The following is a 144,179-nucleotide window of genomic DNA, read 5'->3' as shown; positions in this document are numbered from 1 at the left end:
TCTTCGCTGTCCTGCTGAAGCAGGCCTTTGGAACTGCAACAGAAGGCATCTATCTCCGGACCAGATCAGACGGAAAGCTCTTCAACCTCTCCAGACTGAGAGCAAAATCCAAAGTCCAGCTGAAATGTCTGCGTGACTTCCTCTTTGCCGACGACGCAGCTGTCACTACCCACTCTGCCAAAGATCTCCAGCAGCTCAAGGATCGTTTTAGCAAGGCCTGCCAAGATTTTGGACTGACAATCAGCCTGAAGAAAACACAGGTCATGGTTCAGGATGTGGACTCACCTCCCTGCATTACAATCTCTGAGCATGAACTGGAGGTTGTCCATGACTTTGTGTACCTTGGCTCAACGATCTCCGACACTCATTCTCTCGATACCGAGCTAAACAAGCGCATCGGTAAAGCAGCTACCACGTTTTCCAGACTCACAAAGAGAGTCTGGTCCAACAAGAAGCTGACGGAACATACCAAGATCCAGGTCTACAGAGCTTGCGTCCTGAGTACACTTCTGTACTGCAGCGAGTCATGGACTCTCCGCTCACAACAGGAGAGGAAACTGAGTGCTTTCCACATGCGCTGCCTCCGACGCATCCTCGGCATCACCTGGCAGGACAAAGTTCCAAACAACACAGTCCTGGAACGTGCTGGAATCCCTAGCATGTATTCACTGCTGAAACAGAGACGCCTGCGTTGGCTTGGTCATGTCGTGAGAATGGATGATGGCCGGATCCCAAAGGATCTCCTCTATGGAGAACTCGTGCAAGGAAAGCGCCCTACAGGTAGACCACAGCTGCGATACAAGGACATCTGCAAGAGGGATCTGAAGGCCTTAGGGATGGACCTCAACAAGTGGGAAACCCTGGCCTCTGAGCGGCCCGCTTGGAGGCAGGCTGTGCAGCATGGCCTTTCCCAGTTTGAAGAGACACTTTGCCAACAGTCTGAGGCTAAGAGGCAAAGAAGGAAGGCCCATAGCCAGGGAGACAGACCAGGGACAGACTGCACTTGCTCCCGGTGTGGAAGGGATTGTCACTCCCGGATTGGCCTTTTCAGCCACACTAGACGCTGTGCCAGAACCACCTTTCAGAGCGCGATACCATAGTCTTTCGAGACTGAAGGTTGCCAATACAATACATGTACATGCTTTGGACAACAAATAATGAAATTGTTTGTGTAGGTTCAAAATCATATAACAATGAATCACAGACTTTTGAAATAATTTAGCATAACACATTCAGTAATAACATTTCATATTGAATCATATTGCATGATAATATCTACCAGCAAACTATCATCAGTCGCTGAAAAAATAAAGCAATAAAATTACTTGCAAATAATTCTTTTAGGGCCCAAATGCACAGCAATGCATTCGTTAGGGAAAGGAAATTTCACTTCCTCTGAGGAAACAGGAGCCTTCTACACTTGTTTTTCAACTTCCCCATGGCTCCTTTCACCTCTTGGTTCCTCAGAGTGTAGATCAGAGGATTGAGGGCAGGGGTGACCACCATGTAGAATACGGAGGCCATTTTGTCCACCTGGGAGTTGGAGGAGGGCTTCATGTACATGAAGAAAATGGGTCCATAGAAGAGACCAACTACCATCAGATGAGAGTTGCAGGTGGACAGAGCCTTACTACCACCTTTCCCAAAACGACTACAGATGGCGGCCAGGATGGTGGCATATGAAACAAGCAAGAGCAGAGAGGAGGGTACAGTTACTAGCCCATCACTTACTATCAAGACTATCTCATCAACATAGGTTTCGTAACAGGCCAGCTTAATTACCTGTGGGATATCACAATAGAAATTATCCAAGACATTTGCTCCACAATATGGTAATGGGGCCATGACCACTACTTGGACAATGCCGTGAATGAGTCCTCCTATCCAGCAAAATACGAGGAGACAGAAGCAACATTGTTGGTTCATGATGGTTGTGTATCTTAGTGGGTGGCAGATGGCCACATAGCGATCATAGGTCATGACAGTGAGGAGGAAAGCTTCTGAACCTTCAAAGAAGTGTTGGCTACATATCTGGGCCATGCAACCTCCAAAAGAAATGGTTCCCTCACTGTTCAACAGGTCAGTCACTAGTTTTGGGGATGCTATAGAGCCCAATGACATATCAAGGAGGGACAGATTTGCAAGGAACAAATACATGGGGCACTGAAAGAGCCTGGACTCAGTCCACACCGTCACTATGATAAGCGTGTTTCCCAGAAGGATGGTGATGTAGCAGGTCATGACCAGAGTTAGAAGGATGAACTGAGCAGAGCGAGAGCAGGAAAAGTCCAGGAAGACAAACATTGTAACTGTGGACTCATTCATCTTGATGGCTGCTTCTACTCTAGTGGAACACTGTTAATGCTTGCAGGTCCAGCTCACATCACAAAACCTAGTAGCTTCCCCTTCTGGAGCTAGGAATAGAATTCACAAGTTCTTACTCTTACTTTCAAGAACAAGATTCTTATTCCCTTGTTCGAATCCCTGCTTTGCAATGAAAGTTGGTGAAGCTTGGCCAGTAACTGTTTTACGAATGCCCCACTGATTGCTTGCAGCTGTGAAGCAGAAGCCTTGCTATTTGAAATCATTTCACCATACACTGAAGGTGTTGGACTTGGGACTTTGTGTAGACAAAACCTGTGTTCTGCTTTGAGCAATGTTCCTTCCTCCTAGGAGCAGGAGAAGTCCAGGAAGACATACTTTATAATGGTGAAGCGATTCATCTTGTTGGCTGTTTCAAGAGAGAAAAAACAAATAGGATATTTTCAGACGTTTGTGGTCGGAGTTCAGCTGTTTCTGTTTACAAGCTTCTGAGGTTCTAGACTACATTCCATGCAAGTTGGATCTTGACAAAACATCAGGGAGATCAAACTTGCATGGAATGTGGTCTAGAACCTCAGAAACTTGTAATTACAAAGAAATAGGATACCTTTAACACTCTAGGCCAGGGTGACACACTGAAGGCCAGAGAGCCGAATGAGGCCCACGAGAGCCCTTTATGCAGCCCTCAGGCTCTCCCAGCACCACCATCAGCTACTCTCAGCTGCTAAGCTGTGCTGAGGAGTCACTGCTGAAAGGGCAGCCGTGTGATAATTGAGCTCTCACATGTCTTGAAAATATGACCAAGAATTGCATATTTTTTCTTCCGTCAGTTGTGGTTGATGACCTGCTTCATGACATCACTTCCTGCTTCATGACATCGGGCCTTCAGCAAGCCTCATGAATGCTATTCAACCCACTGTATAATATGTGTTTGACACCTCTGCAATAAGCCAGTGATTTCCAATCTTTTCTCATCTCATGGCACGCTGCCAAGGCACTAAAGTTGTCAAGGCACATCACACCACCGATGGGGGGTTCACATCCCCGAATGGCTCTACTAATAAAATAACCCTCCTTGAAACTCTCATGGCACACCTGCAGACCATTTGCAGCACATCAGTGTTCCTCGGCATACTGGTTGAAAATCACAGCTCTAGACCCTGGTCACCTCACCTCCCACACCATATTATCTTCTTGGAACTTTCAATAGAATCCACAAGTTCTTGCTCTTGCAGCCCAGTCCTCTGCTAGGCTTGCCTGCACGGTGCATGGCTGCTGAGCCAGAGTCTGTCTCATTCTGCAGGCTAGCTGGAAAGTAGGCTAGCTGAGAGACCTAAGTAATGAGAAGTCTTATTAGCTTGTTCCCCACTGCCTGGTCTCCTTTGGGTCTCCTCAAGGTTACACCAGCCACCTTGCTGGTGTAGCTTTCTTTAGCCTTTCAGGTGCTGTTGGATCTGTGTTGGGGACACAGGATCCAGCAGATACCACTGCCCCTGAGATCTGTCCCTGTCCCTTCACGATCCTCCCCAGTCCTGTCTCCAAGCTGCTCCTGAACTTCTTTCTTCACTGCCCAGGGTCCACCAGAGGCTGACTTGTGTAGCATTGTCAGGGCATGAGGCCTTCTGGGCCTTGCCCTGACGTTATCACACTGTAAACCAGCAGAGATGTTGCTGTGATCGAAACCCATATGGTACCCTGGCTGCCTGTGTGTTAGGTCACCTTATGGTGCATATAGGACTCAAAGGATTCTATTGAGTCTAAGGATAGGATTGGACCCTTAAGTGTCTAGACCCAACATCAGGCTCCTGTCTCGCATTACTACATACAATTACTTCTGCCCAAAATTCAGGGCAGGGTGATCACTTCAAATAAAGTGTTGGTGAGGTAGGATGGGGTATCAATGTAATTATGTCACACGTACCAATGGCCTGATTAGAATATTTGGAAGCTTCATGTGTTGCACAAAGGTTTCCAGCTGATCTTGTTGCTGGAGTTCTGAAGTCAGATCCTGCATAGGACTGGGCACTAAAGGGCTTTGGTTACTTTTTATCCAAATATAGTTCAGTAAATATCTTTGCCAAGTTTAATTTGGAAATGCTGAACTAGGATTGGTCAATGCTGAAGAAAAAATCAAACCGTAATAACATCCAAATTGAAAGTTTTAATTTTTACCATTACTGTATTAACACACTGAATTCCTTGTATAAAGGAAGTAATATTCATAAAGTCTCTCCAGTATATTTCTAAATTGTATGCCTATTCCCTACCCCAAGGAGACTTCCAGTCACCTCCTCAACTGCGTAGCTGATGGTAGAAGCACAGATTAGGGTTCGGCTGCCTGGTAAATAGAAATAAAATTAATTACTTTCAGTCTGTTTGCAATTCCAAACTTCTCCAGGAGATTGTAATAATATACAATGGAGTTGTCTTGTTGCCAAGTGATATCTGATAATAGGAAGAATAATGGAAAAGATTTTACTTTCCTTTACTTTTTCAGTGTTACCAAGTTGAATTGATATTGTGCTGAGATATTGAGTACTAGAATCCTTAGGGGTTGCGCTGCCTCAGTTAATAATATTGTAAATATGCACTAAATAGTGAAAAAGAAAATAAATTCATTCCTTGATAGCTCAAAAAAAATAAAAAACAATTTCAAAAAAACACAATTTCCATACATAATTATCCAGTTACGGTGTTTAGATTTTCATCTGTTACTTTTATTATTTTACCCGTTTCAATCATTATGTTGGTTGACATTCAGTTTTTTAAAATGAAAATCCCTTAGAGTGTTGCACAAATTTTCATTTTTGTGTAGTGTTGGATTGGTGATGGGGACATAGGATCCAGGGGGTACCACTGCCCCTGAGATCTGTCTCTGTTCCATTTCTTTCTATTTGAGGGTCTATACTCTGTGAGCCTTTTCAACCTAATTTCACTTGTCCTGTGCTTTGTGAAGGAGTGTGGAAGGAAGACGGTCTTTGTATCTGTTCAGTAAGTTTCTGTTCTATATAGGAAGCAGTGGCCTAGCTAGAGGGGTTGCAAAGCACGAAGTTTTGCAGGGAGCCTCACCGTGGCGTAGAAGTGGTCCCTCCCCCTCCGCTTCTGAGCTGTTCCAGGCTGTGAGAGCAGCGATATTGGAAGAAAAATATAACAATAATTTTTAGAAAATTACATTATGGTGCTTTTTTAGTGTTCCCAAGTTGAATTTATATTGGGCTGAGCAATTTCTGTACCAGAATCCTTGGGAGTTACACTGTCTGAATTAATGATATTATAAATACGCACTGAAATCAATAGTGAAAAAGAAAATAAACTCCTTCCTCTACAGCTCAAAATGTGCTTAATGAAAACAAAACACAACTTCCATACTTTATCCACTCGGTTACAGGGTTTGATTTTTCATCGATCATTTTTATCAGTTTAACTTACTCAGTTTAAACATTTCAATCATTTTGTTGGTTTAGGATCTATTTTTAAAAAAATGAAACTTATGTGAAGTTTTGCAAACAGAAAAGTATCTTCTAAATGCAATAAATGATCCTTACACCAAAAACAGCACCCTTAGGGCACAAGCCTAACCAGGTCTACTCAGAAGTAAGTCCTATTGTGTTCAATGGGACTTACTCTCAGGAAAGTGAGGTTAGGATTGCAGCCTTGGTGAGTCACGGACAAACACATATACACAGTTAGACTTTAAAACAACCTGTAGCTGCAAAAAATGGCTTAAGCAAGAAAACAGAAGCAACAGATTCAAGAGTTTACAAAGTCATAAAAATAACTGCAATACTCACTCTTGTCACGATCTAAGTAGGTTTGGGTCAGGTCCTATCCATCTCAGTGATCAAAAATTCATTGAAAAGCAATCCTGCATCCTCCAAATATTGTGGTCTCTCCAGAAGGCTCAGAAATGATGGAGAACGGGAACTCAAGAAATCCAGGTGAGCAAGGTGAGAGATGGAGGTGGAAGTTACTGTGCTCGAGGATGCTACTCTTAAGAAAAGGAGAAATCAGAGAACTACATAAGAACATAAGAACATAAGAACAGCCCCACTGGATCAGGCCACAGGCCCATCTAGTCCAGCTTCCTGTATCTCACAGTGGCCCACCAAATGCCCCAGGGAGCACACCAGATAACAAGAGACCTCATCCTGGTGCCCTCCCCTGCATCTGGCATTCTGACATAACCCATTTCTAAAATCAGGAGGTTGCGCATACACATCATGGCTTGTACCCCATATTGGATTTTTCCTCCAGAAACTTGTCCAATCCCTTTTTAAAGGCGTCTAGGCTAGACGCCAGCACCACATCCTGTGGCAAGGAGTTCCACAGACCGACCACACGCTGAGTAAAGAAATATTTTCTTCTGTCTGTCCTAACCCGCCCAACACTCAATTTTAGTCGATGTCCCCTGGTTCTGGTATTATGTGAGAGTGTAAAGAGCATCTCCCTATCCACTCTGTCCATTCCCTGCATAATTTTGTATGTCTCAATCATGTCCCCCCTCAGGTGTCTCTTTTCTAGGCTGAAGAGGCCCAAACTCCGTAGCCTTTCCTCATAAGGAAGCTGCCCCAGCCCCGTAATCATCTTATTCGCTCTCTTTTGCACCTTTTCCATTTCCACTATGTCTTTTTTGAGATGCGGCGACCAGAACTGGACACAATACTCCAGGTGTGGCCTTACCATCGATTTGTACAACGGCATTATAATACTAGCTGTTTTTTTCTCAATACCCTTCCTAATGATCCCAAGCATAGAATTGGCCTTCTTCACTGCCGCCGCACATTGGGTCGACACTTTCATCGACCTGTCCACCACCACCCCATGATCTCTCTCCTGATCTGTCACAGACAGCTCAGAACCCATCAGCCTATATCTAAAGTTTTGATTTTTTGCCCCAATGTGCATGACTTTACACTTACTGACATTGAAGCGCATCTGCCATTTTGCTGCCTATTCTGCCAGTCTGGAGAGATCCTTCTGGAGCTCCTCAGAATCACTTCTGGTCTTCACCACTCGGAAAAGTTTGGTGTCGTCTGCAAACTTAGCCACTTCACTGCTCAACCCTGTCTCCAGGTCATTTATGAAGAGGTTGAAAAGCACCAGTCCCAGGACAGATCCTTGGGGCACACCGCTTAGTCAAGAGATCTGCAACTTCATTCTTCAATTCTTCATTCTTCAATTCCTTAATAACTCTTGGGTGGATGCCATCAGGGCCTGGTGACTTATTGATCTTTAATTTATCAATGAGGTCTGAAACATCATCTCTTTTAACCTCTATCTGACTTAACTCCTCGGTTAGGAGGGGCCGTTCGGGCAGCAGTATCTGCCCAAGATCTTCTGCCGTGAAGACAGATGCAAAGAACTCATTTAATTTCTCTGCCATCTCTAAGTCTCCTTTTATCTCCCCTTTCCCTCCCTCACCATCCAGAGGGCCAACCGCTTCTCTGGCGGGTTTCCTGCTTCTAACATATTTGAAGAAGCTTTTATTATTCCCCTTAATGTTGCCGGCCATGCATTCCTCATAGTCTCGCTTGGCCTCCTGTATCACCTTCTTACATTTCTTTTGCCACAGTTTATGTTCCTTTTTATTCTCCTCATTAGGGCAAGACTTCCATTTACAGAAGGAAGCTTCCTTGCCCTTCACAGCCTCTCTAACTTGGCTGGTTAGCCATGCGGGCACCCTCCTGGATTTAGTGAAACCCTTCTTTCTTTGTGGTATACACCTCTGCTGGGCCTCTATTACTGTTGTTTTAAGCAGCCTCCATGCACTCTGGAGAGATTGGACTCTTTTTACCCTCCCTTTCAACCTCCTTCTAACCAGCCTCCTCATTTGAGGGAAGTCCGCCCGTCGGAAGTCAAGGGTTTTTGTGAGAGATTTGCCTGGTATTCTTCCCCCAACGTGCACGTCAAAACGGATCGCAGCATGATCACTGTTCCCCAATGGCTCAGGAACGTTTACATCTCTAACCAGGTCCTGCGTACCACATAATATTAAATCCAGAGTCACCTGTCCTCTGGTGGGCTCCGTGACTAGCTGATCTAAGCCACAGTCATTTAGCACGTCAAGAAATCCGGTTTCCTTATCGTGACCAGAACAGAAATTGACCCAGTCAATATGAGGATAATTGAAGTCCCCCATGATTACAACCCTGTCCCTCCTTGTCACCTCCCTGATCTGTTTCCTCATTTCAAGGTCCCCATCCGATTTCTGGTCTGGAGGACAATAGCACACCCCCAGTATTACATCGCTGCACAAGCCTGGTAATTTAACCCACAGAGATTCTACGGTGGAGTCGGACCCACCTTCAATCTCTACTTTGCTGGATTCTATCCCTTCCTTAACATAAAGGGCCACCCCACCTCCAACACGCCCCTGCCTGTCCCTCCTGTAGAGTTTATAGCCCGGGATTGCGGTATCCCACTGATTCTCCGCATTCCACCAGGTTTCCGTTATGCCCACTATGTCAATATTTTCCCTTGTCACCAGACATTCCAGTTCTCCCACCTTTGCTCGTAGACTTCGGGCATTCGCATAAAAGCATTTGTACACAGAATGCCCCAGGATGGGCTGCTTATTCGCTCCTTTGTCTCCGCATCCTCTCATTGTGCCAAACCGTCTATCACATCCCATCACACTACCTTTCCCAATTTCTTCTCCTACTCTGCCTTTGTCTTGTTGTTCTCTAACCTCCCCATCCTCATCCCATAGGGATGAGGAGTCCTGAACCGGATGCCCCTCGGCTCCTGTCGGCCTTCCCCCAGGGATCAGTTTAAAAGCTGCTCTGCCACCTTTTTAATGTTATGCGCCAGCAGTCTGGTTCCATTCTGGTTCAAGTGGAGCCCGTCCCTCTTGTACAGGCCCTGCTTGTCCCAAAACGTTCCCCAGTGCCTAACGAATCTAAACCCCTCCTTCCTACACCACCGTCTCATCCACGCATTGAGACCCCTGATCTCCGCCTGCCTAGCTGGCCCTGCACGTGGTACAGGTAGCACTTCAGAGAACGCTACCTTTGAGGTCCTGGCTTTCAGCTTCCTGCCTGAAAGCCTAAATTTGGCCTCCAGGACCTCCCAGCTACACTTGCCCACGTCGTTGGTGCCGACATGCACCACAGCCGCTACCTCTCCCCCAGCACTGTCTACTAGCCTGTCTAGACGAGAAGTGAGGTCCGCAACCTTCGTACCAGGCAGGCAAGTCACCATGCGGTCCTCACATCCATCGCAAACCCCCCTCTCTATGTTTCTAATAATCGAATCCCCCACTACAAGAAGCCCCCGACACCCCTCCCACCGAGGAGTATCCCGAGTGCACTCGGATATGGGCCCATCCCCTGGAGAAGGGGAACTAGAATAAGACTAAGGACGCAATCCTAACCAACCAACGCAATCCTAGTACTGACCTAGCCACAATGCAGCCCCAAGGTAAGGTAACACACCTGCCCCTACCTTGAGGAGGCCCCCTTGACAGCCTTCCACTGCAAGATGCACAATGGCACAGCTATGTCAGTGCTGGAAGGTTGGTTAGGATTGAGCCCTTAGTTTCTCCATACAAGGATGGAAAGGGAGAATTAGAGTGAGAAGACTCTCACCCCAGTATCTTTCACAACTCTGGAAAATGGGAGGAGGACGCCCTTTAAGGTTCCCTGGATATTATCCTCCTGCAATCTGAGGACCTTGGATTTCTCACCCTGTGTATTCATAGTCTTTTCTAAAGGCCTTTTGCTCTTTTTCTGAAGTTGATGAAGATGTCAGCATGCTGGATGGTGCTGGCTGCTGTTCAGTCCCCAATGGGATAATTAGAAATGAAAGAGATTTTGAAGTTCTTGTAAACAGTAGAACATTAGAGGGCCTGTTTGCTTTTATTCAAGTGCTTTTTCTCCTTGCAAGAAGAACCAACATCAGCAGAACTTCATGCAGTTCTTTTATGCAGCCCAGTTCTATGTCGACCTCTACCATTGGTATGAGTACACACACTGTCACAAATGTCACAAATTATGCAGGGGATGGACAGAGTGGATAGGGAGATGCTCTTTACACTCTCACATAATACCAGAACCAGGGGACATCCACTAAAATTGAGTGTTGGGCGGGTTAGGACAGACAAAAGAAAATATTTCTTTACTCAGCGTGTGGTCGGTCTGTGGAACTCCTTGCCACAGGATGTGGTGCTGGCGTCTAGCCTAGACGCCTTTAAAAGGGGATTGGATGAGTTTCTGGAGGAAAAATCCATTATGGGGTACAAGCCATGATGTGTATGCGCAACCTCCTGATTTTAGGAATGGGTTAAGTCAGAATGCCAGATGTAGGGGAGAGCACCAGGATGAGGTCTCTTGTTATCTGGTGTGCTCCCTGGGGCATTTGGTGGGCCGCTGTGAGATACAGGAAGCTGGACTAGATGGGCCTATGGCCTGATCCAGTGGGGCTGTTCTTATGTTCTTATGTGCTATATAACCTGTTGCGCCAGCACACAGGCCCGTCCTACCAGCAGAAAGACTTTACCCTGGTCTCCCACTACCATTTGGAGACCAGCGCCTGCTGGAAAAGGACAGTGGGAGGGCGGGAGGGCATGGGAAGGGCAAAACCGGGTTGGGGATGTGTTGTTTCTGGGCTGGGGGAGGGCAGGGAAAAGAACTGCTCAGGCCTTTGGAGGAGGGTGGGGATGGCAGAGGAGGCCTCCACCATATCCTATCCCCCTTCCAAATCTGAAGGCCTAACACAGGGCATCCCAGATTTATGCAAGGTATGGAATTGGTGTGGATCCAAGCAGCCCCACTGAGGCTACTGGGGCTTTACCCAGGGTAAGGAATGAAGGTACCCCCGTACTTTGGGGAAACCTTCAGTAGCCACAGTTCTCCTGCTGGATACAGCAGAGGCTGCACCAGTTCCATTGCATGACATCACAGGAATTTAGTTTGAACTGGCCTATTAATCTGTATCCCAACTGTCCTGCACACCACTGCAGCAGTCCCCATACATACATGGGGAAAATCGTGCTGATGAGTTAGTTTGAATCTTTTTTTTTACATCACAAAAAGTAAAGCAGATGTAGGGCGCTATCCTAACCCCTTATGTCAGTGCTTCCCATCACTGGCATGGCAGTGCCAATGGGACACGTGCTGCATCCTGCAGTTGGGTGTCACTCATGGAGTTCTCCTCAAAGTAAGGGAATGTTTGTTCCCTTACCTCAGAGCTGCATTGCCCTTATGTCAATGCTGGAAAGCACTGACATAAGGGATTAGGATTGCACCAGTTGTATCTTTATATGACCCTCTATATATAATCCTCACTCAATCCATGATCCTTTCATTTCATCCATTGTGAAAGTTGATCCCATGCTTCTAAGCCTGGGATTGGGGATTGTTTGGCCAGACCAGGAATGTGAAATTCCTCCCATGTGGACCTCTAATTTTGCAGGTAGTGCAGGTTCAAAGGCAGGAGCATGACCATTCGTGTGCACCTTGAGGTCAGCGAAGGCAGGGCTGAACCACCCTTCAGTGGCCTAACAGTATGAGGGGTTGGATGGGTTGTCCCTAACCTGGATTGCAGAAGCTGCCTGCAAGGCTCAGTGACATGGAGTGGCCCTACAAGGTTCTGCAGCCTCAGCCCCTGTGTGAGGTTTTCAAGGATGACCTGGCACAGCCTGAACAGGGGTGTGGCTTGGAATCAGGTGGTGAGACTCAGCCCTGGGGCCAGGTGTATTCAGGCACCTCTCATAAGATCCAGCCTCCGCACTAGAGTTCATTAGCTGCATTAAGAGCTGCAGGTCTCATGATTTCTACGCATCCTTATATGTATTTGCTAATTGATAAAGTGGCCCATTCTCCCGTACCTGTTGTCTCGAGTGCTCATTGGGAGGTGCACAAAGTCTGTGGTCCAATCTTGGCATGGACCAAAATGTCAGGACCCTTGACAGCACTTCCTTCCTTACCTCTTGCAGGCCTTTTGATTGCCCCTGCCCCAAACATAGTATGCAGCGCAGGCATCCAATGTGTGGCTCCATACTTCACTTTGGTGGGGTGGGTGGGAATCTGATTGGGTTGTTATGTAAATATTGGTTCTCCTTTGAGTACTGATCCTCTCCCCCCCAGTCCGTTTCTACTTCTTTATTTAGAAAAAGATCTGAAAAAGCAAAGATACCACTCTGCATACAAAAGGCAGACAAGTTAGAGCAGGGACTTCAAACTCCTCAAACTCTTTTCATACGAAGGGCTGGTTAGCATTCATGGTACCTACTGAGGGCTGGAGGTGACATCACTAAGCATAAAGTGACATCATGAAGCAGAAGAAATCCAGAAACAAGCACTTGGTTCTCACAAAGAAACTCATTACACAGAGAGACAGAAGAGAAAGTACAAATCTTGGTCATGTTTTCAAGGTATGAGAGAATCCAATTATAAAGCTGGGAGAACCCAGTTTATAGAATAAATTGCTTCTGGGGGCCGCATTCAGCCTGCGGGCCTTATGTTTGACACCCCTGAGTTAGAGCAATAACGTTTATGGGTGTGGGAATGGGTGTGAGAGATGGACAATAAGAATGGCTGACTGAAGAATTGTGGGGTTGGAGAAAATTGTTACATATACCCAGGGCTTTTTTTATAATGGAACACACCTGAACGGCATTCCGGCAACTTTTTTTTCCCTCCTCCCTGCCCCACTTTTTTCCGTGCCTGCACCACCCCGCCCCTCCTCCCCTCCTCCCTGCCCCCACCTTTTTTCCCTGCATGCACCACCCTGCCCCGCACTGCTGGCTAGAGAGGGATTTGAACCTCCAACCTTGTGCTCCACAGCCCAGCACTCTCTCCATTGGGCTATAGGAAAGCCTATTGTTAGAGTGTTCAGAACTAATATATAAGATCTTGAGCCCAGCTAGTGGCCATCAGTGCCTCAAGTATTAGTTCCAAACACCTTGAGCCTAAAAGCTCTTATGGCTAGGGGTTCAAATCCCTACGAGGATTTTTTTTTTTTTTTTTTAGGTGGGAAGGTGCTCCATGGCTGCAAAATATAAAGGTTGGTTGCTAGTTGCCAAAAGGGGGGCCAGTTGAGGCTGCAAAACTCCTCAAAGTTCAGTCCCAGGCAGGCTTTTTTTGACCTTTTTTTTTTTAAAGTCCCAGGTAGGACTTAACCCACAGTTAAGCTCCTGGAGTGAGCTGCCTGCTGGAGGCTGTGGGTTAAGTCCTACCTGGGACTTAAAAAAAAAAAAAGTCAAAAAGAGCCTGCCTGGGACTGAACTTTGAGGAGTATATTAGTTCTGAACACTTTAACAATAGGCTTTCCTATAGCCCAATGGAGAGAGTTTCCTATAGCCCAATGGAGCACCTCCCCACCTAAAAAAAATGGGGTGTTTCACTCCAGCTGTGGCAGGAGTGCTTTTGCTATCAGAGAGCTCACACGGGATGGGTGTGTGCGTGTGCGTGTGTGTGTGTGTGTGTAAAAAATGGTTTAAAAATAAATAAATAAATAAATAAATAAATAAATAAATAAATAAATAAAAGAAGTTGAGAGTTCCTGCATTTTTTTTTTTTTACAAAAAAGCACTGCATATACCTTGGACAACCAGAGTAAGCAATTGAGAAGTGCTGGACCATATAAAATTAGATACATCAGTAGAAGCCAAAATTGCAAGACTACACTTTGGCCATGTCGTGTGCAAATCCACTAGAGAAGTCAATGATGTTAGGAATGGTCAGTGGAACAAGAAGGAGGGGCAGGCAAAGAACATGCTGGTTCGACACTGTCAGGCCTTTGACATCCCAGGCCCTGAATTGTTGTAAGCCAGGATGTGGCAGGAGGGGCCTTGATGTCCAGGCCCAGTGAACAAATGTAAACATTGGGACTGCAGCACTGTTATTGTAATCAGTTGCACCTGTATTAGGTGGGAGTCATGTGACTCTGGGATGTGTGTGCAGAGTCACATAGGCTGTGGTGGAGTGGTGCAATGCACCACTGGACAGCCAATCAGAGTGGGTCACAAGATTGTCTTGTGACTATGAGGTCACCCTACTCTGATTGGCTGGCCCCGGTACATATGGGGGTGAGAACAGACACCAAATGTGGGTTTGCTGTGGTGGAGTTCAGTGTGTCATGCTGCTGGTTTGTGTTCTGCCTTGGACTGCCTTATCATGACTGTGCCGTGCTGTGTCCCTGACTTCTGGTCCGTTTGACTGACAACTCTTCCGCCTGCTCCTTTTACCAATACATGCTTCTGCAACAAACAAGCCTGGGTCTGTGTCGTTGGCTCTGTTTGGGATTGTCCGCTTCCTGTGCTACCTCCCTACGCTCCCGTGCCACTCTACTACCGGGAAGGCAAGGGTCATCCTCCCCTGCCATCCTGACAGACACTATCAACACAGATGCAAAGATTAACATCCTACAATCGAAAGAAGTTGTGCTTGACATAAGAACATAAGAATAGCCCCACTAGATCAGGCTATAGGCCCATCTAGTCCAGCTTCCTGTATCTCACAGCGGCCCACCAAATGCCCCAGAGAGCACACCAGATAACCTCATCCTGGTGCTCTCCCTTGCACTAGCATTCTGACATAGCCCATTTTTAAAATCAGGAGGTTGCACATACACATCATGTCTTGTAGCCCGTAATGGATTTTTCCTCCAGAAACTTGTCCAATCCCCTTTTAAAGGCAACCAGACCAGATGCCATCACCACATCCTGTGGCAAGGAGTTCCACAGACCAACCACACGCTGAGTAAAGAAATATTTTCTTTTGTCTGTTCTAACTCTCTCAACACTCAATTTTAGTGGATGTCCCCTGGTTCTGGTGTTATGTGAGAGTGTAAAGGTGAAAGTGAGAGTGACAACGGGGCATGGAGAGTTCTTGCCAATGAAGTCACCAAGAGTTGGGCACAACTGAATGGATAAAACAACAACAATATTTAGAATGGATCCATTACTGCTTTCATCATCGATCATTGCATTTTGCCCAGGATGAACTCAAGGAAGAACAGAGTACCACTAAAATAGTGTCCCTCCCAAGTCCTGGGAAGAGCTTCCACAATCAAGTGAAATGAAACTTCAGACACTTACTCCCTATGAGGCAGTAGGAGGAGTTGACATTTGTCGTTCAACTTTCTCATGGCTCCCTTCATCTCTTGGTTGCTCAGAGTGTAGTTGAGGGGGTTGAGGGCAGGGGTGACTACCATGTAGAACACAGAAGCCATTTTGTCCACCTGAGAGTCGGAGAAAGGCTTAAGATACACAAAAGCAACAGGCCCGTAAAGGAGGCCAACTACCATCAGGTGGGAGCTGCAGGTAGACAGAGCCTTCCTACCACCCTTCCCAAAGTGGCCACAGAAGGAGGCCAGGATGATGACATATGAAACCAGCAAGGTCAGGCAGTTAGGTAGAGTTATCAGGCCACCACTGACCAGCATGAATTTCTCAACCACATAGATTTCTGCACAGGCCAGCTTGATTACCTGTGGGATGTCACAGAAGAAATTGTCCAGCTCATTCAGTCCACAGAATGGTAGCTTGGCTATGACCACCATCTGGACAGTGGAATGAATGAAGGCTCCTGTCCAGCAAAATATCAGTAGACTGAAGCAGCGTTGCCGGTCCATGATGGCTGTATATCTCAGTGGCTGGCAAATGGCCACGTAACGGTCGTAGGCCATGAGAGTGAGGACAAACATCTCTGCACCCCCAAAGAGGTGAAGACCAAACAGCTGGGCCATACAACCACCATAGGAGATGACAGAACCACTGTTCAAGAGGTTGGTCACTAACTTTGGGGCAGCCACTGAACCCAGAGACATGTCAATAATGGACAGATTGGCAAGGAAGAAATACATTGGGGCTTGATGGAGCTTGGCTCAGACCACACACTCACCATAATTAGGAAGTTTCCCAGAAGGGCGGTAGTGTGGCAGGCCAAGACCAGGACCAAAAGAGAGAGCTGTGCAGTGTGGGATCAGGAGAAGCCCATCCATTTATGTTGATGTTTGGTTCTGGTGCAGGTATAAAAATATCGAGTAAGTGAACAATATTCCAACCTGTACACAAATAGCCCAATTTTAATCATTTTATTCCAGTAATGTGTAAGCTGACTTTCAATATGCTGTGCCTCCCCCCCCTCCAGAATTATGAATAAAATCAAGAAGTTTTCGTTCTTCTTTCTTTAGTTCTCAACTTCTAGACTCTTCTCCTTGTTACAACATACAAACAATGGTTTCAAGCCAATATTCATTGTTGTGTGTGCATGTCAAAATGGAACGATAATAAACTTGTGTTAAAATAATTGAATTATTAGATCAATTAGTTTTATTTGCATCTCGTTGCTTATCAGGACCAATTTCATTATTTCTATTTCTCTCTTTCTTTACATTTTTATCTTTTTATCCCCACGTTTCCAATATGGGCAACCTAATCCTATCCAGTACTGGCACAGCGGATTTGCCAGGCCACACTGTAACCGGCGTGGATTTGGGCAGGCAGGAGGTCTCAGGGTAATAACACTTGTTCCCTTACCCTCGCCAGCTCAATGGGGCTAGTTGGATCCGTTGAGCTGGTGCAGAACTAAGTAGCCCTGTGTAATGCTGGGAAACCGAGGATAGGGGTTAGAATGTAGCAGAGACCATCCTCACCCCCGCCCGGGCCTGATCTTCCCCACCATTTCACTCTCCCCCACTCTAAAACACCCCTTCCCTGTCTCTCCCCCACATCCCAGCCACCTAGGCAAGCTGTTCAGGGGCATCCAGTGCCCATGGGATGGCTCAGGACTTACCCTTGACAGCACTTATTCGCTGGCTGCAAAAAAAGTGCTAAGCAACACCCAGCGCTGTGACAGCGCTACAGCCCCAGTGCCAGTGGAGCCCGGCAGCAGGATCATGCTCGAAGGGAGAACAAGGTGGTCAAAAATTGAATGAAAGCAACACAATAAAAACAAATGCTAACAACTCAAAACTGTGAGCAAGAATACAGTGAACAGAGTGGTAAATAACAGGCTGGTAATTATTCCAAAATAATCAGATACTAATTCACTTCCCCAGAAGAGATGCCCACCTTTGGAAATCTAAAGAAACAATACTTCGGTCCCTTTCCCAACTTTTGAACTTTCAGGTTGCTCATTCGGATATAAAGTTCTTTTATTTCTTACCCACCCAGTCAACGTATAAAAGACTTTTCCTTAACTTCTGCTCAGCAAGTGTGCCCCAGCAGATATTTCACGCAGCACAAAGGCTCAGAAGATTTGATATCCTTCCTCAGTGTGTTTTTAAAGAGCTAGGCATCAGATCATTAATCAGGAAAAAAGCTAAGCGTGCAGAAGTCAACATCACTGGGGAGACAGATATGCCAACAACACGCAATTCAGATCTTCATGGTATAGCACCTGCAAGACAAGCTACTGTGAAGGATAGATATCAAGTACATGGGCGTGATGAACTGGAGGATCTGAAGATAAGATTGGATAGCCTCTTAGAACAAAGTAGACAACCCATCCATGGACATGAAGGAAAAGATCTGGTATCTGAGATGACAAGTGAGGCGAGTGAGCCGATGGAGTCTGATATCTCAATAGGACTGAGTCCACCATCTAAAAAGCTGTCAAATTCTATTATAAAAGCTGCTAATATGGTCCAAGACTCTATGGCAAAGGAAATGTTCTTTGGAAAACCGCAAGGGAACTTTAGTCTCCCTTTAACAACCAAAGTGGGAGAAATGACTAATCGTCCAGGACTGCTGCTGGTTCCAGACCCTCACTTCAACAACGTAACAGCTCTTCTTGCCCCAGATTTGCTTCATTCACCATACAACTCACAGCCTCTAAATGAGGGGGTAGATTAAGAACATGCCAAAGAACATTCTTTAAGGACTCTTCTGCCCAGCTCTGAAGAGCTTTCAATCTCTGATAATGCCCCTCAAGGTTTGTCCTCTGACCCCTCACAAATAATGAAGCCATTTGCAAAATCTGATTCTTTCAACTGTAATATAAGCTCCCAGCTTACGGATCAGTTGCCTCAACTGGATGTGGATGAGGTCAAGCTGACTAGGGAGGCCCTGGAGGCATTCAGAGTCTTACCTCATCAGGAACAACGACAGACTATACAGAAAGTGGAAATGCTCTGGAAGGAGCTGTCAGATATGATGCAGACCACACATCCCCCTATTTCATGTGAGAGCACATCTTCTCCACGGGACTCTCCAATGGTTTCTTGAGACATAGATCCTTCTCTGAGGGTGACCTATCAGACTGAGATGTATCAGGAGTCCCCAGTCAGGGGAAGCATGCCTTACTCCCCCTCTCTTGGGGGCTCTCCCTCTACAGTGCCACCTCCTGTTGGCTCAGCCTGGGCTTTTGAGTGTGAGAAACAGCCTTTTAACCATCTGCTTCCTCCACCAAAAGAGGCCATCGCTAGCGAACACTGCTGTTTAGATGATAAAATGGAGGGTGTGGTGATGGAGATGCCCATTACACCTATTCAAATTAAACAGCAACCTGCCTCTACTGCTTTAGAGGAACCCATGGCACAACCCTCTTAGCTTTCAACAGTGGATATCCTACCAAGCCAACAACCATTGATCCATCCTGTTCCTGATGGAACTCTAGCCATAGCAGCAACAGGCAATGCTCTAGAAGAGACAAATCTGCTGGATCGATTGGAAACCAAGCTAAGTTTGCCGGAGATCATTATGCTTGAGCCAGAGCCACAACCACCTGCCTCAAGCATGCAGAGGGGCTCAGAAATTCAAATTCCCTTAATTCCATCAGACTGACTGCTTCCACATCGACTCCCTGAAGCCCTCCAAGGTCAACTGAAAATCCTGTCTTGGAATATTGCTGGCTGGTCAGCAAAGTCATGGGAGAAAGTGCTAGATGAAATCCTAAGGGATAGAGATGTTATATTGCTACAGGAAACATGGGCTACCTTACCCATTGAGTTTGAAGGGTTCTCCGTAACATCTCTCCCAGCGCGGAAGAGCGCAGCGAAAGGTCATCCTGCTGGCGGTCTCGCCATATTAGTGAAACCAGTTTTTAAGCATGAGTTGTTGTTTATGGCCGATAGCTATTGTAAAATCCAGGCAATTAAGCTGAGGTTGCCACACCAAAGCCTTATGGTTATAAATGTGTACATGCCACCTGTCAACGACAAAGCGGCAACCGAAAAGCAATGGGTATATTTTAGTGGCATATTTAATGAATTGATTGGCAAATTTCTTTCTCTCATACCAATAATTTCTGCGGATTTTAATTCCAGGGTGGGACACAATAACGACATCTTCCATCACATCTTACATCTGCCTATTGATATGACCTTACCAGAGCTCTGTCTCTTTGGAAGGCAGTCGGAAGACAGAACAATTAATGAGGCTGGGCTTCTTTTGGCTAAATTCTGTATTACCAACGGCCTCACTTGGTTAAATGGCCTAGATTATCTGGGGGACAAAGGAGAGTATACCCATATCTCAACCAGAGGTATGAGTGTTATTGACTACATTCTGGTTCCCTTTTATTTTCTCCCACAGATAGTGAATTTTAGAGTTGGATACCCACAGTCTAGTGACCATTTACCCTTAATATGTGATTTGGCCTACTCCTCAGATTGCCACCACAATTCCCACTCTCAGGTGGAGGACGGTCACCCTGACATAATTAAAAGAATTAAATGGGATGCAGCCACTAAAGAGTCCTTTCGTGCACTACTACAAACTGAGGACATGTTCCAGTTGTCTACTTTAGATCCAGATAACCAACTAGGGATTGTGACCTTATTCGAGGTTTTAATATCAACTCTCCAGAACAAACTGGGCTGGATACCTCCACCTCAAAAAACAGAGGGCGGGAGAAAGAATTTTGCCAAGCTTGAGCAGATTTGCTTGACACTGAAGTTTGCTGTATGCAATGCTTACAATAAATTTCGAGAAACTAATAGTAGATTAAATTTACTACAATATTTTAAGCTGTCTGCCCAACTCAAAGAAGCTATCAAAACCTCGTTACACCACAATGCAACAGCGAGATGGTCACGTTTAATTAAATCTGTGAGATCTAAAAACGTCAAGATTTTTTGGCAAATTATATCAGGCTGTTTCTATAAAAACTCATTTGGTTTCACAGCAATTCCAGCTAAAATGTGGGAAGCACATTTTAAATCCATCTTCTGTGATGAAACTAAACCTATCTCCATTGTTAATATGCCACTCCCACTAGATCTACCTGATTGGTCTGCAGTCTCAGTGGATGAAGCTCTCTCACTCATTAATCAGTTAAAGCTGGGTAAAGCAGCAGGACCAGACTCAATTCCTCCTGATATTTATAAAGAAGCACCAGCGTGGTGGGCCCCAATAATCACAGAACTTTTCACTAGAATTGATAAGTTTGGGGTACTTCCGGACATTTGGACTAGATCTATCTTGGTTCCCATCTTCAAAAAAGGGGATAAAAAACTTCCCCCCAGCTACAGGCCAATCAGCCTCTTAGACCTGGCAGGGAAAATGTACGCCTCCCATTTACTTAAGAAACTTTCTGTCTGGATTTCGGACCATAACATCATAGGCCCAGAGCAAGCAGGTTTTAGGCCAAATAAGTCTGCAATTGATCAGTGTGTGGCACTATCCCACCTAATCTCCAAACAAAGGACTCAAAATAAATCCCGACTATATGTGGCTTTTTTAGATTTAAAGTCGGCCTTTGATTCCATAGATAGAGATAGACTCTGGGATAAACTTGAGAAGATGGGAGTGGACAAAAGGCTATTAATATTAATTCGTGCCCTTCATTTAAACACCTCATGCCAAGTGAAATTATCTCCGAGGGGCGGCCTCTCGGCCCCAATTCCAATCAACAAGGGGGTCAAGCAGGGGTGCATTCTTGCTCCCACCCTGTTCAATCTCTTCATCAATGATCTGGCTCCCTATCTAGCAAACTTTGACGGGCATTCCCCCAAATTAGCTTCAATGGCTATCCCTCTTCTTTTGTATGCTGATGACATGGCCCTGATATCCCGAACTAAAATAGGATTAAGGAGACTGGTTAACGCCTGCATAGAATATTTTACCAACAATGCCCTCCAGCTAAACTATGAAAAGTCCAAGATTGTGGTGTTTGGGCACTCTTGGAAACCACAGTCCTGGTTTTTCAATGGTAAATCAATACAACAAGTCAAGGAATTTCAGTATCTTGGTCTCCGGTTTCACTACCGGCTTTTCTGGTCTTCCCGTCGTCTTACAGTAATCAACTCATCCAAACTAGCTGTTCAGGCTATTACTCGTTTTTTCTTCTCTTGGGGTAACTCATTCATTCCAGCTGCTCTCCAGGCTTTTAATGCCAAAGTTACACCTCAAATTTTGTATGGCATTCCTGTTTGGATGCCAGCATTAAATGACTCAATTGAAAAGATCCATTCTAATTTTCTATACAAGATCTTAGGTGTACCGCATTGCATTCCCTTCGCGGCACTTTGCCTGGAGACAGGCCAATATAGGCTGGAGTTTCTAGCTTGGTCCAGTTTCTTAAAATACTGGGCCAAAGTGTGCTTCAGGGCTGACCAAAACCCATTGTTAAAGGGATTATTGACTGACTCGCTGTTGTCTCCTTGCTTAGCTCTATTCAATAAGAAAATTAGACAAATGGGTCTCGAGGAAGATCTACAAGCAGCTGCTACACTTGAGGTTTCTATCAGGCTCTTGACAACAAGACTGACATAGAAAGGCAAGAGATTTTGGCTGCAGCACAAAAAAAATGTTCACCCCTAAATTTCCATCTTAACAATACTTTTGGTAAACAACCAAAGTACCTGACCTTCTTAGAGTGCTCCTTTGCAAGGAGGGCTTTTACATTAGCCTGATGCAACGTGTTGCCTTCTAATGACCTACTTGGTAGGTTTAGAAATGCCCCGAAAGAAGAACAAGTTTGCAATTGTGGCCTCAGAGAGGTAGACTCTCTTCCACACATTGTTCTGCGTTGTGCTTTTAATCAAGTGCTCAGAGACCAGCATCTCCCCTCGTTGTCAGGAAACAAAAAAGGTCTCTCTGAGATCACCTCTTTACAACTTTTGCTGGCAGATGAATTCGAATTTGTGACCCTTCCAGTTGCTAAATTTTTACATTTGAGCAACATGAAACGGGCTAAGCTGCTGGTTCTAAGCAACTAGGAGTAACTGTGTAAGCAAATTGTTGTGTTTTAACCCTTATTCTTATCTCTCTTTTAACATATACCTTCATACATGACAGTTTGGAGTTATTAGTTGTAAAACTATATGCCTAATAAAGGTTTGTTGTATGTTGTTGTATATTGTATGTTGTAACAGGCTGGAAAATAGATTTGGGGGTTTTCTTCTTTGCTTCTGCTAAATCTATGAAGAGCAGAATAGGTAGGTTAAGTAATTCATAGCCCAACTCTATTGTTTCCCCCACCATAGCATTCGGCTGCATCAAAACCTGCTGCACTGCATGTTATTGGGGGGGGGGCAATCAGGAGGCTTTGGAAGGGAAAGGGAAAGTATTTTCCCTTACCCCTTCATAAGCCCCTCCCCCACCAGTGGGTCTCTTTGGACCTCTGCCAGGTCTTTAGTTTGGCTCAAGTTTGAGGAGACAAAAGGTAGGTGTAGGCTTGCTCCAGAAGGGCCACCATATGGCTAGAGGTGGAAGAAAATTCTGATCACAAAATAAAAACACAAAACGCCACTTTCTGCACTCCTCATCGTAGTAAAAAAACAATAAATAAAACTGTATTATTTGTTTTTTTTAATTCATTATGTAATGGGCAGGGTGCATGGCTAATGACTGTGACTGCACCTGCTACCACCTATATCACCTTCCTATGACCCTTTAAAAGTGATTATGATTTATAATTATAATGTTTATTTTGAACAAAAATATACATAACACCATTTTCTGCACTTCTACCATTGGAAAACACTAAAAGCCACACACACACACAAAACTTTTTCTCCCACCTCTACATATGGCACAAGTCACCCATGCTGGCTACCATCCCCTCCTGTCTCTGACATGCCCCTGGCCCTCCCCTCATTTCACCCAGTTATGCCCAATCCTCAATTCACTATGTCCACCCCACCAACTCAGCACCTTTGGCAGGCCTTTGTCTTCCAACCAACACGAGCAGGTCCTCTATGGCCTCTCCAGCAGTGATCTGGAAGCATGCAGCTATGCTTGCAACTTGGTCACCATTTAGAATGGCAGGAAAGGGAATTCTGCAAACCAGAATGCTAACTGTGGTGGTGACAGCAGGGCATCAAATCAGGCCATCCTAAAAGTTCATGATTGTGAGAAATGCTTCTACAGTAGCTTCTAAGATTCACAGTCCAGTTCTATCCAACTTTCCAGTCCCAATGCAGCCACAATGCAGCTCCAAGATGAGGGAACCAATGTTCCCTTCCTTTGAAGCGGTCTAATGACTGACCCCACCACCACAGGATGCAGTGCACACCCCATTGGTCCAGTAGAATCAGTGCTGAAAAGTTAGGATTGGGCTGTCTGCTGGTATTTCATGATTCTGAATGAGAGTTGAAATTTTCATGATGCTGAATTATATAGAAAGTCCTCTGGCCTGATTCTGTCCTGGGCTAGTACTGGTCTCCTACACACTGCCTGGGAGACAGCCATCACAAACATGCTGTAAGACTTGTCACAGTGACCAGGAGAAACAAGGCACTGATGCAGAACCCAGCACTGGTAGGTGCTGGGCCTTCATGCCGGTCAGAAGACCAGCAGTAGCCTGCAGCAGGAAGTTCCACACCTCTCATGCTCATGCTGTAGCACATGCTCTGCATTCCATGTACTCTTCAATATCCAAGCATAGATTAAAGGGAACTGGAGGCACCGGGGATGTTTGGGCTGTTCAGCCAAGGCAGGTAGGATTTTCCTGTAAGCCTCTACTGGGTACGGTCACGGATGGACTTGGATCCACTGTTGCAATGCAGCTGGGCTGAGCAAGAAGCGAGACAGCATTTTCAGTTTAGTTTGTCTAAGCCCAAGTCCTTTCCATTTGAAAAGGGACTGGCAGCCCAATCCTCTGCATGTCTACTCAGCAGTAAGTCCCATTAGAGTCAATGGGGCTTACTTCCAGGAAAGTGTGGATAGGATTGGGTTGTTAATTGCCTGCAGCGTCAACCATGTATTAACCGTTTTTAAGCTCATTCTTAACAGTGAGGAACCCGGTTGAGACAGGCTGTCCCTCAGTTCTGCCACTATGTTGATTGCCTCTGAACTGAATGTCACAATGTTAGTATGTCTACAGTGGTTTAGCTCGTGGGAGGCAGGCAGTACCATGTGACACACTCAATGACGGTGATACTATGAGTGGCCTAAACTGTGGATACTTTTGTATTTTTGAATCATGCCGTCATGATATATATCCTTCGATGGGTAACTTAATGCAAAATGTAATGAAACAAACCGTGTTATCTGTTTTCTGTCAAACATTCTAGCCAAATAACCAGAAAAGGAAAACGCAACTGCCTTATGTAACAAAAAGTGGATTTCTTAAAATCAAAACCAACCAATGAGACTTGGGGTGCAATCCTAACCAACTTTCCAGCACTGACTTAGCTGTGCCAATGTGGTGTGCATGGCATCCTGCAGTGGGGAGGAAGTCAAAGGGGCCTCTTCAGCATATGGGCATGTTTGTTACCTTACCTTGGGGCTGCATTGCAGCTAGGTCAGTGCTGGAAGGTTGGTTAGGATTGTGCCCTAATTGTTCCAAGAGCAAATGAGGTGTGATAAAACAGCATGGAACCCATAAGTGTTAGTCCGAGTCAGCTCTAATTTCCATGGATCAGAACTCACACTAGCACTCCTATTCTTTTGTGTGTGTCAAGTTTGCCACTTGTTCTTTGTTGGTTAGTAAATTGTTGGGTGACCTGGAAAGTTGCATAGTAAAATAAATAAATAAATAAAGTTAATGGGGGTGACACTAACCGTAGTCATGTCACTAGTGGGACGTTTGGGTGCTGTTAGTCATTGGCTGAGTTGAGGTTAGTTTGTCACTTTTAAGTTATTCACTCTTAAAGTGGACCCCAGAAGCTGGTGGGGACAGGATCACAAAGAAGGGGACATGTGGGGGAGGGGATAACATTGGGGATGGAAAGTTTCTTATCTTGGAAGGACGGAAGATGAGTAGTGAAGCAATAGACTGAAGGATTACTATTGGGGGTTATTAAATGAATTGTGAGTTCTGGTGGAAATGGGAATAGGAGGAGGGGGTGAGAATAACTCTGAGAAAGTTTTACTATGTCAAGTTTATAATAATTACAGATAAAAAATGTTCTCGTGGGTTTTGCTTGCATGCAAGTTCTTTCAGGTCACACGGAATTCCTGCAGCTTGTTGACTAGGAGTGGTTGTAAGTTAATGTGGGGCATTGGGGACTTTGTGTGCTGTTGGTGACTGCCTTAGATGACTTTAAAAGTGGGTTCCAAACATTAATGGTGGACTGCAGGTCTATCCATGGTTATTAACCATTCTGGCTACAGTGAACCTCCAGGTGCAGGGGCAGGATATTACAGAGTACTAGCTGTAGAGACTTTTACCCCCTGCTGCTTGGGGGGGGGGGGGAATGTTCAATGCCTTTATTTTCTGGCCTTGATGATTATTCATTTCATGTCATGACTCCTACTGAAAATAATTTTGTCATATACAGGGGGCCGTGTCAAAAATGTATGGGCCCTGGGTGTCCAATGACCTAGCAATGCATCTGCAAGTATAATCAGAGTCTCTGCATTGCCTGAAGGTCAAGGTGGCAGGTTCCAGTGATATCAAAAGAACTCCTGCTCCACAATTGACTCCAGTGTTTTGTTTTTCTTGTCCTCTAATCAGCTTCACCACTTTCTGAGAAACGTTCGCTTCAACAATAACGCAGGCGAAGAAATATTCTTTGAAAATGGGGAATTGGCAACAGGTTTTGATATCTTCAACACAGTCACGTTCCTCATTCACTCTTTCCGTAGATTCAGGGTAGGAAAGATGGACCCCTGGGCTCCTGAAGGAGGAGAGTTTGCCATTAATGGAAGCGTCATTGTGTGGAAACAGAAGTTCGATCAGGTGGGAAGGATCTGAATGCATTTTCTGAGCTACAGTTGCATAGTTGTAGAAGAACTCAGAAGTACTCTTCAGTAGATTCCTGGGAATGCATATTCCTGTACATGATGCACTTACTCTGAAGCAAGCCCTATGGTATTCACTGGGATTTACTCTGGATCTGCCAGCCCTCTGTGGTTATAGTGATGCAAGAGTAACACCTAAATGTGGCTGACTTGTTATAATGTTTATGCTTGTAGACTAGGATGAATAACATGGATAATATACGCCAAACTCTCATATGTGCAGGCATATGTTATCCATGCTCTTTTGTCCCCTTGTTTGTCCATCTCTTCCCATGAATTTTCAGGCTGAATTGATTACGGTGATGAGAAGAGGTTATATGTAAAGGAACTAAAGGAAAACATCTGGGGACTGAAGGATTCTATATGTAGAACAATATTGTAAAGACCCTCATTGGAACTAACTAGGACAGCCCACCTATGTAAACCATCTTGAGTAATATCTGATGAGAAGGGCCTTATATAAATACAGGTGTGCGCCACTTAATGACAGGGACACGTTCCCTGATCCCTGTTATGCGATTAGGTCATTAAGCGAACATTCAGTCCAATCTATTGCCTTTGTTGTGTAAACAGACACCCCCTGCCAGACAGTAGCTAGCTGCACAGGCTACTGGAGACAGATGGCCTCTTCTTTGCATTAAGAGCCTCTCTGTTGTGTAGACAGACACTCTGCTGCAGGCTACGGGAGATGCGATTGCCTCCTTAAGAGCACCTTCATTGTACTTTGACCACCGTCATATATGCGATCAGTCATGAAGTGAACCGTTGTTAAGCGGCACATGCCTGTATAGAAGTAAATCAATACCTATAAGAGGTTAGAGGAGCTCATGAGATGTGTGTCATAACTGTATTCTTGTGCAGAACAAACCAAACCAAATATCACAGCAATGAGAAAACAGTTGATTTCCATGCTAACCCTTTCTCCTTTGGGTTTTTTTGAAGATGCTGCCCCGATCGACATGTACTGAGAGCTGCCATCCTGGACAGACAAAGGTGGTACGCCAGGGGGAGCAGATCTGTTGCTATGATTGTGCTCAGTGCTCTGAAGGGAGGATTTCCAGCCAGCTGGGTAAGTGAAGAAGGTGATGCTCCATCCAATCGGTGTTCCAGAAATTTGTGGAAAGGAGCTGCTCAAAGGTCTTCCAGCCCAATCTTTTCTTTCCCAGCACTCAGAGGAACTGTGGCGTCCAGGAACATTTGTCCCCTTTCCCTGAGGAATGTCTCCGGCCCCGCGATGGGGCTTCTCATGTTTGCAACAGCTATTTTGCTGGCACCGATGTGAGAACCTTCATGCCAAGCTATTAGGTCGGACACAGAGGATAGGATCTGGCGGAGGAGGCCTCAGAGATCATTATGCCTTGAAGAAACAGGCTGATGGCCAAGATGGGAGAAATAGTCAACGTGATACAGTGCTGGTTCTGACATATCATAAGAGCTTTATTGTAGCATCCTGGTGAACTGAATGAGCTAAGAATCTGGATTTGCCTGGTGAGATTCTCCATTTACGTAAGACATTCCCTCTCTGCCTTAGCTGCAAGTGGACATACTAATAATTATTGAAACAACAGCACAATCCCATGCATGTATATGCAAAAGTACCATTAAGCTCAATGTGATGTGCTCCCAGGGAAGTGTTTATAGGATGTCAATATGTTCCATTGAATTCAGTGGGACTTATTTCTGAGTAGTCATGCACAGGGTGATGTGAGAGCAGCAGTTCACAAACATTTTGGTTTCTGGAACCCTTTACCCTCCTAAAAGGAGTCTCTGCATGTATAGTGTCTCGGGTAGCCCCTGAGCACCTGTGCATTTACAGAGTGCTGCAGCACCAAATGCCTTGCAGACATTTGAAAAGCTTTCTCAATGCAATCATCTTCCTGGTAATTATCTAAATCATTGCCTTCCATTAGAGAACTCCCAGGGATAATCTGAAGCTACTTGCAACATTCATAACAAATACAGTGGACTGTACTTCGGGAGCTGAGGATAAAATGTTCATTTAAGCTTTTGAAAAGCCAGCTGCACGAGGCAGATGTCGGGTATTCACTGCATACAGCCATGTGTCTGTCGCTTGAGTATGAAGACCTCATGTGAGAAACTTGGCAGTGGGGATTCGCTCAGCCCCTCTACGGTCATTTCTCCTCGTGACTGATGATTGTGTTCATAGTGCCTCCTGTGTGGAAGTCACTGGAAATTGGTAGAATGCTGTGGGGCTGAGGTTCAGACATGCTGCTGTTCAGATGGTCAACAGTGCTGCTGCTACTGCTGCAGCTGCCTTACGGTGTCATCAACCACTGCCACTCCAGGGGGCGTTGGCAGAAGAGAAGCTATCAGTCTCCAGACATAACTATTGCTGTCTTTGCCTCTCTCGCAATTGTTCACCAGAAAGATCTCTCTTTTAAACAAACTCCAGATGTGTTTTCCCTGAAAGGAAGGTAAGTTGTGTTGTGGTTTGGATTAAAATTCGGTGTTGTAAATATAGAAAAATTACTCAGGATTACATACTTTGGGACTGGTGGAAATAGGGGCAGAAGTGGTGGCATGAAGTTCAAGTTCACATGTGCAAAAAGACCCAAGCAACTAGAGAACTGGAATGTCAAGATGGACACTAAATATTGTTATTGCTATTATTGTTATTGTTGTTATTAACACTAGGCTAGACCTCTTTCAATGAGCCATGCTCATTATCCTTGTGCGAAGAAGTTTTTTTTTTTGCAGGAAGGAACATAGCATTTGGTTATGTGAGCTGCAGCCGGTGCTCTAAAGTGGTTTTGCTAGTGGGTGTGCTTTTAAAGACATGTGGAACAGGAACACACATGGAGGAAAGCTAATAGGCATGCAGGTTCGAGTGTGGTGGTCAATAGCACAACTTAGTGGAATGACACACAAGAGCTCTGGGGCACAATGGTGACAGTGTAACAATAGATCACTTTTATTGTGGGGATAATAATGCAACAGCAAAAATGTGCAGTCAAAATACAAAGCAATACAGTGTATCAAATATTTTCAATCTTTTTCAGCTCATGGCACACTGTCAGGGGTGTAAAATAGTAAAGACTCGCCATGGGTTCTTGGACAAGGCACACCCAGCTGCCAGTTAGAGTGCCCACATCACCCAGGGGCCTAATAAATGACCCTCCCCAAATGTCCAGGGCACACATGCAGACCGTGCGTGGCACACCAATGTGCCACTCACACGGGTTGAAAATCGCTGCAGTGTATTCACTACTCACTCATACAACTCGGCATCATCATAAGCAGTTGCTAGGGCTGCAATCCCATAAACACTGACCACATGTTCATATCATGCCTTGAATGCTTGGGGCTGATCTCAGGCCTCCCTCTTAAAAGATTCCAACCTAGACAAGAGTCCTCGACTCAGACATGTCAAGGAGAACATGATGGAGGTGCTAATGGTGTCATCAACTTGGCTGCAAATGTGAGAAGAAGCTAGAGAGGCTTAGTGAGTCACTGGCCAGGCTTGCCAGCCTTATCTGCATCTGCTATAGCAGTTTGAAGAGTTGCAGGAATCATGGGGCTAGTTTGCCAAGACTACTGGCCCAGTGTGATCCGGGCCTTGAGCTGACTGCACTTCAGCCCAATCCTTCAGCCCAAGGCTTGGGCTGCAGCGGTGCACAGGCCCCCAGCACAAATGACTGGAGCCCCTGAACGCGGAAGGAGTGCAGATCCCATTCCAGAGCAGGTGGGTCAGCAGAGGTGGTGCTCCGAGGAAGGGTCAGGCTGGGAGGCATGTCGCGAGTGAGCCTCAGTGACAGTGGGGATGCCAGTATGCTAAGCCCCCAGACTGGGTCGAATGCAGTCGCTTGGATCTACTCAGATCTATGTCAGCAGCAAAGCTGGTTTCTTAAAAGCCGGAAGAGTTTAAAATGTAGAGGAAAATAGATCAAAAGAGGCAAAATGGATACTTGATTAGAGAGACGCACAGTCCAATTCCATCCCCTGCCACTCTAAAAGGTGGAGGTGCACACTGCATTCTCTGGGGGCAGCTTGAGGTTTCAGGTGATGCACACACACGGTCACCAACCATTCATGATGGTGGCTCCATTGCATGCACTGTCACTGCTTCTGTAGTGGAGAGGGATTCCAGTGGTGGAACACTTGCTCCATCAACAGAAGGTGCCATAGGATTAGGCCTTAGGGCTGCATGGCTATTCACATTGACCTGGAAGTAAGCCCCATTGAACACAATGAGGAGGCATGCATATGGTGGCAAAGTAAAGAATAATACAATCTTAGAGCTGGAAAGGACCTAAAGGGTCATCTAGTCCAAACCCCTGCCTGTAAGCAGGAAATCCTCTTAGAGCATCTCCAAAATAAAACAAAACTGGTTTTTAATGAAACAATCCCTGCACTATAAGGGGATCTGTTTGTCACTTTCTACCCTTGAAGGTCATCAAGGCATGAGCAAAAAGCCGTTCCATGATAGAAACAAAACACGTTACCTCTGAAGCCAGCCTTCCCTTCTCAGGAGTTGGGGAACTGAGGCTCCACTTTCCTCATTGGCTTGTTCCAAGAGAAGAAAATGTCATCCTGTTCAACCACCCATAGACTATGGGAAGATGAGTGGAGACATCCAGCGGGCCAGGTGACCAGATCCCTTCGGACTTCTGTTCAGAAGGAACTAGTGTGATAGGGTTATATTATTTTCCATCTCTTTTTCTTGTTGGGCCATCAAAAGATGTTACCAGGAATTCTTTGCCTGTAACTGGGCATAGTGAGACCTAGAAAGTTCAGAAAAGCAGAGCTGCATGTGGACCCATCAACCTGATTTTAAGCACGAGTAAGGGCTATGCAAAGAGCATGAAGCGTTCCCATTCACCATATTGAATATGAACCAGAGCCTAAGACTACATGATTGTCTCATTTCAGCCTAATTCCGAAGAACTTCCAGCATCTCTTTGCCATGATGTTTGCCAGGTTCGAAATCGAGAAAGATGTCAACCTCTATACAAACAAGACAATGAATTTTTTATTGATTGAAAACGCTTACAATGCCAGGGGGTCCTGTTCTGGAACTATGCATCTCCTTTTCACAGATCAAGGGCATCCCCTTAATTACGTCTGTAGCAAGGAAAAGGAGCTCATTGTCATCATTGGGGGGCTCATTCCTCAAAATTTGAAGCTGATGCCTCACATCTTAAATATCTACAGGATCCCACAGGTATGTGTGTTTCATAATCAGGAGAGAGGTACAGCCACTAGGATTGCTAAGAGAGCAGACAATCTGGGCTACAACAAGTGAAGACAGAAGACTCTGCTCTGCCCATTTAGCACATAGCTTGGAGTCAAATGTTAATCAAGTGTTGTGTGAGAATGTCAAAACCTGATTAAGTTTTTTAAAAACCACTTTAAGGTGGGAATAAATTGTACTGAATTAGCAGCAAATCTATGTGGGCAAAATATTTTCTCCAATACCTTCCCTTGAGGAGGCCTCCATGAAAGCCCCACATTGCAGGATGTAGTGCATAATCCAATGACACCTGAATCAAAACTGGAAAGTTGGACAGGATTGGGTCCTGAGAGCCCAAGCCTATACCTGTCTACTCAGAAGTAAGTCCCATGATAGTCAATGACACTTGCTCCCAGGAAAGTGCGGAAAGTATTGTAGGCTGAATGACTAATCCTAATCCTCTTGGTCATCCTGCCCAAAACACTACACCCAAAATTGAGACTTCCACATTTTCCATACAGGATAAAGTACAAAAGGATCTACTATATAACCTGCAAGGGATGTGAGAGAGGACCTTTTTATTTAGGAATAATGGGAGATGTTTGTCTGCCCTAAAAAGCTCATTGCCTTTCCCCTTAGCTCAATTATGGCTTCTTTGACTCTGCACTGAATGACAGAACTCAGTTTCCTTCTCTCTACCAGATGGTCCCAAATGCAAGATCTCAGTGCACTGGGATTGTTCGACTGATTAGACATTTCAAATGGAACTGGATTGGCCTCCTCGTTTCAGACAATGACACTGGAGAAACATTTCTGAGGACTCTCATTCCCAGGCTCCTCCAAAACAACATTTGTGTGGCTTTTACAGAAGTTCTTTCAGGACTAAAGACGTATGTGGAAGAGACCAAACCCTTTTATGACCGTTTAGAAGGAGTAAGATCTATTGTATCTATGTCCAGGAGCAACGTGATTGTTGTTCATGGAGATTCACAATCTATGGAGAGTTTGCGATTTGTTCTAGCACTGTATGAAAATGAAAAGGAATGCCCAACAGAGAAGGTTTGGATCATGACATCTCAGTGGGATTTTGCAACTGTATTAAACCCGATTTTATTCACACCCAAATCCTTCAATGGTACCTTGTCCTTCACACCCCACACAAAGGACGTGCCTGGATATGAAGACATCCTTAAAGCAATAAATCCACATCAGCCTCCATTTTCTTTCTTATACGAGTTTTGGTCAATTGCATTTCGGTGTTCACTCCCCACGTTCAACTGCTATCTACCAAACTCAGGGAACTGCACTGGGGAGGAGAAGCTGAGCAGTCTCCCCAGTTCTGTATTTGAAATGAAAATGTCTGGTGAGAGCTACAGTATCTACAATGCTGCTCATGCTGTAGCGCATGCTCTACATTCCATGTACTTTTCAATATCCAGGCATAAGTTAAAGGGAACTGGAGGCACAGGAGATGTTTGGGCTGTTCAGCCATGGCAGGTAGGATTTTCCTGTAAGCCTCTACTGTGTATGGTCTCCCCTGCATTCCCATGGATGGACTTGGATCCACTCTTGCAATGCAACTGGACTGAGCGAGAAGTGAGACAATATTTTCACGTTAGTTTGTCTAAGCCCGAGTCCTTTCCATTTGGAAAGGGGCTTAATTTAGAGGAGCAATAGATTGAACGATTACTATTGGGGTTATTAAATGTATTGTAAATTCTGGTGGAAATGGGGACTGGGTGTAGGAGGAGGGGGTTAGAATAACTCTGAGAAAGAATGACAATGTAAACTTTATAATCATCACATACAAAAAAATGTTCTTGTGGGTTTTGCTTGCATGCAGTCTTTCAGGAAATGTTCACAGTATTTATTTTCTGGCCCTGATTATTATTCATTTCATGTCATGACTACTACTGAAAATAATTTTGTCATATACAGGGTGAGGTGTCAAAAATGTATGGGCCCCTGGTGTCCATTGACCTAGCCATGCCCCTCCTTGTATAATCAGAGTCTCTTCATTGCCAGAAGGTCAAGGTTGCAGATTCCAGTGATTTCAAAAGAACTTCTACTCAACTGTATACCCCTGTGTATTCTTATTCTTTTTCTCCAATCAGCTTCACCACTTTCTGAGAAACATTTGCTTCAACAATAGTGCGGGTGAAGAAATATTCTTTGATAAAAAAGGGGAACTGGCAGCAGGTTTTGATATTGTCAACACCATCACATTCCACAATCAGTCTTTCCATAGAGTCAGGGTGGGAAAGGTGGACCCCTGGGCTCCTGAAGGAGAAGAGTTTGCCGTTAATGGAAGCGTCATTGTGTGGAATCAGAAGTTTGAGCAGGTGGGAAGGATCTTGTATGTATTTCCTGAGCTATAGTTCCATAATTGCAGAAGAACATGGAAGTACTCTTCAGCAGATGTCTGGGAATTCATATTCCTGTGCATGCTGCACTTACACGGAAGCAAGCCCTATGGCATTCACTGGGATTTATTCTGGATCTGTCAGACTTCTGTGGTTATCATAACAGTGAAGCAAGAATAACACGGACAAATGGGGCAGGCTTGTTTTAATGAATAACATTAGAATAGGATGTAGAATAGGATGAATAACCATGGATAATACATGCAAAGCTCATGTATGCCCAGGCATATGATATCTATGCTCTTTTGTCTTTGTGTTTATCCATATCTTCCTATGAATTGTGAGGCTGAATTGAATATGGTGAAGAGGTGGTACGTCAGGTAAGTAACCATGGAAGGAAAACATCTGGATTCATATATAGAACAATATTGTAAAGACACTTATTGGGTCTACAGCCTGCCTACGTAAACCACCTTGAGTAATATCTGGCAAGAAACATATATAAATATAGAAGTAAATCAATCAGAATATGAGGTCAGAGGAGCACATGTCAAATATAGATGTGACTTATATGTCATTACTGAATTCTCGTGCAAAACAAACCAAACATTATAGCAATGAGAAAACAGTTGATTTCCATGCTAATCCTTTCTCCTTTGGGGTTTTTTGAAGATGCCACCCCGATCGACATGTACTGAGAGCTGCCATCCTGGACAGACAAAGGTGGTACGCCAGGGGGAGCAGATTTGTTGCTATGATTGTGCTCAGTGCTCTGAAGGGAGGATTTCCAGCCAGCTGGGTAAGTGAAGAAGGTGCAGCTCCATCCAATCGGTGTTCCAGAAGTTTGTGGAAATGAGCTGCTCAAAGGTCTTCCAGCCCAATCTTTTCTTTCCCAGCACTCAGAGGAACTGTGGCATCCAGGAACGTTTGTCCCCTTCCCGCGAGGAATGTCTCAGGTCCCGCTATGGGGCTTCTCATGTTTGCACCAGCTATTTTGCTGGCACAGATGTGAGAACCTTCATGTCAAGCTATTAGGTTGGACACAGAGGGTAGGATCTGGTGGAGGAGGCCTCTGCCGCTCCCACTCCCCTCCCACCCCATCTCTTCCCCCTTCCCCACTCAGAACACCATCCCAAAACCGAAAGGCCTTACCACTGCCTGGTGGTCCCACTTATCTCCACGCAGTCACATGGCATTCTTCATCCAGAACTACCTACTCCGAGGGTGCCGTAAATGTGCTTTACGACAAGTTTACAACACCCAGAGCCAGTACTGGAGCTCAGCACCAGTGCTATGAACCTTTTGCATTGGACCCTTAGGGCCCAATCCTCAATTCATCATACTGATGCAGTCAGTAAAGCAACAATTCAGCAGAATGTATGGCCCAGTCCTATGGGACTGTTATGACAGTGGGGCAGGTGTCTACTGTTGTCAAAGGCCCAATGATGGCTTGAAGCTGGTGCCACCACTGGGCCAAACCAAGCATCTGCTTCAAAGCAGCTGCAGATCCGGAACCACATTGCTGCAGATGCCGGTAAGTCAGAAGTGTGGGCTTGTTGTCGATGAGGAGGTGGATCTTGGTGGCAGCAACATGCACCAGGCTGTAATCCTTGAACCTTGCCTCGGAATACTCCCTGACTCTCCTCGGAAGTGCATCAGCAAAATGGAGGAGGAGACCTACAGGTGACTGGGCAGCCTATACGCAACTCTGCTGCCCGGCTGTTTGCCCCCCATGACAGCGCACATTTCCTAGGCACAGCACAGCTGACCTTTGGGTAAAGCCTGATGCCAGTTTTACTGAGGGTTGACATTCAAAGGATACCTGGATGTGTTACAAACATGGATGGATGCAAAGAAACATTTGAGTGAATGATTTCTTTTGTATGTATTAAATAGCAGACTTCATCCTATGATTGACTGCACTCTTGCCAGACAGCCTAAGGTGACACAGGCACACTTTGAATTGTTGAATCCCTGCATGTTTCTTTTAGATGCAGATCACTGCAGTGACTGCCCAGAGGACCAGCATCCAAGCAGGAACCAGGATCGCTGTATTCCCAAAATCATAACCTTTTTGTCCTATGAAGAGCCCTTGGGAATCGCTCTGGCTTCTTCTGCTCTGCTGCTCTCCACCATCACACTTGTGCTCACGTGGAGCTTCATTCAGCACAGGAACACCCCCATTGTCAAAGCCAACAACTGGAACATCACCTGTGCCCTGCTGTTCTCCCTGCTGTGTTGCTTCCTCTGCACATTTCTGTTCATTGGCTAGCCCAGAAAGGCATCCTGCATTCTCCGGCAGACCTTGTTTGCCATCACCTTCACTGGGGCTGTTTCTTCAGTGTTGGCCAAAACCCTCACTGTGGTCCTGGCCTTCATGGCCACCAGACCAGCCAACAGGATGAGGAAATGGTTAGGGAAGAGATTGGCCATGTCTGTCATCGTGTTGTGTTGCCTGATCCAAACTGGCCTCTGTGCAGCGTGGCTGGCAGTGTCTCACCCCTTCCCAGAGCTTGACGTGCACTCCCTGATAGGTCAAATCATAGTGCAGTGCAACGAAGGCTCAGTTTTCATGTTCTCCATTGTTCTGGGCTACATGGGATTTCTGGCCCTTGTCAGTTTTGTGGTGGCTTTTTTGGCCAGAAGGCTGTCTGATTCTTTCAATGAGGCCAAGCTGATCACCTTCAGCATGTTAGTCTTTTGCAGTGTTTGGGTGTCCTTTGTGCCAGCCTACCTGAGCAGCAAGGGGAAATACATGGTGGCCATGGAGGTCTTCTCCATTTTGGTCTCTAGTGCTGGATTGTTGGGTTTCATCTTTCTCCCCAAATTCTTCATTATTGTGTTGAGGCCCCAGCTGAACACCAAAGAGAAATTAGTAAGGAAAAAGAACTTTGTTACCTGACTGAATTGCTTGAATACCTTCGTCCATAGCATTGTGCATGAACCCCTTGAGATATCTCCATTGTTTTATAGGAACTCGTGTGACTTCTATATTCCCCTTGGATATAATCCTGAGATTCATTTCAACTTTCACCAATCTGACATTTCAGGGTCAATCTAATTTCTCTTTCCTCCCTTCTCCTCCAAAGTACAATCATCTACTTTAGTTATCCTAAGCGGTTTGTAACTGCTCAAAAAATAATAAATGATTATGATGATGGTGAACTGCTTCTTTAAATTGATTGAGTGATTGATTGATTGATTGACAGCCTTCATGTTCTCCAGCACCAAGGGGAAATACATGGTTGCCGTGGAGGTCTCCATCTTGGTCTCTTGTGCTGGATTGTTGGGTTTCATCTTTCTCCCCAAATTCTACATTATTGTGGTGAAATCTGAGCTGAGCACCAGGAAGCAGATTGTAAGGAAAAATACATTTGGTACCTGACTGGCCTTCATTCTTTTCATACTTCTCCTCCCATACAAGTTTGTGCCTTGCAATTTTGTGCAATGTTAACTTGTATTATATTTGTATTGCATTTAGCAGGTTGAAACCAGTGAGAATAGATAATAAATGAGGGTGAATTTACTCATTTTCTTCCCAGGTGCAGTAAAATGTGTTCACTGTTGATCCCTTCAGGAGATGAGACTTAGATATGCTTCTGTCACGCACCTAACACTGACATCTGACCTGACAATAGAGAAAGAGATTTCTATCCAGTAATGCAGGACGTTGAGGTGGTGCAACATTTGTGCCATCACAATTTCACTTAAGGTAGTGGATAGTTAATAGCACCCATAGAGGACCAGGGATGAGCGATCACGGGCCCTCAGGTCACAAACGAAGGTGTCTTGATCAGCTCACTCCACAAAATTTCTCACAGGATTCTAGGGGAAGAACAGGTCCAGATTTTGGGTCATAGGAAACTTGATGTCTTTCCTGTGACATTGAGCTCCAGGTGACATTGATTCATTCCTTCCCAGTCGGAAATGTGATGTTTTAGTTGACCAACAGCCTCAAAATCTCAATGAGTCATGGATGGCTTTTTCCACCTGCTTTCTACATCAGTATAACTTGTCTGTCAACACCCCCCTCCCCCCCAAAAAAAAGTTATCTTCAATACTCAGGTTATTCTGAATCCACTGAATTCCCCATGGGGGGGAACAGACACTCAACCACTTGCTACGGATCAGACAAACATATTTTCTTTACCCCTGCAGATAGTCAAAAAAGTTCTGGTCTGCAATGACCTGTCCTATAATCATAATAATCCCTGCCTTCAGCTCCTGAAAGCACCAGGAGCAGACAGCAGCCACTTAAGGATCTTGTAACTAAAACCCTTGAATTCTCCTTGGGAGCTGGTGATCTGCTTCAATCCCTTTATAAAGCCTCTCTTCAAAACAATGTGCATCATGTAGATTTAAGAGGCTAAGCCTGCAATCCTAACCACACTTTCCTGAGAGGAAGCCCCATTGAACAAAACAGAACATACTTCTGAGTAGACCTGGTTAGGATTGTGCCCTAGCTGAAGATAACCTTCCTCAGTGGATGTTTGAGAGTCAGACATGGTGTAAAGGCCCTGTTTCCCTCACCCCTTTGGCTGTCAAGGTGGGTTCCATAGTTTTGTTTCTTTGTTTGCAAAGGCCGATGGTTGTGTGGCCCCAGCACTTCAAGTGTCCCTGTCACCTTGAGAATCTTTGAGCACAATTGAGACTGAGACCAAGATATGCTCCTGTTCAGGCTGATATGCTCCTGTTTGTGTTGCTGCTGCTGCTGCTGCTGCTTTTGCTTCTGCCCCATGTTGTCAGCAAGAACTCTAAATCCAGTTGGGGTCTGCTGCCCAACATTAAACGCAGACTCCAAGATTCTTCTTCCGATGAACTTGCCATTGGCGAATTTGTCCTCCTCCGTGTTGCTGAACAGAAGGAGGTTTCTTTCAGCAAATCTCCGGATGTGTCTTCACTGGAGGCTTAGTAAGTAGCTCTCTTCTGCTTGAAAGATGTACGTACCAAGCGCCACATTGGCAGTCTGGTTCTCCTGCTTCCCATGTATGGTTGTGTGGTCATAGCGCTATGAGCATCCATGTCACCACAAATGTTTTTGAGTGCACTTTGGATGGTGGCCTCCTTTTCTCAGCCCCATCCATGCAGCTGTGTGTGTTCATTTTAATTCTCCTAGTTGCCCTGATAAGTAGCCTGGAGTCCCTGTGGTTTCACTGAGGTGATGGGGAGAGCTTTGTCACTAATAATAGATTTGAGTCTGGGCTACTGGTATCCAAACACAATCCTGTAGTATCTGCTTCATGCTGGATTCCTACAGTTTTTCTCTTTCTTTGAGTGGGAGGCAGAAACATCCCCAATTATTGAGTTGAACTGATAATCTGCTCTTCGTTAAAACCAAGGCACAATGGGGATGGTGCTGACTGCTGTTCAGTCCCAAATGGGATAATTACAAATGAATAAGGTTTTGAAGTTCTCCTAAACAACAGAACTTTAGAGGGTCTGTACTTTTTTCCAGTGCTTTGTCTACATACATCAGCGGAAGTCGACGCACTTCATTTTCATGACTCAAAAAGGCTCGAGTCACAAGTCTTTTTGATACATGTGTCAGGTGCAAAAAAGGTCTGATGCTGGTGTGTGTGTGTGTGTGTGTGTGTGTGTGTGTGTGTGTGCGTGTGCGTGCGTGCGTGTGTGTGTGAGTTCTCTTTAAACATTCTCCTGACGTCCCTGCCCATCTGTAAACAAGGTGGGAGGGGAGAGGACGGACTGCGTGAGAGTGGAGACAGCAGCGGCAAGAGGGAGGAGGGTCATGTGCAGCAACTGAGAGGCTTACCAGGACAACCCAATCCTTTGCAGCTGTACTCAGAAGTAGTTCCACTGCAGCTGGGCATTCAATGGGGCTTCCTCCCCACAAGTAACAACGGAGCTCACAGCAGCCATGCAATTGGAAAGCATGATCTCTATGAATCTCCCCTACCCCACTTCCCTGCCTCCTTTTTCCCTGGGCTTATTCAGCCAGTCCTAAGAAAAGAACCCCCTTTAGTTCCTCCTCTTGGTCTCCCTCATTCAAAGAAGCAAATCAGACTTCCCATCCTTCATCCAATGATCATCAGTTCCTTCCTATTAGAGATTCCAATTAGAATCCAATTCCAATTCCTATTAGAGATTCCAATGTGCAGCGGCAGTGAAGAAGGTCAATTCTATGCTTGGGATAATTAGAAAAGGTATTGAGAACAAAATGGCTAATATTATAATGCCGCTGTACGAATCGATGGTAAGGCCACACCTGGAGTATTGTGTCCAGTTCTTGTCGCCACATCTCAAAAAGGATATAGTGGAAATGGAAAAGTTGCAAAAGAGAGTGACTAAGATGATTACGGGGCTGGGGCACCTTCCTTATGAGGAAAGGCTATGGCGTTTGGGACTCTTCAGCCTAGAAAAGAGGCGCCTGAGGGGGGACATGATTGAGACATACAAAATTATGCAGGGGATGGACAGAGTGGATAGGGAGATGCTCTTTACACTCTCACATAATACCAGAACCAGGGGACATCCACTAAAATTGAGTGTTGGGAGGGTTAGGACAGACAAAAGAAAATATTTCTTTACTCAGCGTGTGGTCGGTCTGTGGAACTCCTTGCCACAGGGTGTGGTGATGGCATCTGGCCTGGATGCCTTTAAAAGGGGACAAGTTTCTGGAGGAAAAATCCATTATGGGTTACAAGCCATGATGTGTATGTGCAATGTCCTGATTTTAGAAATGGGCTATGTCAGAATGCCAGTGCAAGGGAGGGCACCAGGATGCAGGTCTCTTGTTATCTGGAGTGCTCCCTGGGCCGCTGTGGGATACAGGAAGCTGGACTAGATGGGCCTATGGCCCTGATCCAGCGCGGCTGTTCTTATATGTTTATGTTCTTATGTACTTAGATGGGCAAGAGAGCCCGTTCCCACCTCCCCACCTCCCCACCTCCCCACCTCCTGCTCGAATGCAAAAGCTAATATTAACCCTTCCCTGCTTCCTGGCTGGAACTTCCCTGCTGCTCGCTCAGTCTGAATGATGGCCACACAAGGTTTTTTCATGCCGCTAAAACAGTAAGCAAGCATACCCAGTCAGACTTGAGTCTGCATGTGTAGGGATGAGTGCCGAGTTAAGGGGCCCTTGACTCAAGCGTTTTGTGGAATCTTCCATGTGCGTGACTTGAGTGTACATGAGTCAGTGAAAAACGCTGATTTTTGCGACTCATAATTGAGTCACTTACTCGAGTTCCCATCTCTGGAAGAAACTATGTACCCAACCCTGAGCTCCATGGAGGAAGGGAGGTGTAAAAATGAGAAAAGAAAAAAAAATTTAAATGGATGGTGCAGGAAAGGGAAGTGAGGTAGAGATGGTGATTTGCTTAAGGGCATCCATTGAGTTTCACACCTGAAACACAGATATGCATTTGCATTCTTTGTGTTCAGGCTGCATTTGACCATGAGGTCTGGAAACAGCTTTTACTGGAGCAAAAGTGTGGAACATGGATGGGGCTCTCTGGCATTATAAGCAGAATCAGTCTCTGAGATGTGGATTCCCAGAGCCCAGTCATTGCGGAGGTGCTCCTTATTGTCCACATATATTTGTGTGTGTGTGGGGGGGGGGTGGATGGGAGATCTGATTCTCTGCAAGAGTTGAGTTTCACTAAGTGAATGAAAGATTGTTATAGGAATGAGTCACGCAGGACATTTTCTGCCTCATTTCTACAACCACCTTCACATCCTCCTGCTGAGGCCCCAAATTGGAGACTGCATTTCCTTTGGCACTCTTGTGAATGAGAGATGCCAGCCTCCGTCATTCACTGAGTGCTAAATACTGGCACAACTCACATGAAACCTCCGCCTGAGATCAAGTAGAGCACCAATGAGTGTGCAGAATGGGGTTCCTTTGTGCCAGTATTAAAATGCAGTGTGGGGGATTTTTGCAGGAGCTTGCCCAGGGCTTTACAGTCTCTGTTGAATCACTTTGGCTGCAGCAGAGTTTGGGGTTTAAATCAAACAAATGCACACATTCAAATATATTATCTATAAACATTTGGTTTCATTTATTCTCTGCTCTTTCTCCAGAAAGTTTAGACCTAACATCTCAGCTCTGTTCCCTTGACCAAATGGAAATCCTCAACATGGAAAGGGAAGGCCAGGATTGTGCCTACAGGCCTCACCTCCACCCATTCATTAGTTCTTCAGCACAAAGCCAACAGATGTTCGGTTGGGGGGAACAAGGCTATAATTGCACAGAAGCTTCCCCATCCAGGCCCTGTGCAGCTCAGACCTGCAGCATCTACAACAAAACTACATTATGGGCCTGGGATAGAAATGGCTCACCTGTAGACACCTTTTGCTTTAGACACTTTGGCTGCCCAAGCAACAGAAGCATGGAAAGCTTCTCCAGAAAAGGAAGGGACGTTTCTCTCCAGGGATTCTATCTGTGGACCCGTGGAACTCTCCTGTGACCCTATTGCCACCTTTCAGCTACATGGATGTGCAGAAGAAGCACATTCAAGATTACCTGTCAAAGCTGAGCTGCGGGTCATCATCAAGTCATCCCCACTGAGGTCAAGCTAATGGTCAGTAAAGACCATCAATCCTTAGGCAAAGTCCCAGCCTGAGTGAGAAAGGCATCTTCCTGTTGAGAAGAACCAGTGACCAGCCAGGGTGTGCAAAGCACTGAAGCATCTGATACTGCTTCACTGTCCATGGAGATGCTCCAATCTGTAGTCTCACCTTCCCTCCAGCACACTCTGCCACCTCCTTCACCTCTGTCTTTCAGCCAAAGACAGCCTCTGTTCAACTGTGTTTTACAATTGTTTGCTTAAGACTTTCCCTGGCCAATATGCGGGCTGCAAGTGCCAGCATCAAATGTCATAGCCCCGCGGCTCCCCATTGACCAGCCTTCCTTTTCTGCTAGGTCGCCTGAATAGGGCACCTACTATACATTTCACCTCTGCCCTCTTTAGGGTTTCCACTATGTGGTTAGGTATACTTCCAAATATCTGGGCCCATAACAAATGGGCTTAATCTGGGCTTTTACAGAAGTTGTTTTAGGAATAAAGATGTATTTGGAAGAGAAACTTGACCGTTTAATAAGAGTAAGATCTATTGTCTCTATGTCCAGGAGCAACGTGATTGTTGTTCATGGAGATTCACAATCTATGGAGAGTTTGCGATTTGTTCTAGCACTGTATGAAAATGAAAAGGAATGCCCAACAGAGAAGGTTTGGATCATGACATCTCAGTGGGATTTTGCAACCGTATTAAACCGGCTTTTATTCACACCCAAATCCTTCAATGGTACCTTGTCCTTCACACCCCACACAAAGGACGTGCCTGGATATGAAGACTTCCTTAAGGCAATAAATCCACATCAGCCTGCGTTTTCTTTCTTATATAAGTTTTGGTCAGTTGCATTTTGGTGTTCATTCCCCACGTTCAACTGGTATCTACCAAACACAGGGAACTGCACTGGGGAGGAGAAGCTGAGCAGTCTCCCCAGTTCCGTATTTGAAATGAAAATGTCTGGTGAGAGCTACAGTATCTACAATGCTGCTCATGCCGTAGCACATGCTCTGCATTCCATGTACTCTTCAATACTCTTTCAAGCAAAAATTAAAGGGAACTGGAGGCACAGGGGATGCTTGGGCTGTTCAGCAATGGCAGGTAGCATTTTCCTGTAAGCCTCTACTGTGTACGGTCACGGATGGACTTGGATCCACTCTTGCAATGCAACTGGACTGAGCGAGAAGTGAGACAACATTTTCAGTTTAGTTTGTCTAAGCCCGAGTCCTTTCCATTTGGAAAGAGACTTAATTTAGAGGAGCAATAGATTGAACGATTACTATTGGGGTTATTAAATGTATTGTAAATTCTGGTGGAAATGGGGACTGGGTGTAGGAGGAGGGGGTTAGAATAACTCTGAGAAAGAATGACAATGTAAACTTTATAATCATCACATACAAAGAAATTTTCTCATGGGTTTTACTTGAATGCAGTCTTTTAGGAAATGTTCACAGTATTTCTTTTCTGGCCCTGATTATTATCCATTTCATGTCATGACTACTACTGAAATTAATTTTGTCATATACAGGGAGAGGTGTCAAAAATGTATGGGCCCCAGGTGTCCAATGACCTAGCCATGCGCCTCCATGTATAAACAGAGTCTCTTCATTGCCAGAAGGTCAAGGTCGCAGATTCCAGTGATTTCAAAAGAACTTGTGCTCAACTGTTTACCCCTGTGTATTATTTTTCTTTTTCTCCAATCAGCTTCACCACTTTCTGAGAAATGTTAGCTTCAACAATAGTGCAGGAGAAGAAATATTCTTTGATAAAAATGGGGAACTGGCAACAGGTTTTGATATTGTCAACACCATCACATTCCACAATCTGTCTTTCCATAGAGTCAGGGTAGGAAAGCTGGACCCCTGGGCTCCTGAAGGAGAAGAGTTTGCCGTTAATTGAAGCGCCATTGTGTGGAATCAGAAGTTTGAGCAGATGGGAAGGATCTTGTATGTATTTCCTGAGCTATAGTTCCATAATTGCAGAAGAACATGGAAATACTCTTTAGCAGATGTCTGGGAATTCATATTCCTGTGCATGCTGCACTTACACGGAAGCAAGCCCTATGGCATTCACTGGAATTTATTCTGGATCTGTCAGACTTCTGTGGTTATCATAACAGTGATGCAAGAATAACACGGACAAATGGGGCAGGCTTGTTATAATGCATAACATTAGAATAAGATGTAGAATAGGATAAATAACCATGGATAATACATGCAAAGCTCATGTATGCCCAGGCATATGATATCTATGCTCTTTTGTCTTTGTGTTTATCCATATCTTCCTTTGAATTGTGAGGCTGAATTGAATATGGTGAAGAGGTGGTATTCAGGGGAAGTAACCAAGGAAGGAAAACATCTGGATTCATATATAGAACAATATTGTAAAGACACTTATTGGGTCTACAGCCTGCCTACGTAAACCACCTTGAGTAATATCTGGCAAGAAACATATATAAATACAAAAGTAAATCAACTAGAATATGAGGTCAGAGGGGCACATGTCGAATATAGATGTGACTTATATGTCATTACTGTATTCTCGTGCAAAACAAACCAAACATTATATCAATGAGAAAACAGTTGATTTCCATATTAAACCACTTTCCTTTGGGTTTATTGAAGAGGCTGCCCCGATCGACATGTACTGAGAGCTGCCATCCTGGACAGACAAAGGTGGTACACCAGGGGGAGCAGATCTGTTGCTATGATTGTGCTCAGTGCTCTGAAGGGAGGATTTCCAGCCAGCCGGGTAAGTGAAGAAGGTGATGCTCCATCCGATTGGTGTTCCAGAAGTTTGTGGAAATGAGCTGCTCAAAGGTCTTCCAGCCCAATCTTTTCTTTCCCAGCACTCAGAGGTACTGTGGCGTCCAGGAACTTTTGTTCCCTTCCCCCGAGGAATGTCTCAAGTCCTGCTATGGGGCATCTCATGTTTGCACCAGCTATTTTGATGGCACTGATGTGAGAAGCTTCATGTCAAGCTATTAGGTTGGGCACAGGGGATAGGATCTGGCGGAGGAGGCCTCTGCCACTCCCACACCCTTCACACCCCATCTCTTCCCCATCCTCCTTCCCCCGCTCTGAACGCCATCCCAAAACTGAAAGGCCATACCACTGCCAGGTGGTCCCACTTATCTCCATGCAGTCACATGGCATTTTTCATCAAGAACTACCTACTGCAGGGGTGCCGTAAATGTGCTTGACAACATGTTTATAACACCCAGTGCCAGCACTGGAAATCAGCACCGGTGCTATGAACCTTTAGGATTGGACCCTTAGTGCCCAATCCTAAATTCATCATACTGATGCAGTCAGTAAAGCAACAATTCAGCAGAACGTATGGCCCAGTCCTATGGGACTGTTATGACAGTGGGGCAGGTGTCTACTGTTGTCAAAGGCTCAGTGATGGCATGAAGTTGGTGCCACCACTGGGCCAAACCAAGCATCTGCTTCAAAGCAGCTGCAGATCCGGAACCTCATTGCTTCAGGTGCCAGTAAGTCAGAAGTAGGGCATGTTGTGGATGAGGAGAGATCAGGCCAGGGAAGAGAGGAGGTGGATCCTGGTGGCAGCAACATGCACCAGGCTGTAATCCTTGAACCTTGCCTCGGAATACTCCCTGACTCTCCTCGGAAGCGCATTAGCAAAATGGAGGAGGAGACCTACAGGTGACTGGGCAGCCTATACGCAACTCTGCTGCCCAGCTGTTTGCCCCCCATGACAGCACACACTTCCTAGGCACAGCACAGCTGACCTTTGGGTAAAGCCTGATGCCAGTTTTACTGAGGGTTGACATTCAAAGGATACCTGGATGTGTTACAAACATGGATGGATGCAAAGAAACATTTGAGTGAGTGACTTCTTTTGTATGTATTAAATAGCAGACTTCATCCTATGATTGACTGCACTCTTGCCATACAGCCTAAGGTGACACAGGCAAACATTGAACTGTTGAATCGCTGCATGTTTCTTTTAGATGCAGATCATTGTAGTGACTGCCCAAAGGACCAGCATCCAAGCAGGAACCAGGATCACTGTATCCCCAAAGTCATCACTTTTTTGTCCTATGAAGAGCCCTTGGGAATCGTTCTGGCTTCTTCTGCTCTGCTGCTCTCCACCATCACACTTGTGCTCGTGTGGAGCTTCATTCAGCACAGGAACACCCCCATTGTCAAAGCCAACAACTGGAATATCACCTGTGCCCTGCTGTTCTCCCTGCTGTGTTGCTTCCTCTGCACATTTCTGTTCATTGACCAGCCCAGAAAGGAATCCTGCATTCTCCGGCAGACCTTGTTTGCCATCACCTTCACTGGGGCTGTTTCTTCAGTGTTGGCCAAAACCCTCACTGTGGTCCTGGCCTTCATGGCCACCAGACCAGCCAACAGGATGAGGAAATGGTTAGGGAAGAGATTGGCCATGTCCGTCATCGTGGTGTGTTGTCTGATTGAAACTGGCCTCTGTGCAGCGTGGCTGGCAGTGTCTCCCCCCTTCCCAGAGCTTGACGCGCACTCCCTGATAGCTCAGATCATAGTGCAGTGCAACGAAGGCTCAACCTTCATGTTCTCCATTGTTCTGGGCTACATGGGATTTCTGGCCCTTGTCAGTTTTGTGGTGGCTTTTTTGGCCAGAAGGCTGCCTGATACTTTCAATGAGGCCAAGCTGATCACCTTCAGCATGTTAGTCTTTTGCAGTGTTTGGGTGTCATTTGTGCCAGCCTACCTGAGCACCAAGGGGAAATACATGGTGGCCGTGGAGGTCTTCTCCATCTTGGTCTCTAGTGCTGGATTGTTGAGTTCCATCTTTCTCCCCAAATTCTACATTATTGTGTTGAGGCCCCAGCTGAACACCAAGGAGAACTTAGAAAGGAAGAAGAATTTTGTTACCTGACGGAATTGCTTGAGTACCTTCGTCTGTAGCATTGTGCATGAACCCCTTGAGATATGTCTATTGTTTTATAGGAACTTATGTGACTTTCTTCTCTATTCCCAACTGTTCCTCTTGAATATAATCCTGAGATTCATTTCAACTTCCACCAATCTGAAATTTCAGGGTCCATCTAATTTCTCGTTCCTCCCTTCTCCTCCAAAGTGCAATAATCTACTTTAGCTGTTTGTAACTGCTCAAAAAATAATAAATGATTATAATGATGGTGAAGTGCATCTTTAAATTGATTGATTGATTGACAGCCTTTAAGTTCTCCAGCTCCAAGGGGAAATACATGGTTGCCGTGGAGGTCTCCATCTTGGTCTCTTGTGCTGGATTGTTGGGTTTCATCTTTCTCCCCAAATTCTACATTATTGTGGTGAAATCTGAGCTGAACCCCAGGAAGCAGATTATAAGGAAAAATAAATTGGGTACCTGACTGGCCTTCAATTTTCTTTTCATACTTCTCCCATTCAAGTTTATGCCTTGCAATTTTGTGCAATATTAACTTGTATTATATTTGTATTGCATTTAGCAGGTTGAAACCAGTGAGAATAGATAATAAATGAAGATGAATTGACTCATTTTCCTCCCAGATGCAGCAAAATGTGACTGTGCAGTAATTCTCATGCTGTGATTGGCTGCAGGAAATATAAATGTCCAGCAGAGGCAAGCAAGTGTGTGGGAGAAGCAGAGCATTGTGAGCCGGAGGCTACATTGGTTGGAAGAGTGGATCGTGTACCGTTGTACTACTTGGACATTGTACATATCTGTACATAGAGTAAAGGAGGTGTAGTGGAGAACTTCTGCCTCTGAGTCTTCCTTGTCGCCGGGGGTGATTGTGGTTCAGCCGTGAGGCATAGAAACGTCAAACAGCTGTGCATAGCTGCTTGCAACAGGTTATGGGCCCAGCACACAACAGCTTATAAGCTCAGAGCACAGAACTTTAATTTACGTTTGCTGTGCCAAGTCTTGCCCTAACCAAAACACCCCGGTGAGTCTGCTGAGCGTCGTTTATCTCAGGGACCTTCGTACAGAACTGCATGATGGCAGCAGTCCAAGGATATCCACTGACGAGGCTGAATGAGCACAATTACAGGGGCTGGGCTGTGAAAATGAAAGCCCTGCTTGTGAAACAGTCGCTGTGGGCAGTGGTGGACACTGCGGAGCTTGATGAGGACAGCGAGGAAATGACCAACGCAAATGAGCAAGCCCTGGTCACAATCATATTGGGTCTGGAAGACTCTCAGCTTCTCCACATCCGTGGCTTGGAGTCAGCACACCAGTGCTGGAATGCACTCTGTGCGGTGTATGTGTCTGACTCAGCCATGTCGAAGGTCAGCCTAACGAGAAGGCTGTACCATAAGCGCCTGGAACCTGGCACGAGCATGACTGAGCATTTACGTGCCATGAGGCAGCTATGCACCGACCTAGAGGAATGAGGACTTCAAATTTCAGAACTGCAACAAGTGTTCATAATTTTATCTTCCCTCGACAAATCGTATGACACGATGGCAACAACCTTGGAAGCCCTCCCAGAGCGGCAGCTAACTCTGTCCTACCTAACCGGCAGGTTGATGGAGGAGGAAATGAAGAGGGCTGATAACCGCCGGGAGCGTGGGCTAACTACCAAGGCATCTACAGCGAGGGAGGATGTTCCACTTAAAGCAGCTGTCCAGGGAAATGGAGAGAGCCCTGGAGTGTTTGTTGTGCGGCGTTGCTATGCCTGCGGATCCACACGGCATCTACGACATGAGTGTCCCTCTCTGAAAGATCGCTTTGCAGGGAGGAAAGATACCAGGCGGAGGAGGGGCGGCAAGAGCTCCGACGTGTCTGTCGTTCAGCTGGTGGAGCAGGAGAGCGAGCACGAGTGGCTGCTAGACAGCGGCGCCAGCCAGCATGTGGCCTGCCAGAAAGAACTGTTTACATTCCTGCAACCAACTTCAAAAGCTACTGTACATTTAGCTAATGGACTCAACTTCCCAGTGCAGGGAGAGGGCACAGTGACGGTGCCGGGATTTGATGGGTCTGTATGCAATGTATTGTATGTACCTGAACTCAGACATAATTTACTGAGTGTTGCTGTGTTAAACAGAAAGGGGTATTGTGTAACATTTGACCAAGGGAAATGTAAAATTTCACATGGTGATAAGGTCTGTGCACAAGGCACAGAAAGAGGTGGCCTTTACGTACTTGACAGTACACTATTTGAAGGTGCCACAAACCTCTGCAGAAATGAGGCAGAGCATGACAGTTGCTGTCACGTTTGGCACAGGAGACTGGGACATCTGTCCTATGCTGTGCTAGAAAGGATGGTGCAGAACGCCAGTGGCATAAAATTAGAGGAATGCCAAAGGTACCTTGATTGCCAAACCTGTAAAAAGGTAAAATCAAAGGCCTGTCCTGTCAACAAGAAGAGTGACAGACAAACAGACAGAATGTTTCAAGTGGTATCAGCAGATTTGATAGGGCCACTTGATACGTCCGTGGGGGGAGCAAAATACGCTCTGACTTTGATCGATCACCATTCCCGGTTCAGTTTCTGTTTTCCACTTAAAAGTAAGTCTGACAGCAGTCAGCGCATACGTGAGTGGGCAAGGTTCATGGAACAAAAATATGCCAGAAAGGTTGCGGAATTGCAGACCGACCGAGGCACAGAATTCACATGTGCAGAATTGGAAAATTGGCTAAAAGCACAGGGCATATGTCACAGGCTAACAAACAGGGGAGTGCCTGCAGAAAACGGGATGGTAGAAAGACGCAATGGGTTATTGCAAACAAAAATGAATGCATTGTTGTCAGACGCGAATCTGGGCAGACGTTATTGGGCTGAGGCCATGCAGACCACAAACTATCTAATTAATCGTCTGTGGACGTCTGGAATTGGCAAGACACCGTATGAGGCTTTATACGGTAAACCCCCGTCTCTTAGACACCTCTGCACTTTCGGTGTGTCCTCCTGGGTCCAAAACCCCAAGGGACAGAAAGCTGGGAGTGGAATGGAAAAGCTAACGTTTCTGGGTTACGAAACAGGCTCAAAAGCGTACCGTTTCTGTGACAGGGGTTGTAAATTAACAATTTCCCGATCAGCTGTATTTAATGAGTCGGAGGGGTGGAACAGACTTTCAGCCAGAGAACCAGAGCAAAGCACAGTAATTTTGCCTGTAGCGCCAGCCGGTGATCTGCCAAAGTTGACAGATAACAGCAGGCTGGAGGGGCCGAGTGCTGAGCAGAGGCAAAGCGACGATTTAACCCTAAAAATGGCGAAATTAGAGCCAGACTCCGAGGAAGCAAGTAAATCTGACATACCGAGGTGTTCAGAAAGGGCAAATAAGGGAATGCCTCCCAAAAGTTATGGTTATGATGGAGAGGAAACAAATTTTGTCACAGTATGTAATGTGAAAACACCAAAAGCAATTGTAAAGTGTAAAGAAATGCATTGCATGCCCTGGAAAAGAAAATGTAAACCAACGTGTGTAACAAGCTATGAAAAATGTAAATGAAATATTGAAATGTACCCACTGTAATGTAAATGTTGCCATGCTGGAGGAAAATGTAATTATGAATGTAAATGAACTGCACAGCCAGAAATTAGGAGGGGTGTCACGGGTTGAACCCCAGACCTGACTGGTAATTTACTGGCTGCACAGTAACAGGCCTGAAGCCTTGGCCAAACCAGGAGTATACAGCATCCTGGGAGCTCCGTGCTGATGCAATATCTGGTGATATTGCATCAGGTGATTTCATGTGAGTGTATGTGCGTGTGGCAGCAACAGCACAGTCAGCATGAATGTGCAGTAATCCTCATGCTGTGATTGGCTGCAGGAAATATAAATGTCCAGCAGAGGCAAGCAAGTGTGTGGGAGAAGCAGAGCATTGTGAGCCGGAGTCTACGTTGGTTGGAAGAGTGGATCGTGTACCGTTGTACTACTTGGACATTGTAAATATCTGTACATACAGTAAAGGAGGTGTGGTGGAGAACTTCTGCCTCTGAGTCTTCCTTGTTGCCGGGGGTGATTGTGGTTCGGCCGTGAGGCACAGAAACGTCAAACAGCTGTGCATAGCTGCTTGCAACAGTATGTCTACAGTGGTTTAGCTCGTGGGAGGCAGGCAGTACCATGTGAGACACTCAGGGATGGTGATACTATGAGTGGCCTAAACTGTGGATACTTTTGTATTTTTGAAACATGCCGTCATGATATATATCCTTCGATGGGTAACTGAATGCAAAATGTAATGAAACAAATCGTGTTCTCTGTTTTCTGTCAAACATTCTAGCCAAATAACCAGAAAAGGAAAACTCAACTGCCTTATGTAATAAAAGTGGATTTCATTAACTCAGAACTAACCAATGAGACTTGGGGTGCACAGGCTACTGGAGACAGATGGCCTCTTCTTTGCATTAAGAGCCTCTCTTGTGTAGACAGACACTCTGCTGCAGGCTACGGGAGATGTGATTGCCTCCTTAAGAGCACCTTCATTGTGCTTTGACCACCGTCATATATGCGATCAGTCATGAAATGAACCGTTGTTAAGTGGTGCATGCCTGTATAGAAGTAAATCAATACCTATAAGAGGTCAGAGGAGCTCATGAGATGTGTGTCATAACTGTATTCTCGTGCAGAACAAACCAAACCAAACATCACAGCAATGAGAAAACAGTTGATTTCCATGCTAACCCTTTCTCCTTTATGGTTTTTTGAAGATGCTGCCCCGATCGACATGTACTGAGAGCTGCCATCCTGGACAGACAAAGGTGGTACGCCAGGGGGAGCAGATCTGTTGCTATGACTGTGCTCAGTGCTCTGAAGGGAAGATTTCCAGTCAGCTGGGTGAGTGAAGAAGGTGATGCTCCATCCAATCGGTGTTCCAGAAGTTTGTGGAAATGAGCTGCTCAAAGGTCTTCCAGCGCAATCTTTTCGTTCCCAGCACTCAGAGGAACTGTGGCATCCAGGAACTTTTGTCCCCTTCCCCTGAGGAATGTCTCAAGTCCCACTATGCGGCTTCTCATGTTTGCACCAGCTATTTTGCTGGCACCGATGTGAGAACCTTCATGTCAAGCTATTAGGTTGGACAAAGAGGATAGGTTCTGGTGAAGGAGGCCTTAGAGATCATTATGCCTTGAAGAAACAGGCTGATGGCCAAGATGGGAGAAATAGTCAACGTGATACAGTGCTGGTCCTGACATATCATGAGAGCTTTATTGTAGCATCCTGGTGAACTGAATGAGCTAAGAATCTGGATTTGCCTGGTGGGATTCTCCATTTATGTAACACATTCCCTCTCTGCCTTAGCTGCAAGTGGGCATACTAATAATTATTGAAACAACAGCACAATCCCATGCATGTATATGCAAAAGTACCATTAAACTCAATGTGATGTGCTCCCAGGGAAGTGTTTATAGGATATCAGTATGTTCCATTGAATTCAGTGGGACTTATTTCTGAGTAGTCATGCACATGGGCATCATAGAATGACCTGGACAAAAATGTCAAGAAAATCCCTGTAAAAGAGCCATTGTTCATCCTTGGCGATTTCAATGCTAGAGTTGGTGCTGATAACAGTTCATGGACCACTTGCTTAGGTCAGTTTGGCACTGGGAGGATGAACGAAAATGGCCAACGCCTGCTAGAGTTTTGCTGTCATCAAGGTCTCTGTGTCAGCAACACGTTCTTCAACACAAAGCCCCAACATAGAGTCTCTTGGAGACATCCAAGATCAAAGCACTGGCACCAGCTCGACCTGATCCTCACCAGATGCTCCAGCCTTCCCAGCATCAAGATCACACGCAGTTATCATGGTGCTGCCTGCGACACTGACCACTCCCTGGTGTGCAGCAGAGTGAAACTGCGAACAAAGCGACTGTATCACACGAAAAAGGAAGGAAGACCTCGCATTGATACCAGCAAGACCCGGTATCAGAGAAAAGTGGAGGAATTTGCACAAGCGCTTGAGGAATCTCTTCCAGGCCCGGCCGAAGCAAATGCATCCAACAGATGGGAACATTTCAAGAATACCGTTTACAACACTGCATTGTCCATATTCGGCAAGAAGACCAACAAGGCGGCAGACTGGTTTGAAGCCCACTCTGAGGAGTTGACACCAGTCATTGAGGAAAAGAGGAGAGCTCAAGCAGCATACAAGGCCTGTCCCAGTGAGCGCAACCTGCAGGTCCTCCGAGGTGCTGGCAGCAAAGTCCAGCAGACTGCCAGGAGATGTGCTAACGACTACTGGCTCCAGCTCTGTTCCGAGATACAGATAGCAGCTGACACAGGCAACATTAAGGGGATGTATGATGGTATCAAGCAGGCCCTAGGTCCAACACAGAGGAAAATTGCCCCTCTGAAGTCTGCCACAGGCGAGGTCATCCAGGATCGGGCGCAGCAGATGGAACGCTGGGTGCAGCACTACTCTGAGCTATATTCCAGAGAAAATGTAGTCACCGAAGAAGCACTGAACAACATTGAGTGCCTGCCTCTGCTGGAAGAGCTTGACAGTGAACCAACCCTAGAAGAACTTCACGTGGCCCTGGACTCCCTTGCCTTTGGCAAGGCACCTGGAAAAGACAGCATCCCTGCTGAAGTCCTAAAATGCTGCAAAGAGATCATCGTCACTGAACTGCATGAAATCCTCTGTCTCTGCTGGAGAGAAGGTGGAGTACCTCAAGACATGAGGGATGCAAACATCATCATGCTGTACAAGAACAAAGGTGACAGGGGTGACTGCAACAACTACCGCGGCATCTCTCTCCTTAGCATTGTAGGAAAGCTGTTTGCCCGAGTTCCACTAAAGAGGCTCCAGGTACTTGCAGAGAGCGTCTATCCAGAATCACAGTGCGGATTCCAAGCCAACAGGTCCACCACTGATATGGTATTCTCCCTTAGACAACTGCAGGAGAAAGGCAGGGAACAACGACAGCCACTCTTTATAGCCTTCATAGATCTCACAAAGGCTTTCTACCTGGTCAGCAAGATGGCCTCTTCAAGATTCTCCACAATTGGATGTCCACCCAGGCTCCTCAGCATCATCAGATCTTTCCACAAGGACATGAAGGGCACTGTTGTCTTCGATGGCTCCACATCAGACCCTTTTGACATCCGAAGCAGAGTGAAGCAGGGCTGTGTTCTTGCGCCAACCTTGTTTGTGATTTTCTTCGCTGTCCTGCTGAAGCAGACCTTTGGAACTGCAACAGAAGGCATCTATCTCTGGACCAGATCAGACGGAAAGCTCTTCAACCTCTCCAGACTCAGAGCAAAATCCAAAGTCCAGCTGAAATGTCTGCGTGACTTCCTCTTTGCCGACGATGCAGCTGTCACTACCCACTCTGCCAAAGATCTCAAGCAGCTCATGGATTGTTTTAGCAAGGCCTGCCAAGATTTTGGACTGACAATCAGCCTGAAGAAAACACAGGTCATGGTTCAGGATGTGGACTCACCTCCCTGCATTACAATCTCTGCGCATGAACTGGAGGTTGTCCATGACTTTGTGTACCTTGGCTCAACAATCCCTGACACTCTTTCTCTCGATACCGATCTAAACAAGCGCATCGGTAAAGCAGCTACCATGTTTTCCAGACTCACAAAGAGAGTCTGGTCCAACAAGAAGCTGACGGAACATACCAAGATTCAGGTCTATAGAGCTTGTGTCCTGAGTACAGTTCTGTACTGCAGCGAGTCATGGACTCTTAGCTCACAACAGGAGAGGAAACTGAGTGCTTTCCACATGCGCTGCCTCCGACGCATCCTCGGCATCACCTGGCAGGACAAAGTTCCAAACAACACAGTCCTGGAACGAACTGGAATCCCTAGCATGTATTCACTGCTGAAACAGAGACGCCTGCATTGGCTTGGTCATGTCGTGAGAATGGATGATGGCCGGATCCCAAAGGATCTCCTCTATGGAGAACTCGTGCAAGGAAAGCGCCCTACAGGTAGACCACAGCTGTGATACAAGGACATCTGCAAGAGGGATCTGAAGGCCTTAGGGATGGACCTCTCAACAAGTGGGAAACCCTGGCCTCTGAGCGGCCCGCTTGGAAGCAGGCTGTGCAACATGGCCTTTCCCAGTTTGAAGAGACACTTTGCCAACAGTCTGAGGCTAAGAGGCAAATAAGGAAGGCCCATAGCCAGGGAGACAGACCAGGGACAGACTGCACTTGCTCCCAGTGTGGAAGGGATTGTCACTCCCGGATTGGCCTTTTCAGCCACACTAGACGCTGTGCCAGAACCACCTTTCAGAGCACGATACGATAGTCTTTCGAGACTGAAGGTTGCCAATACATACATAGGGTGATGTGAGAGCAGCAGTTCACAAACATTTTGGTTTCTGGAACCCTTTACTTTCCTAATAGGAGTCTCTGCATGTGTAGTGTCTCGAGTAGCCCCTGAGCACCTGTGCATTTACAGAGTGCTGCAGCACCAAATGCCTTGCAGACATTTGAAAAGATTTCTCAATGCAATCATCTTCCTGTTAATTATATAAATCACTGCCTTCCGTTGGAGAACTCCCATGATAATCTGAAGCTACTTGCAACATTCATAACAAAAACAGTGGACTGTATCTTGGGAGCTGAGGATAAAATGTTCATTTAAGCTTTTGAAAAGCCAGCTACATGAGGCAGGTGTAGGGTATTCACTGCATACAGCCAGGTGTCTGTCGCTTGAGTATGAAGACCTCATGTGAGAAACTTGGCAGTGGGGATTCGCTCAGCCCCTCTACGGTCATTTCTGCTCATGACTGATGATTGTGTTCATGGTGCCTCGTGTATGGAAGTCACTGGAAATTGGTTGAATGCTGTGGGGCTGAGGTTCAGACATGCTGCTGTTCAGATGGTCAACAGTGCTGCTGCTACTGCTGCAGCTGCCTTATGGTGTCATCAACCACTGCCACTCCAGGGTGGGTTGGCAGAAGAGTAGCTATCGGTCTCCGGACATAACTATTGTTGTCTTTGCCTCACTCGCAATTGTTGATCAGAAAGATCTCTCTTTTAAAGAAACTCCAGATGTGTCTTCCGTGGAAGGAAAGTAAGTTGGGTTGTGGTTTCGATTAAAATTCAGTGTTGTAAATATAGAAAAATTACTCAGGATTACGTACTTTGGGACTGTTGGCAATAGGGGCAGAAGTGGTGGCATGAAGTTCAAGTTCACAAATGCAAAAAGACCCCAGCAACTAGAAAACTGGAATGTCAAGATGAACACTAAATATTGTTATTGTTATTATTGTTATTGTTGTTAAAACTGGGCTAGACCTCTTTCGATGAGCCATGCTCATTATCCTTGTGCGAAGAAGTTTTTTTGCAGGAAGGAACATGACATTTGGTTATGTGAGCTGCAGCCGGTGCTCTAAAGTGGTTTTGCTAGTGGGTGTGCTTTTAAAGACACGTGGAACAGCAACACACATGGAGGAAAACTAATAGGCATGCAGGTTCGAGTGTGGTGGTCATTGGCACAACTTAGTGGAATGACACACAAGAGCTCTGGGGCACAATGGTGACGGTGTAACAATAGATCACTTTTATTGTGGGGATAATAATGCAACAGCAAAAATATGCAGTCAAAATACAAAGCCACACAGTGTATCGGATATTTTCAATCTTTTTCAGCTTATGGCACACTGTCAGGGGTGTAAAATTGTAAAGACTCACCATGGGTTCTTGGACAAGGCACACCCAACTGCCAGTTAGAGTGCCCACATCCCCCAGTGGCCTAATAAAAGACCCTCCCCAAATGTTGATGGCACACATGCAGATCATGCGTGGCACACCAATGTGCCACTCACACGGGTTGAAAATTGCTGCAGTGTATTCACTACTCACTCATACAACTCAGCCTAATCATAAGCAGTTGCTAGGGCTGCAATCCCATAAACACTTACCACATGTTCATATCATACGTTCAATGCTTGGGGCTGATCTCAGGCCTCCCCCTTAAAAGATTCCAATATAAACAAGAGTCCTGGACTCAGACATGTCAAGGAGAACATGATGGAGGTGCTATCTGTGTCGTCAGCTAGGCTGCATAAGAACATAAGAACAGCCCCACTGGATCAGGCCATAGGCCCATCTAGTCCAGCTTCCTGTATCTCACAGCGGCCCACCAAATGCCCCAGGGAGCACACCAGATAACAAGAGACCTCTTCCTGGTGCCCTCCCTTGCATCTGGCATTCTGACATAGCCCATTTCTAAAATCAGGAGGTTGCGCATACACATCATGGCTTGTACCCCATAATGGATTTTTCCTCCAGAAACTTGTCCAATCCCCTTTTAAAGGCGTCTAGGCTAGACGCCATCACCACACCCTGTGGCAAGGAGTTCCACAGACTGACCACACGCTGAGTAAAGAAATATTTTCTTTTGTCTGTCCTAACCTGCCCAACACTCAATTTTAGTGGATGTCCCCTGGTTCTGGTATTATGTGAGAGTGTAAAGAGCATCTCCCTATCCACTCTTTTTTGAGATGCGGCGACCAGAACTGGACACAATACTCCAGGTGTGGCCTTACCATCAATTTGTACAACGGCATTATAATACTAGCCGTTTTGTTCTCAGTACCCTTCCTAATGATCCCAAGCATAGAATTGGCCTTCTTCACTGCCGCCGCACATTGGGTCGACACTTTCATCGACCTGTCCACCACCACCCCAAGATCTCTCTCCTGATCTGTCACAGACAGCTCAGAACCCATCAGCCTATATCTAAAGTTTTGATTTTTTGCCCCAATGTGCATGACTTTACACTTACTGACATTGAAGCGCATCTGCCATTTTGCTGCCCATTCTGCCAGTCTGGAGAGATCCTTCTGGAGCTCCTCAGAATCACTTCTGGTCTTCACCACTAGGAAAAGTTTGGTGTCGTCTGCAAACTTAGCCACTTCACTGCTCAACCCTGTCTCCAGGTCATTTATGAAGAGGTTGAAAAGCACCAGTCCCAGGACAGATCCTTGGGGCACACCGCTTTTCACCTCTCTCCATTGTGAAAATTGCCCATTGACTCCCACTCTCTGCTTCCTGGCCTCCAACCAGTTCTCAATCCACGAGAGGACCTGTCCTCTTATTCCCTGACTGTGGAGTTTTTTCAGTAGTCTTTGGTGAGGGACCGTGTCAAACACCTTCTGAAAGTCCAGATATATAATGTCCATGGGTTCTCCCGCATCCACATGCCTGTTGACCTTTTCAAAGAATTCTATAAGGTTCGTGAGGCAAGACTTACCCTTACAGAAGCCATGCTGACTCTCCCTCAGCAAGGCCTGTTCGTCTATGTGTTTTGAGATCCTATCTTTGATGAGGCATTCCACCATCTTACCCTGTATGGATGTTAGGCTGACCGGCCTATAGTTTCCCGGGTCCCCCCTCTTTCCCTTTTTAAAAATAGGCGTGACATTTGCTATCCTCCAATCTTCTGGCACCGTGGCCGTTTTGAGGGACAAGTTGCATATTTTAGTCAAGAGGCCTGCAACTTCATTCTTCAATTCCTTAATAACTCTTGGGTGGATGCCATCCGGGCCCGGTGACTTATTGATCTTTAATTTATCAATGAGGTCTGAAACATCTTCTCTTTTAACCTCTATCTGACTTAACTCCTCGGTTAGGAGGGGCCGTTCAGGCAGCGGTATCTGCCCGAGGTCTTCTGCCGTGAAGACAGATGCAAAGAACTCATTTAATTTCTCTGCCATCTCTAAGTCTCCTTTTATCTCCCCTTTCCCTCCCTCACCATCCAGAGGGCCAACCGCTTCTCTGGCGGGTTTCCTGCTTCTAACATATTTGAAGAAGCTTTTATTATTCCCCTTAATGTTGCCGGCCATGCGTTCCTCATAGTCTCGCTTGGCCTCCAGTATCACCTTCTTACATTTCTTTTGCCACAGTTTATGTTCTTTTTTATTCTCTTCATTAGGGCAAGACTTCCATTTACGGAAGGAAGCTTCCTTGCCCTTCACAGCCTCTCTAACTTGGCTGGTTAACCATGCGGGCACCCTCCTGGATTTAGTGGAACCCTTCTTTCTTTGCAGTATACACCTCTGCTGGGCCTCTATTACTGTTGTTTTAAGCAGCTTCCATGCACTCTGGAGAGATTGGACTCTTTTTACCCTCCCTTTCAACCTCCTTCTAACCAGCCTCCTCATCTGAGGGAAGTCCGCCCGTCGGAAGTCAAGGGTTTTTGTTAGAGATTTGCCTGGTATTCTTCCCCCAACGTGCACGTCAAAACGGATCGCAGCATGATCACTGTTCCCCAATGGCTCAGTAACGTTTACATCTCTCACCAGGTCCTGCGTACCGCACAATATTAAATCCAGAGTCACTTGTCTTCTGGTGGGCTCCGCGACTAGCTGCTCTAAGCCACAGTCATTTATCACGTCAAGAAATCCGGTTTCCTTATCGTGACCAGAATACAAATTGACCCAATCAATATGAGGATAATTGAAGTCCCCCATGATTGCAACCCTGTCCCTCCTTGTCACCTCCCTGATCTGTTTCCTCATTTCAAGGTCCCCATCCGATTTCTGGTCTGGAGGATGATAGCACGCCCCCAGTATTACATCGCTGCACAAGCCTGGTAATTTAACCCACAGAGATTCTACGGTGGAGTCGGACCCACCTTCAATCTCTACTTTGCTGGATTCTATCCCTTCCTTAACATAAACGGCCACCCCACCTCCAACACGCCCCTGCCTGTCCCTCCTGTAGAGTTTATAGCCTGGGATTGCAGTATCCCACTGATTCTCCGCATTCCACCAGGTTTCCGTTATGCCCACTATGTCCCCTTGTCACCAGACATTCCAGTTCTCCCACCTTTGCTCGTAGACTTCGGGCATTCGCATAAAAGCATTTGTACACGGAATGCCCCAGGATGCGCTGCTTATTCGCTCCTTTGTCCCCGCATCCTCTCATTGTGCCAAACCGTCTATCACATTCCATCACGCTACCTTTCCCAATTTCTTCTCCTACTCTGCCTTTGTCTTGTTGTTCTCTAACCTCCCCATCCTCATCCCATAGGGATGAGGAGTCCCAAACTGGATGCCCCTCGGCTCCTGTAGGCCTTCCCCCAGGGATCAGTTTAAAAGCTGCTCTGCCACCTTTTTAATGTTATGCGCCAGCAGTCTGGTTCCATTCTGGTTCAAGTGGAGCCCGTCCCTCTTGTACAGGCCCCGCTTGTCCCAAAAAGTTCCCCAGTGCCTAACGAATCTAAACCCCTCCTCCCTACACCACCATCTCATCCACGCATTGAGACCCCTGATCTCCACCTGCCTAGCTGGCCCTGCGCGTGGAACAGGTAGCACTTCAGAGAACGCTACCTTTGAGGTCCTGGCTTTCAGCTTCCTGCCTAAAAGCCTAAATTTGGCCTCCAGGACCTCCCAGCTACACTTGCCCACGTCGTTGGTGCCGACATGCACCACAGCTGCTACCTCTCCCCCAGCACTGTCTACTAGCCTGTCTAGACAAGAAGTGATGTCCGCAACCTTCGCACCAGGCAGGCAAGTCACCATGCGGTCCTCACATCCGTCGCAAACCCCCCTCTCTATGTTTCTAATAATTGAATCCCCCACTACAAGAAGCCCCCGACCTCCCTCCCGCCGAGGAGTATCCCGAGTGCGTTCGGATACGGGCCCATCCCCTGGAGAAGGGGTCCCCCCTAGGGGATTGTTTCCCTCCTCTCCAGGATGACATCCTCCAGTCCCGAGACTTCCCACCCGGGCAGCCGAGGAGCTGCACGCCTGAGGTTGGGACGAAGCCTGATCGTCCCCAGAAGTCTCCCCACTGTCCTCCTCTGCCTGCCTGCGCTTCTCCAGGTCGGCCACCAAGGCTTCAAGGGAGCGGACGCGTTCCCTGAGACCCTGGAGCTCCTTGCACCAAGGACACACCCATGACTTATGCCCCAGAGGCATATAATCATACATGTGGCACTCGTTGCAGAACACTGGATAGCCCCCACCCTGCTGCTGGCTGTCTGACTGCATAGCTTTTGTTGTTGTTGTTGTTGTTGTTGTTGTTTTATTTAGGGGTCCTTTTATAAACCCTACACTGGATAGCGGCCCTCTTCTCAAGGGAAGAGAAGGGCAGTGTATGGGGCCCTGGCCTCCTCGCCCTGCTGCTGAACTCGCCCAGATGCTAAACTCTCGTGCCTTACCTGGCACTTAGTTCCTGAGGCACTTGGTTCCCAGAGGCCACACACGTCTGGAGAGGGCCGCACACGTCTGCCAATGTGACAAGTAGCTAAAGAGGCTTAGTGAGTCACTGGCCAGGCTTGCCAAAGGTGATCTATCTGTACCTGCTACAGGAGTTTGAAGAGTTGCAGGAATCATGAGGCTAATTTGCCAAGACTACTGACACAGTGTGATCTGGGCCTTGTGCTGATTGCACTTGCAATCCTTCAGCTCAAGGCACAAATGGCTGGAGCCCCTGAACACGGAAGGAGTGCAGATCCCCTTCCAGAGCAGGAGGCTCTGGGTCAAATGCAGTTGCTTGGATCTACTCAGATCTATGTCAGCAGCAAAGCTGGTTTCTTAAAAGCCAGAAAAATTTTAAAATGTAGAAGGAAATAGATCAAAAGAGGCAAAATGGATACTTGGTTAGAGAGACACACTGTCCAATCCCATCCCCTGCCACTCTAAAAGGTGGAGGTGCACACTGCATGCTCTGGGGGGAGCTTGAGGTTTCTGGTGGTGCACACACACGGTTGCCAGCCATTCACGCTAGTGGCTCCATTGCATGCACTGTCACTGCTTCTGTAGTATCCAGCGGGCCGGGTGACCAGATCCCTACTGACTTTTGTTCAGAAGGAACTAGTGTGATAGGGTTATTTTATTTTCCATCTCTTTTTCTTGTTGGGCATCGAAAGATGTTACTAGGAATTCCTTGCCTATAACTGGGCATAGCGAGAGATAGAAAGTTCAGAAAAGCAGAGCTGCATGTGGGGCCATCAACCTGATTTTAAGCACGAGTAAGGGCTATGCAAAGAGCATGAAGCATTCCCATTCACCATATTGAATATGAACCAGAGCCTAAGACTACATGATTGTCTCATTTCAGTATAATTCCGAAGTCCTTCCATCTTCTCTTTGCCATGATGTTTGCCAGGTTTGAAATCGGGAAAGATGTCAACCTCTTGACAAACAAGACATTGAAATTTTTACCGACTGGAAACATTTACAATGCCAGGGGGTCCTGTTATGGAACTATGAGTCTCCTTTTCACAGAACAGGGGCATCCCCTTAATTATGTATGTAGCAAGGAAAAGGAACTCATTGTCATCATTGGGGGGCTCATTCCGCAAAACTCGAAGCTGATGCCTCACATCTTAAATATCTATAGGATCCCACAGGTATGTATGTTTCATAATCAGGAGAGAGGTATGGCCACTAGGATTGCTAGGAAAGTAGACCATCTGGGCTATAAGAAGACAGAAGACCGCTCTGCCCATTTAGCACATAGCTTGGAATGCTGATGCCCCACATCTTCAATATCTACAGGATCCCACAGCTATGTGTGTCCCTTAATCTAGAGAGATGTACAACCATTAGGAATTCTAGGAGAGCAGACTATCTGGGCTACAACAAGTGCGGACAGAAGACTCTGCTCTGCCCATTTAGAGCATAGCTTGGAGTCAAATGTTAATCAAGTGTTGTGTGAGAATGTCAAAACCTGATTAAGTTTTTTAAAAACCACTCTAAGGAGGGAATAAATTGTACTGAATTAGCAGCAAATCTATGTGGGCAAAATATTTTCTCCAATACCTGACCTTGAGGAGGCCTCGATGTAAGCCCCACATTGCAGGATGTAGTGCATAATCCAATGACAGCTGAATCAAAGGTGGAAAGTTGGACAGGATTGGGTCCTGAGAGCCCAACCTATGCCTGTCTACTCAGAAGTAAGTCCCATTATAGTCAATGACACTTGCTCCCAGGAAAGTGTGGAAAGGATTGTAGTCTGAATGACTAATCCTAATCCTCTTGGTCATCCTGCCCAAAACGCTGCACCCCAGAAAATTGAGACTTGCGCATTTTCCATAGAGGATAAAGCACAAAAAGATCTACTTTATAACTTGCCAGGCATGTGAGAGAGGACCTTTTTATTTAGGAATAATGGGAGATGTTTGTCTGCCCTAAAAATCTCATTGCCTTTCCCCTTAGCTCAGTTATGGCTTCTTTGACTCTGCACTGGGTGACAGAACACAGTTCCCTTCCCTCTACCAGATGGTCCCAAATGCAAGATCTCAGTACACTGGGATTGTTCGACTGATTCAACATTTCAAATGGAACTGGATTGGCCTCCTCGTTTCAGACAATGACACTGGAGAAACATTTCTGAGGACTCTCCTTCCCAGGTTCATCCCGAACAACATTTGTGTGGCTTTTACAGAAGTTCTTTCAGAACCAAAGACATTATTGGAAAAGAACCAACACTTACTTGACCGTTTAGGAGGAGTAAGATCTATTGTCTCTATGTCCAGGAGCAACGTGGTTGTTGTTCATGGAGATTCACGATCTATGGAGAGTTTGCGATTTGTTCTAGCAGTGCGTGAAATTGCAAAGAAAGATCCAATAGAGAAGGTTTGGATCATGACATCTCAGTGGGATTTTGCAACAGTTTTCAACCCGGTTCTATTCACACCCAAATCCTTCAATGGTACCTTGTCATTCAGAGTCCATACAAACGACGTGCCTAGATATGAAGACTTCCTTAAGGCAATAAATCCACATCAGCCTGCGTTTTCTTTCTTATATAATTTTTGGTCAATGGTATTTGAGTGTTCACTCCCCAAGTTTAACTGGTACCTACCAAACACAGGGAACTGCACTGGGGAGGAGAAGCTGAGCAGTCTCCCCAGTTCCATATTTGAAATGAAAATGTCCGGTGAGAGCTACAGTATCTACAATGCTGTTTATGCCATAGCACATGCTCTGCATTCCATGTACTCTTCAATATCCAAGCAAAAATTAAAGGGAACTGGACGCACAGGGGATGTTTGGGCTGTTCAGCAATGGCAGGTAGGATTTTGCTGTAAGCCTCTACTGTGTATGGTCACCCCTGCATTCCCATGGATGGACTTGGATCCACTCTTGCAGTGCAACTGGATGAAGCTAGAAGTGAGACAATATTTTCACTTTAGTTTGTCTAAGCCTGAGTCCTTTCCCTTTGGAAAGGGACTTAATTTAGAGGAGCAATAGATTGAAGGATTACTATTGGGGTTATTAAATGTATTGTAAATTCTGGTGGAAATGGGGACTGGGAATAAGAGGAGGGGGTGAGAATAACTCTGAGAAAGTTTAACTATGTAAAGTTTATAATCATCACATAGAAAAAAATGTTCTTGTGGGTTTTGCTTGTATGCAGTCTTTCAGGAAATGTTCACAGTATTTATTTTCTGGCCCTGATTATTATTTATTTCATGTCTTGACTACTACTGAAAATAATTTTGTCATAAACAGGGGGAGGTGTCAAAAATGTATGAGCTCCAAGTGTCCAATGACCTAGCTATGCGCCTGCATGTATAAACACAGTCTCTGCATTGCCAGAAGTTCAAGGTGGCAGATTCCAGTGATATCAAAAGAACTCCTGCTCAACAGTTTACCCCTATTCTTTTTCTTTTTCTCCAATCAGCTTCACCATTTTCTGAGAAAAGTTCGCTTCAACAACAGTGCGGGCGAAGAAATATTCTTTGATAAAAATGGGGAACTGGCGGCAGGTTTTGATATTGTCAACACCATCACATTCCACAATCTGTCTTTCCATAGAATCAGGGTGGGAAAGGTGGACCCCTGGGCTCCTGAAGGAGAAGAGTTTGCCATTAATGGAAGTGCCATTGTGTGGAATCAGAAGTTTGATCACGTAAGAAGGATCTTGTTTATATTTACTGAGCTATAGTTCCACAGTTGCAGAAGAACATGGAAGTACTCTTCAGCAGATATGTGGAAATTCATATTCCAGTGCATGCAGCACTTACTCTGAAGCAAGCCCTATGGCATTCACTGGGATTTACACTGGATCTGCCAGCCTTCTGTGGTTATCATAACAGTGATGTAAGAGTAACACCTACAAATGGGGCAGGCTTGTTTTAATGTTTTCGCTTGTAGAATAGGATGAATAACCATGGATAATACATGCAAAGCTCATGTATGCCCAGGCATGTGATATCTATGCTCTTTTGTCTTTGTGTTTATCCATATCTTCCTATGAATATTGAGGCTGAATTGAATATGGTGAAGGGACGGTACGTAGGGTAAGTAACCAAGGAGGGAAAACATCTTGATTCATATATAGAACAATGTTGAAAAGACACTTATTGGGTCTACAGCCTGCCTACGTAAACCACCTTGAGTAATATCTGGCAAGAAACATATATAAATATAGAAATAAATCAATCAGTATATGAGGTCAGAGGAGCACATGTCAAATATAGATGTTTACAGAAATGTGACTTATATGTCATTACTGTATTCTTGTGCAAAACAAACCAAACATCACAGCAATGAGAAAACAGTTGATTTCCATAATAAATCACTTTCCTTTGGGGTTTTTTGAAGATGCTGCCCCAATCGACATGTACTGAGAGCTGCCATCCTGGACAGACAAAGGTAGTATGCCAGGGGGAGCAGATCTGTTGCTATGACTGTGCTCAGTGCTCTGAAGGGAGGATTTCCAGCCAGCTGGGTAAGTGAAGAAGGTGATGCTCCATCCAATCGGTGTTCCAGAAGTTGGTGGAAATGAGCTGCTCAAAGGTCTTCCAGCCCAATCTTTTCTTTCCCAGCACTCAGAGGAACTGTGGCGTCCAGGATCTTTTGTCCCCTTCCCCCGAGGAATGTCTCAGGTCCCACTATGGGGCTTCTCATGTTTGCACCAGCTATTTTGCTGGCACAGATGTGAGAACCTTCATGTCAAGCTATTAGGCCGGACGCAGAGGATGGGATCTGGCGTAGGAGGCCTCTGCCGCTCCCACACCCCTCCCACCCCATCTCTTCCCCAATTTCCCCGCTCAGAACACCATCCCAAAACCAAAAAGCCATACCACTGCCTTATGGTCCCACTTATCTCCACGCAGTCACATGGCATTCTTTATCCAGAACTACCTACTCCAAGGGTGCCGAAAATGTGCTTTATGACATGTTTACAGCACCCAGTACCGGCGCTGGAGCTCAGCACCGGTGCTATGAACCTTTAGGATTGGACCCTAAGGGCCCAATCCTAAATTCATAATGCTGATGCAGTCAGTAAAGCAACAATTCAGCAGAACGTATGGCCCAGTCCTATGGGACTGTTATGACAGTGGGGCAGGTGTCTACTGTTGTCAAAGGCCCAGTGATGGCGTTAAGCTGGTACCACCTCTGGGCCGAACCAAGCATCTGCTTCAAAGCAGCTGCAGATCCAGAACCACATTGCTGCAGATGCCGGTAAGTCAGAAGTGGGGCATGTTGTGGGTGAGGAGAGATCAGGCCAGGGAAGAGAGGAGGTGGATCCTGGTGGCAGCAACATGCACCAGGCTCTAATCCTTGAAACTTGCCTCGGAATACTCCCTGACTCTCCTCGGAAGCGCATTAGCAAAAGGGAGGAGGAGACCTACAGGTGACTGGGCAGCCTATACGCAACTCTGCTGCCCGGCTGTTTGCCCCCCATGACAGCACACACTTTCTAGGCACAGCACAGCTGACCTTTGGGTAAAGCCTGATGCCAGTTTTATTGAGGGTTGACATTCAAAGGATACCTGGATGTGTTACAAACATGGATTGATGCAAAGAACCATTTGAGTGAGTGATTTCTTTTGTATGTATTCATTAGCACACTTCATCCTATGATTGTACTGCACTGTTGCCAGACAGGCTCAGGTGACGCAAGTGTACTTTGAACTGTTGAATCCCTGCATGTTTCTTTTAGATGCAGATCACTGCAGTGACTGCCCAGAGGACCAGCATCCAAGCAGGAACCAGGATCACTGTATTCCCAAAGCCATAACCTTTTTGTCCTATGAAGAGCCCTTGGGAATCGCTCTGGCTTCTTCTGCTCTGCTGCTCTCCACCATCACACTTGTGCTTGTGTGGAGCTTCATTCAGCACAGGAACACCCCCATTGTCAAAGCCAACAACTGGAACATCACCTGTGCCCTGCTGTTCTCCCTGCTGTGTTGCTTCCTCTGCACATTTCTGTTCATTGGCCAGCCCAGAAAGGAATCCTGCATTCTCCGGCAGACCTTGTTTGCCATCACCTTCACTGGGGCTGTTTCTTCAGTGTTGGCCAAAACCCTCACTGTGGTCCTGGCCTTCACGGCCACCAGACCAGCTAACAGGATGAGGAAATGGTTAGGGAAGAGATTGGCCATGTCCGTCATTGTGGTGTGTTGTCTGATTCAAACTGGCCTCTGTGCAGCGTGGCTGGCAGTGTCTCACCCCTTCCCAGAGCTTGACGCGCACTCCCTGATAGGTCAGATCATAGTGCAGTGCAATGAAGGCTCAGCCTTCATGTTCTCCATTGTTCTGGGCTACATGGGATTTCTGGCCCTTGTCAGTTTTGTGGTGGCTTTTTTGGCCAGAAGACTGCCTGATACTTTCAATGAGGCCAAGCTGATCACCTTCAGCATGTTAGTCTTTTGCAGTGTTTGGGTATCCTTTGTGCCAGCCTACCTGAGCACCAAGGGGAAATACATGGTGGCCGTGGAGGTCTTCTCCATCTTGGTCTCTAGTGCTGGATTGTTGGGTTTCATCTTTCTCCCCAAATTCTTCATTATTGTGTTGAGGCCCCAGCTTAACACCAAGGAGAACTTAGTAAGGAAAAAGAACTTTGTTACCTGACTGAATTGCTTGAGTACCTTCGTCCATAGCATTGTGCATGAACCCCTTCATATATGTCCATTATTTTATAGAAACTCATTTGACTTCCTTCTATATTCCCAACTGTTCCTCTTGGACGTAATCCTGAGATTCATTTCAACTTTCACCAATCTGACATTTCAGGGTCAATCCAATTTCTCGTTCCTTCCTTCTCCTCCAAAGTGTAATCATCTGCTTTAGTTATCCTAAGCTGTTTGTAACTGCTCAAAAAATAATAAATGATTATGATGATGGTGAACTGCTTCTTTAAATTGATTGATTGATTGATTGATTGATTGATTGACAGCCTTCATGTTCTCCAGCACCAAGGGGAAATACATGGTTGCCGTGGAGGTCTCCATCTTGGTCTCCTGTGCTGGATTGTTGGGTTTCATCTTTCTCTCCAAAATCTACGTTATTGTGGTGAAATCTGAGCTTAACATCAGGGAGCAGATTATAAGGAAAAATAAATTTGGTACCTGACTGGCCTTCATTCTTTTCATACTTCTCCTCCCATACAAGTTTGTGCCTTGCAATTTTGTGCAATATTAACTTGTATTATATTTGTATTGCATTTAGCAGGTTGAAACCAGTGAGAATAGATAATAAATGAGGGTGAATTGACTCATTTTCTTCCCAGGTGCAGTAAAATGTGTTCACTATTGATGCCTTCAGCAGATGAGTCTTAGATATCCTTCTGTCACGCACCTGACACTGACATCTGACCTGACAATAGAGAAAGAGATTTCTATCCAGTAATGCAGGACGTTGAGGTGGTGCAACATTTGTGCCATCACAATTTCACTTATGGCAGTGGATAGCTAAATGGCACCCATTTAGGACCAGGGATGAGCAATCACGGGCCCTCAGGTCACAAATGAAGGTGTCTTGATGAGCTCATTCCACAAAAATTCTCACAGGATTCTAGGGGAAGAACAGGTCTAGAATTTGGGTCATAGGAAACTTGATGTATTTCCAGTGACACTGAGCTCCATGTGACATTGGTTCATTCCTTCCCAGTCGGAAATGTGATGTTTTAGTTCACCAACAGCCTCAAAATCTCAATGAGTCATGGATGGCTCCTTTCTATGCCAGTATGACATGTCTGTCAACACCCCCCCCTCCAAAGTTATCTTCAATACTCCGGTTATTCTGAATCCACTGAATTCCCCATGGGGGGAACAGACACACAACCACTTGCTACGGATCAGACAAACATGTTTTCTTTACTCCTGCAGATAGTCAAAAAAGTTCTGGTCTGCAATGACCTATCCTGTAATTCTAATAATCACTGCCTTCAGCTCCTGAAAGCACCAGGGGCAGACAGCAGCCACTTAAGGATCTTGTAACTAAAACCCTTGAATTATCCTTGGGAGCTGGTGATCTGCTTCAATCCCTTTATAAAGCCTCTCTTCAAAACAATGTGCATCATGTAGATTTAGGAGGCTAAGGTGCGACTCCAAAGAAATGAGATATTCCTCATCTCTTGATTCAAAGCTAACTGCACTATCTATTCAAACACGCACATTCCAATGTTGATGCCTTCTTTCTAAAAGCACTTTAAGAAAGGGGGATCAGAATGGGATAATGGCAGAGGTGAGTAATTAACATGTTCTCTGCTCACATCATATAAACATTAGCAGAGTGTTAAACTCTTTATTTGCAAAAGTATGGGGGGAGGGGGCTTTGGGATGAAGAAGCTGCAAGAAACCAGGAATCTCAAAATTCAGAGATTTTGCACCAATTTTGCACCAACTGCAGATTGCCTTTTGCCATAAGCACCAAGGGAGTTCCCAGGCAGAAGGATTTATTGACCTGATTTTACAACACTGCAAGGCCATCCTTATAAGTACAAGAGCTATTACTGCAACAGTCCACTGAGTTGCTTTGGTGAACCAAAGGTGCCTCTGATCTCTTGGTCCTTGATAGTTGGGGTGAAAAGAAACATCTTCTGGGCCTTGGCAGAAGAAAGAGAGAAGCCATAGCAGGTGGGGAAGTAAAGGAAGATAAAAAAAGACCTGCCCTTTTTGGATCCTGCATTAGGGGGAGTTTTTTTGCTGACATCTCTCTCTGTGCATTTTTTTTCTAATGGAACGCACCGGAATGGCGTTCCTGCACTTTTTTTATGCAGCCCCCCTCCCCCACAGGGAAAAATGAATGGAGCCCTATGGAAAGTGAAAGTAAGCCATAGCGCGTGTTTACTCGTGAGTAGGTGTACTTGCCATAGTCCATTGGAAAGGGCAGGCTGAGAGGAATCCAAGGACACCAGAATGGCCCCAAATCCAATGAATGCAGCCTCCCAAAAACACCCGAGAAGGTCCCATCCCTCCCAGCTGCAAGTCTGAGCCAGAAAGGAAGCCACGTGGCCGCGTTTACTTGCTAGTAGTCTGTCGGAAAGGGCAGCTGAGAGGACTCCAAGGACGTCAGAATGGTCCTGATCCAATGAATGCAGCCCCCAAAAACACAAAAGGGAGAAGGAGGTCCCTGCCACCCTCCCAGCTGCAGTCTATTGAGCTGTATGGAAAGCAAGCAGCCTCACATCGTGTTTACTTGTGAGTAGGCAGACATTCCTTGGCTGTTGGCCAGGCCAGGGGAAGGGGAATGTGAGGACACCAGGATGGTCCCAATCCCATGGAGTTGGAGATACTCCAGAAAGCAACCTCTCCTTCGCCCCCCCCCCCTAAAAAGGACAAAAAGAGGCTTCAGGTGGTAAGGGGAAAGTTTTCTATTTTGCACTTACAAAGCCAGGAGGGTCTTTATCTTGATCTGTCTGAAATAGAAGAACTTTAAACTGGGCCCTGGGGAGGGCTGGAAATCTCACTGATTCTTTTTTTTTGGGGGGGGGGGGTTATTGGAGGCAGGCTACAGAGTAAGCTCCATTGACCACTATGGGACTTACTTCAGAGTAGACATGCATAGGAGTGGGCTCACAGGCTGCAATCCTACCCACACTTTCCTGAGAGTAAGCCCCATTGACCACAATAGGACTTACTTCAGAGTAGACATGCATAGGATTGGGCTCACAGGCTGCAATCCTACCCACACTTTCCTGGGAGTAAGCCCCATTGACTCTTATGGGACTTACTTCTGAGTAGACATGCATAGGAGTGGACACTCAGGCTGCAATCCTGTCCTCACTTTCCTGGGAGTAAGGTCCATTGACTACAGTGGGACTTGCTCCTGAGTAGACATGCATAGACTGAGGCTCTTGGTCTGCATTTGTCCAGTGCATTTGTCTCCCCCTCCATGCACTTTTCTTCTGCAGCATCCAGGCTGATCTGCTTGTCTTCTTTATCCCAGTCTGTTTCTGCAGCAGGTGCTGGCCTGGCAAGCCCGGCCCTAACCAACTTTCCCGCACCCATCCAGCCACCCATCAGCCCAATCCTGTCCTGGGAGTAAGCCTCACTGACTCTAATGGGACTGACTTCTGAGTAGACATGCCTAGGCTTGGTCATCACCACATCTTGTGGCTGCAAATTCTATACATGTGTGTAGAAGAACTTTCTTTGGACTGTTCTGAATCTGTTGCCCTCAATTCAGTGGCTGAATTTTAGGAGTTGGAACACTGAGTGTCTGTGGAACTCCTTGCCTCAGGACATGGTGATAAATACAGTGGATAGGGGGATGCTGTTTTCCCCCTCACAGAACACCAGAACCAGGGGATGTCCACTCACACTGAATGCCTGTGGAACTCCTGGCCACAGGATGTGGTGATAGTGGGCAGGGGGATGTTCTTTTCTTTGCACCAATCATGTTTCAATGTCTTGAGCCAATAGAGGGTGTGTGACCACATGATTTTTGATCCATAACTTGTTTATTAATCAATTAATTAACCCATCTTTTGTGCCCCCTCTCCCCTGTGTGCTAACTGATTTGGGTTCAAACAAATCTGTAGAGTGATGCAGTGTAATCATTTTTTATATTTTGCCTTCATCAATTGTTTTAACCAATATTTATTAAATGTTTTAAAAGTTTTAATTAATTTTTTTGGTTGTTACATATTTGCAAATACATGCAACAAGCCTTGATATAATCCTTAGTGTGCACTCCCAAGGTGGTCTGTCTCTTTTTGTTCTTCTCTCTTGAAGATCTCCCCTCATTTTCTAGTTCTTAAGTAGTTGGGGAATGGGGATTTAAAGAGAAATGAGATGAATACATAAATGAAATAAATAAATAAAAGGTTTATTTATTTTAAATAAATAAAATATTTATATTTTTATATATATAATAAAATATTTTATTTTAAATAAATTTAAAAATAAATAAATAAATAAAAGATTAACAAGTCGTGAGTTCCTGCACCTTTTTTTTTTTACAAAAAAGCACTGTCTCTATGTGACTGAAACACATCAATATTCAATAAAGTTTTTGCCTTGAGCACGTATTTGAGTTGTTCTCGCTTTCTGAACTTGAACAGTAGAGAGAGATATGTGATTATTCCATATTATCATCCCACCCACCCTCAACTCAATCTAACCTGCTGTGCCTTTAAGTTGGAGCATTGGACAGTGGAATCCTATGCGTAAAGTAAAATAAACCCCATTGGGTTCAGAGGGACTGGCTCCCACCTAAGTGCATATTGGATTGCCAGGCCATACTAGTCTGTGGACTGTTTAAGAAGGGTTCTATTTATAAATGAACATTTTTTAAACCACTCAACTCTTGGTGGCTGCTTGGTGGGTCTACTGGTGATTACGCTCATTTGTGGTCTCATCCCATCACAGATCAAATGGTTCCACAGCAGCACAGCAAACTAGACTGGGACCCACTAGTAGGAATTTGTAGAGTGAATTTCTAGAATGATCCTTCAGGTGTCCATTGCTCCCCCTTCCAACTCCTAGAAACTAAATTTCAATGCAAGGTGCAAGTTTGGCCCAAGACCTTTTAGCATATGAGATGATGTGCCAAATGCTATATCCCCCCCTTAACCTGTGATGGGGGACACTCCAAGCCAAGGACGTTGGAGTTGGAGCTCTGCCACCCAAACTCCTTTATTTTTATTCCCTACGTTGTTTTTGGACTCTGTTCTTTACAAACGATCTATCTGAGAGCTTGTAAATCTTGCGGTGCCTATTTTGCCTGCCATTAGACTCCCCCGAGCTCATTATTAGGAGTTTAACAGGCTCAGCTGGATGTTTACTTCTCTATATCCTCCTGACTCGTGAGTGACTTTTTTCACTGGATTTTTACTTCTTTGTTTCCTAAATAGATGGGGGGAAAGAGAACATTTTCTCCAGAGGATGTGGAACCTGATTCAACTCCCCATTTTAAACAAACCAGATTGGAGACATTTTTCTCCTTGTCTCAGCCTTCTGGAGCTGAAGCGGCATTATTGAGTTTTCCATCTTCCCCCTCCCCCCATCCAGTTCCTTCGACGTTGCCTCCTGCTTCTAACAACCTTGATAGAAATAAGCAGTATTCTCCCACATCCTCATTTGAAGCAGATAAATCGCATGAACTTGGTAATTTATTGATGCAGCAGTCTCATTATTGCTGCAACAGTCTCAGCATTCTCTTCTAACCTCTCGTACGGTTAGTATGATTTTTTTCTCAAACTGAGATCATAGTGGGACTCTTAAAGAAACTACACCATACTATTAACTCATTGCAGTTGAATACTCCTTGCTGCTACAAGGAATCAAAGAAACTTTATGCAGACTCCTCATGCAAGCACTCACTTTCACCAATGTGAGAGAGTAAAACTGTTCAACTGATTTATGAACCTAACTGCATTGCAATTATAATTCCTCAACATGGAGGAAACCACCCTGACTGGGGCAGATTAAGTCAAGCCAAAAGACATCTGGCCTCTCTACTGGGGACAACTTTTTCCTCTATTGATCTTCGGAAAATTGAAAAACTGTTCCCCGCTAGCTCCATGGATAGGCTTTTGCTATACTTTTCTTCCATTCATATCCCGAAGCGGTTGTTCTGGTGTGCAGGAGCCTTAAGGAGACATGTAATTTTCATCCAAAGACACTTCAGGAACATCCAAGTCATGAGCCTTCTTCCATCTTTTTCCTGTAAGCATGAATCTAGGACGCTGATCTCTCCTACAACCCCTAACCAGAAGTCCTCCTGGAAATCTCCTTCGTCCTCTCCAGTTGTGATCGACCCTTCAGAATGTTTAACAGCTTCTAATCTCTCTCTCCTCCAAATGGAAATGGATTGTCCTAACCTCCAGGGAAAGGCTCCTGAAAATTCTGCTCAATCACCATGTGCTTCCAACTCTCAAACTTCTTCTGTGACTTTAAACCCTTTGACTAAACCCACTGCTTCTCCCGCTCCAGCCAGTTCTACTTATGCCTGTAAGGATTGTATTTCCTTATCTCCTTTCCCAATGTGTAATTCTGTTACTTCATTATACCCTAATTGTATAGTGGAAAATTGCTCCTACCCTAGTTCTTTTCTGTTAGTGGATGCAGCAGCCCAATCTATACCTCCTCTAAATTTTGATTTTATAAGCTCTGATTCTCAAGGGCCTTTGCCGACCTCTGATGCGGCCAAAATTTCACCTAATTTTCCTTCCTCCATGCAGGTCCTTTCTCCTAATCCTTCTATTCACCCATTTGTTGAACCAAGTAATTCTAATTGTAGCCCGCCTGTGGCTACGGACTCCTCACCTGCTATTATAATACCTGATCATTTATCAAACCCCAACCCTTCTGGTTGACTAACCACTACTGGTTGGGCTGCTTTACCCTTAGTTACTCCTTTCAAATTAATTTCTTGGAATATTGCTGGCTGGAGAAACAAAATAATGGACCTAGATTTTTATAATTACCTTTCATCTTTTGATTTAATTTTTCTTCAAGAAACATGGTCATCAACTCCCCTTCATATGCCAGGATTTATCTCATATTCCTTACCAGCTTTTAAAACTAACATGAGTGGCCGTCCTTGTGCGGGCCTTTGCTGTTTTTTAAAGTCTTCACTTGGGTATCTAAATTCTTTATCTACACAGTCCTCTTTTTTCCAAGCTTTTCTCCTTTTAATTAAAAATACCCAAATATTAGTTCTTAATGTATGTGTCCCACCCTCCCATCCTGACTGTTTCTTGCTTTGGGATGATATTAAATCTTTATATCAGATTACCTTAAATCTAACCCCTTTGTGCTTTTATTACTTTTGGGAGATTTTAATTCCAGGTTGGGCTCTGACAATGTAGCATTAGCTCAGCATATGAACTGGGACCCCGAAGGTTTTATTCCTCCGGAATTCCAAGGACCTAGATTGTCTATGGACCCCTTATTTAATGGCTATACTTCTTATTTGGTAGACCTTTGTCTTGAATTCAACTTGTATATTTTAAATGGCTCCATCGCAAATGATATTCCAGGCAGAATGACCCATTTTTCTTATAAAGGGGCCAGTGTCCTGGATTATATCCTTATTTCCTCAGATATTTTTATTTATATTTTACATTTTACTGTCGATCAACGGCCGGATAGTGATCACTTGCCAATTCTTTTGAATTTGTCTCTTACCCCTTTTCCCGAGGAGCAAAATCCTCCTCTCACATATACATCTCACAGTCTCAGATGGTCTACTAAATTTGAAGAGGCCTTTAAAAACTGGTCCAGAACGAGTGAGGTTATGGATCTCAACTTGGAGTTATCTGAGACTCAATCCCCTTCCACCGCCATTGCACTTTATGAGCTGCTTACTCAGTCACTGGTCCAGTCATTGAGATTGCCTCGGGTTTTGACTATACATTCTCACCCCCCTTCTTGGTTTGATGCTGAGTGCTGGGCCGCCAAGAAATACATCAGGCAATTTTTCCACTCTGTATCCCGTGATCCTTCTCCAGAAATGCTTAGAACTTTTTTCCTACTTAAAAAAACTTGTGGCAGTTTCTTTGAATATAAGAAACATGTATTTGCCTAAAACAATTGGAATTTACTTTATAATGCAATTCATTCCAACAATCGTAAGCTTTTCTGGTCCTTGGTTTCAGGTACCCCTGCTAATTGGGTAAGAGGCACTTTTTCAAGTGGGTGCTCCTTTTTTTAGCAGGGGGAGAGTAACTGGCCCACCTCACCTCAGCACTGTCTGTTCTAGTGGCTGTCTGCTGGTATTCATTTGCATTTTTTTAGATTGTGAGCCCTTGGGACAGGGAGCCATTTAGCTGTTTGATTTTTCTCTGTAAACCACTTTGTGAACTTTTAGTTGAAAAGCGGTATATAAATACTGTTAATAATAATAATAATACTCACTCTCAATCAAGTCCTATATCCCCTTTTCTCATTTCTTCTTCCACTTGGATCACTTATTATTCAAAAGTCTTTTCTGCTCCAGACCTGGATATTAACTATTCTTCTTGCCCTCCTGATTTGCCGGAGTGGTCACCCGTTTTGCCTTCTGAAATTATGGAGCTTATCAGCTCCTTGAAATATGGGAAAGCTCCTGGCCCAGATGAAATTCCAGCTGAGTTTCTTATTAATAATCCCTTACGGTGGTCCACTCCTTTGTCCAATTTATTTACATTACTCAATAAATCTGGTCTAATTCCTGCTACTTGGCTAGCCTCTGTAACAGTTCCAATTTTCAAGAAAGGAGGCCCTGCCTTTCCCAACTACTATAGACCAATCAGTCTCCTTTCATTCATCGGGAAGTTGTATTCCAGGTATCTTTTAAATAAATTGACATCCTGGGCTGATTCAATAGGTCTCCCAGGTAGGGAACAAATTGGTTTCTGGCCGGGATCCTCCACTGTAGATCATATATTTACTCTTTCCTTTTTAGCTAGCAAGTATTCTGTCCATCATGGGGGGAGTGTAAGGACAACCCGTCCAACCCCCCACATTCCCTGAGCTGCTAAGCAGTGGTTGGTTGTCCACCTTCGCTCTTGCAAGGGCCATAGTCCGGGGCCGGCTCCACAGTCCACCGGCCCCTGCTAAAGCGAGTGACCGGGCGGCGGCCCCGCAGTGCACCCCCCACTGTGGTACCCCAACCTCTGGACTGGCAAGCCCGAGACCAGGGCGGCAGCCCCACAGCACACCCCCAGCTGCAGTCCCCTGACCCGCCCCCTACAGCCCGTACTCAACATGCTGGGTAAGTGGCACCGCCTGGCCCCACTACATGGGACCTGGGCCAAGCGGCCCAGGATGCTCCTGCTCTGGAGGGAAATGAGGGCAAGGGAGGGGGGAGCGCGATCAAGGGAAGCAGGAAAAACCCTCAATGGCTGGGTCCGCGGGCACCGTGGGAAAATGTTGCAGGGGGGAAATGCAGGGGGGGGATGGAACTGGCAAACCGACCCAGGCACGTGAAAAGCCCAAAAATTCCCCCAGACCCCACCTTACCACAGTACGGCGCACCAGCAGCATGCTGGAACTCAGGACCTGTTGCTATTTCCACGGTGCCCACTTGCACAAGGAGGAAGAGGGCTGGGTCTCGTCCCCTTTTAAAAGGTCCACTGTAGCTGGCAGACCCAGCCCCCTTCACCTCCCCCTTGGGGAGGGACTCTTATGTCCAGGCCAGGCCAATCAAACTCTGATCACCTCTTTAATTGGGCAATCGGGATTGCTCTTCTAATTTCCTGCATTGGAAAAGGAAGTGTGGAGAATAGCATAAGAACATAAAAACATAAGAACAGCCCCACTGGATCAGGCCATAGGCCCATCTAGTCCAGCTTCCTGTATCTCACAGCGGCCCACCAAATGCCCCAGGGAGAACACCAGATAACAAGAGACCACATCCTGGTGCCCTCCCTTGCATTGGCATTCTGACATAGCCCATTTCTAAAATCAGGAGGTTGCGCATACACATCATGGCTTGTACCCCATAATGGATTTTACCTCCAGAAACTTGTCCAATCCCCTTTTAAAGACATCTAGGATAGACGCCAGCACCACATCCTGTGGCAAGGAGTTCCACAGACCGACCACACACTGAGTAAAGAAATATTTCCTTTTGTCTGTCCTAACCCGCCCAACACTCAATTTTATTGGATGTCCCCTGGTTCTGGTATTATGTGAGAGTGTAAAGAGCATCTCCCTATCCACTCTGTCCATCCCCTGCATAATTTTGTATGTCTCAATCATGTCCCCCCTCAGGCTTCTCTTTTCTAGGCTGAAGAGGCCCAAACGCCGTAGCCTTTCCTCATAAGGAAGGTGCCCCAGCCCCGTAATCATCTTAGTCGCTCTCTTTTGCACCTTTTCCATTTCCACTATGTCTTTTTTGAGGGGCGGCGACCAGAACTGGACACAATACTCCAGGTGTGGCCTTACCATCGATTTGTACAATGGCATTATAATACTAGCCGTTTTGTTCTCAATACCCTTCCTAATGATCCCAAGCATAGAATTGGCCTTCTTCACTGCCGCCGCACATTGGGTCGATACTTTCATCGATCTGTCCACCACCACCCCAAGATCTCTCTCCTGATCTGTCACAGACAGCTCAGAACCCATCAGCCTATATGTAAAGTTTTGATTTTTTGCCCCAATGTGCATGACTTTACACTTACTGACATTGAAGCACATCTGCCATTTTGCTGCCCATTCTGCCAGTCTGGAGAGATCCTTCTGGAGCTCCTCACAATCACTTCTGGTCTTCACCACTCAGAAAAGTTTGGTGTCATCTGCAAACTTAGCCACTTCACTGCTCACCCCTATCTCCAGGTCATTTATGAAGAGGTTGAAAAGCACCGGTCCCAGGACAGATCCTTGGGGCACACCGCTTTTCACCTCTCTCCATTGTGAAAACTGCCCATTGACACCCACTCTGCTTCCTGACCTCCAACCAGCTCTCAATCCATGAGAGGACCTGTCCTCTAATTCCCTGACTGTGGAGTTTTTTCAGTAGCCTTTGGTGAGGGACCATGTCAAACGCCTTCTGTAAGTCCAGATATATAATGTCCACGGGTTCTCCCGCATCCACATGCCTGTTGACCTTTTCAAAGAATTCTATAAGGTTCGTGAGGCAAGACTTACCCTTACAGAAACCATGCTGACTCTCCCTCAGCAAGGCCTGTTTGTCTATGTGTTTTGAGATCCTATCTTTGATGAGGCATTCCACCATCTTACCTGGTATGGATGTTAGACTGACCGGCCTACAGTTTCTCGGGTCCCCCCTCTTTCCCTTTTTAAACATAGGCTTGACATTTGCTATCCTCCAATCTTCTGGCACCGTGGCCGTTTTGAGGGACAAGTTGCATACATTAGTCAAGAGATCTGCAACTTCATTCTTCAATTCCTTAATAACTCTTGGGTGGATGCCATCAGGGCCCGGTGACTTATTGATCTTTAATTTATCAATGAGGTCTGAAACATCTCCTCTTTTAACCTCTATCTGACTTAACTCCTCAGTTAGGAGGGGCCGTTCGGGCAGCGGTATCTGCCCGAGGTCTTCTGCCGTGAAGACAGATGCAAAGAACTCATTTAATTTCTCTGCCATCTCTAAGTCTGCTTTTATCTCCCCTTTCCCTCCCTCACCATCCAGAGGGCCAACCACTTCTCTGGCGGGTTTCCTGCTTCTAACATATTTGAAGAAGCTTTTATTATTCGCCTTAATGTTGCTGGCCATGCGTTCCTCATAGTCTCGCTTGGCCTCCCGTATCACCTTCTTACATTTCTTTTGCCACAGTTTATGTTCCTTTTTACTCTCCTCATTAGGGCAAGACTTCCATTTATGGAAGGAAGCTTCCTTGCCCTTCACAGCCTCTCTAACTTGGCACGTTAGCCAAGCGGGCACCCTCCTGGATTTAGTGGAACCCTTCTTTCTTTGTGGTATACACCTCTGCTGGGCCTCTATTACTGTTGTTTTAAGCAGCCTCCATGCACTCTGGAGAGACTGGACTCTTTTTACCCTCCCTTTCAACCTCCTTCTAACCAGCCTCCTCATTTGAGGGAAGTCCGCCCGTTGGAAGTCAAGGGTTTTTGTGAGAGATTTGCCTGGTATTCTTCCCCCAACGTGCACGTCAAAACGGATCGCAGCATGATCACTGTTCCCCAATGGCTCAGTAACGTTTACATCTCTCACGAGGTCCTGCGTAATGCACAATATTAAATCCAGAGTCACCTGTCCTCTGGTGGGCTCCGTGACTAGCTGCTCTAAGCCACAGTCATTTAGCACGTCAAGAAATCCGGTTTCCTTATCGTGACCAGAACACAAATTGACCCAGTCAATGGGCTCAATGAGTCAATGGGTCAATGAGCGTCATGGGCTAGAGTGTCTCCCACTTTTAACTCAGTGAGTGGGTGGAGGAGGAGGATCAGGGAAAGTGAGTGGGTCATCAGGGACAAGGTGAGCGCCTTTGCCACCTTAGTGCCTGTTTTGATCTTTATAATGGATGTGCCAGTCTTGAGTGGATAAATGCATTTTAACTTTTGTGGAGTCATGGAAGTGTGTGTGTGAACTATAATACAACACAGAATTGCAGACTGCCACGTTGAAATGTTGCAGCCAACAAGGCTCAGTTTGGACCACTGACCTTGTAGGACAATTTTGTGTGTTGGTTTCTAGTATCCTTTGGACCTGAAAAGGCAAGTGTCCTCCTTGCTTTTGAACAGAACAGACTGTTGCAAAATCAAGACAGTACACAGCAGCTGGAAGGGGCCTCTTTGGCAATGTCTAGGCACAAGCAGTCGATGCTCAGCAATGATTTTGAAAATGTCATCAGGAGTGTTCATTCAGTGTGCCAGCAGGCTCCTAGTTCCATCTGTGAAGTGTTGGAGGCTGCAGTTCTCATGTCTCTATCAGAGACTGGGGCGGGGAGGGGGAGTGTATGCATCACTCCCAGTCTGCAGTATGGGAATATTGCTCTTGCTTTACCACTTACATATAGACAAGAGCTGGGGGGGGGGGGGACACGACTCACAACTTGTGAATAGGGCTGGCGCAAAACCTTCTAACACCCAAGGTGGTGGGCCTCATTTTATGAATACATTTTTACCCTGGTTACAGATTCTGAATAGTACAGGTTCTACAATACAGAATACAGGTTCTGTAATAACCAGAACAATCCTAACCAACTTTCCAGCACTGACTTAGCTGTGCCAATGTGATGTGCACGGCATCCTGCAGTGGGGAGGCAGTAAAGGGGCCTCTTCAACATATGGGCATGTTTGTTACCTTAACTTGGGGCTGCATTGCAGCAACGTCAGTGCTGGAAAGTTGGTTAGGATTGTACCCTAATTGTTCCAACAGCAAATGAGGTGTGATAAAACAGCATGGAACCAATAAGTGTTAGTCTGAGTCAGTTCTAATTTCCATGGATCAGAACTCACACTAGCACTCCTATTCTTTTGTGTGTGTCATCACGTTTGCCACGTGTTCTTTGTTGGTGACAGATTTGTTGGGTGACCTGGAATGTTGTATAGTAAAATAAATAAATAAATGAATAAATGAATAAATGAATAAAGTGAATGGGGGTGACACTAACCCTAGTCATGTCACTAGTGGGATGTTTGGGTGGTGTTAGTCACTGGCTGAGTTGAAGTCTGTTTGTCACTTTTAAGTTAGTCACTCTTAAAGTGGACAGAAGCTGGTGGGGACAGGATCACAAAGAGGGGGACATGTGGGGGAGGGGATAACATTGGGGATGGAAAGTTTCTTATCTTAGAAGAACATAAGAACAGCCCCACTGGATCAGGCCATCAGCCCATCTAGTCCAGCTTCCTGTATCTCACAGTGGCCCACCAAATGCCCAGGGAGCACACCAGATAACAAGAGACCTCATCCTGGTGCCCTCCCTTGCATTTGGCATTCTGACATAACCCATTTCTAAAATCAGGAGGTTGCGCATACGCATCATGGCTTGTACCCCATAATGGATTTTTCCTCCAGAAACTTGTCCAAACCCCTTTTAAAGGCATCCAGGCTAGACGACATCACCACATCCTGTGGCAAGGAGTTCCACAGACCGACCACAAGCTGAGTAAAGAAATATTTCCTTTTGTCTGTTCTAACTCTCCCAACACTCAATTTTAGTGGATGTCCCCTGGTTCTGGTGTTATGTGAGAGTGTAAAGAGCATCTCCCTATCCACTCTGTCCGTCCCCTGCATAATTTTGTATGTCTCAATCATGTCCCCCCTCAGGCTTCTCTTTTCTAGGCTGAAGAGGCCCAAACGCCGTAGCCTTTCTTCATAAGGAAGGTGCCCCAGCCCCGTAATCATCTTAGTCGCTCTCTTTTGCACCTTTTCCATTTCCACTATGTCTTTTTTGAGATGCGGCGACCAGAACTGGACACAATACTCCAGGTTTGGCCTTACCATCGATTTGTACAATGGCATTATAATACTAGCCGTTTTGTTCTCAATACCTTTCCTAATGATCCCAAGCATAGAATTGGCCTTCTTCACTGCTGCCGCACATTGGGTCGACACTTTCATCAACTTGTCCACCACCACCCCAAGATCTCTCTCCTGATCTGTCACAGACAGCTCAGAACCCATCAGCCTATATGTGAAGTTTTGATTTTTTGCCCCAATGTGCATGACTTCACACTTACTGACATTGAAACGCACCTGCCATTTTGCTGCCCATTCTGCCAGTCTGGAGATATCCTTCTGGAGCTCCTCACAAAGATCCTTCTGTTAGATCCTACTAAGTTCTCATCTGCAGTTGTTTCTAACTTTAGGGCATGGGAAGAAATGCATTCAGCTGGTGCAGGGGTCTGAGTGATGCACTTTTACTTTTGAAGATGTGCCAGGCAGGTTTAAACTGGTGTCAAAGTGATTTCACTTGCCTAAACTCAAGGGGGTTGTATCCAAGGAATGCTACTTGTGACTTCATCGCACTGAAATGCATGGAACTGAAGTTGGCCATGAATAACTTGTCTCAGTGATGGTGCTTGGCCAGAATTCATATTCCTTGGATACAGTCTGATGTCTTTGTGCCACTCCTATTCTCGAAATGCATCTAATTCTGCCCTTGTGTTTACACTCAGGGGAACTTTTCACAGAAGCATAACAGTACCTCTGAAGATGACGACTCTGACGTAAATGCTCCATCTCTTGAGCACACCTCTTCATGCATCTTGGGGATTATTGAGAAGAGGTTGGGATGCAGCTACTGTGATGGATGGATCGGGGATTTTGCACACTGGGGGAAAGGAACTACTTTGCAACTGACTGTCTTCTTGCAGGGATACACCCGAATAGCATACTCATTCTGCAAAAGAGAGACATGAGCAAGAGATGTATGGTTGTACATGGAGGAAATATATACACAGCGGTGGAAATGCAGTCACTACCAATATGCCAATAACACCAATATGCCAATCTGTAAGAATTAGCCCTGAATATAATAGGCTGCAGTAGACACGGTAAGGATTGCTGCGTTCTTGTCCATGCATCGAATGACCCTTGGTCACCACCTACTGGTGTAATCTTAATTCTACAACCTATTGGTTTTTTTTAGCAAAGCAGAACAGTGACCAGTTCCTTTAGTCTTAACTGCTAGTTTTAATTCATGCTTCTGGCAAGTGAATGGGGGGTTCACTTACCAGACCCTACCCCACTGAGGTTTGAAAGACACACGTACACAGTTGTATTAAAAAAAAAAAAAAAAAAAAGATAGACAGTTTTCAAGGCTGATTTGCCATGTGGTTTGGAGAGCTACCATTTCATAAACACCCATCCATAGCCTCATTGGACGTACAAAGCTAGTTGTTTAGTTCATTTATTTCTAGGAGAAAACCTATCCTGCCATTCTAAAATTAAAAATAAAATGCAGTGAAGCAGGGGAAAGAACAAGCAAGAATAAAAAGTAGAAAAGAAAAGAGAATCATAAAGCATTTCAGGCCCTGGGCTAGTAGCAGAGGGAAATGGAATTGGATAGTAATTTCTTTCTCTCTTTTCCACACAACAGGGATACCCATTTGGTGAACTAATCATCTCACTGGGCTTTTTCCTGGTGTTCTTTATTGAAAGCATCGTGCTTCAGTGCTGCCCCAGGGCTGTGCATTCCCATGGCGACCACGAAAGTCATGCCGATCACAAGAGTGGACCAGAATCCCACAGCTCTTTCCGGGCGTTTGTGCTCTTTATTTCGCTCTCCTTCCATTCCGTCTTTGAGGGTTTGGCCATTGGAGTGCAGAAGGAGGAAGTGGCTGCCATTCAGCTTTGCTTAGCAGTGCTAATCCACAAGGCCATTGTGGTCTTCAGCTTGACCATGAAGTTGGTGCAGAGTGGCACTGATGCCCGCTGGAGACTCCTGTATTTGGTGGTGTTCGCTCTGATGTCTCCTGCTGGCATTGGGGTGGGCATTGGGGTGCTTTCCAATGGTAATGGGAGCAGCCTGGCTCAGGCTGTGCTGGAGGGAGTGGCAGCAGGCACCTTCCTCTATGTCACCTTCCTGGAGATACTCCCCTATGAGCTGCGCTCACATGAAAGCCTCCTTGCAAAGTTCTTCTTCATTGGCCTTGGTTTCTCTGTCATGGCCGTCATTGCCATTTGAGCATGAAGGGCTGCCAATGCTGGTGTCATCAAGGGAACCCATCAACATCATCTCAAACCTAAAAAGTTGTATCCCTAAAAAGTTGATACAATTATGTTGTATCCCTAATTCACTCAGCAGAAAAAAGCAGCAGCCAATGGGTACTGAACTGCCAGACTGCATCGAAAAGTTGAATATCTGCACAATCAGAATGACTTTCATTTAAAAAATATCCAATTGAACTTGCTAATTTCTACTCTACTGTGGTAAGTTGACAATAATTCAGCACACGTCCAGTGTCATCACTTCCACTGACCTCAACTGTGGACCTGAGAGCCACTATTTTCCAACAAAGGAATTACAAAGAAAAAGTTGAGAAACTGCTGAGTTTGAATTTGTCAGGAAATTTGACTGCGATGGATTCGTTTGAAGAAAGGTGAAGCTTTTGTGTCTCATTTCATTGTGAAATAACTTACAGTACAATCCTATCTACATTCCCACCCCACCACTCCAGCTGCACCAACAAAGCACCTATTCCATCCTGTGGGGGGGGGGAGGGATAATCCTGGAGGTCTCCTCTACTTAAGGGAACATTTGCCTGGTAAGCCTCTGCTATCATTATGGGTCTCCTCTGACCTGTTCCATCAATTTTGCTTGCTCAAGCCTGGAAAAGTGGATCGAGGCCAGAAAGGGGGATAGGATATCAGTAGTGCTATTGTAATCAACACTGCCCCTTTCCTGGTCTCAAAAAACATACACCCCCTGACTCTGTCTCCACCTTGTTCCTCCTACTCTCTGTTCTGCTCACCCCAGCCCACCCCCAGTGCCATTGTACTGGTGCCAGGGCTGTTCAGGAGACCACTAGCATGTAGCTGTGGTCACTTACTACTTGTGGCAGTGGCCTGGCTGTGCTGAATGGTGGATCGTGCTTTGTGACTGCTGTAAAAGGCATGGTATACACCTGGAATGCAAATTCAGGCAGAGCAACTGGCCCATAGGATTGGACCATTAGTTCAGCCAAATTTCATGCATTTGATCTCATGGAAGAAGAATCATTCACTGCATGAGGGATCTGAAATCAGCCTCATCCTCCTGGAAGTGATCTGGGTGTGAATAAGGAGTAACCTTAATCTCCTCCACCTGTGGATCACCAGACACCCAGCCAACAATAAACACTAAGTCCTAAATATGTAGGGCTGTTCTCTCTCTCTCTCTCTCTCTCTCTCTCTCACTCACACACACACACACACACACACACACTCAGCTTCTTCAAAGTTGCAGACATTTGAAAAAGTTTCTCAATGTGTTCATCTGCACGGTAGTTATCCAAATAATCGCTTTCAGTTAGAGAAGTCCCAGGGATAATCTGAAGCCACCTTCAAAACTCATAACAAAAACTGACTCCACCTCAGGAGCTGAGGATAAAATGTGCTCCATCTGTGCTTCAGTTTTTGAAGAGCCAGCTATGCCCTGCAGCTCTGAGGTATTCTCTGTAAACAGCAGATTATCTATTGCTCGACTGTGAAGACTTCAAGGGAGAAACTTTGCAGTGGTGGTTTGCTGAGCTCCTCTAGGGTCATTTGTCCACGTGATTGATGGTTGTGTTTGTATTCATAGGAAAGACTGAGGTTCATATATGCTCCTGTTCAGATTGTCAGCATTGATGCTGCTTCTGCTGCTGCTGCTGCCTCATGGGGTCAGCAACAACTGCCACTCCAGGTGGGGTTGGCAAAAGAGCACCCATCAGTCTCCAGCCATTACTATTGCTGTCTTTGCTTCCCTCTTGCTTTTTGATCAGAAAGATCACTTTTTTAAAGAAACTCCAGATGTGCCTTCCCTGGAAGGAAAGTGTTGGGTTGCGGTTTTGGTGTCGAGTAATTCTGATTAAAATCAGTTTTGTAAATACAGAAAAAATTCCTTGGGATTTGGGACTGGTGGCAATAGTGGGAGCAGTAGTGGTGGCATGGAGTGAGGTCATGTTCACATGAGTCAAAAGACCCCTGCACCTAGAGAAGTGGAACGTCAAGATGAACACTAGGCTAGAACTCGTTTGATGTGCCATGCTAATTATCCTTGTGCAGAGACTTTGTTTTCCAGGAAGAAATACAACATTTGGTTATGTGAGCTGCAAGAGTGCATTCACTAGTCACTCATACAAGTGACAAGAGCCTTTAGCCCAAGGCTTGGCTGCAGCAGTGCCCAGGCCACCAGCACCAATATGCTATGCCCCCTGAATGGATTGAACGCGTCCCCCTGGACCTACTCAGATTTATGTCAGCAGAAGAAGCTGGCATAGATCTAAGTAGGCCACCTGGGGACCATGGTGCTGCAGAGTAGGTACGTTTAAACGTTCTTAACTTACTTTTCCACCACTTCCTGATCCCTGGTCAGCCCATAGTATACAGTGGAGGCTGTGTCAACATCACTGCCTGTTCTGGGCTGGCCTTGGATAGACTCAAGCACTAAGTTATCTCCTGATTTAAAGGTGGGTGCAAAAGGTGAAAAATCATGAGTTCAGCTTCCCTTCGGAAAACAAAATCCTCACGCATGAAATTGAGCTTTCCCCAGCTGTCTAACATTCATCATGGAAGCCCTTGAGTAGCCCTCAGCCTTTTCCTAGCGGTTATCGCTCTGCCTTAGCATAAAATGTGGGAGGCAGTTTTGTAAAAGCTTCCTTTCATGCCTTTCCTCCCATTCAGCAGAAACCCATCAACCTCAGCATGGAGGCTGGTTGCATCTTCTGCCAACTGTGGGTTTCCCTGACCTTCCCTGCATGATACCACAGGCCAAACCCCTTGGAGCATTTGGCCAAAAGCCATCTTCCAGAGTGTGAGGATGAAACCATGAGCTCTCAACTAGACAGGTTGATGGTTTCTTATAAACCAGAAGAGTTTAGAGGGGGGGGGAGCTACAGCCTGGGCAACAAGACGCAGATTTTATGAGCTCCATCTGACCTTCAGCTTCGGGTACCCCTTCAAGGCTTTCAAGGGTCTATTTCTGGCTAGGAGAAGCCAGGAAAGTGCTTGAGACTTGAGGTTAGCAAACCCTTGGGGAAAGCAACCTCTAGGTTTGGGTAGAACCTGTCTCTTCAGCAACGAAGTGAAGTAACTCTATCAGCCATTAACTGGCAGATGCAACCTGGATTCCTGCCCTCCCCCTATCACCTGGACTGCAGCTCTAAGGAAGGAGAAAATGCTCCGGGCAGTTTTTCTAATCTACCATCAAGAGGAGTGAGTACAGCTTTTGAAATTCGGTGTCTTTGAAGAGGTGGCTGAACAGAAGGCAAGTAGTTGCTTAAAGATTCTGAGGGGATTTTATTACTGGATCAATTATAAATTAAATTGAAAGAGATGGACGAGACGGCAAAGGAGACACGTGAAAAGGTCAACAGAAATCAGAAAGAGGTGAACAGGATGAAAGAACAAGTAAAAAGTGACCAGGTAAAGATTGAGCAACTCACCCAAAGTGTTGAAACCGCAGAACAAAGAAACCAAATGCTAGAAAGAAACGTGATGCTGCTGGAGCTTGAACAGGCGAGATACATGTTGCGCATTCAGAATTATCCAGAAGGAAAATAAGAAGATATTAGATCAACAATTATTCATTGGCTGGGAGAGCAATGAATGAGCAATGAATGAGCAACTGAGTTTGAGACAGAACTTCTTGAAGGAGGATTACATGAAAATCAAAGCAGAAATATTACCAAACACCTTTGCGGATCATAATACAATTAGTTTAAAGCTTAATAAATCTCAAAGGAAAGGGTTCTGGAACATCACTGATATGAAAGAAAAGAAATGAGTTGTTTTTTAAAAATAAATAATCACCCAGAAATAAGACCACAAATTATCTGGGATGCAAAGCATATTTAAGAGGAATTATGATGAAATTTTCAGCAAGGAAAAAAAAGAGGGATAATCAACGTATCAAAGAACTAATCTTAAAATTGAAGAAGAAGGAGCAGGAGTTCCAAGAGAATCCATCTAGAGAAGAATTAAATGCTAAAATACAGAGACTTCAACATGAGATTAGAATTATACAAATTGAAGAAATTGAGAAAAAATTAAAACTAATTAAACAGAATTATTTCAAAAATGCAAATAAACCTGGAAGATGGTTAGCACATAGACTGAAAAAAGAATGACAGAGGAACTTTATAAGCAGTTTGATAGATGAAAATGGAATTGAGAAGCATAAATCTTCAGAAGTTAAATTTATAATAGAAAAATTCTTTAAGCAATTACATAAGAAGAAGAATATAGATCCTAACTGGCAAAAGGATTACCTATTAAAAAATAATATGCTAAAACTGACCTCAGAACAGAAACAAATTCTGGATCAAGAAATTTCCATGCAAGAATTAACAGAAACAATTAAAAAACAGAAAAATCAGAAATCTCCTGAACCAGACGCAATTCCAACTGAATACTATAAGATATTGGAAAAGATTATACAATTACCATTCAAGAATTTGGTTAATGACATCTGGGAAACTGGAAGTATGCCGGACTCATGGAAAGAAGCATTAATTACGCCAATACACAGACACAGAAAAGAAAGAAATTAGAAATTATAGCTAATTAATAATTTCACCACTTTCTGAGAAACGTTCACTTCAACAATAACGCAGGCAAAGAAATATTGTTTGAAAATGGAGAAGTGGCAACAGGTTTTGATATCGTCAACACAGTCACATTCCTCAATCACTCTTTCCGTAGAGTCAGGGTAGGAAGGATGGACCCCTGGGCTCCTGAAGGAGAAGAGTTTGCCGTTAATGGAAGTGTCATTGTGTGGAAACAGAAGTTTGATCAGCTGGGAAGGATATTGAATGCATTTTCTGAGCTATAGTTCCATAGTTGTAGTACTCAGAAGTACTTTTCAGCAGATGCCTGGGAATGCATATTCCTGTACAAGATGCACTTACTCTGAAGCAAGCCCTAAGGTATTCACTGGGATTTTCTCTGGATCTGCCATCCTTCTGTGATTATCATAACAGTGATACAAGAGTAACACCTACAAATGTGGCTGACCTGTTATAATATTTGTGCTTGTAGACAAGGATGAATAACCATGGATAATATATTCCAAACTCTCATATGTGCAGTCATATGTTATCCATGCTCTTTTGTCCCCTTGTTTGTCCATCTCTTTCTATGAATTTTCAGGCTGAATTGATTATGGTGATGAGAAGAGGTGGTATGTAAAGGAACTAAAGGAAAACATCTGGATACTGAAGGATTATATATATAGAACAATATTGTAAAGACCCTCATTGGAACTAACTAGGACAGCCCACCTATGTAAACTGTCTTGAGTAATATCTGATGAGAAAGGCCTTATATGAATACAGGTGTGCGCCACTTAATGACAGGGATACGTTCCCTGATCAATGTTATGTGATTAGGTCATTAAGTGAACATTCAGTGCAATCTATTGCCTTTGTTATGTAAACAGACATGCCCTGCCAGACAGTAGCTGGCTGCACAGGCTACTGGAGATAGATGGCCTCTTTTTTGCATTAAGAGCCTCTCTGTTGGGTAGACAGACACTCTGCTGCAGGCTACGGGAGATGCGATTGCCTCCTTCAGAGCACCGTCATTGTGCTTTGACCACCGTCATATATGCAGTCAGTCATTAAGTGAACTGTTAAGCGGCACATGCCTGTATAGAAGTAAATTGATAACTGTAAGAGGTCAGAGGAGCTCATGAGCTATGTCTCATTACTGTATTCTTGTGCAGAACAAACCAAACCAAACATCACAGCAATGAGGAAACAGTTGATTTCCATGCTAACCCTTTCTCCTTTGGAGTTTTTTGAAGATGTTGCCCCGATCGACATGTACTGAGAGCTGCCATCCTGGACAGACAAAGGTGGTACGCCAGGGGGAGCAGATCTGTTGCTATGATTGTGCTCAGTGCTCTGAAGGGAGGATTTCCAGCCAGCTGGGTAAGTGAAGAAAGTGATGCTCCATCCAATCGGTGTTCCAGAAGTTTGTGGAAATGAGCTGCTCATGAGGAGGCCTCCGCCACTCCCACACCCCTCCCACCCCATCACTTCCCCAATTCCCCCTCTCAGAATGCCATCACAAAACCGAAAGGCCATACCACTGCCTGGTGGTCCCACTTATCTCCACATACTCACATGGCATTCTTCATCCAGCACTACCTACTCCAAAGGTGCCAAAAATGTGCTTTACGACATGTTTACAACACCCAGTGCCGGCGCTGGAGCTCAGTACCGGTGCTAGGAACCTTTAGGATTGGACCCTGAGGGCCCAATCCTCAATTCATCATACTGATGCAGTCAGTAAAGCAGCAATTCAGCAGAGCATATGTCCCAGTCCTATGGGACTGTTATGACAGTGGGGCAGGTGTCTACTGTTGTCAAAGGCCCAGTGATGGCGTGAAGCTGGTGCCACCACTGGGCCAAACCAAGCATCTGCTCCAAAGCAGCTGCAGATCTGGAACCTCAGTGCTGCAGATGCCGGTAAGTCAGAAGTGGGGCATGTTGTGGGTGAGGAGAGATCAGGCTAGGGGAGAGAGGAGATGGATCCTGGTGGCAGCAACATGCACCTATACGCAACACTTGCTGGCCAGCTGTTTGCCCCCCATGACAGAACACACTTCCTAGGCACAGCACTGCACAGCTGACCTTTGGGTAAAGCCTGATGCCAGAATTACTGAGGGTTAACATTCAAAGGATAATTCAACATGCACCAGGATCTGATACTTGAACATTGCCTCGGAATACTCCCTGACTCTCCTTGGATATGAAGCAGCAAAATGGTGGAGACCTAAAGGTGATTGGGCAGCCTATACACTTAACTCCTGCTGGCTCTCTGATTGCCCCCTGCCATGACAGCAGGCACTTCCTAGGCACAGCAATAGGTTTCTTCAGTGTTGGCCAAAACCCTCACTGTGGTCCTGGCCTTCATGGCCACCAGACCAGCCAACAGGATGAGAAAATGGTTAGGGAAGAGATTGGCCATGTCCGTCATTGTGGTGTGTTGTCTGATCCAAACTGGCCTCTGTGCAGCGTGGCTGGCAGTGTCTCCCCCCTTCCCAGAGCTTGACGCGCACTCCCTGATAGGTCAGATCATAGTGCAGTGCAACGAAGGCTCAGTCTTCATGTTCTCTATTGTTCTGGGCTATATGGGATTTCTGACCCTTGCCAGCTTTGTGGTGGCTTTTTTAACCAGAAGACTGCCTGATACTTTCAATGAGGCCAAGCTGATCACTTTCAGCTTGTTGGTGTTTTGCAGTGTTCGGGTGTCCTTTGTGCCAGCCTACCTGAGCACCAAGGGGAAATACATGGTGGCCATGGAGGTCTTCTCCATCTTGGTCTCTAGTGCTGGATTGTTGGGTTTCATCTTTCTCCCCAAATTCTTCATTATTGTGTTGAGGCCCCAGCTGAACACCAAGGAGAATTTAGTAAGGAAAAAGAATGTTGTTACCTGACAGGCGTACTTGAGTACCTTTGTCCATAGCATTGTGCAGAAAACCCTTGAGATATGTCCATTTTTTAAAATAGAAATTCATGTGACTTCCTTCAATATTCCCAGCTGTTCCTCCTTGGACATAATTCTGAGATTCATTTTGCACCAATTTGACATTTTATGGTCAATCTAATTTCTCATTCCTCCCTTCTCCTCCAAAGTGCAGTCATCTGTTTTTGTTATCCTAAGCCATTTGCAAATTCTAACTGCTAATTGGGTAAGAGGCACTTTTTCAAGTGGGTGCTCCTTTTTTAGCAGGGGGAGAGTAACTGGCCCACCTCACCCCAGCAGTGTCTGTTCTAGTGGCTGTCTGCTGGTATTCTTTTGCATCTTTTTAGATTGTGAGCCCTTTTGGGACAGGGAGCCATTTAGTTATTTGATTTTTCTCTGTTAACCGCTTTGTGAACTTTTAGTTGAAAAGCGGTATATAAATACTGTTGTTAATAATAATAATAATAATAATAATAATAATAATAATAATAATAATAATAATAATAATAATAATAATAATAATAAATGATTATAATGATGGTGAACTGGATCTTTAGGTAAATGTATTTATTTATTGTGATTTCCTGCTTGTCCTGATGAACATGCAACACTCAGAGATCATCATGCCTTGAAGCAACAGGCTGAAGGCCAAGATGGGAGAAATAGTCAAAGTGATACAGTGCTGGTCCTGACATATCATGAGAGCTTTATTGTAGCATCCTGGTGAACTGAATGAGCTAAGAATCTGGATTTGCCTGGGGAGATTCTCCATTTACATAAGACATTCGCTCTCTGCCTTAGCTGCAAGTGGGCATACTAATAATTATTGAAACAACAGCACAATCCCATGCGTGAATATGCAAAAGTACCATTAAGCTCAAAGTGATGTACTCCCAGGGAAGTGTTTATAGGATATCAATATGTTCCATTGAATTCAGTGGGACTTATTTCTGAGTAGTCATGCACAGGGTGATGTGAAGCAGCAGTTCACAAACATTTTGGTTTCTGGAACCCTTTACAGTCCTAAAAAGAGTCTCTGCATGTGTAGTGTCTCGGGTAGCCCCTGAGCACCTGTGCATTTACAGAGTGCTGCAGCACCAAATGCCTTGCAGACATTTGAAAAGCTTTCTCAATGCAATCATCTTCCTGGTAATTAACTAAATCACTGCCTTCTGTTAGAGACGTCCCAGGGATAATCTGAGGCCACCTTCAAAATTCATAACAAAAACAGCTGACTCCACTCGGGAGCTGAGGATAAAATGCTCATTTAAGCTTTTGAAAAGCCATCTACACGAGGCAGATGTCGGGTATTCACTGCATACAGCCAGGTGTGTGTCGCTTGAGTATGAAGACCTCATGTGAGAAACTTGGCAGTGGAGATTCGCTCAGCCCCTCTACAGTCATTTCTGCTCATGATTGATGATTGTGTTCATAGTCCCTCATGTATGGAAGTCATTGGAAATAGGTTGAATACTGTGGGGGTGAGGTTCAGATATGCTACTGTTCAGATGGTCAACAGTGCTGCTGCTACTGCTGCAGCTGCCTTATGGAGCCATCAACCACTGCCACTCCAGGTGGGGATGGCAGAAGAGCACCCATCCGTCTCCAGACGTTAGTGTTGGAGTCTTTGCCTCTTTCGCACTTCTTGATCAGAAAGAGCTCTCTTTTAACGAAACTCCAGATGTGTCTTCCCTGGGAGGAAAGTAAGTTGGGTTGTGGTTTGGATTAAAATTCAGAGTTACAAATATAGAAAAATTACTCGAGATTACATACTTTGGGACTGGTGGAAATAGGGGCAGTAGTGGTGGCATGAAGTTCAAGTTCACATATGCAAAAAGACCCCGGCAACTAGAGAACTGGAAGGTCAAGATGAACACTAAATATTGTTATTGTTATTATTGTTATTATTAACACTAGGCTATAACACTTTCCATGTGCCCTGCTCATTATCCTTGTGCGGAGAAGTTTTTTTGCAGGAAGGAACATAAGATTTGGTTATGTGAGCTGTAGCCGGTGCTCTAAAGTGGTTTTGCTAGTGGGTGTGCTTTTAAAGATGTGTGGAAAAGGAACACACATGGAGGAAAGCTAATAGGCATGCAGGTTTGAGTGTGGTGGTGAATGGCACAACTTAGTGGCACAACTTAGTGGAATGACACACAAGAGCTATGGGGCACAGTGGTGACAGTGTAACAATAGATCACTTTTATTGTGGGGTTAATAGTGCAACAGCAAAAATGTGCAGTCAAAATACAAAGCAATACAGTATATGGGATATTTTCAACCTTTTTTCAGCTCATGGCACACTGTCAGGGGTGTAAAATTGTAAAGACTCACCATGGGTTCTTGGACAAGGCACACCCAGCTGCCAGTCAGAGTGCCCACATCACCCAATGGACTAATAAATGACCCTCCCCAAATGTCCATGGCACACATGCAGACCAAGTGTGGCACACCAATGTGCCACTCAGATGGGTTGAAAATCGCTGCAGTGTATTCACTACTCACTCATACAACTAGGCATCATCATAAGCGGTTGCTAGGGCTGCAATCCCATAAACACTGACCACATGTTCATATCATACGTTGAATGCTTGGGGCTGATCTCAGGCCTCCCCCCTAAATGATTCCAACCTAGACAAGAGTCCTGGACTCAGACATGTCAAGGAGAACATGATGGAGGTGATAACTGTGTCATCAACTTGGCTGCTAATGTGACAAGAAGCTAGAGAGGCTTAGTGAATCACTGGCCAGGCTTGTCAAAGGTGATCTATCTGTACCTGCTACAGGAATTTGAAGAGTTGCAGGAATCATGGGGCTAGTTTGCCAAGGCTACTGACCCAGTGCTATCTGGGCCTTGTGCTGATTGCACTTGCAATCCTTCAGCCCAAGGCTTGAGCTTCAGCAGTGCACAGGCCCCCAGCACAAATGGCTGGAGCCCCTGAACGCGGAAGGAGTGCAGATCCCCTTCCAGAGCAGGAGGGTCAGCAGAGGAGGTGCTCCGAGGAAGGATCAGGCTGGGAGGCATGTCGAGGGTGAGCCTCAGTGACAGTGGTGGTGCCAGAATGCTAAGCCCCCAGTCTGGGTTGAATGCAGTCGCTTGGATCTGCTCAGATCTATGTCAGCAACAAAGCTGGTTTCTTAAAAGCCGGAAGAGTTTAAAATGTAGAAGGAAATAGATCAAAAGAGGCAAAATGGATACTTGGTTAGAGAGACACACTGTCCAATCCCATCCCCTGCCACTCTAAAAGGTGGAGGTGCACACTGCATGCTCAGGGGGGAGCTTGAGGTTTCTGGTGCTGCACACACACGGTTGCCAGCCATTCACGCTGGTGGCTCCATTGCATGCACTGTCACTGCTTCTGTAGTGGAGAGGGATTCCAGTGGTGGAACACGAGCTCCATCTACAGAAGGTGCCCATAGGATTAGGCCTTAGGGCTGCATGGCTATTCACATTGACATGGAAGTAAGCCCCATTGAACACAATGAGGAGACATGCATACGGTGGCAAAGTAAAGAATCATAGAATCTTAGAGCTGGAGAGACCTAAAGGGTCATCTAGTCCAACCCCTGCCTGGAAGCAGGAAATCCTCTTAGAGCATCTCCAAAAAAAAACAAAAAAAAACACCAGTTTTTAATGAAACATTCCCTGCACTATAAGGGGATCTGTTTGCCCCTTTCTACCCTTGAAGGTCATCAAGGTATGAGCAAAAAGCCATTCCATGATAGAAACAAAACACGTTACCTCTGAAGCCAGCCTTCCCTTCTCAGGAGTTGGGGAACTGAGGCTCCACTTTCCTCATTGGCTTGTTCCAGAAGAAAAAAACTTAACCCATAAACTATTGGAAGATGACTGGACATATCCAGCGGGCCAGGTGACCAGATCCCTACTGACTTTTGTTCAGCAGGAACTAGTGTGATAGGGTTATTTTATTTTCCATCTCTTTTTCTTGTTGGGCCATCGAAAGATGTTACTAGGAATTCCTTGCCTGTAACTGGGCATAGCGAGAGATAGAAAGTTCAGAAAAGTAGAGCTGCATGTGGGCCCATCAACCTGATTTTAAGCACGAGTAAGAGCTATGCAAAGAGCATGAAGCATTCCCATTCACCATACTGAATATGAACCAGAGCCTAAGACTACATGATTGTCTCATTTCAGCATAATTCCGAAGTCCTTCCATCTTCTCTTTGCCATGATGTTTTCCAGGTTCGAAATCGGGAAAGATGTCAACCTCTTGACAAACAAGACATTGTATTTTTTACCGACTGGAAACATTTACAATGCCAGGGGGTCCTGTTCTGGAACTATGGGTCTCCTTTTCACAGATCAAGGGCATCCCCTTAATTATGTCTGTAGCATGGAAAAGGAACTCATTGTCATCATTGGGGGGCTCATTCCTCAAAACTCGAAGCTGATGCCTCACATCTTAAATATCTATAGGATCCCACAGGTTTGTATGTTTCATAATCAGGAGAGAGGTATGGCCACTACGATTGCTAGGAAAGTTGACCATCTGGGCTATAAGAAGACAGAAGACCACTCTGACCATTTAGCACATAGCTTGCAATGCTGATGCCCCACATCTTCAATATCTACAGGATCCCACAGCTATGTGTGTCCCATAATCTAGAGAGATGTACAACCACTAGGAATTCTAGGAGAGCAGACCATCTTGGCTACAACAAGTGCGGACAGAACTGCTCTGCCCATTTAGCACGTACCTTGGAATCAAATATTAATCAATTGTTGTACGAGAATGTCAAAACCTGATTAAGTTTTTAAAAAGCTACTTTAAGGAGGGAATAAATTGTACTGAATTAGCAGCAAATCTATGTGGGCAAAATATTTTCTCCAATTCCTTACCTTGAGGAGGCCTCAATGTAAGCCCCACATTGCAGGATGTAGTGCATAATCCAATGACAGCTGAATCAAAGCTGGAAAGTTGGACAGGATTGGGTCCTGAGAGCCCAACCTATGCCTGTCTACTCGAAGTAAGTCCCATTATAGTCAATGACACTTGCTCCCAGGAAAGTGTGGAAAGGATTGTAGTCTGAATGACTAATCATAATCCTCTTGGTCATCCTGCCCAAAACGCTGCGCCCCAGAAAATTGAGGCTTCAGCATTTTCCGTACAGGATAAAGCACAAAAAGATCTACTATATATCTTGCCAGGCATATGAGAAAGGACCTTTTTATTTAGGAATAATGGGAGATGTTTGTCTGCCCTAAAAATCTCATTGCCTTTCCCCTTAGCTCAGTTATGGCTTCTTTGACTCTGCATTGAGTGACAGAACTCAGTTCCCTTCCCTATACCAGATGGTCCCAAATGCAAGATCTCAGTACACTGGGATTGTTCGACTGATTAGACATTTCAAATGGAACTGGATTGGCCTCCTCGTTTCAGACAATGACACTGGAGAAACATTTCTGAGGACTCTCATTCCTAAGTTCGTCCAGAACAACATTTGTGTGGCTTTTACAGAAGTTCTTTCAGAACCAAAGACGTTATTGGAAAAGAACCAACACTTACTTGACCGTTTAGGAGGAGTAAGATCTATTGTCTCTATGTCCAGGAGCAACGTCATTATTGTTCATGGAGATTCACGATCTATGGAGAGTTTGCGATTTGTTCTAGCAATGCTTGAAATTGCAAAGAAAGACCCAATAGAGAAGGTTTGGATCATGACATCTCAGTGGGATTTTGCAACAGTTTTCAACCTGGTTCTATTCACACCCAAATCCTTCAATGGTACCTTGTCATTCAGAGTCCACCTAAACGACGTGCCTGGATATGAAGACTTCCTTAAGGCAATAAATCCACATCAACCTGCGTTTTCTTTCTTATATAATTTTTGGTCAGTTGCATTTCGGTGTTCACTCCCCACGTTCAACTGGTATCTACCAAACACAGGGAACTGCACTGGGGAGGAGAAGCTGAGCAGTCTCCCCAGTTCCATATTTGAAATGAAAATGTCCGGTGAGAGCTACAGTATCTACAATGCTGTTTATGCCATAGCACATGCTCTGCATTCCATGTACTCTTCAATATCCAAGCAAAAATTAAAGGGAACTGGACGCACAGGGGATGTTTGGGCTGTTCAGCAATGGAAGGTAGGATTTTCCTGTAAGCCTCTAATGTGTATGGTCACCCCTGCATTCCCATGGATGGACTTGGATCCACTCTTGCAATGCAACTGGACTAAGCTAGAAGTGAGACAATATTTTCACTTTAGTTTGTCTAAGCCCAAGTCCTTTCCATTTGGAAAGGGACTTAATTTAGAGGAGCAATAGACTGAAGGATTACTATTGGGGTTATTAAATGTATTGTGAATTCTGGTGGAAATGGGGACTGGGAATAGGAGGAGGGGGTGAGAATAACTCTGAGAAAGTTTAACTATGTAAAGTTTATAATCATCACATAGAAAAAAATGTTCTTGTGGGTTTTGCTTGTATGCAGTCTTTCAGGAAATGTTCACAGTATTTATTTTCTGGCCCTGATTATTATTCATTTCATGTCATGACTACTACTGAAAATAATGTTGTCATAAACAGGGGGAGGTGTCAAAAATGTATGAGCTCCAAGTGTCCAATGACCTAGCTATGCGCCTGCATGTATAAACACAGTCTCTGCATTGCCAGAAGTTCAAGGTGGCAGATTCCAGTGATATCAAAAGAACTCCTGCTCAACAGTTTACCCCTATTCTTTTTCTTTTTCTCCAATCAGCTTCACCATTTTCTGAGAAAAGTTCGCTTCAACAATAGTGCGGGCGAAGAAATATTCTTTGATAAAAATGGGGACCTGGCAACAGGTTTTGATATTGTCAACACCATCACATTCCACAATCTGTCTTTCCATAGAATCAGGGTGGGAAAGGTGGACCCCTGGGCTCCTGAAGGAGAAGAGTTTGCCATTAATGGAAGTGCCATTGTGTGGAATCAGAAGTTTGATCAGGTGAGAAGGATCTTGTATGTATTTGCTGAGCTATACTTCCACAGTTGCAGAAGAACATGGAAGTACTCTTCAGCAGATATGTGGAAATTCATATTCCAGTGCATGCAGCACTTACTCTGAAGCAAGCCCTATGGCATTCACTGGGATTTACACTGGATCTGCCAGCCTTCTGTGGTTATCATAACAGTGATGCAAGAGTAATACCTACAAATGGGGCAGGCTTGTTTTAATGTTTTCGCTTGTAGAATAGGATGAATAACCATGGATAATACATGCAAAGCTCATGTATGCCCAGGCATATGATATCTATGCTCTTTTGTCTTTGTGTTTATCCATATCTTCCTATGAATATTGAGGCTGAATTGAATATGGTGAAGGGACGGTACGTAGGGTAAGTAACCAAGGAGGGAAAACATCTTGATTCATATATAGAACAATGTTGTAAAGACACTTATTGGGTCTACAGCCTGCCTACGTAAACCACCTTGAGTAATATCTGGCAAGAAACATATATAAATATAGAAATAAATCAATCAGTATATGAGGTCAGAGGAGCACATGTCAAATATAGATGTGACTTATATGTCATTACTGTATTCTCGTGCAAAACAAACCAAACATCACAGCAATGAGAAAACAGTTGATTTCCATAATAAACCACTTTCCTTTGGGGTTTTTTGAAGATGCTGCCCCAATCGACATGTACTGAGAGCTGCCATCCTGGGCAGACAAAGGTGGTACGCCAGGGGGAGCAGATCTGTTGCTATGACTGTGCTCAGTGCTCTGAAGGGAGGATTTCCAGCCAGCTGGGTAAGTGAAGAAGGTGATGCTCCATCCAATCGGTGTTCCAGAAGTTGGTGGAAATGAGCTGCTCAAAGGTGTTCCAGCCCAATCTTTTCTTTCCCAGCACTCAGAGGAACTGTGGCGTCCAGGAACTTTTGTCCCCTTCCCCCGAGGAATGTCTCAGGTCCCGCGATGGGCCTTCTCATGTTTGCACCAGCTATTTTGCTGGCACAGATGTGAGAACCTTCATGTCAAGCTATTAGGCCGGACGCAGAGGATGGGATCTGGCGTAGGAGGCCTCTGCCGCTCCCACACCCCTCCCACCCCATCACTTCCCCAATTCCCCCGCTCAGAACACCATCCCAAAACCGAAAGGCCATACCACTGCCTTATGGTCCCACTTATCTCCACGCAGTCACATGGCATTCTTTATCCAGCACTACCTACTCCAAGGGTGCCGAAAATGTGCTTGACGACATGTTTACAGCACCCAGTGCCGGCACTGGAGCTCAGCACCGGTGCTATGAACCTTTAGGATTGGACCCTTAGGGCCCAATCCTAAATTCATAATGCTGATGCAGTCAGTAAAGCAACAATTCAGCAGAGCATATGGCCCAGTCCTATGGGACTGTTATGACAGTGGGGCAGGTGTCTACTGTTGTCAAAGGCCCAGTGATGGTGTGAAGCTGGTGCCACCACTGGGCCAAACCAAGCATCTGCTTCAAAGCAGCTGCAGATCCAGAACCTCATTGCTTCAGGTGCTAGTAAGTCAGAAGTGGGGCATGTGGTGGATGAGGAGAGATCAGGCCAGGGAAGAGAGGAGGTGGATCCTGGTGGCAACAACATGCACCTATACACAACTCTTGCTGGCCGGCTGTTTGCCCCCCATGACAGCACACACTTCCTAGGCACAGCACAGCTGACCTTTGTGTAAAGCCTGATGCCAGTTTTACTGAGGTTTGACATTCAAAGGATACCTGGATGTGTTACTTACATGAATGGATGCAAAGAAACATTTGAGTGAGTGATTTCTTTTGTATGTCTTTTGTATTTCTTTACCCCTGCTAATTGGGTAAGAGGCACTTTTTCAATTGGGTGCTCCTTTTTTAGCAGGGGGAGAGTAACTGGCCCACGTCACCCCAGCACTGTCTGTTCTAGTGGCTGTCTGCTGGTATTCATTTGCATTTTTTTAGATTGTGAGCCCTTGGGACAGGGAGCCATTTAGTTATTTGATTTTTCTCTGTAAACCGCTTTGTGAACTTTTAGTTGAAAAGCGGTATATAAATACTGTTAATAATAATGTTAATAAATGTATTAATTAGCACACTTCATCCTATGATTAAACTGCACTGTTGCCAGACAGGCTGAAGTGACGCAAGTACACTTGGAACTGTTGAATCCCTGCATGTTTCTTTTAGATGCAGATCACTGCAGTGACTGCCCAGAGGACCAGCATCCAAGTGGGAACCAGGATCGCTGTATTCCCAAAGCCATAACCTTTTTGTCCTATGAAGAGCCCTTGGGAATCGTTCTGGCTTTTTCTGCTCTGCTGCTCTCCACCATCACACTTGTGCTCGTGTGGAGCTTCATTCAGCACAGGAACACCCCTATTGTCAAAGCCAACAACTGGAACATCACCTGTGCCCTGCTGTTCTCCCTGCTGTGTTGCTTCCTCTGCACATTTCTGTTCATTGGCCAGCCCAGAAAGGAATCCTGCATTCTCCGGCAGACCTTGTTTGCCATCACCTTCACTGGGGCTGTTTCTTCAGTGTTGGCCAAAACCCTCACTGTGGTCCTGGCCTTCACGGCCACCAGACCAGCCAACAGGATGAGGAAATGGTTAGGGAAGAGATTGGCTATGTCTGTCATCGTGGTGTGTTGTCTGATTGAAACTGGCCTCTGTGCAGCGTGGCTGGCAGTGTCTCCCCCCTTCCCAGAGCTTGACGCGCACTCCCTGATAGGTCAGATCATAGTGCAGTGCAACGAAGGCTCAGTCTTCATGTTCTCCATTGTTCTGGGCTACATGGGATTTCTGGCCCTTGTCAGTTTTGTGGTGGCTTTTTTGGCCAGAAGGCTGCCTGATACTTTCAATGAGGCCAAGCTGATCACCTTCAGCATGCTAGTCTTTTGCAGTGTTTGGGTGTCCTTTGTGCCAGCCTACCTGAGTACCAAGGGGAAATACATGGTGGCCGTGGAGGTCTTCTCCATCTTGGTCTCTAGTGCTGGATTGTTGGGTTTCATCTTTCTCCCCAAATTCTTCATTATTGTGTTGAGGCCCCAGCTGAACACCAAGGAGAACTTAGTAAGGAAAAAGAATTTTTTTACCTGACTGAATTGCTTGAATACCTTTGTCCATAGCATTGTGCATGAACCCCTTCATTTATGTCCATTGTTTTATAGAAACTCATTTGACTTCCTTCTATATTCCCAACTGTTCCTCTTGGACGTAATCCTGAGATTCGTTTCAACTTCCACCAATCTGCCATTTCAGGGTCAATCTAATTTCTCGTTCCTCCCTTCTCCTCCAAAGTGCAATCATCTACTTTAGTTTTCCTATGGTGTTTGTAATTGCTCAAAAAATAATAAGTGATTATGATGATGGTGAATTGCATCTTTAAATTGATTGCTTGATTGTCAGTTATTGCTTATACCACTCCCTGATAGGTCAGATCATAGTGCAGTGCAACGAACAACTGGAATGTCTGGTGAGAAGGGAAAACATTGACATAGTGGGCATAACGGAAACCTTGTGGAATGCGGAGAATCAGTGGGATACCACAATTCCGGGTTATAAACTCTATAGGAGGGACAGGGAGGGGTGTGTTGGAGGTGGGGTGGCCATTTATGTTAAGGAAGGGATAGAATCCAGCAATGTAGACATTGAAGGTGGGTCCAACTCCACCGTAGAATCTCTGTGGGTTAAATTACTTGGCCTGAGGAGCATACTCGGGGCATACTATCGTCCTCCAGACCAGAAGGGGACCTTGAAATGAGGAAACAGATCAGGGAGGTGACAAGGAGGGACAGGGTTGTAATCATGGGGGACTTCAATTATCCTCATATTGACTGTGTCAATTTGTGTTCTGGTCACGAAAAGGAGACCGGATTCCTTGACATGCTAAATGACTGTGCCTTAGAGCAGCTAGTCATGGAGCCCACCAGAGGACAGGTGACTCTGGATTTAATATTGTGCAGTACTCAAGACCTGGTTAGAGATATCAATGTTATGGAGCAGTTGGGGAACAGTGATCTTGCTGCGATCCGTTTTGACATGGATGTCGGGGGAAGAATACCAGGCAAACCTCTCACAAAAACCCTTGACTTCCGACAGGCAGACTTCCCTCAAATGAGGAGGTTGGTTAGATGGAGGTTTAAAGGGAAGGTAAAAAGAGTCCAATCTCTCCAGAGTGCATGGAGGCTGCTTAACACAACAGTAATAGAGGCCCAGCAGAGGTGTATACCTCAAAGAAAGAAGGGCTCCACTAAATCCAGGAGGTTGCCCGTATGGCTAACCAGCAAAGTTAGAGAAGCTGTAAAGGGCAAGGAAGCTTCCTTCCATAAATGGAAGTCTTGCCCTAATGAGGAGAATAAAAAGGAACATAAACTGTGGCAAAAGAAATGTAAGAAGGTGATACAGGAGGCCAAGAGAGAATATGAGGAACTCATGGCCAGCAACATTAAGGCGAATAATAAAAGCTTCTTCAAATATGTTAGAAGCAGGAAACCCACCAGAGAAGCGGTTGGCCCTCTGGATGGTGAGGGAGGGAAAGGGGAGATAAAAGGAGATTTAGAGATGGCAGAGAAATTAAATGAGTTCTTTGCATCTGTCTTCACGGCAGAAGACCTTGGGCAGATACCGCTGCCCGAACGGCCCCTTGTGACCAAGGAATTAAGTCTGATAGAGGTTAAAAGAGAAGATGTTTCAGACCTGATTGATAAATTAAAGATCAATAAGTCACCGGGCCTTGATGGCATCCAACCAAGAGTTACTACGGAATTGAAGAATGAAGTTGCTGATCTCTTGACTAAAATATGCAACTTGTCCCTCAAAATGGCCACGGTGCCAGAAGAGTGGAGGATAGCAAATGTCATGCCGATCTTTAAAAAGGGAAAGAGGGGGAACCCAGGAAATTATAGGTCAGTCAGCCTAACATCTATACCGGGTAAGATGGTGGAATGCTTCATCAAAGATAGCATCTCAAAACACATAGACAAACAGGCTTTGCTGATGGAGAATCAGCATAGATTCTGTAAGGGGAAGTCTTGCCTCACAAAACTTTAAGAATTCTTTGAAAAGGTCAACAGGTGTGTGGATGCGGAAGAACCCATGGACATTATACGTATATCTGGACTTTCAGAAGGCGTTCAACACGGTCCCTCAGCAAAGGCTACTGAAAAAACTCCACAGTCAGGGAATTGGAGGACAGGTCCTTTCATGGATTAAAAACTGGTTGAAGACCAGGAAACACAGAGTGGGTGTCAATGGGCAATTTTCACAATGGAGAGAAGTGAAAAGCGGAGTGCCCCAAGGATCTGTCCTGGGATCAGTGCTTTTCAACCTCTTCATAAATGACCTGGAGACAGGGGTGAGCAGTGAGGTGGCAAAGTTTGCAGAGGACACCAAACTTTTCTGAGTGGTGAAGACCAGAAGTGATTCTGAGGAGCTCCAGAAGGATCTCTCCAGACTGGCAGAATGGGCAGCAAAATGGCAGATGCGTTTCAATGTCAGTAAGTGTAAGATCATGCACATTGGGGCAAAAAATCAAAACTTCACATATAGGCTGATGGGTTCTGGGCTGTCTTTGAGAGATCAGGAGAGAGATCTTGGGGTGGTGGTGGAAAGGTTGATGAAAGTGTCGACCCAATGTGCAGCGGCAGTGAAGAAGGCCAATTCTATGCTTGGGATCATTAGAAAAGGTATTGAGAACAAAACGGCTAATATTAAAATGCCGTTGTACAAATCTATGGTAAGGCCACACCTGGAGTATTGTGTCCAGTTCTGGTCACCGCATCTCAAAAAAGACATAGTGGAAATGGAAAAGGTGCAAAAGAGAGCGACTAAGATGATTACTAGGCTAGGGCACCTTCCTTATGAGGAAAGGCTACGGAGTTTGGGCCTCTTCAGCCTAGAAAAGAGACACCTCAGTGGGGACATGATTGAGACATACAAAATTATGCAGGGGATGGACAGAGTGGATAAAGAGATGCTCTTTACACTCTCATATAACACCAGAACCAGGGGACATCCACTAAAATTGAGTGTTGGGAGGGTTAGAATAGACAAAAGAAAATATTTCTTTACTCAGCATGTGGTTGGTCTGTGGAACTCCTTGCCACAGGATGTAGTGACGGCATCTGGCCTAGATGCCTTTAAAAGGGGATTTAACAAGTTTCTGGAGGAAAAATCCATTACGGGCTACAAGCCATGATGTATATGTACAACCTCCTGATTTTAGAAATGGGCTATGTCAGATGCAAGGAAGGGCACCAGGATGAGGTCTCTCGTTATCTGGTGTGTTCCCTGGGGCATTTGGTGGGCTGCTGTGAGATAAAGGACTAGATGGGCCTATGGCCTGATCCAGTGGGGCTGTTCTTATGTTCATATGAAGGCTCAGCCTTCATGTTCTCCAGCACCAAGGGGAAATACATGGTTGCCGTGGAGGTCTCCATCTTGTTCTCCTGTGCTGGATTGTTGGGTTTCATCTTTTCCCCCAAATTCTACATTATTGTGGTCAAATCTGAGCTCAACTCCAGGGAGCAGATTGTAAGGAAAAATAAATTTGGTACCTTACTGGCCTTCTATTTTCTTTACATACTTCTCCTCCTACTCAAGTTTGTGCCTTGCAATTTTTTGCAATATAAACTTGCACTATATTTGTATTGCATTTAGCAGGTTGAAACCAGTGAGAATAGATAATAAATGAGGGTGAATTGACTCATTTTCCTCCCAGACGCAGTAAAATGTGTTCTCTGTTGATCCCTTCGGGCGATGAGGTTTAGATATGTTTCTGTCACGCACCTGACTCTGACATCTGACCTGACAATAGAGAAAGAGATTTCTATCCAGTAATGCAGGACGTAGAGGTGGTGCAACATTTGTGCTATCCCAACTTCACTTATGGCAGTGGATAGCTAAATGGCACCCATTTAGGACCAGGGATGAGCGATCACGGGCCCTCAGTTCCCAGACGAAGATGTCTTGATGAGCTCACTCCACAAAAGTTCTCACAGGATTCTAGGGGAAGAACAGGTCTAGAATTTGGGTCATAGGAAACTGGATGTATTTCCTGTGACATTGAGCTCCGGGTGACATTGTTTCATTCCTTCCCAGTCGGAAATGTGATGTTTTAGTTGACCAACAGCCTCAAAATCTCAATGAGTCATGGATGGCTCTTTTCCACCTGCTTTCTACACCAGTATAACATGTCTGTCAACACCCCCCCCCCCCGCCCAAAGTTATCTTCAATACTCAGGTTATTCTGAATCCGCTGAATTCCCCATGGGGGGGGGGAACAGACACACAACCACTTGCTACGGATCAGACAAACATGTTTTCTTTACCCCTGCAGATAGTCAAAAAAGTTCTGGTCTGCAATGACCTGTCCTGTAGTCATAATAATCCCTGCCTTCAGCTCCTGAAAGCACCAGAGGCAGACAGCAGCCACTTAAGGATCTCGTAACGAAAACTCTTGAATTCTCCTTGGGAGCTGGTGATCTGCTTCAATCCCTTTATAAAGCCTCTCTTCAAAACAATGTGCATCATGTAGATTTAGGAGGCTAAGCCTGCAATCCTAACCACACTTTCCTGAGAGGAAGCCCCATTGAACAAAAGAGAACTTACTTCTGAGTAGACCTGGTTAGGATTGTGCCCTAACTGAAGATAACCTTCCTCAGTGGATGTCTGAGAGTAAGACATGGTGTGAAGGCCCTGTTTCCCTCACCCCTTTGGCTGTCAAGGTGGGTTCCATAGTTTTGTTTCTTAGTTTGCAAAGGAAGATTGTTGTGTGGCCCCAGCACTGCAAGTGTCCATGTCACCTTGAGAGTCTTTGAGTGCAATTGAGACTGAGACCAAGACATGCTCCTGTTCAGGCTGATATGCTCCTGTTCGTTGCTGCTGCTGCTGCTTTTGCTTCTGCCTCATGTTGTCAGCAAGAACTCTAAATCCAGCTGGGGTCTGCTGCCCGACATTCAACGCAGCCTCCAAGATTCTTCTTCCATTGATCTTGTCATTGGCGAATTTGTCCCCCTCCGTGTTGCTGAACTGAAGGAGGTTTCTTTCAGCAAAACTCCGGATGTGTCTTCACTGGAGGCTTAGTAAGTAGCTCTCCTCTGCTTGAAAGATCTACCAAGTGCCACATTGGCAGTCTGGTTCTCCTGCTTCCCATGTATGGTTGTGTGGTCGTAGCGCTGTGAGCATCCATGTCACCACGAATGTCTTTGAGTGCAGTTTGGATGGTGGCCTCCTTTTCTCAGCCCCATCCGTGCAGCTGTGTGTGTTCATTTTAATTCTCCTAGTTGCCCTGATAAGTAGCCTGGAGTCCCTGTGTTTTCTCTGAGGTGATGGGAAGAGCTTTGTCACTTATAATAGATTTGAGTCTGGGCTACTGGTATCCAAACACAACCCTGTAGTATCTGCTTCATGCTGGATTTCTCTTTCTTTGAGTGAGAGGCAGAAACATCCCCAATTATTGAGTTGAACTGATATCTGCTCTTCGTTAAAACCAAGGCACAATGGGGCTTCTCGAATCTGTGCCAGCTATTTTGCTAGTGCAGACCCAAAAGACTCTGTGTCAGGCTTTCCTACTCCATAAGAAAGTCAGGATATGGTGGAGCAGAGCTCTGCCAATCCCGCGCCGGCCCCACTTCCTCCTCCCACCCCATCCTCCCCCACACTTGTTCCTTCCTCTCCCCAGAGGCTGCACTGCCACCCGCTGGTTTCACTCACCCACAGCAGTGACTCGTCCTCCTTCTGCCAGTACTGGGTCGATGCCTGACTGGTGCAGGCCCAGTGCTGGTGCTCCTAATGGCCAGGTACCATAAACATGCTTTACGGCACGTTTACGCCACCTGGTGCTAAAGTTCAGAGCTGGCTCTGGGCCATTTCAGGATTGGGCCTGAACTCATATCCCTGTAGCTGACTATTCAACTGGTTGAGCTTCCCTGTCAAGCTATTGGTTCATCCAGCCCATTATAGTCTACTCTGATTGCTTGCAACTGAGAACCAGAGGCGGTTCTCAGGAGGTGAAGGAGGTGGACTTTGAGCTTTGTGCATCAAAACATGTGGTCTATTTTGAGCAGAGTTCCTTCCCCCTCCAACCCACTTGGATTTCTGTAGAATTTATTTAGAACATCTATCGCTTTCATCATCAACAATTGCATTGTACCCAGAGGTATAATGGCAGAGCCTGAGGGGCACATGCCCTGGGTGTTATGGCAGGGGGGGCGCATGACTGCCCCTGGGCTCCATGCAGTCATCTCCAGGTTCTCCCAAGGGGGTGAGGAGCCATTAGCTTTGCGTGCTCCATTCTGGCTTCCGTGGTGGCTACCAGTCTCCACAGAAATTGGAATAGAACGCTCAAAGCTGGCTGAGCCTCAACCCCCAGGCAGAACCCTGAAGTGACATCATGACATCACAAATGTCATGATGTCACTAGGTGTCATGACATCATAATGTCACTGCATCATATGGTGTCATGGCGCCATTGCCCCGGGCGCTGGGGTGAATTGTTTTGCCTTTGTCTGTACCCACAATGATGAGAACTCAAGGAAGAGGAGAGTACTGCAGAATTCCCCCCCCCCCAGAATTGTGTGGAGAGCATCCCGAATTTGGACACCGCATGCAATCAAAACTTTGGATTGTCAGACGTCATGCGCTCTGATGCTGCTGAATTTGCAAACAGAATGCTTGAATTGAACATTCCAACAAATAAAGCACTTAACACTGTGTAACAAAGTTCAATTTCATGTTTAATAATTTGAAGCTTTTTATAAATTTTGGTAAAGTTTTTTGAAAACGCTGCTATTTTGGCACTGCATCAGTAGTTTAGCTCAGTGGTTCCCAGACTTTTGGGCACCACAATCCACTTCATGCTTCATGGTGGGTCACAACCCCGTGCTCAGTGCTGCACTGAAAAGCCTTCCTTGGAGTCCCTTGAGGCTGCTTCTGGGTTGTGCCTGACCATGACCCACTCATCTGGCCCCTGCAGGCCTCAGGAAGCCTCCTGGATGTGACAGGAAGTCACAGAAGCGAACAGGAAATAAACCAGAAGTGGCTTCTGAGAACTGAAAGTTGCTTCTGGTCTCATCCAGGAGGCATTTTGAGGCTGGTGGAGTGAGCTGTGGGCCAGCAGGGTCAGGAAGCAAGCTCCAGGGACTCAGTGCAGCACTGAACATTGGGATGCAACCCACCCACGTCCCACAGTTGGAGGAACACTAGTTTAGCCACAGTTTATGCTACACAAGTCTATGCAGTTGTAAAATACTATGTGTATAATACTGCATTTGGTAATAGCATAGGGGATGTAAGAGAACTACAAAAGCTTTGATGATACCAAAAAAACTAAGGGCACAATCCTAACTTGCACTGGAACAAACAGGCCAGCATGCATGCACTGTATCCAGTGCAAGTTTCAAGCAACAAGAGGATCGGCCAGGGGCAAGGAGAAATGTTTCCCCTTACCTCGGGGAGAGCCACTGCAGTTCAAATGGGGCTACTCAGATCAGCTCCACCTCTGGAAGTGGCGCAAATCCGAGCAACCTAGGACTGCCCTGGGCCACCCGGGAATGGGACTAGGATGACAATGCTGGGCTGGTACGAGGGACTTGCATCAGCCCAACCCAATGTTCGGATTGGGCCCTTAGATCACCATTGAAATCAGAGCCTCTGGCAGCCCAATCCAAACCAGTGCTGGTGCAGCGGGGCCAAGTGTATCCAGTGCTCATCAGGAGCAGGCTGGAGATATTTTCTCCTTGACGCCAAGTAATGCCCCAGCCTGCCCAATGGGGCTACTTGAGTCTGCACCATCTATTTAGCTGGCGTAAATCTGGGCAACCCAATGTAGGTCTTCTAGTCCTGGGAGAGGGGATAGGATACTGCAGAAGAGACCTACTCTGACCCCGCCTCCCCTTCCGGACCTGTCCCACCCCCAGTTCCACCTTCCCCCCACCCCATTACACCCCCCTTACTGCCTCTGTTCTGCCCTCCCACTGCCTCTGCCACTCAGAGGTAAGGCCACTCAGAGCCTTACCTCTCCGCTCAGGTTTCTGTTAGTTGGAATGCAGCACCAGCCTTTCCACCTGTGCAACCTACATTAGAGTAGTTGCAAACGTGCTTATGGAACTTTTACCATAGCCTGGAACAGCTTCAGCGTTGGATTGTGCTCAGAATTGTAAAAGAAATATTAAAAATTCCACAAACAGTTTTTGTGTTACAGTGTTATTTGTGCAGCTTCAAAACGACATAATTATGAAATATTTGAAAGAATTTAGCATGACAAACACATTCAGTAGTAGCCAGTTTCAAACTGAATCAAACTACAATATATATACAAGCAAACGATCAGCAATCAATTCTTACATAACTGAGAGCCCAATCCTATGCATGCCTACTCAAAAGTAAGTCTCATTACAGTCAATGGGGATTACTCCTAGGAAAGTGTTGATTGGATTGGGCTGTAAGAAACAAAATTAACAGTTTTAAAATGATTTAACAATTGCAAATAATTCGCTGAAATTTAGAGTTCATTTGCACAATGCAACATTTTCACTCCCTTTGATCAAGAAGGAGGCGTGTAAACTTTTGTTTCAACTTCCCCATGGCCCCCTTCATTTCTTGGTTCCTCAGCGTGTAGATCAGAGGATTGAGGGCAGGGGTGACCACCATGTAGATAACAGAGGCCATCTTGTTCACCTGGGAGTTGGAGGAGGGCTGCAGGTACACAAAGATAACGGGTCCATAGAAGAGGCAAACTACAGTCAGGTGGGAGCTGCAAGTGGACAGAGCCTTCCTACTATCCTTTCCAAAACGGCCACACAGGGTGGCCAGGATGATGGCATACGAAAGCAGCAAGATCAGAAAGTTGGGTAGGGCTATCAAGGCACCATTGACCACTGTGACCATCTCGGCAACATAGACATCTGAACAGGCCAGCTCGATCAACTGTGGGATGTCACAGAAGAAATTATCCAACACATTTGCTCCACAATATGGTAGCTGAGCCACTATTACTGTCTGACAAATGCCATGAATGAGTCCCCCTGTCAAGCAAAGTAGAAGGAGACTGAAGCAGCGTTGTGGGTTGATGATGGTTGTGTAATTCAGCGGGTGGCAGATGGCCACATAGCGATCATAGGCCATGACAGTCAGGAGGAACATTTCCGTACTGGCAGAGAAGTGGAGGCCAAATATCTGGGCCATGCAGCCCCCATAAGATATGGTACTGCCACTGTTCAATAGATCGGTTGCTAGTTTTGGGGCGGCCACTGAGCCCATTGTCATGTCAAGGAGGGATAGATTGGAAAGGAACAAATACATGGGGGACTGGAAGAGCCTGGGCTCAGACCACACAGTCACCGTAATTAGCAAATTACCTAGAAGAACAGTGGCATAGCAGGTCAACACCAGTGTTAAAAGGTAGAACTGAGCAGAGCGGGAGAAGGAAAAGTTCAAGAATACAAACTCTGTAATGGAGGACCCATTCATCTTGATGGCTGGTGCTAGAGGAAAAACAAATGGGACACTGTTAACACTCCAGGCACTGGTCACATCACTGCCCCTGAGATCTGTCTCTGTTCCATTTCTTTCTATTTGATCAATACTCTGTGACCCTTTTCAACCTAATTTCACTTGTCCTGTGCTTTATCAAGGAGTGTGGAAGGAAGACAGTCTTTGTATCTGTTCAGTAAGTTTCTGTTCTATATAGGAAGCAGTGGCATAGCTCGAGGGGTCGAAGTAAAAATATTTTTGCTTACATCCACCTAAGTCCTGGGCTACTTATGTGTCTCCTCAGATGTACAGTACCCATTTTAGAAAAGAGGGGAAATGTTTTATAAGAGGGGATGATTTGCTACTAATCCACCCTTCCTGCTTCCTCCCAACCCACTGCTTCCTCACCTGCTCTCTTCCTTCCCCGGCCTGCACATGAACCACTGTGCTGCTGACATACTGACCCTGGGGGATCTGGAGAGGCTGCAGCAGCACAGCCGGTACCACTTGCTTTCTCTGGCAGAGACCCAGTGGAGCACTAGAGAGCACCTTGATTTGCAATGAACGAAGGCTGCAATCCTAACCACACTTTCCTGAGAGTAAGCCCCATTGAACAAAAGAGGACTTACTTCTGAGTAGACCTGGTTAGGACTGTGCTCTGAGTTGGGCTGCTGTGCTGTCAGAACCTGAGTTCCAGCAGCATAGCCTGGTGATAAGATTGGCGGAAACGCTGCAATCCTATCTACACTTATCTAAGAGTAAGCCTCATTGACGATAATGGGCCTAACTTTTTAGTAGGCATCAGTAAGATTGGGCCCTGAGTCCGAAGATAAGGGAACAAATGTTCCCATACCTTGAGGAAGCCTCTGTTACTGCTGCCCCACCACAAGATGCGGTGCATGCCCCATTGGTACAGCTGCACCAGCACTGGAAAATTGGATAGGATTGGGCCCTTAGGGTCCGGTCCTATCCATGTTTCCTGCACTGACGTAGCCATGCCACACACTGCATCCTATGTTGGTGGGGGCACTCACGGAGACCTCCCCAAGATATGGGAATGTTTGTTCTCTTATTCAGGGCTGCATTGTTCCTGCAATGGTGCTGGAAAGTTGGATAGGATTGCACCCTGAATTCTTGTAAACAGGTTCATAGTTATATTTATACAGTCTCTCTATTTCTGAAATCTATACATAGTCAACATGTCAACAAAACCTTTATTAGGCATAAACATTTGATAGGTGAGAACTCTGTAAAATCTATACATATATATGGTACAGGCATCTTCGTGAATCAGCATTCAATTTTCTTCTTAATAAACTCATTAGTTTCTCCTTTATTATCTGGGTCCACTCAAACGAAACATATTTGCTTTTCCCCCCTTCATTTAATCCGTAGACTGCAAATTAGATCAACAACATTCAGGCATTCAGAAATGCATAAACTGTTGTTAAAATATACCACCACCCGAGAACAACTCTATGATGCTACGGCAAATGTATGCAAGATATTGGGCAATAATATTCCTTTGAGCATTTGGGAGAACTGTTGGAATAAGGAGCATAGATATTCTCTAAATATGACTTTGCAGAAAAATCTGCTAAAAGGTCACATGAGATTGTGCACTACTCAGGTAAATAGAAATAAAATTAACAACTGCTTTTAGTCTGTCTCGTTGGCAGTGCCAAGTTTCTGAAGGAGATTGTTATAATATATGATTGAATTGTTCTGGACCCAAGTTATATCGGAAGAAAAATATAACAATACTTTTTTAAAAATTTAGAAAATTACATTATGGTGCTTTTTTAGTGTTCCCAAGTTGAATTTATATTGGGCTGAGCAATTTGTGTACCAGAACCCTTGGGAGTTACACTGTCTGAGTTAATGATATTATAAATATGCACTGATATCAATAGTGAAAAAGAAAATAAACTCCTTCCTCTACAGCTCAAAATGTGTTTAATGAAAACAAAACACAACTTCCATAATTTATCCATTATAGGGTTTGATTTTTCATTTATCATTTTTATCAGTTTAAACATTTCAATTATTTTGTTGGTTTAGGGTCTACTTTTAAAAAAATGAAAATTATGTGAAGTGTTGCAAACAGAAAAGTAGCTTCTAAATGCAATAAATGATCCTTACACCAAAAACAGCACCCTTAGGGCACAAGCCTAACCAGGTCTACTCAGAAGTAAGTCCTATTGTGTTCAATGGGACTTACTCCCAGGAAAGTGAGGTTAGGATTGCAGCAATGGTAAGTCATGCACAAACACATAGACACATTTAGACTTTAAAACAACCTGTAGCTGCAAAAAATGGCTTAAGCAAGAAAACAGAAGCAACGGATTCGAGAGTTTACAAAGTCATAAAAATAACTGCAATACTCACTCTTGTCATGCTCTGTGTAGATTTGGGTCAGGTCCTATCCATCTCAGTGATCAAAAATTCATTGCAAAGCAATCCTGCATCCTCCAAATATTGTGGTCTCTCAAGAAGGCTCAGAAATGACGGAGAAAGGAAACTCAAGAAATTCAGGTGAGCAAGGTGAGAGATGCAGGTGGAAGTTAGCGTGGTCGAAGATGCTACTCTTACGAAAATGAGAAATCAGAGAACTAGAATAAGACTAAGGACACAATCCTAACCTCTTTTCTAGCATTGACCTAGCTGCAATGCAGCCCCAACACCTGCCCTTACCTTGAGGAGCCCCCCTGACAGCCTCTCCACTGCAAGATGCACAATGGCACAGCTATGTCAGTATTGGAAGGTTGGTTAGAACTGAGCCCTTAGTTTCTCCATACAATGATGCAAAGGGAGAATTAGAGTGAGAAGACTCTCACCCCAATATCTTTCACACCTCTGGAAAATGGGAGGATGCAGCCCTTCGAGGTTCCCGGAATATAATCCTCCTGCAATCTGAGGACCTTGGATTTCTCACCCTCTGTATTCATAGCCTTTTCTAAAGACTTTTTGCTCTTTTTCTGAAGATGATGAAGACGTCAGCATGCTGGATGGTGCTGGCTGCTTTCCAGTCCCCAATGGGATAATTAGAAATGAATGAGATTTTGAAGTTCTTGTAAACAGTAAAACATTAGAGGGCCTGTTTGCTTTTATTCAAGTGCTTTTTCTCCTTGCAAGAAGAACCAACATCAGCAGAACTTCATGCAGTTCTTTTATGCAGCCCAGTTCTATGTCGACCTCCACCATTGGTATGAGTACATGAACTGTCACAAATGTGCTGTATAACCTGTTGCACCAGCACACAGGCCCATCCTACCAGCAGAAAGACTTTGCACTGGTCTCCCACTACCATTTGGAGACCAGCGCCTGCTGGAGAAGGATAGTGGGAGGGCGGGAGGGCATGGGAAGGGCAAAACCGGGTTGGGGAGGCGTTGTTTCTGGGCTGGGGGAGGGCAGGGAGAAGAACTGCTCAGGCCTTTTGAGGAGGGTGGGGATGGCAGAGGAGGCCTCCACCATAGCCTATCCCCCTTCCAAACCTGAAGGCCTGACACAGGGCATCCCAGATTTATACGAGGTATGGAACTGGTGTGGATCCAAGCAGCCCCACTGAGGCTACTGGGGCTTTACCCAGGGTAAGGAATGAAGGTACCCCCTTACTTTGAGGAAACCTTCAGCAGCCACAGTTTTCCTGCTGGATACAGCAGAGGCTGCACCAGTTCCATTGCATGACATCACAGGAATTTAATTTGAACTGGCCTATTAATCTGTATCCCAACTGTCTTGCACACCACTGCAGCAGTCCCCATACATACATGGGGAAAACTGTGCTGATGAGTTAGTTTGAATCTTGTTTTTTTACAACATCACAAAAAGTAAAGCAGATGTAGGGCACAATCCTAACCCCTTACGTCAGTGCTTTCCAGCACTGGCATGGCAGTGCCAATGGGACATGTGCTGCATCCTGCAGTTGGGTGTCACTCACGGAGGCCTCCTCAAAGTAAGGGAGTGTTTGTTCCCTGACCTCAGAGCTGCAATGCCCTTCTGCCAGTCCTGGAAAGTACTGACATAAGGGGTTAGGATTGCACCCGTAGTATCTTTATATGACCCTCTATATATAATCCTCACTCAATCCATGATCCTTTCATTTCATCCATTGTGAAGCTGATCCCATGCTTCTAAGTCTGGGATTGGGCGTTGTTTGGCCAGTCCAGGAATGTGAAATTCCTCCCCTGTGGACCTCTTGGTCACTTTAATTTTGCAGGTAGTGCAGGTTCAAAGGCAGGAGCATGACCATTAGTGTGCATCTTGAGGTCAGCGAAGGCAGGGCTGAACCCAATTCCATCCCTCAGTGGCAGCGATATGGCAGGGTGGATGGGTTGTCCCTGGCCTGGATTGCCGGAGCTACCTCAAAGGTTCAGTGGCATGGAGTGGCCCTGTGTGGCCCGGCTGCCTTGGCCCCTTGCGGGGTTGACAAGGATAACCTGGCACAGCCTGAACAGGGGTGTGGCTTGGAATCAGGTGGTCAGACTCAGCCCTGGGGCCAGGTGTATTCAGGCATCTCTCATAGGATCCAGCCTCAGCACTAGAGTTCATTAGCTGCATTAAGAGCTGCAGGTCTCATGATTTCTACATATCCTTATATCTATTTGTTAATTAATAAGCTCCTGGAGTGAGCTGCCTGCTAGAAGCTGTGGGTTAAGTCCTACCTGGGACTTAAAAAAAAAAAAAAGTCAAAAAAGAGCCTGCCTGGGACTGAACTTTGAGGAGTATATTAGTTCTGGACACTTTAACAAAAGGCTTTCCTATAGCCCAATGGAGAGAGTTTCCTATAGCCCAATGGAGCACCTCCCCACCTAAAAAAAATGGGGTGTTTCACTCCAGCTGTGGCAGGAGTGCTTTTGCTATCAGGGAGCTCACATGGGATGGGTGTGTGTGTGTGTGTGTGTAAAATGGTTTAAAAATAAATAAATAAATAAAAGAAGTTGTCAGTTCCTGCACCTTTTCTTTCTTTCTTTCTTTCTTTCTTTCTTTCTTTCTTTCTTTCTTTCTTTCTTTCTTTCTTTTTTTTTTTTTTTTTTTTTTTTTACAAAAAAAGCACTGCATATACCATGGACAACCAGAGTAAGCAATCAAGAAGTGCTGGACCATATAAAATTAGACACATCAGTAGAAGCCAAAATTGCAAGACTCACTTTGGCCATGTCGTGTGCAAATCCACTAGAGAAGTCAATGATGTTAGGAATGGTCAGTGGAACAAGAAGGAGGGGCAGGCAAAGAACATGCTGGTTTGACACTGTCAAGCCTTTAGCATCCCAGGCCCTGAATTGTTGTAACCCAGGATGTGGCAGGAGGGACCTTGATGTCCAGACCCGGTGAACAAATGTAAACATTGGGACTGCAGCACTGTTATTGTAATCAGTTGCACCTGTGTTAGGTGGGAGTCATGTGACTGGGATGTGTGTGCAGAGTCATGTAGGCTATGGTGGAGTAGTGCAATGCACCACTGGACAGCCAATCAGAGTGGGTCACAAGATTGTCTTGTGACTATGAAGTCACCCTACTCTGATTGGCTGGCCCCAGTACATATGGGGGTGAGAACAGACACCAAATGTGGGTTTGCTGTGGTGGAGTTCTGTGTGTCTTGCTGCTGGTTTGTGGACTGCCTTATCGTGACTGTGCCATGCTATATCCCTGACTTCTGGTCCTTTGACTGACAACTCTTCTGCCTGCTCCTTTTACCAATACATGCTTCTGCAACAAACAAACCTGGGTCTGTGTCGTTGGCTCTGTTTGGGATTGTCCGCTTCCTGTGCTACCTCCCTACGCTCCCGTGCCACTCTACTACCAGGAAGGAAAGGGTCATCCTCCCCTGCCATCCTGACAGACACTATCAACACAGATGCAAAGATTAACATCCTACAATCGAAAGAAGTTGTGCTTGACATAAGAACATAAGAACAGCCCGACTAGATCAGGCTATAGGCCCATCTAGTCCAGCTTCCTGTATCTCACAGCGGCCCACCAAATGCCCCAGAGAGCACACCAGATAACTGCTTCCTGGTGCCCTCCCTTGCACTGGCATTCTGACATAGCCCATTTCTAAAATCAGGAGGTTGCACATACACATCATGGCTTGTAACCCATAATGAATTTTTCCTCCAGAAACTTGTCCAATCCCCTTTTAAAGGCAACCAGACCAGATTCCATCACCACATCCTGTGGCAAGGAGTTCCACAGACCAACCACACACTGAGTAAAGAAATATTTTTTTTGTCTGTTCTAACTCTCTCAACACTCAATTTTAGTGGATGTCCCCTGGTTTTGGTGTTATGTGAGAGTGTAAAGGTGAAAGTGAGAGTGACAACGGGGCATGGAGAGTTCTTGCCAATGAAGTCACCAAGAGTTGGGCACAACTGAATGGATAAAACAACAACAATATTTAGAATGGATCCATTACTGCTTTCATCATCGATCATTGCATTTTGCCCAGGATGAACTCAAGGAAGAACAGAGTACCACTAAAATAGTGTCCCTCCCAAGTCCTGGGAAGAGCTTCCACAATCAAGTGAAATGAAACTTCAGACACTTACTCCCTATGAGGCAGTAGGAGGAGTTGACATTTGTCGTTCAACTTTCTCATGGCTCCCTTCATCTCTTGGTTCCTCAGAGTATAGATGAGGGGGTTGAGGGCAGGGGTGACTACCATGTAGAACACAGAAGCCATTTTGTCCACCTGAGAATCAGAGAAAGGCTTAAGATACACAAAAACAACAGGCCCGTAAAAAAGACCAACTGCCGACAGGTGGCAGCTGCAGGTAGACAGAGCCTTCCTACCACCCTTCCCAAAGTGGCCACAGAAGGAGGCCAGGATGATGACATATGAAACCAGCAAGGTCAGGCAGTTAGGTAGAGTTATCAGGCCACCACTGACCAGCATGAGTTTCTCAACCAGATAGATTTCTGCACAGGCCAGCTTGATTACCTGTGGGATGTCACAGAAGAAATTGCCCAGCACATTCGGTCCACAGAATGGTAGCTGGGCTATGACCACCATCTGGACAGTGGAATGAATGAAGGCTCCTGTCCAGCAAAATATCAGTAGACTGAAGCAGCGTTGCCGGACCATGATGGCTGTATATCTCAGTGGCTGGCAAATGGCCACGTAACGGTCGTACGCCATGACAGTGAGGACAAACATCCCTGCACCCCCAAAGAGGTGCAGACCAAACAGCTGGGCCATACAACCACCATAGGAGATGACAGAACCACTGTTCAAGAGGTCGGTCACTAACTTTGGGGCAGCCACTGAGCCCATAGACATGTCAATAATGGACAGATTGGCAAGGAAGAAATACATGGGGGCTTGATGGAGCTTGGCTCAGACCACACAGTCACCATAATTAGGAAGATTCCCCAGAAGGACGGTGGTGTAGCAGGCCAAGACCAGGACAAAAAGAAGGAGCTGTGCAGTGTGGGAGCAGGAGAAGCCCAGCAGAATGAACTCTGAGATGGTGGATCCATTCATGTTCTGGTGCAGTGTAAAAAAATGAAGTAAGTGAACAATATTCCAACCTGGACACAAATAGCCCATTTTTAATCATTTTATTCCAGTAATGTGTAACCTGACTTTCAATATGCTGTGCCTCCCCCCCCCCCGGAATTATGGATAATATCAAGATGTTTTCGTTCTTCTTTCTTTAGTTCTCAACTTCTAGACTCTTCCAGACTCCTTCCTCTTGTTCCAACATACAAACAATGGTTTCAGGCCAATATTCATTGTTGTGTGTGCATGTCAAAATGGAAAGATAAAAATAAACTTGTGTTAAAATAATTGCATTATTAGACCAATTAGTTTTATTTGCATCTCGTTGCTTATCAGGACCAATTTCATTATTTCTATTTGTCTTTTTTTTTTTTTTACATTTTAATCTTTTTTACCCCCACGTTTCCAATATGGGCAACCCAATCCTATCCAGTACTGGCACAGCGGGTCTGCCAGGCCACACTGTATCCAGCATTGGATTTGGGCAGGCAGGAGGTCTCAGGGTAATAACACTTGTTCCCTTACCCACGCCAGCTCAATGGGGCTAGTTGGATCCATTGAACTGGTGCTGAACTAAGTAGCCCTGTGTAATGCTGGGAAACCGAGGATAGGGGTTAGAACGTAGCAGAGACTATCCCCACTCCCTCCCGGGCCTGATCTTCCCCACCATTTCACTCTCCCCCACTCTAAAACACCCCTTCCCTGTCTCTGGAATGCTCTCCCCCACATCCCAGCCACCTAGGCAAGCTGTTCAGGGGCATCCAGTGCCCAAGGGATGGCTCAGGACTTACCCTTGACAGCACTTATTCACTGGGTGCAAAAAAGCACTCTACAACACCCATTGCCAGTGCTACAGCCACAGTGCCAGTGGAGCCCAGCAGCAGGATCATGCTCGAAGGGAGAACAAGGTGGTCAAAAATTGAATGAAAGCAACACAATAAAAACACAATAAAAATACAATAACAACAAATGCTAAAAACTCAGAACTGTGAGCAAGAATACAGTGATGATTATTGGCAACCTTCAGTCTCGAAAGACTATGGTATCGCGCTCTGAATGGTGGTTCTGGCACAGCGTCTAGTGTGGCTGAAAAGGCCAATCCGGGAGTGACAATCCCTTCCACACCGGGAGCAAGTGCAGTCTGTCCCTGGTCTGTCTCCCTGACTATGGGCCTTCCTTCTTTGCCTCTTAGCCTCAGACTGTTGGCAAAGTGTCTCTTCAAACTGGGAAAGGCCATGCTGCACAGCCTGCCTCCAAGCGGGCCGCTCAGAGGCCAGGGTTTCCCACTTGTTGAGGTCCATCCCTAAGGCCTTCAGATCCCTCTTGCAGATGTCCTTGTATCGCAGCTGTGGTCTGCCTGTAGGGCGCTTTCCTTGCACGAGTTCTCCATAGAGGAGATCCTTTGGGATCCGGCCATCATCCATTCTCACGACATGACCAAGCCAACGCAGGCGTCTCTGTTTCAGCAGTGAATACATGCTAGGGATTCCAGCACGTTCCAGGACTGTGTTGTTTGGAACTTTGTCCTGCCAGGTGATGCCGAGGATGCGTCGGAGGCAGCGCATGTGGAAAGCGCTCAGTTTCCTCTCCTGTTGTGAGTGAAGAGTCCATGACTCGCTGCAGTACAGAAGTGTACTCAGGACGCAAGCTCTGTAGACCTGGATCTTGGTATGTTCCGTCAGCTTCTTGTTGGACCAGACTCTCTTTGTGAGTCTGGAAAACGTGGTAGCTGCTTTACCGATGCGCTTGTTTAGCTCGGTATCGAGAGAATGAGTGTCGGAGATCGTTGAGCCAAGGTACACAAAGTCATGGACAACCTCCAGTTCATGCTCAGAGATTGTAATGCAGGGAGGTGAGTCCACATCCTGAACCATGACCTGTGTTTTCTTCAGGCTGATTGTCAGTCCAAAATCTTGGCAGGCCTTGCTAAAACGATCCATGAGCTGCTGGAGATCTTTGGCAGAGTGGGTAGTGACAGCTGCATCGTCGGCAAAGAGGAAGTCACGCAGACATTTCAGCTGGACTTTGGATTTTGCTCTCAGTCTGGAGAGGTTGAAGAGCTTTCCGTCTGATCTGGTCCGGAGATAGATGCCTTCTGTTGCAGTTCCAAAGGCCTGCTTCAGCAGGACAGCGAAGAAAATCCCAAACAAGGTTGGTGCAAGAACACAGCCCTGCTTCACTCCGCTTCGGATGTCAAAAGGGTCTGATGTGGAGCCATCGAAGACAACAGTGCCCTTCATGTCCTTGTGGAAAGATCTGATGATGCTGAGGAGCCTGGGTGGACATCCAATCTTGGGGAGAATCTTGAAGAGGCCGTCTCTGCTGACCAGGTCGAAAGCCTTTGTGAGATCTATGAAGGCTATAAAGAGTGGCTGTCGTTGTTCCCTGCATTTCTCCTGCAGTTGTCTAAGGGAGAATACCATATCAGTGGTGGACCTGTTGGCTCGGAATCCACACTGCGATTCTGGATAGACGCTCTCTGCAAGTACCTGGAGCCTCTTTAGTACAACTCGGGCAAACAGCTTTCCTACAACGCTAAGGAGAGAGATGCCGCGGTAGTTGTTGCAGTCACCCCTGTCACCTTTGTTCTTGTACAGCGTGATGATGTTTGCATCCCTCATGTCTTGAGGTACTCCACCTTCTCTCCAGCAGAGACAGAGGATTTCATGCAGCTCAGTGACGATGATCTCTTTGCAGCATTTTAGGACTTCAGCAGGGATGCTGTCTTTTCCAGGTGCCTTGCCAAAGGCAAGGGAGTCCAGGGCCACGTGAAGTTCTTCTAGGGTTGGTTCACTGTCAAGCTCTTCCAGCACAGGCAGGCACTCAATGTTGTTCAGTGCTTCTTCGGTGACTACATTTTCTCTGGAATATAGCTCAGAGTAGTGCTGCACCCAGCGTTCCATCTGCTGCGCCCGATCCTGGATGACCTCGCCTGTGGCAGACTTCAGAGGGGCAATTTTCTTCTGTGTTGGACCTAGGGCCTGCTTGATACCATCATACATCCCCTTGATGTTGCCCGTGTCAGCTGCTATCTGTATCTCGGAACAGAGCTGGAGCCAGTAGTCGTTAGCACATCTCCTGGCAGTCTGTTGGACTTTGCTGCGAGCAGTTCGGAGGACCTGCAGGTTGCGCTCACTGGGACAGGCCTTGTATGCTGCTTGAGCTCTCCTCTTTTCCTCAATGACTGGTGTCAACTCCTCAGAGTGGGCTTCAAACCAGTCTGCCGCCTTGTTGGTCTTCTTGCCGAATATGGACAAGGCGGTGTTGTAAACGGTATTCTTGAAATGTTCCCATCTGTTGGATGCGTTTGCGTCGGCCGGGCCTGGAAGAGATTCCTCAAGCGCTTGTGCAAATTCCTCCACTTTTCTCTGATCCCGGGTCTTGCTGGTATCAATGCGAGGTCTTCCTTCCTTTTTCGTGTGATACAGTCGCTTTGTTTGCAGTTTCACTCTGCTGCACACCAGGGAGTGGTCAGTGTCGCAGGCAGCACCATGATAACTGCGTGTGATCTTGATGCTGGGAAGGCTGGAGCGTCTGGTGAGGATCAGGTCGAGCTGGTGCCAGTGCTTTGATCTTGGATGTCTCCAAGAGACTCTATGTTGGGGCTTTGTGTTGAAGAACGTGTTGCTGACACAGAGACCGTGATGACAGCAAAACTCTAGCAGGCGTTGGCCATTTTCGTTCATCCTCCCAGTGCCAAACTGACCTAAGCAAGTGGGCCATGAACTGTTATCAGCACCAACTCTAGCATTGAAATCGCCGAGGATGAACAATGGCTCTTTTACAGGGATTTTCTTGACAGTGGTGGCCAGGTCATCATAGAATTTGTCTTTGGCTTCTGCTGGAGACGACAGAGTCGGTGCATAAGCACTGATGAGAGTGATAGGTCCTGCTGATGACTGGAGCTGCAGGGACAAAATTCTTTCACTTCCCACAGTAGGTGGGATGATGGATTTCAGCAGGGTATTTCTGACCGCAAAGCCAACGCCATGTTCCCTGGTTTCGTTTGGTGGTTTTCCCTGCCAGAAAAATGAGAAATTTCTCTCCTTGACAGATCCGGAATCTGGCAGCCTAGTCTCTTGAAGGGCGACGATGTCCATCTGCAGTCTGCTCAGCTCCATGTCGATGACAGCTGTTTTGCGTGCGTCGTCTATTTCTTGCAGGTCATCAGAGAAGCCAGGTGTCATTGTCCTAACGTTCCAGGTGCCCAGCTTTAGGGCAGTAGTTTTCTGTTTTCTGTTGCATGGTGCAGAGTTGTCGATCCGCTTGTCGGTTTTCACCCTAAACCCCACGCACCCCATGAGGTTAACGGACCGTGGCGAGGCAACACCTTACTGGCTGGGGACTGCCCAGCTTAAGGCGGGCGGTAGCTGCCCAATGAGATGCAATGATCTCTCCCACCGTCGGAAGCAGCCCCTGGCGTCATGCTCTACGCCAATCGAGCAAAGACTTATAACCGGTAAACTGCTGCTTCCCGTGTTGTGCCGACGCCGTATGGCGAAGTTGGAGTGTCCTCTCCAGTGCGCGAAGCCTGGGTAAAGAAGGTATGGAGCATAGGCTGTTACCCATGCAGCAAATCCCCCCTCTCCACGTCGCTGGAATGGTCCAATGGAAAGGCAGAAGCCAATACGGTTGGTTCCAGCGGCGTCGCAGGAGTTGCCAGAACGTGACTGTGTTCAGCCATGAACTGCCTAAGGGACTCCGGCTCCTGATTTTGCCTCGAGGTTGACTCCTGAAGCCTTTTCCAGAACTGGATGTAGCCACAAGGCAGTGGAGGTTTGAGGTCAGAGTTTCCTTCTCTTAGATGAGCTGCCTTCCTAGGCTGACGAGTCCCATCTACCCGGTACATTATAATGGTTCAAGAAGCCTTCTGACAGTCGTCTCCCCCCCCCCCCCCAGGATTTAACATGGTGGGATATTCTACATCCAGAGAAAGCCCTCTGTTCTCATGGAAGCCCATCTGTTAGAGAGCACTGAACCTCCAGCGCAGGAACCTTCTTATTTCTCCTAAAAATATACACACCATGGTACAGAGGTTCTCTGTACTAACGTCACATATCTACAATGAAAAATAAATGCTCCTGATCGCTCACAGGAAAGCCTGTTGATGAATCTGCATCTTCTCAGTTAACTGACCCTCGGTAGGAACTGCATGTTGTACTGTTGTACTGTTGTACTGTTGTACATTGTTGTACATGTTGTACTGTTCACCAAACAAAGCAACAATTACTTCTGCTCACCTTCCAGGGGACTTCTGAAGAGGCAGCTGATTCTCATGGACTCCAGAGGTAGAAGGCGAGACTTTATGTCCCACGAAACATGCCCAGTTACGACCTAACACGTCATGCACCCATCCTGGTAAAGTGTCATGGCAATAACTGGTTACATTAAGGCCATCCTTTTCATACTTAAAGAATGCAAACTTACTTAAAGAATATACTTAATATATATACTTTATATATATATAAAGAATATACTTAAAGAATACAGTGAACAGAGTGGTAAATAACAGGCTGGAAAATAGATTTGCGGGTTTTCTTCTTTGCTTCTGCTAAATCTATGAAGAGCAGAATATTTGGTAGGTTATGTAATTCATAGCCCAATCCTATGGTTTCCCCCACCATAGCATTCGGCTGCATCAAAACTTGCTGCACTGCATGCTATGGGGGGGGGGCAATCAGGAGGCTTGGGAAGGGAAAGTATTTTCCCTTATCCCTTCATAAGCCCCTCCCCCACCAATGGGTCTCTTTGGAGCTCTGCCAAGTCTTTAGGTGGCTCAAGTTCGAGGAGACAAATGGTAGGTGTTGGCTTGCTCCAGAAGGGCCACCATATGGCTAGAGGTGGGAGAAAATTCTGTTCACAAACTAAAAACACAAAATGCCACTTTTTGCACTTCTCATTGTAGTAAAAAACAATAAATCTGCAAACAATAAATAAAACTGTCTTATTTGATTTTTTTATTCATTATGTAATGGGCAGGGTGCATGGGTAATGACTGTGACTGCACCTGCTGACACTCTACCACCTATATCAACTACCTACTATCCTTTAAAAGTGATTATGATTTATCATTATAATGTGTATTTTGAAAAAAAACAAAACATACATAACACCATTTTCTGCACTTCTACCATTGGAAAACACTAAAAGCCACACAAAAATAAAACCTTTTTCTCCCACCTCTACATATGGCACCTCCTGTCTCTGACATGCCCCTGGCCCTCCCCTCATTTCACCAATCCTCAATTCACTATGTCCACCAAACCAACTCAACACCTTTGGCAGGCCTTTGTCTTCCAACCAACACGCACAGGTCCTCTGTGGCCTCTCCAGCAGTGATCTGGAAGCATGCAGCTATGCTTGCAACTTGATCACCATTTAGAATGGCAGGAAAGGGAATTCTGCCAACCAGAATGCTAACTGTGGTGGTGACAGCAGGGCATCAAATCAGGCCATCCTAAAAGTTCCTGATTGCGAGAAATGCTTCTACAGCAGCTTCTAAGATTCACTGTCCAGTCCTATCCAACTTTCCAGTCCCAATGCAGCCACAATGTAGCTCCAAAGTAAGGGAACCAATGTTCCCTTCCTTTGAAGCGGTCTAATGACTGACCCCCACCACCACAGGATGCAGTGCACACCCCCTTGGTCCAGTAGAATCAGTGCTGAAAAGTTAGGATTGGGCTGTCAGCTAGTATTTCATGATTCTGAATGAGAGTTGAAATTATCATGATGCTGAATTATATAGAGAGTCCTCTGGCCTGATGCTGTCCTGGGCTAGTACTGGTCTCCTACACACTGCCTGGGAGACAGCCATCACAAACATGCTGTAAGACTTGTCACAGTGACCAGGAGAAGGACGGCACTGATGCAGAACCCAGCACTGGTAGGTGCTGGGCCTTCATGCCGCTCAGAAGACCAGCAGTAGCCTGCAGCAGGAAGTTCCACACCTCTCATGCTCATGCTGTAGCACATGCTCTGCATTCCATGTACTCTTCAATATCAAAGCATAGATTAAAGGGAACTGGAGGCACAGGGGATGTTTGGGCTGTTCAGCCATGGCAGGTAGGGTTTTCCTGTAAGCCTCAACTGTGTACGGTCACGGATGGACTTGTATCCACTGTTGCAATGCAGCTGGACTGAGCGAGAAGTGAGACAACATTTTCAGTTTAGTTTGTCTAAGCCCAAGTCCTTTCTATTTGGAAAGGGACTGGCAGCCCAATCCTCTGCATGTCTACTCAGCAGTAAGTTCCATTAGAGTCAATGGGGCTTACTTCCAGGAAAGTGTGGGTAGGATTGGGCTGTTAATTGCATGCAGCATCAACCATGTATTAACCGTTTTTAAGTTCATTCTTAACATTGAGGAACTCAGTTGAGACAGGTTGTCCCTCAGTTCTGCTATTATGTTGATTGCCTCTGAACTGAATGTCACAATCTTAGTATGTCTACAGTGGTTTAGCTCGTGGGAAGCAGGCAGTACCATGTGACACACTCGGGGATGGTGATACTGTGAGTGGCCTAAACTGTGGATACTTTTGTATTTTTGAATCATGCCGTCATGATATATATCCTTCAATAGGTAACAACGAAAATGTAATGAAACAAACCGTGTTATCTGTTTTCTGTCAAACATTCTAGCCAAATAACCAGAAAAGGAAAACACAACTGCCTTAAGTTTCAAAAAGTGGATTTCTTTAACTCAAAACCAACCAATGAGACTTGGGGTGCAATCCTAACCAACTTTCCAGCACTGACTTAGCTGTGCCAATGTGGCGTGCACGGCATCCTGCAGTGGGGAGGCAGTCAAAGGGGCCTCTTCAGCATATGGGCATGTTTGTTACCTTCCCTTGGGGCTTCATTGCAGCTAGGTCAGTGCAGGAAAATTGGTTAGTTTTGTGCCCTAATTGTTCCAAGAGCAAATGCGGTGTGATAAAACAGCATGGAACCCATAAGTGTTAGTCTGAGTCAGCTCTAATTTCCATGGATCAGAACTCACACTAGCACTCCTTTTGTGTGTGTTAAGTTTGCCACTTGTTCTTTGTTGGTGACCAATTTGTTGGGTGACCTGGAATGTTGTATAGTAAAATAAATAAATAAATAAATAAAGTTAATGGGGCTGACACTAACCCTAGTCATGTCACCAGTGGGATGTTGGGGGGTGTTAGTCATTGGCTGAGTTGAAGTTAGTTTGTCACTTTTAAGTTAGTCACTCTTAAAGTGGACCCCAGAATCTGGTGGGGACATGATCACAAAGAAGGGGACATGTGGGGGAGGGGTTAACATTGGGGATGGAAAGTTTCTTATCTTGGAAGGACGGAAGATGAGTAGTGGAGCAATAGACTGAAGGATTACTACTGGGGGTTATTAAATGAATTGTGAGTTCTGGTGGAAATGGGGACTGGGAATAGGAGGAGGGGTGAGAATAACTCTGAGAAAGTTTTACTATGTCAAGTTTATAATAATCACAGATAAAAAAATGTTCTTGTGGGTTTTGCTTGCATGCAAGTTCTTTCAGGTCACACGGAATTCCTGCAGCTTGTTGACAAGGAGGAGGGGTTGCAAGTTAATGTGGGGCATTGGGGACTTTGTGTGCTGTTGGTGACTGCCTTAGATGACTTTAAAAGTGGGTTCCAAACATTAATGGTGGACTGCAGGTCTATCCATGGTTATTAACCATTCTGGCTACATTGAACCTCCAGGTGCAGGGGCAGGATATCACAGAGTACTAGCTGCAGAGACTTTCACCCCCTGCTTGGGGGCGGGGAATGTTCAATGCCTTTATTTTCTGGCCTTGATGATTATTCATTTCATGTCATGACTCCTACTGAAAATAATTTTGTCATATACAGGGGGCCGTGTCAAAAATGTATGGGCCCCGGATGTCCAATGACCTAGCCATGCATCTGAAAGTATAATCAGAGTCTCTGCATTGCCTGAAGGCCAAGGTGGCAGATTCCTGTGATCTCAAAAGAACTCCTGCTCCACAATTGACCCCAGTGTTTTGTTTTTCTTGTCCTCCAATCAGCTTCACCACTTTCTGAGAAACTTTCGCTTCAACAATAACGCAGGCGAAGAACTATTCTTTGAAAATGGGGAACTGGCAACACGTTTTGATATCGTCAACACAGTCACGTTCCTCAATCACTCTTTCCGTAGAGTCAGGGTAGGAAAGATGGACCCCTGGGCTCCTGAAGGAATTGAGTTTGCCATTAATGGAAGTGTCATTGTGTGGAAAAAGAAGTTTGATCAGGTGGGAAGGATCTGAATGCATTTTCTGATCTACAGTTGCATAGTTGTAGAAGAACTCAGTAGTACTCTTCAGTAGATGCCTGGGAATGCATATTCCTGTACATGATGCACTTACTCTGAAGTAAGCCCTATGGTATTCACTGGGATTTACTCTGGATCTGCCAGCCCTCTGTGGTTATAGTGATGCAAGAGTAACACCTAAATGTGGCTGACTTGTTATAATGTTTATGCTTGACTAGGATGAATAACATGGATAATATACGCCAAACTCTCATATGTGCAGGCATATGTTATCCATGCTCTTTTGTCCCCTTGTTTGTCCATCTCTTCCCATGAATTTTCAGGCTGAATTGATTATGGTTATGAGAAGAGGTTATATGTAAAGGAACTAAAGGAAAACATCTGGCGACTGAAGGATTCTATAAGTAGAACAATATTGTAAAGACCCTCATTGGAACTAACTAGGACAGCCCACCTATGTAAACCGTCTTGAGTAATATTCAAGACACGTTCCCTGATCCCCGTTACGTGATTAGGTCATTAAGTGAACATTCAGTCCAATGTATTGCCTTTGTTGTGTAAACAGACACCGCCTGCCAGACAGTAGCTGGCTGCACAGGCTACTGGAGACAGATGGCCTTTTCTTTGCATTAATAGCCTCTCTGTTGTGTAGACAGACACTCTGCTGCAGGCTACGTAAGATGCGATTGCCTCCTTAAGAGCACCTTCAATGTACTTTGACCACCGTCATATATGCGATCAGTCATGAAGTGAACTGTTGTTAAGCGGCACATGCCTGTATAGAAGTAAATCAATACCTATAAGAGGTCAGAGGAGCTCATGAGATGTGTGTCATAACTGTATTCTCGTGCAGAACAAACCAAACATTATAGCAATGAGAAAACAGTTGATTTCCATGCTAACCCTTTCTCCTTTGGGGTTTTTTGAAGATGCTGCCCCAATCGACATGTACTGAGAGCTGCCATCCTGGACAGACAAAGGTGGTATGCCAGGGGGAGCAGATCTGTTGCTATGACTGTGCTCAGTGCTCTGAAGGGAGGATTTCCAGCCAGCTGGGTAAGTGAAGAAGGTGATGCTCCATCCAATCGGTGTTCCAGAAGTTGGTGGAAATGAGCTGCTGAAAGGTCTTCCAGCCCAATCTTTTCTTTCCCAGCACTCAGAGGAACTGTGGCATCAAGGAACTTTTGTCCCCTTCCCCCTTGGAATGACTCAGGTTCCGCTATGGTGCTTCTCATGTTTGCACCACCTATTTTGCTGGCACCGATGTGAGAACCTTCATGTCAAGCTATTAGGTTGGATACAGAGGGTAGGATCTGGTGGAGGAGGCCTCAGAGATCATTATGCCTTGAAGAAACAGGCTGAAGGCCAAGATGGGAGAAATAGTCAACGTGATACAGTGCTGGTCCTGACATATCATGAGAGCTTTATTGTAACATCCTGGTGAACTGAATGAGCTAAGAATCTGGATTTGCCTGGTGAGATTCTCCATTTATGTAAGACATTCACTCTCTGCCTTAGCTGCAAGTGGGCATACTATTAATTATTGAAACAACAGCACAATCCCATGCATGTATATACAAAAGTACCATTAAGCTCAATGTGATGTACTCTCAGGGAAGTGTTTATAGGATGTCAATATGTTCCATTGAATTCAGTGGGACTTATTTCTGAGTAGTCATGCACAGGGTGATGTGAGAGCAGCAGTTCACAAACATTTTGGTTTCTGGAACCCTTTACACTCCTAAAAGGAGTCTCTGCATGCGTAGTGTCTCGGGTAGCCCCTGAGGACCTGTGCATTTACAGAGTGTTGTAGCATCAAATGCCTTGCAGACATTTGAAAAGGTTTCTCAATGTAATCATCTTCCTGGTAATTATCTAAATTATTGCCTTCCGTTAGAGAAGTCCCAGGGATAATCTGAAGCTACTTGCAACATTCATAACAAAAACAGTGGACTGTACCTCGGGAGCTGAGGATAAAATGTTCATTTAAGCTTTTGAAAAACCAGCTGCACGAGGCAGATGTCGGGTATTCACTGCATACAGCCAGGTGTCTGTCGCTTGAGTATGAAGACCTCATGTGAGAAACTTGGCAGTGGGGAGTCGCTCAGCCCCTCTACGGTCATTTCTCCTCATGACTGATGTTTGTGTTTATGGTGCCTCGTGTGTGGAAGTCACTGCAAATTGGTAGAATGCTGTGGGGCTGAGGTTCAGACATGCTGCTGTTCAGATGGTCAACAGTGCTGCTGCTACTGCTGCCTTATGGTGTCATCAACCACTGCCACTCCAGGGGGCGTTGGCAGAAGAGCAGCTATCCATCTTCGGACATAACTGTTGCTGTCTTTGCCTCTCTCGCAATTGTTTAAGAGAAAGATCTCTCTTTTAAAGAAACTCCAGATGTGTCTTCCCTGAAAGGAAGGTAATTTGGGTTGTGGTTTGGATTAAAATTCAGTGTTGTAAATATAGAAAAATTACTCAGGATTACATACTTTGGGACTGGTGGAAATAGGGGCAGAAGTGGTGGCATGAAGTTCAAGTTCACAAATGCAAAAAGACCCCAGCAACTAGAGAACTGGAATGTCAAGATGGACACTAAATACTGTTATTGTTATTATTGTTATTGTTGTTATTAACACTAGGCTAGACGTCTTTCGATGAGCCATGCTCATTATCCTTGTGCAAAGAAGTTTTTTTTGCAGGAAGGATCATAACATTTGGTTATGTGAGCTGCAGCCGGTGCTCTAAAGTGGTTTTGCTAGTGGGTGTGCTTTTAAAGACAAGTGGAACAGGAACTCACATGGAGGAATGCTAATAGGCATGCAGGTTCGAGTGTGGCGGTCAACAGCACAACTTAGTGGAATGACACACAAGAGCTACAGGGCACAATGGTGGCAAACAATAGATCACTTTTATTGTGGGGATAATAATGCAACAGCAAAAATGTGCAGTCAAAATACAAAGCAATACAGTGTATCGGATATTTTCAACCTTTTTCAGCTCATGGCACACTGTCAGGGGTGTAAAATTGTAAAGACTCACCATGGGTTCTTCGACAAGGCACACCCAGCTGCCAGTCAGAGTGCCCACATCACCCAGGGGCCTAATAAATGACACTCCCCAAATGTCCACGGCACACATGCAGATGATGCATGTCACACCAATGTGCCACTCACATGGGCTGAAAATAGCTGCAGTGTATTCACTACTATGTTCTTATTTGTTTTTACATTATGTTTTTAATATGTTGTAAGCCACCTTGAGTCCCTTCGGGGAGAACGGCGGGGTAAAAATAAAGTTGTTGTTGTTGTTGTTGTTGTTGTTGTTGTTGTTGTTGTTGTTGTTATTATTATTATTATTATTATTACTCACTCATACAACTCATAATCTTAAGCAGTTGCTAGGGCTGCAATCCCATAAACACTGCCCACATGTTCATATCATACGTTGAGTGCTTGGGGCTGATCTCAGGCCTCCCCCTTAAATGATTCCAACCTAGAAAAGAGTCCTGGACTCAGACATGTCAAGGAGAACATGATGGAGGTGCTAACTGTGTCATCAACTTGGCTGCAAATGTGAGAAGAAGCTAGAGAGGCTTAGTGAGTCACTGGCCAGGCTTGCCGAAGGTGCTCTAACTGTATCTGCTACAGGAGTTTGAAGAGTTGCAGGAATCATGGGGCTAGTTTGCCAAGACTACTGGCCCAGTGTGATCCAGGCCTTGTGCTGATGGCACTTGCAATCCTTCAGCCCAAGGCTTGGGCTGCAGCGGTGCCCAGGCCACCAGCACAAATGGCTGGAGCCCCTGAACGCAAAAGGAGTGCAGATCCCATTCCAGAGCAGGTGGGTCAACAGAGGAGGTGCTCCCAGGAAGGATCAGGCTGGGAGGCATGTCAAGGGTGTGCCTCAGTGACAGTGGTGGTGCCAGGATGCTAAGCCCCAGACTGGGTCGAATGCAGGTGCTTGGATCTACTCAGATCTATGACAGCAGCAAAGCTGGTTTCTTAAAAGCCAGAGAAGTTTAAAATGTAGAAGGAAAAAGATCAAAAGACGCAAAATGGATACTTGATTAGAGAGACGCACAGTCCAATTCCATCCTCTGCCACTCTAAAAGATGGAGGTGCACACTGCATGCTCTGGGGGGGGACCTTGAGGTTTCTGGTGGTGCACACACACGGTCACCAATCATTCACGCTGGTGGCTCCATTGCATGCACTGTCACTGCTTCTGTAGTGGAGAGGGATTCCAGTGGTGGAACACTTGCTCCATCAACAGAAGGTGCCCATAAGATTAGGCCTTAGGGCTGCATGGCTATTCACATTGACCTGGAATTAAGCCCCATTGAACACGATGAGGAGACATGTATACGGTGGCAAAATAAAGAATCATAGAATCTTAGAGCTGGAAAGGACCTAAAGGGTCATCTAGCCCAAATCCCTGCCTGGAAGCAGGAAATCCGCTTAGAGCATCTCCAAAATAAAACAAAACCAGTTTTTAATGAAACAATCCCTGCACTATAAGGGGATTTGTTTGTCACTTTATACCCTTGAAGGTCATCAAGGTATGAGCAAAGGGCTCTTCCATGATAGAAACAAAACACGCTACCTCTCAAGCCAGCCTTCCCTTCTCAGGAGTTGGGGAACTGAGGCTCCACTTTCCTCATTGGCTTGTTCCATGAGAAGATAATGTCATCCTGTTCAACCACCCATAGACTATGGGAAGATGAGTGGACACATTCAGCGGGCCAGGTGACCAGATCCCTTCTGACTTTTGTTCAGAAGGAACTAGTGTGATAGGGTTATATTATTTTCCATCTCTTTTTCTTGTTGGGCCATCAAAAGATGTTACCAGGAATTCCTTGCCTGTAACTGGGCATAGCGAGAGCTAGAAAGTTCAAAAAAGCAGAGCTGCATGTGGGCCCATCAACCTGATTTTAAGCACGAGTAAGGGCTATGCAAAGAGCATGAAGCATTCCCATTCACCATACTGAATATGAACCAGAGCCTAAGACTACATGATTGTCTCCTTTCAGCCTAATTCCGAAGAACTTCCAGCATCCCCTTGCCATGAAGTTTGCCAGCTTCGAAATCGAGAAAGATGTCAACCTCTTGAGAAACAAGACATTGAATTTTTTATTTATTGAAAATGCTAACAATGCCAGGGGCTCCTGTTCTGGAACTATGGGTCTCCTTTTCCCAGATCAGGGGCATCCCCTTAATTACATCTGTAGCAAGGAAAATGAGATCATTGTCGTCATTGGGGGGCTCATTCCTCAAAATTTGAAGCTGATGCCTCACATCTTAAATATCTACAGGATCCCACAGGTATGTATCTTTCATAATCAGGAGAGAGGTACAGCCACTAGGATTGCTAGGAGAGCAGACAATCTGGGCTACAACAAGTGGAGACAGAAAACTCTGCTCTGCGCATTTAGCGCATAGCTTGGAGTTAAATGTTTGTTTCCGCACTGTCCAATGAACACTCGAGACAACAGATATGGAAGAAAGGGCCATTTTATTGTACATTAGCAAGAGAAGCAGAGGCTGAGACCTGGAGTATCCGAGTCAGCGAAAGCCCCTGTGGTGCGGGGAAGGACCTCTGGGCGGTACCAGAAACTTCTGCCCCCAGGCGGGCATGCACCCGACTCCGAGTCGCGCCCCGCTGCTGGGACAGCATGTCTCATCCATGTCTATCCCTTAAGGGGAAGGCAGCCGGACCGCAGACTGCGCCACCTCGAGCCGCTGAGACTCTGAGGAGTGCCCCGTGATCCCGGCCAGGGCCCCCTCTAAGTCCTCATGCCGCCAAGCCCCTGAGGACTGAAATAGGGTTCTGCCCTGCCTATGCCGCCTGAAGGTGCATGCCAGAGTCCCATTCATGCCTCCTAACCCGCACCACCTGCCACAAGGAGGGGTCAGCCTAGTGCTTGACCCCCCACTCCCAAACATGGGAAGAAGCAACTTAAGGCTGCCCTGCAGGTCCTTAAAAAAGATGTCTGCACCTTCCTCCGACAAATGAACACCGTTGCCCCTGTACATGTAAGGTAGTGAGAACACAAACACAGGATGCATGACCACCCTGCCACCAGCGCGAGACACCAAGTTGCCAGTGCTCCTGGTAACTTTCCTGCACATCCTCTCAACCTTAGCGCAGCAGAAAGCCCCCCGCCACACATGACGCTGCAAGAAATCCGACCAAACCAAGGTGGTCTCCGGTAGCCAACCCATAAGGGTGGTGATGTCCTCATGAGCTCTGTTCATCAGAGACAGACTGGACATCCTGCAAAGGTCATTTTCTCCCAGGTGGAGCACCAAAATGTCCGGTGGGGGGTTCACATTCAGGAACTCCATCAATGCGGGCAGCAGCTGGCCCCATCTCATGCCCCTCTTGGCTAAGCAAGCAACCTGCACTGCCGGGCTGAGGCCCAGATTCGCTCCGAGGGGGGTAGCAGCCGCCCTCTTGCGGGCCCAAAAGATAATGGAGTGGCCGCAGATTAACACGCGTATCGGGCTATCATTGCGTCCTACAAGATGAAAACAGAGATGTTATTGCAAGGTATCCACTTTTACGCTGCTCCCCCCACAGATGGGGTACGCCCGGATGCTATATGCATCATTTGTGCACGTAGCACCTGTAGGTTGACGAACACCAATGACCGATCCTTTGTATGTCCTCCCTTGACAGCCCTAATGCAGCTGCTGCAGAGGCTGCGCCAATGCGAAGGGAATGTAAGCCAAACTCCCTAGGCTGCAGCCCTAAAACCCCCAGCACTCATGAGAAAATTGCCCGAAACTGGAACAGCGTGAGAGGAGAACCATCTCTATGCTGGAACAGTGCCCCTGAACGCTCCCCCGAGAGTGCAAAATACTCCCTTAACGCTGCAACTGGGCACAATGGCATTCCTACCACCTCCTTAAGGGTCACCGAGCAACCGATGCCCCTTTGATCTGTCTTAGACCGTCTTATGTTAATTGAGACTCCTCCGGGTACCCAGGTTAGGTCCTCCCTCCGGAGGGCCCGCGCAGATTGATCAGTCTTGCTTTTTGCCAGGAACTCGCTGGGACGAAAAGCGCCAAAGAAGGCTGTAAGCAATGCGGCCCTGAAAAGTTGAACCTCACATGGTGACGAACAAAGGGTCGTGAAGGTCCCTACTATACCCCTGAGCAACTCTGGCGTGATGGGGCGCCTGTGGTCCCAGACGGGGGTGTTTTCCTAGCGAAGCCCTCTAACATCCTCCGCACTCTGAAGTCTTGAGTGAAATCAGGGTAGCCCCTGTTTTTGAAACAAAAGCTATGGCAGACATGAAGCCCAGGAGGGAGCTAACCACCCTTCTAGACCGCTGCAGGTGGAGAAGGAAAAGCAGCAGGTGCTCAACCGGTGCCGGCCATAGGCTGGGCATGCCGGCTGGCAGTCTAAAATCAGCGAACTCCATTACCTTCCGGGAGTAGCCCCTCTGCGTGCTGGGCACCAGTGAGGCGCATATGACCTCGTTTACTTCTGTAAGCCAAGGGCCCAGAGCCAAGGAGGCATGTGGTCCGGGGATGGCGCCGCCCCAGGGACAAGTTCCCGAAATCAGTCCTCCTGAAATCGAGACAAAGCATCCGCGATGCAATTCTCAACCCCTGGAACGTGCTGAGCTACAAAAAGAGCATTGATGCGCAAGCATTGCAAGACAAACTGACGCACAAGCCTCATGACCCGGGGGATTTGGAAGACATTGAGTTCACTACTGCCACCACTGCCTGGTTGTCGCACCAAAAATGCACCGAGGCGTTCTGGAACTCACCAGCCCAGATGTGCACCGCCACCACTATCGGGAAAAGCTCCAGGAAAGTAAGGTCGGCCGTGATGCCGACCTGTGCCCAGCTCTGCGGCCACGGCGTGGCGCACCATCGGCCACGGAAAAAGATGCCAAAACCAAAACCTCCCGCTGCGTCTGAGTGCACCTGCAAGTCAGCCTTGAGCAGTTGCTCAGAACACCAAAATGAGACCCCGTTGAATTCCTCCAGGAAATGGAGCCAGACAACCATGTCTTCCTGCATGGCCGTTGTGACCCGCACCCTGTGGTGAGTCGAGCGCAACCCCGCCATGGCCTCGCACAATCTACGCAGGAAAGCCCTCCCTGGCGCGACCACCCTGCAAGCAAAATTCAGGTGCCCTACCAGCGCCTGCAACTCCCGCAGCGTAACCTTCTTCGCTTGTATAACCGCCTGCAATCTGGACACCAGCGCTGTCAACTTGTCACTTGGGAGCCTGCTTGCCGCCGCCACCGAGTCAAGCTCGATGCCCAGAAAGGTCATGCGGGAAGAGGGGCCCTTCATCTTGTTCCGCGCCAGTGGGACCCCTAAATCGCGCGTCAGGGCCTCAAAAGTGGTGAGCAGCCTCTGACACTGACCTGTGCCCGCTGGGCCCATAAAAATAAAGTCATCGAGATAATGCGTGGTAGTTCGCGCTCCGCACCGCTTCCGGAGGGCCCACTCCAGCATTGTACTAAAGCGTTCGAAAGTGGCACAACTCAGCGAACACCCCATTGGGAGTGACCGATCCAGATATAACTGGCCCTGGAAGGCAAAGCCCAGCAGGCAAAAATATGCAGGATGCACCAGAAGCAGGCGGAAAGCGGACTCGATATCACATTTAGCCATCAGCGCACCTAGGCCGCAGCATCTCAATATGCGTACTGCTTGGTCAATAGACGTGTAGTAGACCGTGCAGTACTGGTTGGGGATTCCGTCATTCACCGATGTCCCTTTGGGATAGGACAAATGGTGAATGAGGTGGTATTCCCCTGGGGCCTTCTTAGGCACCACCCCCAGCGGAGAAACCTTAAGGTCAGGCAAAGGGGGAGTAGGAAAAGGGCCCAAAACTCGCCCTAAACCCACCTCCTTGGCAATCTTCCTCTGGACTATGTCCTCCATGCCCGTGACTGACTTCAGGTTTTGAGCTAAGCTCACACCCTTGGGATGTGGTGAGTGTATACGGAAACCCTGATTGAAACCCTCCCACAAGAATTCCGCTGCAGCGCGATCAGGGTATTCGCGCAGCAGCTCAGCCAACATCGGCAGCTTAATCGGACTTGGCCCCTTTGGTAGTGGAAGTGTCACCTGCCCCACCTCCCTTCTTCTGCCCTGAGCCTCGGCGCCTAGATCTCCTGTTGCGGTAACCCCTCGGGCATGAGGTGATCGGGTGGCCTGCACCGCACAGTCCACAGTTGTGTAGGAAGGTACAACTGGATCTGGGACAATAACCTGACGATGCATATTCATAGCAAGCACGCGGGGGTTGAACCCATCGGCCCGGCGTTCCCGCCTGCGGCGGCCCTGCTGGGCGTGAATTGCTGCTCCTGGCAATCAGGTGGCCGCTATCTGAACGCTCTCCCACGGCAGCACCTCCCGCCATCACAAGTTGCATCCACAACTCAGAGTTCGTCCTTTCCCACGAAAGCTGGGGATTATTTCCCATGCACATGCGGAATTGCTCATCATATGCCAACCAACCTGATCCCGAGTATCCCCGAAAGGCCCTGTGAATCAAGTCCAGGTACTTTGCCAGTGCCGGGCCTTTGGATAGATCTCTCTGCAGTACTACCCCCATGTAGATGGTAAACTCTGCTAGCCAATTAGTCCAATTCCGATCGATTTTAGGCTTATGCACTATCTGATGTTCCCTATTGCACTCCCCTGGCCTGATCTCAGGCTCTGGCTTCCTGTGGAGAAGGCTGAAGAGGTCCACATACTCACCCTTCCATATCTTTTCTTTAACTGCCGGGGCCAGATGATCCCCAAGTGGAAGGGCCTCCTCCCCATATGGCATAGGGGGAAGGGGGGGAGCCCCTTGAACTGCCGCCTTGGAAGCTGGTGACGATAGCGGCCATGCACCAGCTGCCAGCCCAGCCCCGCTCTGCACAGGCAGCCCAGCATGCCAGGCTTGGGCTGTATTGGCCAGCTGTGGCGCTGAGTAAGCCTCACCTTGCACCTGAGGGAGCTTGCCTGGCATTGCAACCCCCGCAGCCAGCTGCGCGCTCACACCTAGGGCGCTGTCCTGTGCCTGAAAGGGGCCCGGATGCAACACCGCCCCTGCCTGTTGGGTAAGAACAGCTGGCGCCGTACCACCTTGCTGATATGCAGCCTGCTGGGCAGTCCCTCCCTGTGGGGAGGCAGGCTGTCTGCCCTCCAGCAGTTGCGTAGATACTGACAAGCAGCGGGGCTGTGTAGTCTCCACCACGGCCAGGACGAGTGCAGGCTGAGGCAATCCTGGTTGCCCTTCTGGGCCGTCCAATACAGACCCTGGACGCCCACATTGGTTGTGCAGGACAGGGTAACCTCCCCAGACTTCAGCAATTCCCGCCAAGCCTCTCCCTTCATACTCACCCATGTTGGCCTGGGCCCCCATGTTGGGACTGGGCACTGCAACAGAAGCGGATGGAGCCACTGCTGCATCGCTGTCTGCAGAGGCCTCTGGCAATTCCCCCGCCGGAGTCAAAGCTGGGCCTATGGCAGGCCTCTCATCCTCAGCCAGCGTCGCCGCCGCCACCGGCCTGCAGCCCTCCAAAACTGTAAGCCTGCCCAAAATCCCTTGCAGGATATCGGACAGGGAGGAGCACGCCCACTTCTCAGGCGGGGCATTGACCCCCACTGGGGGAGTAACTGATGAAGGCACCATCTCCCCTTGCAATGCCATGACCTGTGCAGCTATGTTATCCAGGCCTGTCGTGGGGACCACCTGCCCCGCCGTAGAAGCCCCCGTGCTCCCAGCAGGCAATGCGGCAGCGGGCACCTTGTGGTTGGCTCTACACTGGGACCTATGCATGTTGAAGAGAGATTTGAGCAAAGAAACAAAGGGCTAACCTTGCAAGCCAAAAGTCTGCTGAAAAGTCCCAACTGCTGCTATTCGCAAGTACGCTGGAAAGCACTACTGATGCTATTCCCACAGTGCCCACTTGCACAAAGAGGAAGAGGGCTGGGTCTCGTCCCCTTTTAAAGGACCACCATAGCTGCCCGACCCAGCCCCTTTGTCTCCCCCTTGGGGAGGGACTCTCGTGTGCTGGCCAGGAAAAACAAACTCCGACCACCTCTTTAAAGGGGGCGATCGGGATAATCAAGTGTTGTGTGAGAATGTCAAAACCTGATTAAGTTTTTTAAAAGCCACTTTAAGGAGGGAATAAATTGTACTGAATTAGCAGCAAATCTATGTGGGCAAAATATTTTCTCCAATTCCTTACCTTGAGGAGGCCTCCATGAAAGCCCCACATTGCAGGATGTAGTGCATAATCCAATGACAGCTGAATCAAAGCTGGAAAGTTGGACAGGATTGGGTCCTGAGAGCCCAAGCCTATGCCTGTCTACTCAGAAGTAAGTCCCATGATAGTCAATGACACTTGCTCCCAGGAAAGTGCAGAAAGGATTGTAGGCTGAAAGACTAATCCTAATCCTCTTGGTCATCCTGCCCAAAACACTACACCCAAAATTGAGACTTCCACAGGCAGGAGGTCTGGTCTAGAGGGTAGAGCCTCCATCTGCCTGAAAATAACATCCACAAGGTCGCCAGTTCTAGGCCACTGGCACCGTGCGACCTTGAAGCAGCTGACAAGCTAAAGCCGAGCTATTTCCATCTGCTATGAGCGTGGGAGGATGGAGACCAGAATGTGAAGCCAGATCAGAATGAAACACCTTGAATGTAGTGGTTCTTGAAAGAAAGAACCTTCTTTCAAATTGTAAAAATCACTATTTAATAAGAGATTTAAATAAAGCCTGCCTATGTAAACTGCCTTGAATAAAGTCTTGAATAAAGACAAAGAAAGGCGGTATATAAATACCTGTTGTTGTTGTTGTTGTTGTTGTTGTTGTTGTTGTTGTTGTTGTTGTTGTTGTTGTTGTTGTTATTATTATTTTCCATACAGGATAAAGTACAAAAAGATCTACTATATAACCTGCCAGGCATGTGAGAGAGGACCTTTTTATTTAGGAATAATGGGAGATGTTTGTCTGCCCTAAAAAGCTCATTGCCTTTCCCCTTAGCTCAATTATGGCTTCTTTGACTCTGCATTGAGTGACAGAACTCAGTTCCCTTCTCTGTACCAGATGGTCCCAAATGCAAGATCTCAGTACACTGGGATTGTTCAACTGATTAGACATTTCAGACAATGACACTGGAGAAACATTTCTGAGGACTCTCATTCCCAGGCTCCTCCAAAACAACATTTGTGTGGCTTTTACAGAAGTTCTTTCAGGACTAAAGACGTTTGTGGAAGAGAACCAACCCTTTTATGACCATTTAGAAGGAGTAAGATCTATTGTCTCTATGTCCAGGAGCAACGTGATTGTTGTTCATGGAGATTTACTATCTATGGAGAGTTTGAAAGTGATTCTAGCATTTTATGAAAATGCAAAGCAAGACCCAACAGAGAAGGTTTGGATCATGACATCTCAGTGGGATTTTGCAACTGTATTAAACCCGCTTTTATTCACACCCATATCCTTAAGTGGTACCTTATCATTCACACTCCACACAAAGGACGTGCCTGGATATGAAGACTTCCTTAAGGCAATAAATCCACATCAGCCTGTGTTTTCTTTCTTATATAATTTTTGGTCAATTGCATTTCGGTGTTCACTCCCCACGTTCAACTGGTACCTACCAAACACAGGGAACTGCACTGGGGAGGAGAAGCTGAGCAGTCTCCCCAGTTCCAGATTTGAAATGAAAATGTCTGGTGAGAACTAAAATATCTACAATGCTGTTCATGCCGTAGCACATGCTCTCCATTCCATGTACTCTTCAATATCCAAGCATCAGTTAAAGGGAACTGGAGGCACAGGGGATGTTTGGGCTGTTCAGCCATGGCAGGTAGGATTTTCCTGTAAGCCTCTACTGTGTATGGTCTCCCCTGCATTCCCATGGATGGACTTGGATCCACTCTTGCAATGCAACTGGACTGAGCGAGAAGTGAGACAATATTTTCACTTTAGTTTGTCTAAGCCCAAGTCCTTTCCATTTGGAAAGGGACTTAATTTAGAGGAGCAATAGATTGAAGGTTTACTATTGGGGTTATTAAATGAATTGTGAATTCTGGTGGAAATGGGGACTGGGAATAGGAGGAGGGGGTGAGAATAACTCTGAGAAAGTTTAACTATGTAAAGTTTATAATCATCACATACAAAAAAAATGTTCTTGTGGGTTTTGCTTGCATGCAGTCTTTTCAGGAAATGTTCACAGTATTTATTTTCTGGCCCTGATTATTATTTATTTCATGTCATGACTACTACTGAAAATAATTTTCTCATATACAGGGGGAGGTGTCAAAAATGTATGGGCCCCGGGTGTCCAATGACCTAGCCATGCGCCTGCATGTATAATCAGAGTCTCTTCATTGCCAGAAGGTCAAGGTCGCAGATTCCAATGATTTCAAAAGAACTTCTACTCAACTGTTCACCCCTGAGTATTATTTTTCTCCAATCAGCTTCACCACTTTCCGAGAAACGTTCGCTTCAACAATAGTGCGGGCGAAGAAATATTCTTTGATAAAAATGGGGAACTGGCAACAGGTTTTGATATTGTCAACACCATCACAATCCACAATCTGTTTTGCAGCACCAAATGCCTTGCAGACATTTGAAAAGCTTTCTCAATGCAATCATCTTCCTGGTAATTATCTAAATCACTGCCTTCCATTAGATACGTCCCAGGGATAATCTGAAGCCACCTTCAAAATTCATAACAAAAACAGTGGACTGTATCTCGGGAGCTGAGGATAAAATGATCATTTAAGCTTTTGAAAAGCCAGCTACACGAGGCAGGTGTAGGGTATTCACTGCATACAGCCAGGTGTCTGTCGCTTGAGTATGAAGACCTCATGTGAGAAACTTGGCAGTGGGGATTTGCTCAGCCCCTCTATGGTCATTTCTCCTCGTGACTGATGATTATGTTCATGGTGCCTCGTGTATGGAAGTCACTGGAAATTGTTTGAATGCTGTGGCGCTGAGGTTCAGACATGCTGCTGTTCAGATTGTCAACAGTGCTGCTGCTACTGCTGCAGCTGCCTTATGGTGTCAGCAACAACTGCCACTCCAGGGGGGGTTGGCAGAAGAGCAGCTATCAGTCTCCGGACATAACTATTGCTGTCTTTGCCTCTCTCGCAATTGTTGAGCAGAAAGATCTCTCTTTTAAAGAAACTCCAGATGTGTCTTCCCTGGAAGGAAAGTAAGTTGGGTTGTGGTTTGGATTAAAATTCAGTGTTGTAAATATAGAAAAATTACTCAGGATTATGTACTTTGGGACTGGTGGCAATAGGGGCAGAAGTGGTGGCATGAAGTTCAAGTTCACAAATGCAAAAAGACCCCAGCAACTAGAGAACTGGAATGTCCAGATGAACACTAAATATTGTTATTGTTGTTGTTGTTATTAACACTAGGCTAGAACTCCTTTCGATGAGCCATGCTCATTATCCTTGTGTGGAGAAGTTTTTTTGCAGGAAGGAACATAACATTTGGTTATGTGAGCTGCAGCCGGTGCTCTAAAGTAGTTTTGCTAGTGGGTCTGCTTTTAAAGACAAGTGGAAAAGGAACTCACATGGAGGAATGCTAATAGGCATGCAGGTTTGAGTGTGGTGGTCAATGGCACAACTTAGTGGAATGACACACAAGAGCTACAGGGCACAATGGTGACCGTGTAACAAAAGATCACTTTTATTGTGGGGATAATAATGCAACAGCAAAAATGTGCAGTCAATATACAAAGCAATACAGTGTATCGGATATTTTCAACCTTTTTCAGCTCATGGCACAGTGTCAGGGGTGTAAAATTGTAAAGGCTCACCATGGGATCTTGGACAAGGCACACCCAGCTGCCAGTCAGAGTGCCCACATCACCCAATGGCCTAATAAATGACCCTCCCCAAATGTCCATGGCACACATGCAGATCATGCGTGGCACACCAATGTGCCAATCACACGGGCTGAAAATCGCTGCAATGTATTAACTACTCACTCATACAACTCGGCATCATCATAAGCAGTTGCTAGGGTTGCAATCCTATAAACACTTACCACATGTTCCTATCATATGTTGAATCCTTGGGGCTGATCTCAGGCCTCCCCCTTAAAAGATTCCAACCTAGACAAGAGTCCTGGACTCTGACCCAGTGTGATCAGTGTGATCCCAGTACTGACCCAGTGTGATCTGGACCTTGTGCTGACTGCACTTCAGCCCAATCCTTCAGCCCAAGGCTTGGGCTGCAGTGGTGCACAGACCCCCAGCACAAATGGCTGGAGCCCCTGAACGCGGAAGGAGTGCAGATCCCATTCCAGAGCAGGTGGGTCAACAGAGGAGGTGCTCCCAGGAAGGATCAGGCTGGGAGGCATGTCAAGGGTGTGCCTCAGTGACAGTGGTGGTGCCAGGATGCTAAGCCCCAGACTGGGTCGAATGCAGGTGCTTGGATCTACTCAGATCTATGACAGCAGCAAAGCTGGTTTCTTAAAAGCCAGAGAAGTTTAAAATGTAGAAGGAAAAAGATCAAAAGACGCAAAATGGATACTTGATTAGAGAGACGCACAGTCCAATCCCATCCTCTGCCACTCTAAAAGATGGAGGTGCACACTGCATGCTCTGGGGGGGGACCTTGAGGTTTCTGGTGGTGCACACACACGGTCACCAATCATTCACGCTGGTGGCTCCATTGCATGCACTGTCACTGCTTCTGTAGTGGAGAGGGATTCCAGTGGTGGAACACTTGCTCCATCAACAGAAGGTGCCCATAAGATTAGGCCTTAGGGCTGCATGGCTATTCACATTGACCTGGAATTAAGCCCCATTGAACATGATGAGGAGACATGTATACGGTGGCAAAATAAAGAATCATAGAATCTTAGAGCTGGAAAGGACCTAAAGGGTCATCTAGCCCAAACCCCTGCCTGGAAGCAGGAAATCCGCTTA

The 144,179-nt window shown here is 46.0% G+C and overlaps 3 protein-coding genes across 3 annotated transcripts; 1 reads left to right on the top strand and 2 right to left on the bottom strand.

Annotated features, from left to right (window-relative positions):
- Window positions 1–15,357: 15,357 nt before the first annotated feature.
- On the bottom strand, window positions 15,358–16,092 carry LOC136653875 (olfactory receptor 4Q3-like). Its single transcript, XM_066630750.1, has one exon. It carries the CDS (start codon window positions 16,090–16,092, stop codon window positions 15,358–15,360), a length of 735 nt encoding a protein of 244 aa, XP_066486847.1.
- A 32,817-nt stretch (window positions 16,093–48,909) lies between these two features.
- Window positions 48,910–84,590, top strand: LOC136653874 (zinc transporter ZIP2-like). Its single transcript, XM_066630749.1, has 3 exons — window positions 48,910–49,299; window positions 83,080–83,130; window positions 84,003–84,590. The coding sequence occupies exons 1-3, from the start codon at window positions 48,910–48,912 to the stop codon at window positions 84,588–84,590; spliced, it is 1,029 nt and encodes a 342-aa protein (XP_066486846.1).
- A 25,961-nt stretch (window positions 84,591–110,551) lies between these two features.
- LOC136653873 (olfactory receptor 4Q3-like) lies at window positions 110,552–111,205 on the bottom strand. The gene has a single exon (XM_066630748.1). It carries the CDS (start codon window positions 111,203–111,205, stop codon window positions 110,552–110,554), a length of 654 nt encoding a protein of 217 aa, XP_066486845.1.
- Window positions 111,206–144,179: the final 32,974 nt, after the last annotated feature.

Source organism: Tiliqua scincoides, chromosome 5, assembly GCF_035046505.1.
Source record: "Tiliqua scincoides isolate rTilSci1 chromosome 5, rTilSci1.hap2, whole genome shotgun sequence".
Taxonomy (NCBI): domain Eukaryota; kingdom Metazoa; phylum Chordata; class Lepidosauria; order Squamata; family Scincidae; genus Tiliqua; species Tiliqua scincoides.
Note: the sequence above shows the minus strand (reverse complement) of the source record. Positions and strands in the feature narration are given on the sequence as shown.

Coding starts and splice junctions, on each gene's coding strand:
- LOC136653875 (XM_066630750.1), bottom strand. CDS start 16,092: ATGTCTCTGGGTTCAGTGGCTGCCCCAAAGTTAGTGACCAACCTCTTG.
- LOC136653874 (XM_066630749.1), top strand. CDS start 48,910: ATGGCAACAACCTTGGAAGCCCTCCCAGAGCGGCAGCTAACTCTGTCC. Junction 49,300..83,079: donor ACAGCGGCGCCAGCCAGCAT/GTGGCCTGCCAG, acceptor GTTTACACTCAG/GGGAACTTTTCACAGAAGCA. Junction 83,131..84,002: donor CTGAAGATGACGACTCTGAC/GTAAATGCTCCA, acceptor TCCACACAACAG/GGATACCCATTTGGTGAACT.
- LOC136653873 (XM_066630748.1), bottom strand. CDS start 111,205: ATGGCCCAGATATTTGGCCTCCACTTCTCTGCCAGTACGGAAATGTTC.